The sequence below is a fragment of the Diceros bicornis genome, chromosome 9, assembly GCF_020826845.1.
Source record: "Diceros bicornis minor isolate mBicDic1 chromosome 9, mDicBic1.mat.cur, whole genome shotgun sequence".
Classification (NCBI taxonomy): domain Eukaryota; kingdom Metazoa; phylum Chordata; class Mammalia; order Perissodactyla; family Rhinocerotidae; genus Diceros; species Diceros bicornis.
In genome coordinates, this window is record NC_080748.1 from 77942345 (window position 1) to 78069628 (window position 127284).

The following is a 127284-nucleotide window of genomic DNA, read 5'->3' on the forward strand; positions in this document are numbered from 1 at the left end:
ATTACATATAAATAAATTTTTAAAAGATTCTTTTTCCTTATCCTAGGAAAAACGGTGACTGTTTAGGTGTGTGGAATGAGCTGTGATGACTATCCATTAATTGTCTACCATGAGCTATATTTCTTCCGAACAGCATGTAATAATGTGATACTCACAAGAGCCATCTGATATAAATGCTACTCATCCACACAATTTCTTGTTTACCAGATGAAGAAACTAAGGTTCAGGTAGATTAAGCAATTTGACCAAGGACAAAACAATCCCTAAGTGGATTGAATCTATTTCTGAACAACTCCAAAACTGTTGTTGTTTCCTCTCTGAGATGCTGCCTTCCTTCTCATAGTGGTAACCTTATATTTTATCTTGGGGGACAATTCTCTTAAAGTTTCAGTTTGAAAAGAGATGAGGTACAAATGTAATAAGCTTAAGTGTTTTCCAAAATAAGCTTCCTAACATCTCTACTCACATGTGCATAAGTTTCATTGAGCTTACATTTAGGAACTCTAATAACCAGTACTCTCAACTCACAAACAGTATTTTAAGCCTTTGAAGTACTCTGCTTTAGTTTTACTTGAGCTACATTGGGGTAGAGTGGAGGAGGTGTTGGTCTAGGCCCAACATAGGCTTATTATGGCCCAGGGCCCTTAAGAGGGGAAGAATGCCTGGAAAATGAAAGTGACCAGCTTTATGACAAAGGACTGGGAACTATGGGACTGCATAGGTGGTGCCAATTCCGCTGTCATCCAGCACACAGAACGTTTGGACCTCCTTTCCTTGTTATATAAGTACCTGGACATGAGTCTTTAAATTTACTGGAGCATGGGAGTGGTTGAAGAGAACCACAATAGGTGATCTCTGAGTCCTTTGGCTACTTAGGAGCTGTCTAGAATGTCTCAGTTCCTTTACGTATAAAATGAGAATTTGGGCTGTGATACCTCTAAGTTTCACTAGTTGAGGTATACAGTTCTCAACAATACACTAGGAAGTCAAATTTTGAACAACTAAATGTCTAAGCCTTTCAATATTTTGAAATAGAGAAATTTCACTTCCTTACGACAGTTTTTAAATGTCAGAATTGGTCAGTCTATTGTTTATTCTACTAAGAAACTACTTTGAGAAAAAATGCTTTTCAAAAAAATCATTTATATAGTTTATGTATTGACAAAATTTATTTTGAGGGCAAATAATGGCAGACTTATGTTCTCAGCAATGTTTATGACAGAACCAGGTAAGCTGCATACACACTCTGACAAATTTTTCAGAGACCTATCATTAATTCAGTTAAATAACCAGGAATCTACCAGGAAATTGTGGAGTCAAAGATATGAAATGTATGGACGCAAACCCAGTCTATTTTAGATTAACTATTGAGCCATAAAACTCCACGTTCTGATCTATAAAATGGTCAGCACACATCGTGACTACACAGAGGTGCCATAACTACCAGAAGAAAAAGGAAGAAAATGTACAACAAGATTGTTCATTGTATAAGTGTTCATTACAACAGACTTTGGGGAAAGACACTTGTTTTATTAACAGGAAAAACATATTTTTCTTTGTTAAGATAATTCCTGTTAGCATTATCTGGTAGGTCTCAAGGCATTTAAATACTATTTGTCAATACATAAACTATGTAAGTTATGTATTTAATATAGTAATTCATTGTCTTTTTTGAATCACAGACCAAATGAGGGAGACGATGAAAGCTCTAGATCCAATTTTCAGAAAAATACACGTTCACACAAAATTGTGCAGGTGATTCATGAATTTCAGGTTAACAATCCTGTATCTAGGAGTATGTAGGAGCTACTCAAATCTTTAAATATATGTATATTTATTATAAATTATATAGCATATAATATAATCTATGTATATTCTATAGCAGCTTGGGTTTGAGGAGAGTTTATAGAAGAAATCACATTCTTGTGTTATCATTTATTATAAAATTAAACTTACAGGAAATAAAAACTATTTAAACTTTATTATCTAACTAATAGGGTTTCACTGATCTCCGATGGATAATGTGATAATATAATAAAAAACTAAACAAAGAGGATAACATTTTAGTAATGAGTGAATTTAGAATATATTAGGATTTGAGGAAATATTTTCATTGAGCATAATTAACTATGAAGCAAGAGAATATAAAAACAAATAAAGATTCCGTTCGCTTATTTTAGCAACACTGATTTCAGGGTGCTAACTAGTTTTCAATCCTTCACTTGACTGTGACATTTGAACCTGTCTAATCATAGGGGCAAGGAACGATTTTTCATTCCATTCTTTCACTCTGTCAAAAAATCCCCTTCTCTTCCACGACAGCATGAAGTGTCCCGGCTCAAAAGCTCTCATCAAAACTCTACCTTGACCTGAGTGCCATTTGCTGCTGCAGAAAAGCAAGAATTCCTTCCAAGAAAGAAAAACTTTGAGAAAGGCAGATCATCAAACTGGCATATTTGTGGGTAGAAATACAGGTTCTTAAAGGATTCATCTGATTCATCTTTCCATCTTTCCCCCATGACAACTCCATGGTGAGTCATTCAGCAAGGAGGCTGATTGGAGAAACACACACACACAGTCACACACACACACACACACACACACACACACAAATTATAAGGTTCCAGAACTTCAGCCCTGCACATAATGCACACTGCGTATAATGGTCTACAGAAGCCAATGCTCTTACTGCAAAGAGCAGCTGCTTCATGTTTTTGCAAGGAAATGAAATTCTTTTCTTGTTGCTTTTTTTCCTTGTAAGTTAGAAGCAAACACTTGCCACCTGGACTCTCTGGTTTTCAGCTTCTATTTGAATGCTAAAACAAGCCTGGGAGGCCAGTGGATGAAAAGTATGCTTCTAAGGCCCAGATTGGAACTAAAAGTGAGGTTTGTTCATGTTTTCTCGTATTACTGAAGCAAAACATTAACCAGGTTACAGCTTTATGATTTAAGTACCACACTGTGGAGTCAGACAAAATCAGTGAGGACTGCCAATCAAATTACCTAATCCTGTATGTATATTTCCTTCCTTTAAATTCCTCCAATAGTTATACATATGGCACTATTAAGGTACCCTATAACATTTGTGTGTTTGTATTTGTGTGACTTAATTAACCAGATTATATAACACCTTCATGGTTATAAATTATACACATCCTTCTTTCATACCTTATACACCCTAGGTCCTTGAGAATGTGTCAATACTTTTGTTGAAATGGAAGTCAAATATGTGATTTGCTTTTAAATGCATTTACAAATAGCATGCAGATCATAGACTGTTTCACTTCTCAAGTAGGTTGTGCAGAATTAAAAATATGCAATTCTTTTATGCAGAATAAATGAAAGTGCATGTAAAACTCACAGCATAGTGCATGCAGGTGCACAGCAAGGCCTCAGTCGTTATTTTTGTTGTTATATTCTCCTCATCAAGCTCAGCTCTTCATAAGTTATAGGCGTTCAAGACATATTTGACTGTGCAGATGAGGGAGTGGTCGAAAACAGAGTTACAGCCTTGCAAATGGATTTTTTTTAAATAATTGCCAAAATGGCAGTAAAGTTTACTTGAGAGTTTTCTATACATATTAATATTACAACAGAGAAAGATCTTATGGACTATACACTCCAGTCTAGCAAGGATGAAAGGTTCAGACTATTTCTGATAGCTACATAGCTTCTATTAGTACAGTAGAAGGTCAACTCTCTATAATCACTGATTAATATTGATAGAAGGCTCAGTAGGAAATGTGACCAATGGAAACTTCACCTAGTTCATGGGTTCTCAAGGGGTCCCAGAAGCTCATTCACTAGAGCTGGAGCGGGCCCTAGATCCTAGCTGGCCATCCCCTTCAACTGACAGGAACCTAATTTTTAACAAAAAAATACATAATATGCCTATGTCTACATTCATTTAAATGCAAGAATAAGAAAATATAGAACATATTAAGTATATATTAAGTACATAATAAGGAAATTTAAGTATAAGAATAAGGAAATATAGGCACCCTGGGTTGATGTAAGCTGTGACAAGAGATCAGGCAGTTGATTGGAGGACATTCAAACATTAATTGCTATTACAAATAAATATTATTAGTTTTATACTTCATTTGAGAAGGGCAAACCTTTTACCTCGCTAAGGTATTAAAACAATATTGAGTGGGCCTTGCAGTCTAGAGTAAATATGTTTGCATTCACTGCCGTGTGAAATTATAGGTTATTTTCCTTTATTATCTGACATATTTATTTAAGCAATATTTACTGAGTGCCTACTGGCTGATGGGAGGGTAGCGTCTAACCAGCCCCTTACGTGTGGTTTTTGGTGTGTGCTATGGTTATTGAATTGGCAAGACCTTGTTATATTGTAATGTGGGCAGAAAGATGACCTGTACATAAAAAGCAGAATTTCGCAGGAAATAGGAAGTGAGTCATTTTGTCACTAACATGAGAAAGGGATCTTTCTGAGCCCAGAAATCAGAACTGAACAAGAGGTTTTAGTTAGGCAGAATTTAGTACAAAATACTGTGCCCAGAGGACTGGAAGGACCCCACGGCCTGAATATGCTACATATCAATACAAATGGAGAATCTACTTTCCTTGGGTAAGTTTGGTGGTCCTGGTTCTACATAACAAGGATTCAAAACAAATGTCAGCGTCCTGTATTGTTTATATATCTGTCTCCTTCAAGAGCTCAGCTCATCATTAGCAATCATTATCAGTTAGTAGGCTATGAGAGGAGACGGTGTCTCTCATACAATTTGCCAAGTTATATCTGGAATGCTACAGGAACTCAGAGGAAAGGGTAAGTATCAAGTTGGGTTAGGTCAAGAAGTCTTTACTAAGATGGGATTTGAAGACTAAGTAGGAAAAAGGAAGGACATTCTAGGAAGCAGGGACAGCATAAGCAAAGGTACAGAGGTATGAAAATATTTGTTTTATTTGGAGAAGTAAGCAGTCTGATGCGCCTAGAGAACAAGGAAAAGAAGTAACAGATTAGCAAAACAATTGTTAATGCCTTTGATGATGGAAACCTTACTTAAAACAAAAGTGTGTAATTAGACGTTAATAAATAAAACTGCCAATGCTTCTGCCCGGTGTTCGACCTATGAAATGACAGAGAAATGTTATGGAAGGTAGAAATGTTTGGATCTGGTTCCATCTCTGTCATTAATTAGATGTGGGACCTTGAATAGGCAGCCCAACCATTTTGTACCTCAGCGCCCTCAACTGTAACAAAAACAAAGGAAGGTAAATAATCTTCAAGACCCTTTTCAATGTTAAAAATTCAGTGTTTTTAAGAGATGTGAGCATGAAAAATCTACTGTACTACATAACAGATATTTATTCAACAAATTTATGTTATGTCATAATCTACACATCACAGTGGGGACGCAAGGATGAAACCAACACAGAGAATTTTTAAGGCACTGAAAATGTTCTGTATGATACTGTAATGATGGATACGTGGCCTATACACTTGTCCAAACCCATAGGAGGTACAACACCAATAGTGAACCCTAATGTACACAATGGACTTTAGGGGATAATGATGTGTCCACATAGATTCATCAGCGTTCTTTGGGGGGAAGATGGTAGAAAGCTCCTATTCTGCCATTTTGCTGACATCACTCTGTCCAGAGCCCTGCAGTGCCCCTTCTCAGAGTCCCTCTACAGAAACTAATATCTGAGCACCCTCACTCCTGGAGTGGGGCCTAGGAAACTGCATTTTAAGCAAATAACCCCATTCACTCTGAGGCAAATAGTCCATGAGCCACACCGTGAAGAACATTTCCAATACAAAGACTTCAGGTCAGACTTGTCTCTTCATTTTCATGTTTTTGCTTTTTTGATAGTACAGTAATTCCTGAATTAAGGCCAAACACTGAATAACAAAACTATTCTTTATCTAAAATACATTAGGGTATCTTGTCTTTGTTTAAGCCAAGTGTGCATCCTCTGTCATTAACTATGATTGCTAAAGTAGAGTGGCCTCAATTAACTGAGAACAAACCAAAGCCATTATCAATACTAGATTGCTAAAATTGTTAACATCATTGAGAATAGGAAAGAGAAATAAATGGGTCTTTTCAGGCAAGGAATTAATAAGGAAGATGGTTTCCCTTGTCAGGAAAATAAAAGCTATTCCTTATGTCAAAAGAGGCTTGGCAAAGAACCATAGAAGCCAAAGCTCGCCAGTGACAACTAGAAATTAACAACACTAACCACCATCTTCTGTCCTCCAGCTAGTGATGGGGTATAGAGTAGGTCTTAAAAATGTGGTCCCCAGACCAATAGCATCAACATCACCCAGGACCCTGTTAGAAAAACGTCTAACTTCTTGGACCCCTCCAGACCTACTGAGTGAGAAGCTCTGGGGATTGAACTCAGCAGTCTACATTTTAATAGCCTTTAACAAGAATCTCCTGGTAAAGACGATGAATGGTGGCAAGAGTGTTGAGAAATCAGAACCCTTGTACACTGAGGGTGGGAAGGTAAGATGGTGCAGTTGCTGTGGAAAACAGTATGGCGGTCACTCAAAAAATTAAAAATACAACTACCATACGATCCAAAAATCCCACTTCTGGGTATTTATTCAAAAGCAATGACATCAGGATCTCGAAAAGATATTTGCATTCCCATGTTCATTGTAGTATTATTCATAATAGCCAAGAGGTGGAAACAACCTAAATGTCCATGGACAGAGGAATGGATAAAGAAAATCGGGTGTATATATATATATATATACAATGGAACACTATTTAGTCTTTAAAGAGAAGGAAATCTGGAAATATGCATCAACATGGATGAAACTTGACGACTTGAGAGTAGATCTCATGTTAGGTGTTCTTACTAAAATAAAATAAATTAAAATGAAATAAAATCTCCTGGTGACTGATGCAGGCTGAAGTGTGAGAACCTCTGGTGTAGATAGAAGCCAGGAGCAAGCTATTTCTGTATCAGGCAATGACTGAAAGTAAGAAAAGCTAAACTGGAGTAGTTACAGGAAGGGATGTAAGAAGCATTAAGGAAAAAATCTCCAACACAAATCAGATTTATATTAAGGAATCTGGTTATTTTCAGACAGCTGAATCAGATGCTCTAACCTTTTATAGCATCCTACTCCCACCTCTGGTCTGTCTCCCTCCCACTGGAAAAACTCTTCGGTTCAATTTAATTAGCATTACAGTTTACAAAGTGTGTCCACATATTATCTCATTTGATCCTCATAGTAATGCATGAAATAAGCAGGGAGTATTCCCATTTTATAAATGAGACAACTGAAACGGAGAAATTAAGAGATTTACATGAAATCATGCAACTATTAATTAACAGAACCAGAAACTGAATTCTAGACCTTTGCTCAGTCCCTAATCCGTGCTGGTTTTCTGTTGACTAAGTTTAGCTACTTTCAGGAAATTCCTCCTAAATGGTTTAGTGCAGATTTTCTCAACCTCCACACTATTGACATCTTGGGCAGGTAGTTCTTTATCGTGGGGGCTGCATTGTAAGATGTTGAGCAGCACCACGGCCTCTACCCGCTAGATGGCAGTAGCACCTTTCCACCAAGTTGTGACAACCAAAACTGTCTCCAGACATTGCCAAAGGTCTCCAGAAGGTGGGGCCAAAATCACTCCTGTTGAGAACAACTGATTTAGTTTAACTACACCTCCATCAGAATCACCTGGAGAGCTTCTTAAACTTCAGATGGCTGGGTCCCACTCCAGAGTTTCTGATTCAGTAGGTCTCCCACGGCACCTGAGTACTTGCATGTCTAACAGGTTCCCAGGTGATGCTGATGCTGCTGGCTCGGGGACCAAACTTTGAGAACCACTCATCTAAATCATTTGTGAAGTCAAAAAGTATAGCCCTAAAAAGTATGTTTACTTTTTAAGATATTTCATTGCCAAAAAAAGTGAATAATCAAAACAAGCAAAGATTGCCTTGATCCACAGCATGGCAGTTTTGTACACAACTTCTTCCCACATACCCAAGCTGATATTGAAGCTCAAACGAGGTTTCCATTATTAATAACATGGCCCTTGAATATTATTTAAACAAAAGCTACTCTCATGCTGCTAAGTGGAAAATCCCTCATAATTCTTAACTCCCACATGTCTTTATGAAATTTTAAAATTTATTAAATCTCTCTTGTAATAGAGGAAAGATGACATTTTAGTTCTTTCTTGCTTACCACAGTATTAGAGTTTACAGTCCAGATCAAAAGTTAAAATGAATAACACTCTCCCTCCCAGAATTATAGAAAGTGTCATATTTTATAATGAATTTCAAATGCTCTCTCTGAGAGAGAGAGACAGAAATCTTGAAGTCCTGGGTATAGAACTTTTTGATAGATGTTGATATTCAGAAGCCAAAACAAATCCATTTCTAAGGATAGGAGATTCTATTTTGTTACTTCCTAGATTTTAAGGAATTATTAATATGTTTCATTCAAGATATACAAGTTCTACCTTCTTAGTTTCTTTTTCTTTTTTTAAATGGTTCTCTTCTTTTTGTGTGTGAGAGGAAGATCAGTCCTGAGCTAACATCCATGCCAGTCTTCCTCTTTTTGCTGAGGAAGACCGGCCTTGAGCTAACATCTATTGCCAATCCTCTTCCTTTTTTTTCCCTTTTTCTCCCCAAGGCCCCAGTAGATAGTTGTATCATAGTTGCATATACTTCTAGTTGCTGTATATGGGACGCCGCCTCAGCATGGCCGGACAAGCGGTGTGTCTGTGTGCGCCTGGGATCCGAACCTGGGCCGCCAGTAGCGGAGCACGCGCACTTAACTGCTAAGCCACGGGGCCGGCCCCTTAGTTTCTTTTTAAAATAGATTTTTAAATTATTTTAAAGAGTTTTTGTTTTATAACTCAGATACGTTTTTAGAATTTTGGATTTTAAGATTTTTCTAAAGGAAGATTATTTTTCTTTAGAAGAATGAGTTGGCTTTTATTCAAAGATTTTAAAGTTTAAATGCTAAGCAAATTGTCCATAATAAATACTTTTAAAGTGGCAGGAAGTTCAGGCCAGGGGAAGTATCCCCTCTAATGTGCATTTCTTGGCCAGTCTACATAGGCAGGCCTCACCACTGTCCCCCAAAGTGGTTTTCAGGGAGTGCTGACAAACTGAAGGTTTGAAAATAAAACTTTTCTCTATCCGTGATGCTTAAAGTGTGGTCCTGGGACCAGCAGCATCAGCATCACTTGGGACCTTGTTAGAATTTCAGAGTCTCAGGCTCCACCCCAGACCTACAGACCCACCTGTGTCAGAATCTACATTTTTAACAAGATCCCCCAGAGGATTCACATGCCCTCAGGGGATTAAAGTTTGAGAAGCACTGCCTAGATAGAGCTGGCAATTCTTCAAAATAGAGTTATTAACTAGGAAAAAACCTAGAGAACAGAAAAGGCCAGAATAAATGCCTTTTATAAATTAAAGAAATCCAAACCTATTGCAGAAGCTCACAAATGTTCAGCTTTAAGTTATATGAGAACCATTTCATTGAAGATACACCATATACACAAAACTTTTCTGAATTTTTAGAAACCAAATAGTTGATAGAGAGGGGGATTCTGTAAATAAAATAATGTTACTTTTTCTTTTCATATGTACTCTTTTTTAATAAAAGATACAAAGGCCATAGCTAAGATTCAAAGTAGAGAATATAATAGTTAAGATAATTCTAAAGATCTGATCTTATTTCAAACAAAATTTGCTTTAGAATTCAAATCTAGATGATTTTCTGGTTCAATTTTGTCTGAACTAAACAGCGAATTGACTAGATTCATTAAAGCAGACAAACTGGTAGTCTAATTTTCATTTCCTTGCTAAAATATTTTTTCACAGGTTTTTTTTTCTTCCTCTACACTTTATTTTTAAAATGATGTTCACTAGGTCAGTCACATAGATTTTGAAACACTTTGAAGTTACATGAAGATAATTGATGAAGAAATAATTGCATTATTTCTTCTACCTTAATAGAGAAAAAAAGTGATGTTTGTGTAACGTGAAATTATTTTACTTTGATGGTGCCAGTGGAAATACAACAAATACATTTCTGTTGCATATCGTGTTTTTTGGATCTAATTTAACATTTTAAAAACTAAGCATTCATATTTTAACAACCAATAATTATGTAATTATAGTCTGTATTTTTAAATGATTGAAAGGGTAATGGCCCAGGACAAATGTCTTATAATTAATTGAATGTTTTATATTAAAAAAATAGCAAAATGGGGCCGGCCCGGTGGCGCAAGCGGTTAAGTGCGCGCGCTCCGCTGCGGCGGCCCGGGGTTCGCTGGTTCGGATCCCGGGCGCGCACCGACGCACTGCTTGGTAAGCCATGCTGTGGCGGCGTCCCATATAAAGTGGAGGAAGATAGGCACAGATGTTAGCCCAGGGCCGTCTTCCTCAGCAAAAAAAGAGGAGAATTGGCGGATGTTAGCTCAGGGCTGATCTCCTCACAAAAAAAAAAAAAAAAAAAAAAAAAAAAAAAAAAAAAAAAATAGCAAAATGACTCAAGGCTAACATAAGGAAAATTTGCAAAATTTTTCTTTTAAATAAACTCACTGTATATTCCATTTAACTAGGATATAAATGTGAAATGGGTAATTCAATCAAATGTTTTACAGTTTATTCATTTGATAGAGCTATCTTTTCCATTTTGGGTAATAAACAAATTGATATCAAGAATAAAAAAAATTTTCAGGCAAAATTTATTTTCAATACTTATTTCACAGTTTCTCTTCTCCTTCCAGAGTGCCCATCCCCAGATGCTTAGGGACGCCAAGTGGCCACATTGACCCTACCATCAGCTAGATGACCCACCAGAGAGAGCTGATACACTGAGATGCACCAGAGTGCTAGCTTTCCAAAATAAGAAGTACATTTTCACAGCAGTCTTCAATGGTCTGCACTAAAGGAAGAGCTTCAAGCCCAGGTCCCCTGGCTCTTCCTTGGGTAGTCCTGGGGCCATTGTCAATGCAGACCTGAGCCTCAGACCACTTTGGAGAGCCAAAGAGATTCCTGAACCCCTGCTATTACGAGGCTCCCAATGATGGCATGAAGACCAGTCTCACAACCATTATTTCCATGTAAATAGTTCGACTACTTCTTTTTCTCTTGAAATGTCTGTTGTAGAGGTCTCCCCTTACTCCCTCACCAATTGACCACTTGGTTTCATTGACTCTCATTTTGTCATAGAAAGTGAATATAATCCCTTGAAACTTATCATTCAGGAAAGGGAAACTGAAGACAATTAGCTGAGTGACTCAAACAAACAAATGCTTCAGTTGTATCTGCTAATAGGAAAGAAACTAGTCTTGGTGATTATTTGATAAAAAATAAATAAGTGAAAAATCTGGGCATTGCAATACCCAAAGTGGATTTTATCATAAACTAGCCATTTGTGCTGTCTATTCAACCTAAATTAAACAGATAATGCTTAATCTACATCTCCCCACAACAGCTTGAATATACTCAGACTCCATCGTCTGAATATTTGAGGGAAAATCATTTCTGTCTTAAGCCGTCTACACAGTTCCCTTGCCTGTCTATTTCCCTTTGGGATTGTAGACCACCTGGGAGAGGCACTGCATCCCATCTGTCTCCTTTCCAACACAGGAATTCAACAAGAAGGAGCCAGCCACATGGTTAGCACTTACTATAGTGACATGGAAATCCTGGTACTGTTCAACGTATAAATATTTCAGAGACAACCATGGAAATTTTTGAAAGGAAAACTGAGTTGAGAAAAGTATGCCATGCCTTACTTATTTTGTTTCATCAATACAAGTATTGAACACCATATGTCACAAACTGTGCTCATGATGATGGACTTAAAAGTGAGTAAAGGATAGCCCCTGCCTTCAAATGTTTCAGGCTCTAGTAGGAAAGCACCAATCATTGTCGATGTTGACTACAACTATACATAAAATGTCCAGATAGCTTTAAGAGTAGAGTCAGAGGTTCCTAAAGTGCTCTGGGCAGCAGGTGGTTGAGGGGAGTTAGGTTTTAGTAGACAAGTGGGGGAAAATCTGGAAGATCGATGGCATGATAAAGAAACTGTATAATTAGCCTTGAGGCTTCCACAGTAGTGATTCTAAAGGGGTGTCATTTATGTATTGACATGGCTAATTCATACTTTAAGAAGGGAAAGTACATGGAAAATGATTTAAAGACAGCCTTGAACCTGAGGGGTGTTTAAACATGTTAATTTTACCCTTTTAATATTTAAAGCCCAAGTCAGCCTTGTTATGTGTTAAGCTTCAGTGTTTATGAACCTCCCAAGGCTGTTGATATTAAATGCCTTACTTTTGAAACAGCTGGTATTCTCCTATATGTAAGTCTCTCAGCCACTAAAGACCTCCCTCCCTTTACACATTGTTTCTCTACATTTCTCTGCTCCCTGAGGTTAATAATAATGAATCAATGTGAAACCTTCACAAAACACTTTGCCCTAGAAATGAAAATCTCAGTTATTGTGATTAAATAATCCCTCTACAGAAAAATGGAGAGTAATTTGGGGCTGCTAACAAATTTAAGCAAAACAATATCCCAAAATATGGTTTTCTTTTACATCTCTTCAATTCCCATTAATATTTCCTGGCATTTTAACATTATTTTTTTGAGTAAAATATAGCCACCTCCTTTGTCTCTTTTTATAATAAGTAGAGCAACAAGGACCATAACAGCCTTAGGATATTGTCCAAAGGGAGCAAGCCTTGGGAGAGAGGCGAATAGAACCAGAAGCAATAGGAGGAACAATTCCGGAAAAATTCACAAAGTAGAAAACTAAAACTCGCCCTCCATAGGAGAGCTTTGTGAGAGAATAAATACTATTTCATCAACGTGAGAACATACAGTCCTACTGACATTCTAATGGAACTATAGTGATATATACTCTCTATATATACATAGATAACTATATATACACATAATATACACTATATACATATACTATATATAATATGTACATTTTTATGTTTATAAAACTATAAATTATCTATATATGTTTATATAGAAAGTATATATGTATTATATATCTTATATAATATGTAGTATAATGTAGTATATAAAATATACACACGTACATATACATTATATACATATGCTATTTATAATATATACACACTGTATATAATGTGTGTATATGTATGTGTGTATATATATATATAATATATGAGTATATTACTATCAAGTCACTTACCAGTTGCAGAGAGAAAATTTTCCAGATTTTTTTAATTAACAGTGAGGTTCTTGTATGCAATGGCTATCAAAGTTTTGTGACTACAGTAATAGGATATTGCCTAAATAAGTTCTTAGGTATTTTTAAATCACTTCCTCACATGAAACTTTTTACAATATATCTCAACCCAAAGAATTTATTTAAAATTTTGGAAAATATGGTTGTCTTTTTTCATTAAAAAAAACTTGAAGATTAAAAATTTGACTTCAGAAGTCATGTGCTTAGCCATTTGTAAATGTCTAAATAGAATTTTTCCTTTTTGACATGTCGATGATGTCCTGAGAAAAGCTTGAAGCAGTTTTCAGAGGCATTCAACTTGAAAAAAAAATCAACTTCGTAGCGATCATTGTTGCCTAGCCAGCAGTCATTCCCGCATTCTTCCTTCCTAATAGATACCCAAAGACATTCCTATGCATGCTCTTCCCCAGGCAACCAGGGGCCACGGGGGCAACTGAGTCCACCCCTATCCCAAGATAATCTCATTCTCTTTGCTAGCCATTGGCTCAGGACTCTGACCTTTGGGGACTGGGGAGAAGTCTGCAGCAGCCATCATGCCACCACTCCGGCCATAAAGCCAACGCCAAGGATTGCAGAGCCACTAAACCAAATCCTGAAAGCCACCTTGCCTCTGGGTGTTCTGTTATGGTCAGATCATAAATTTCCGTACTGTTTGAGCTGGGATTTCCGTGACTTGAAGCTGAAAGAGTCCTAAAAGGTATAGAAATTATTAGGGTTTCATTTAAATTATGTTTAAACTATTCTGTTTCATTAAATGCTTTTGCTTTCTAAATAAGGGGTTTTGTAAGTTAAACTACTATCTTAAGCTGTTCAGAAAGAGATATTAGGGAGGTGCTATATACCAAACGTTTGTATGCCCCGAAAATTCATATGTTGAGACCCAATCCCCAACGCGATGGTTTTAGGAGGTGGGGTCTGGGAGGTAATTAAGTCACGAGGGTGGAGCCCTCATGAATGGGATTATTGCTCTTACGCGAGAGACCCCAGGGAGCTCCCTTGCCACTTCCGCCATGTGAGAACACAGCAAAAAGGCATCCATCTATAACCAGGAAGTGGGCCCTCACCAGACATGAAATCTGCTGGCACCTCAATCCCGGACTTCCTAGCCTCCAGAACTATGAGAAAATAAATGTTTGTGTTTACAAACCACCCAGTCAGTGGTATTTTGTTATAGCAATTCGAACGAATTGAGACAGAAGGATATAGCTTCCCCAAAATAATTTGTAACTTTCCTATCCATCCAGAAGTTTAAAATGTTCTATTTTCATAATTAATGGAAGGAGAAAAGAAGAAAGTACAAAGTGACAGTTTGAAAATATTCTGCAGTTGGAGGTTATTTGAGTTCCTGAAAAGACAGATCCAAATGGAATTTTAATAAATTAAACCCTACTTTGAATGCATGGCAGGCAGGATGAAGGCCACTTAAAGAACTTAGTGGTTACTCCTCCAGTGCTTGTATTTGAACATTTATTGAAAGCCTACTCTACACCAGACAGGGTTACCTGCTTTTACACGTGTCGCAATCTTCGCACAATATCTGTAGAGTAAGAATAAATATGCCCATCTTGTGAATGAGGAAAATGAAGATTGGTGGGATTTAATAACCTGGATAAGTACACAAAGAGTAAATAACAGAGCCAGCAGCCTCACCCTCATGCCCTGCCCTTGACCACAAGACTATACCTCCTGGGGTGGATAATAATAAAAGGTGTTTTTAATAGTTACCATTTTCCTGTTGCTTCTATAATGAATTACCACAAATGCAGGCTTAAAACAACACACATTTATTATCTTACATTCTGGAGGCCAGAAGTCTGAAGTCAGGTTCACTGGACTAAAATCAAGGTGTCACAAGGCTGATTCCTTCTGGAGACTTCCAGGGGAAATTGTCTTTTCCAGTTTCTAGAGGCTGCCTGCATTCCTTGGCTTATTGAAAGTGTATCAAAGTGTATCACTCCCACCTCTGCTTCAGTGGTCACCTCACCTTCTGTCTGACTCTGACTCTTCCTTCAACTATCTTATAAGAACCCTATAATTTCTACATAGAAAGATACACACAATCTCATACATTGTTGATGGGAATCTAAATGGCATGACCCCTATGGGGGGAAATTTTGCAACGTTTCCATAATTGCAAAGGTACTTTCACTTTAACCTAGCAATCCATGGCTAGTAATTTATATCCTGAACCCTCACCAAATAACATATGTACAAGATTATTCATTACTGCATGGTTTGTGATAATAAAAATATCAGAAGCAACTCAAGTGTTCCTCATTAGATAATTGCTTAAACCACGAGTTCTCAACCAGGGGGGATATATTTTTGGTTGTCACTACTGGGGAGTGGACGCTTCTGGCATCTAGCAAGTAAAAGCAAGGGACACTGCTAAGCATTCTGCATTGCAAAGGACAATCTCCACAACCAAAAATTATCCTGCCCAAAATTTCAATAGTGCCAAGAGTGAGAAATCATGGGTTAAACATTCATACACATAATGAATATTATGCAGCCATTAAAAAAATAGGATAAAAACATTCTTTATTTACAGATATAAAAAAATTTGTAGAGTACATTAAGTGGAAATAGCAAGGTCAGAATGCTTTATATGCTAACTTTTGCATAAGAAAATTAGAAAATATATATAGGTGTATTTGCTTTTGCATAAAGAAACACTAAAAGAACACATGGAATTAATGAAGATGATTACCAACTGGAGATTGATTAGACTCAGATGAAGGATGGGTGAAGACATAAGTAGGAGCAACATTTCTCAATGTAAATTTCAATATATTGTTTTAATTTGGAACCACATATCTCTATTACCTGTTCAAAACAATATATAAAGACTTAGGACAGAGAGATTAAAAAAAGACAAGTGAGGTCCTTGCTAATAAAGGAATTATATCTTATTTATCTTTATGTCCTTGTTATCTGGCATTATGCCTTCTCTAAAATGGACACTTAAATATCCATTAAAAGAATTCAATTCAATTCAAGCCAATGGCTTTCACATTATTAAGTACCCATGTAAATACGTTCATAAGTACCGGTGCAGTTAAAAACTAAATGAAAAGAATAACTTGCAGCCTTTAACCTCACAGAGGTTACAGTCAGATATGGAAACAAACACGTAAAACAGTTAAAGAACAATCCAATTCTTTGGGTGACTTAATGGAGGAAAAATATGAATCTTTCACCATAGATTTTCAGAAAAACGAAAGTGAGCTAAATTAAGCTGTGAGCCAATTTATCAACTGCTTCTTTCATTGAACATGCAAATTTGTCCTCTGTTAATTTACAAAAACGTCTCACTTTGATCCATAGGTTTACTATTTTCATTAATGGAATGAAGCATAGAATTAATACAGTGACATCATAGCAAACTCCAATAGAGAAGACAAAACAAATAAGCCAGCGCTGATTCACTTGAAATTTAACATCTCATCTGGAAAAAATGTCACTAAGTACTGAGGGATTGCTGCCCCCAAGAGGTTAATCACAAAACTCCAAAATAGAGAAAGGATGACTCATTTAATTTCAAGAGCCAAGCAATTGAGAAGAGAAGACATAGAATGGAGCCTGGTTTTATAAGGGAGTGAGACCCACGCCCACTAATTCTGGAAGGAAAAAGGAAGAGAAGGTTCTGGAGCTCCTAAGAGCGGAGAAGCCTTTGTAGCAAAGAGAAGAGAGTGACTTCTTGCTCATTGTGTCCAGTGAAGATCAGGGCAACTTTCAGGGAGGAGATATATTAACTTGTAAGTTTTTACATGTTTATTGCTTGCATGCCATAATTATCCATAGATGCTAGTTGTTAAAAACCACTAAACATACCCAAAGAGATCTGTGCTTATTTCAATTACTTAGGAAAAGCTGTGAGGTCTTGTTCTACTCAGCAGTAGGCCAGAGGAGGGAACCCCATCAGAATCAACTGTTGAATGCAATGGAAACAGAAGCCTGCTGACAGTCTCTGCACCACAGAACTCTCTTTACAGTAACAGGCAGAAGGAAGAGTGTCTGGGGCCCAGAGGTGTCCAGCCGGTGTCTAATCTAACAAAAGACCATGAAGTTGCTCCTCAAACCCTTTGGATCTCTTTCATGACCTTAAGTCCCCACCTCAGCAGAAATTCTACCCCGCCAAGGGGAACTCAGTTGGTTTCCGGTAATCTGAAGTTTAAGTTCCCAAATTCTGCAGCCCCAACTGGGAAGGATATATACAAAGTAAATCAGATTGGAATTCATAGGTGAACATTTATCTGTGACTGTATATATTGTTGTACAGGTACACTGTAGGCGAAATAAGCATAGGGGAGGTATTGTTTCTCTGAAAAACATTTAAAATTTAAAATTACTGACTTACAGAAGTTTTTGAAGAAGAAGAATAGCCCAGTAGAAAGTCTTTAGACTTTGAAGTCAAAGAGACAGAAAATTTCATTTATGATTCTGCCCCATATTAGCTGTCAGTTCACTTCTCTGAACCTCAGCTTCCTTATCTATAAAATATGGATAATACTTACCTTGCAGCATTGCTGAAGGGTTGAGCAATGACATATATTATGCACAGATAAATACTATATGCTCAATAAATGGTAGCTATTATTACACAGTCATAATTAACCTGTACTATAGTTTATGAGGTAGGATCAAATTTAATTGATATGTCAAAGTATGTAGTATAGACACCGAAGGACTAAAGGCCATTAGGAAAGCAAGATCAATGTTGGCAAGAAACCTGAGTAGACTTTATGAATAAGTGAGGTGAAACCTGATAAAACTATATAGTTCATTTGAAAAAATGTCATTACCACCTTGAAATATTTGCAGAGATCAAAGATATAAAATGTATAATGTGCACTCAGGCTTGGTTAAATATTAGACCATCATGAGAGATTTCTCAATCATATCAAGAAGATCACTTTAGTCATGAGATTATACCTTCTAAATATGGCCATGATGATGATAAGTCTACATAATTCTGATGATAGTACTCTATTTTAAAAAAGATATATGATTATAAATAAGACTCCATCTCTACTCAATTAAAGACCATATAGTAGTTTCCTAGGGCTGCTGTAACAAATTACCACAAACTTGGCAGTGAAGGGGAAGAAAACTTATCCTCTACCCACTGTGGGTCCTCTATGGCTGGGCTACAAATTAAATTGACATGAGACCAAATAACAGGAGAAAATCAAACAAAGCTTTATAACATGTATACATGGAAGAAACCCAGGCAAAGGTGGGTAACTCAACAAATGGCAAGGTTTTCACCTTAAATAGTATGTTCAGGTAAACAAAGGAGGATGTTGGGGGTGGAGGGAGTCAGCTACTGGGAGATTACCAGAAAGCACAGTAAACAAGAGTATGCAGATTTAAGTCCTCACCTGCCGCACTGATAAGAGTTTCTAGAGATAAGATCATCTCCCCTTCTTCCTGGTACATAGAGGGAGATACCTTTACAAACGGGAATTTCCTTTATAAATGTAAATGTCTCTTACAAAGGGTAACTTCTACTTCTACTTGGTTTTCATAGCTTTCAATAAGAATGGGCTTAGCAAGGACCCTCCCAGTCTATCCATACACAGAGATAAATTCTTTTAGGCAGTTAGTGGTGGGGGTAGGGGGCTGTGGAAGGTCAAAGTTTCTTTCAGAGAAAAAAGTCAAGGTAAAAAGACATATTTTGAGGTGGCCAATTCTTATCTCCCACAGTGGCTTAAGATAACAGAAATGTATTCTCTCAGAGTTTTGAGGCCAGAAGTCTGAAATCAAGAGGTCAAGCAGGCCACACATCCTCCAAAGACTCTGGAGGGAAATCGCTCCTTGCGTCTTCTGGTTTCTAGTGGTTGCCGGCATTCCTTGGCGTTCCTTGGCTTTAGCTGCATAACTCCCATCTCCTTCTCTGTCTTCACGTGGCGTACTCCTGCATCTCTGTGTCAGAGCTACCTCTCTTTTCTCTTGTAAAGACAACAGCTATTGGATTTAGGGCCCACCCTAAATTCAGGATGACCTCATCCTGAGATCCTTAACTAAGTTACACCTGCAAAGGTCCTTTTCTACATAAGGTCAAATTCACAGGTCCCAGAGGTTATTACTTGGACATATCTTTTAGGGGGATGCTGTTCAATCCTCTACAGGCCATTTCTAGTGAACTCTGGCATATTGCTTTTATTTACATACACCATCTTAAAACATTGAGTAGTTTATTTTGCAGAAGTCTCTAAATAATAGCAAACTGTTATCTGTGGAGGATTCAGAAACTCCTCATACTAACTAAACCTTATAATGTTCAGTGACAAAAGCATGTATAAACACAGGTGGGGATGAGGAGGGCACAACAGAGGCAGTGGGCGCCGCAGACAACCTTCATCAACACAACCAATTGTAGATGAGATTTGTGCTTAGATATCACATCCCTGTCAACTTGGGAGCTTTGTAACACATGATTGACCCTGATGGTTTACTTATGGCTCTTACTGCCTGCCCTGACACCTCCCCACCCACACCCCCATAATCCCACACCGTGGGCTCTGGTCATGTTGAATCCTTTGCCTTTCCCAAAATATAGCAATTCTTTCTTAGCTCATGATCCTCCAGCCAAACTATGTGCCATCCAAGCTCAGAACAGTATCCTAATTTGCACCAAGGCAACACCTCCCTGCTAAGTCCAGTGCCAAGGAAACCGCATCTACCCCTTCCAGGTGCCTTGTTTTACTCAGAAGCTAGAGGGAGGGGCTGGTCAAACTGGTTGTGACATGAGAGCTGAAATACCAGGGTTGCAAAAGCAGAGGAGAGCCAAGGACGGGAGCAGGGATGGAATTAACGACAAACAGATGGGTGCCTGTGATGAAGAGACGAGGACGGGATCCAAGGAATCCAGAAGCTGTGGTGAATTGATTCTAAGACAGATGAATAGGTGGTAAAGATGGAGCCAAGACAGTCAGAAGCAACAGCTGAGGACTTTCTAGGGAAAATGCCCAAAATGAGCCTCAGAAAAAATGTAGCATTTTTAAAGAGGTAGCTGAGACCTCACTGGTTCTAACGTGGTTGTTTGGTCCTAACTTCATCTTCGTCTGATGGACGGTACCGACAAAGAATACAGAGGTGATTTGTTCTTGCTTTTACTTCAATTAGTAAATCACTTTTGCCTCATTGTATGAAGGATTTGGGGAGGATGGCATAGTGGTTATGATGTAGACATCCATGCCAGAAAGACATGATGTCTTAAGCTCAGTCTTTCTGAGCCTCATAATGAGATTCATAACATCTTACATAGTTATTGTGAAAAAAAGTAAAAAATACAATTTATGGAAATGTCTAACACATTATTAGACTTAAAGCTGACCTTCAACAAAGGTTAATTTTTTTTCTTCTTGGTTTACAGTAGAAGTCCAGATTATTAAATATGAATAAAAAATTAAAATCAGAACCAAAGAAATTTTAATTTGGAAAAGACTTGGAAGACCAGGGGGAAAGTTGAATAGAGATGCAGAAGCCATAAAAGTTGTGGTGAACATGGTGATGCACCACCAACATCTCATTTCAGTGCAGAACCTGTAGCCCAGCTGCTGGCAGTGCTGTCGCAGGCAGCCTCCAGACGTCAGCACCCTCTGGGAGCAGTTATCACCATAGGCGACGGGGCAAGTTCAGGAGGGATGTACTAGAAACCAGAGAGAATAGCTATAATAGAAGAGTGGCAACCAACAAGAGCCATAGTCTTTGGTAGAGGGATAAAGCCAACTCGCAGAAAAGGTGAAGCTATAGAAATAGACACCCCGGCCTTCCTCTTCTCTCTTCATCCCATCTCTGCCATGGCCTCCCATTGCCCAACACTAAGATGGAAGGAGTGCATTGACAATAAAAATCAGTTTCCTGGAGCACAGGGAAGGGTGAAGAAGGATGGAAAGTGGACCTGGTGGAGTAAATGGAAAATATCCAGTGCACATTAGTTTCTCAGTTTAAAAGCAATCTTTCTCTTCTGTACCCTTATATTCCCCAGCCCCCGCAAAATGACTGTACGGATAAAGAGCTAGCTTGAACAAGCATCATGGGCTCCCCCTTTCTTCCAGCAGAGAGGGCTGTCTAAGCTCATCTTCCCATAGTTCTGGTGGCTTCATGCCCTCATGTCCTCCAAAGACACCATTTTCTGAGCCACTTGTTTCCTCACATAACTCCTATGACAGTTGGCACCCAAATCCAGACTGCCTGGCTTCCAAGCGTGTTCCTCATTGACACCATCACTTTCACTCTTGTCCCATAAGACAGAAAATCTCTAGCAGGGTGATCTTTCCACTGAACCTCCAACCCATGTTGTATGTCCAATGGACTCTGGTACATCTCTCTTGGGATAACAGGAGAGATAATAATGGGAGACTCATGCCTTCTCTTCTTGATGACTCTGCCTTGTTTTCCTTTCTCCTGTAAGGCCTATGCCATGTGAAAAAGCGTAATTCATTCTGAGCCCTGTTGTATGACATTGACACCCAATGTGGGACACCATGTGGCCTAACAGTAAATAACACAAAAATAGCCACTTCATACTTTGTATAGCCTCCTTACTGTAGATTTCAAAAAGAAAGTAGGTAGAACCTCTGCCTAATCTCTGAACTTCACTGGTGTACATAAAGCGAGTACAAAGGGTAGTGACGATGGCTCCTTACAAAATAAAATTTTGTGACAGTTGTGGAAAGGAAATTTAGAATATTCATTTCCATAATTCTCAACTATGTATTTGAAAATTGTAAAATATATTTGCATGTCATAATTGACATGAAAACAAATCCCATTCAATATAGCAAAGTTCTTTTTAGCATCTATTATGCACTATGACTTTTGGTAAGAATAAGAGAAACAAAAAATAGAGCTTAGAGTTCAGTGAAAATAAAATTGGGATCATTCAGAAAGCAATAACAAAAGGAATTGACTTCCTGCCTCATGGCTACATGGAATGATCCTACTCCTGTATTCAAAATCCATGATGCGTCTTTCAAGCATGACTTTCTCTTCCTGGGAGCTGGCCTGCTCCATCCACCCAGCTGGAGTGGCAGCTCATTGTCATTGATCCAACCCCTCTGACCACAGCCGATTCACACAAGGATGAGTTTGTGAGCTAAGCTGGTCCAATGGGATTTCCTCGGGATTTTTGATCATCTGACCCAGAAATCCAAATTAATCATCCCCCTCAGACATTAAAATCCCAAGACTGACTTGATACTGGAGAGAGCTAATGGGCAGTCTTCCTCTAGTGGCTAAAACCACGAGATGTAAAACTCAAGAAGTCAGTGGCCATGTGTCCCATCAAGTGCAGGAAGTGTATGAAATAAGAGAGAATGAAGCCAACATACTGAGTAAAGCAGAGTCAAGAACTGGACAAAAGGACCCTGGCGGCATTTGTGTCCCTGGTTCAGTTGGTCCTCAGGCTCTGTTGCATCTCTCCTCTTCCGGAGTTTTGTGTGGCTGACACTTCCTTAGACTCCCTTGGGGCCTGCAGCTCTCAACTGAAGAAAGCCATGGCATCTTCAATCTAATAGATTTCCTAAGTGACTCAGAGTCCTGTTGTGCACACCTCAGGAAACAGAGGCGTGTCCCTGGCGTCTCAAGATCCTTGTGACATCCATAGGGTGGCTGGGGAAATAGGAATGGCCGAAGGCACAAGATGTTGTAGAGGTCGTCTCTGCTCTAGTGTAGCCACACCAGACACATTATCCTCTCTCTGCTGGTTTCTTCCCGCAGACTCCAGCCACTGCTTCCCCTCCCCTCAACACACTGTCCCCCCACCATTGAGAACATTCTGCTTCTCGCCCTGGACCCTTCCTTTACTACTGCAAACGGTCCCCACATCCCCACTCTAATAAGTATGATGCTCATCCTGGTATGGAGGGAACATAGCTGCCCAATGAGGGAAAATCATAACTGGCCCAAATCTGGCAGAAACACCAAAAGTGCATGAAATCACCTACCATATTATGAAATATAAGTCACAGTTCTGTGTCAACGAGTATTTGCTCAGGATAGCAAACAAACAAAAATAAAGGACTGCCAGTGCTCTCTTGGAGAGAGGTCTTCCATCATCAAGATACCCATTTTTCCAACACTCTTCTTTTAGCTACCATTTACACCTATGATGTCACCAGGTACTAGCTCATGTACCCTCTTCTTGTCACCTAGAATAGCTCTCATCTAGCACTAAACTCCAGCATTACTATTACAGATACCAATTAGGAGTCAATTATCATCTATCACTAAAGCATTAAAAGTGACCTATTAATGTTCCCTTATCATAGCAGTGTTTCATAGTCTAACTAAATAAGTGAATTAGTTAATTTGTGAAGACCTAAAGAGCTTGAATCATTCTCCATTGCTTAGAAGTAAATTTTCAGCTTCTTACCAAAAACCAACTATGAAAATCCTCCTTCTGGGGTAAACTTTGTTAGACAGCATATTTTTGGCTTAGGGTGGGAGGTGATTTTTCTGCTAAACTAATGTATTCATGTGTCCTGATGATTTTTATCTCAGGAGTAAATTTTTTCAAACGTTTAGTTAAGAAACTCTCCTCTCTGATCACTTTACATTCTAATTAAAACAATTACCATTTTTAGCTAGCAAAAAACATGTCCTCACCTTTGCATTCAGGTTAAAGCAATGTGTAAAGTCTCTGGATCCTCCAGAAATAGATGATAAATGTGAAATATCTTACTAAAAAGAGAAGTAAGAAATGTCTAGTTTGAAGTGTACATGGTTCCAATAAACTGATTTAATGCCAAAGTGAAGACATTTTTAGCATGTTTTTCCAACCGAGACCAAACAGATGCCTTCCCATTTGAGGGGTGTCACAGGGAAGCGTCTGAGCAGTCGTCACATATGTACGCTCGACAGAATTCAGCATAAACAATTGGGAAATCGCAGTCTGGTGGGAAATTTATGATATTAGATTGTTTCCTTAGGTATATTTATACTTAGAAATACAGGGCTGGCTTGTTTTCTCAGAATTTCTGTTTCTCCAGCCAGAATGGTGGGCTGCAAAGATGGCATCGATAACACAAGTCCTAGAAACCATTAGTGGTAAATATTTCTGAAGTAACTATTGTGCTCAAGGCACTTTGCTCAGAAAACCTGAGTCTGTTAGGTCAAAGACTCGGGTTTTCAAAGCGTGGCAGCTCTTACTACAGTGCATGGCTTTGCCTAACAGCGAAGAAGAGCCTTTACTGTGCACGACATCTGCTGTGGAAGGCACACTCCCCAGTTTGGACACTTTCTTTGATTCTCAAGTAAGGAGGCTGTGCATCCTGAGGAATTGAGTGAATGGTCAAATCTGGGGGAAAGGGAGGGCAATCCCTCAGGAATGAAGGGCTGTAAAAAAACGGAAAAGATGTAGGAACTATGGATGACAGTCTACAAAGGAGCATGTGCAAAATTTACACATGCAAATCTCATTGCATGGCCAACCGTCTGTGGTTCAAGGACTATTCCGTTCCAGCTGTTCCTGGCACTGAGAGCCTCCCCTCTGCTCAGCGTGCCTACCTGATGATGGCTTCACATCCAGTGCAATCACCCCCAGGCAGTATTATACTTGTTAAATACTAAAATGGAAATACAGTTGCTCTATCTCCTGCTTTCATTACTTCTGGCCCATCTCTCAGCCCCTCTCACCTATGAGATCTGCTTTACAAGAGTCTGAATGTCTTATTTTTAAAAGGAAAAAAAACGTCCTTGCAAATAACACTTTTCCGGCCTATTTAGTGTATCGGAAGAAAGTACCTCCTCCAATCTTCACCCGCATTGAGTCTTGGAGCTAATTTCTTCAGAAATATTATCCATTCCTTTGTCCTTAACAGTGGTGCAAAAGAATCACTATACACGCAGAGAACTTTTTTTCAATCTAAAGATATTGAACAGCCTTCATAGCAGGGAGCTGTCACTGTAGACTGCAGGGACGCTCCTATTCCATGAGATCCTACCACTGGGTCTCTTGAGATGGTGTATTGAAAGCCCTTTCTAAATTGAAACCCTTATTTGAATTACATTTGCAGGAGACACTTAAATACCAAATTTGTGGAGTATTTGTTTATTGGCAGAATGAATACAAATGTAAGTAGTGACTTTTGAGAACATTTTAAGCAAGTTAATATAGAAATTAAGTTAAGGCAAACCCTATGGCTGGCTGCAAAGTGGAATTAGAGTGCAGGCATAGATATCAAATCTGGTATTCCTCTGCTGCTGTCTTTGGCTGATAACAGAGAAAGGATCCTGACAGGGACCTGCTGGAGACAGGATTGGGGAGAGAAGGGGAGGAAGACAAGATGACATTACTACAGCCAGAGCCAGAGGCAAGGACGCAACAGCCAGAGGCGGAGATGGAAACCAACTAACAGAAGCCACGATGCTCTGGGGGTCCCGGGAGGACTCAGCAAAGAACCACAGGTGGGATGGTTCACTTCACTGGTGAAGAAATTGTGGATCATATAAATTTGCACCATTTATTGGTGGGAAATAGTGAAAGAACTATTGGCAAAGGTAATATTTGAGGACAACAATGCTAGGTGGGGAAACCAGTTGTGCAATAAGAGAAAAGGAATCCAATTTAGTGGCATGGCGCATTTGCAACAACAAACCAGAGTGACATGAAACCCCAGGGACTAGCTCAATAATTCATCTTCAGGATAAAATTTATAGAGAGATTTTATTTTAAGCAGAAGCACAATTATATTAAATATAACTCTTTGTTTTACAGCAAATTATAGCTTAGCACAAAATCTCTTCTCCTGTACAAATGATTTATTTAGCTGAATGAATTAAATTGTAGTTGTCCTCAGTTTAAAAATACAGAGCTCACGGATTTTTCAAAAGGTTCAGGGAAGTCATATTGAGTTCAAAAGCCTAAAATTGTTAACACTTTCCCCTCACTCTTATTTTATCACGCTATGCTGTGCTGTAGATATTTCTAGAGACTTTCAAAGAAAATCTCTTTAAGTATCTCTATTATTCACTTTTAATAGTCACGTGAATTCAGGTCACTGAAATGGATAAAGGAAGGCAAATGAGGAACTCCTTTTTCTTTTTCTGCTTGTCGTACAACATTGTGTAAGTTTAAGGTATACACCGTGTTGATGATATACACTTATAAAGTGCAAAATGATTACCACCCATTAACCAGCTCCTGCATCACGTCACATAATTACCATTTCTTTTTTTGTGATAGGAACATTTAAGACCTACTCTCTTAGCAACTTTCGAGTATATAATACAGTATTATTAACTATAATCAAGGAACTCGCTTTTCTTAAATAAAAAAGTCTTCACCAACGTAAGCATCTGGGAAGCTATAAATTGAGAGTAATGAAGATTGATCAACCTTAACTGGAGAAATCCCCCACAGACCTTGAAATACTTTTGTGTAGGAGATAGATAATGCAGCTGACTAATGATCTCCCAAGTCCAAATATAGCAGATGAAGCACAGACAGCTATAGGTTCTTCCTTGTTTGGAGCAGCTCGGGTCCCAGTCGTTTGAGGAAAATCTATGTTTGTGAGCCTCCAGATCTAGTCTGTCAGATCTACTTTTCGTTTTGGTGACTGATGGACATCCAGATAACATGAACAACTTTTACAAGTGAATATATGGACATGTGTGTGTGATTAAGAGCTTTGCTTGCCATCAGATTTAGAGAAAGAATAAAAAGAAGCAACCATACCAATTTCTTAATATTCACATATCAATTTAATACTAAATTTTGGTTTGTGGGCCTCAAATGAGATCAATAGGCACTTCGTCTGCTTTATTTTCTGTTGAGAAGTTTGACAACTTTAGAAAGCAAAAAAAAATTGCCACTTAACTCTCTTAGGTGCTCATTTTTATCTTGGAAAAGACCCCTGCATTATTTACCACGATTAAAAATTAGTATATGGTTTTTTGGTTAAAAGTGTCACAATATGACAAAGGATTTCATGCATTCAGATGTTAATTTGGTAAGCTGTTAGTAGTCTTGGCTGTAAGAAGGTTTTGCTTTATGTACATCTTGAAAGGTTGGATAAATGAGAATAAACAGTGCACCTATGGTCATGAATCTGGGACATTTAGATGGAAGATTCTCAACCTGAGATCTCAGTTCAAGTTGTCTTGATCATTTGTGAGGTTTGTCTCAATCAAATCTCTGCTACTAATAAAGTGCCACTTTTGCGTTAACTGGGAGCAGTTTGACAGGTGGAGATTTTCTTATCCTTATCCTGAGACTGACTCCAAGAGACAGTGTAGTGGAAAAGTCCGTGAGCTTTACCTATGAGAAGGAATTCAAGAGTTTCCTATAACAGAGAGACTCACTCATGAGGACAAGCTTCTCGGACTGAGAAAGTGAAGGATGGAGGTGGGGAACTGGACGTCTCCGGCACCCTGATTAAGCGCTGAGTAATCTTTACTACGGAATCTGAAGAGTTGTGCTGAATACAGATTGCTGTAATGCATTATTTTTACCAAAATAAAAGACGGAAGAGCTTTTGTAAAAATCTGGGTATGCCTATGGCAGTTGTCTCAAATTTTAACTTCATACTTAAAAGGGAAAAGGTGAGGGGGCGGGGCTTAAGAACTATCTCTTTAGATGAACTCAAATGGCTACATTCAAATGCTTCTACGAAAGCTAAGCAAGTGCCCTAGTGGCCCAAGAGACCCATGTTGGGCGGTTCCTGACACTCCAGGTTTTGAAAGAGAGAGAGAAAGAGAAACCAGTTCCGTTGACTCTTTCTAAAGGGGCAGCAGTCTATCAGAAGCAAAGAAGCATTCCAAGTTTAGACACGCACGCTATCGGTTTGTTTATATGCTTGGCATAACTTTTTAGTTCTCTTTTCTTGATGTTTCCTATATTCTGTATGCTTTTCTGTCTTCTGACACCTATCATGGCAGCATCTTTAGGTGGTAGTCTGCTGAAATTGATTTCCCACGGCTCGCTCAAGCATCCCCTAGAGCAAAATCACAATTTGCCAAATGGGCAAATTGAACAAGAAGCCGGCTTGTAAAGGCAAACTCCAACCAGAAGGTGGCACTATTGCAAAACCAATGCTGAGTGAAAAACTTAAAGGCATTGCTTTTGAAATACGTACATTTTCTAGGATTTACACACACACAAATAGATATTGAATCAAAGTTTATACGGTTAAAAGAATTGGGAAATTTTTACTCCTGTTAAGGATAATTATAACGAAATTAATTGTAAAACTGAACACAGATTTTGAGTTTGCATCCACAACAGCATGGTTTGCTAGGTGTAGATTTGCAGTTGACTTTCCATTGCAGCCAATCTTCAGTTGTAAATATCACCACCATTTAAGCAAAGCAACAAACATTTCTCTGTCCCTCACCATGTGCCAGGAATAGTTCTAAGCATCTTACACAAAATCATTTAATTTTTAGAATGGACCACTGCTGAGAACACTTCTTCAGAGGCCTTGAGTGAGGACCCTCTCTGGCTGTTTTTACCAAGTGCTCCGCCCTGGTAACAGAGCTCAGCTCTGCTGAGCTATGTTCTAGTATCTGAAAATGCCCTTGGTCCATTAGGCTTGAAATTCTCTCAAAAAGCTGGCCACCAAACTTCATTTGGGAAAGTCGCCTAATTAGAATCCATTTGCCTACATATTCATTTCTTGTCAGTTCATGAACATTTATTTCCCACAAGTTCAGGTTTTCAGAATTTAAATCTGAAAATTTTTCATGCATTTTGATTAAGAAAATTAAATATGTTCATGCACTTCGAGAAATTCCAAAATCCTGAGAATTTTTCTAAGGAAATAATCAAAGATGCAATCAAGATTTTGGTTTTGTAAGAATGTTTGTTACAGCATTACTTATAAAAGCAAACCTTAGAAACAATTTAAATGTTCAAAAATTGGGAATGATTCAAAAAATTTTGGTATATCCATTGAACTATGTAGAAATCATGTTTATAAATAAGTTTTTAAACTCTGAAAATGTGAATACTATAGTGTTAAATGAAAATGTTAAATGAAAAGTTTGTGTATGAAATTCTAATACACAGAAGACTAATTTTGGTCATTGGTCTCCATTTCAGAGCGGTGGAATTAGGATGCTTTTAATTATAATCAAAATAACAATGAGGTAGGGGCCAGGTGGCACAGCTGTTGTTAACAGTGCTCGCGTTCTGCTTTGGCGGCCCGGGGTTCGCTGGTTCGGATCCTGGGCGCGCACCGTTGCACTGCTTGTCAAGCCGTGCTGTGGCAGTGTCCCGTATAAAGTACAGGAAGATGGGCACGGATGTTAGCCCAGGGCCAATCTTCCTCAGAAAAAAGGAGAGGGATTGGCATCTGATGTTAGCTTAGGGCTGATCTTCCTCACAAAAAAACAAATCACAAAGAGGTATCGCCTTACACCTTGTTTGGATGGCTATTATCAAAAAAAAAAAACAAGATAAGTGTTGGCAAGGATGTGGAGAAATTGGAACCCTTGTATATTCTTGACGGGAATGTTAAATGGTTCAGCTGCTATGGAAAATAATGTGGAGGTCACTCAAAAAATTTAAAATAGAACTACCATATGCTCCAGCAATCCCGTTTATGGGTATATATTCAAAAGAATTAAAATCAGGATCTCAAAGAGATATCTGCACTCCCATGTCCATCACAGCATTATTCATAATAGCCAAGATATGGAGATAACCCAACTGTCCATCAACAGATGAGTGGATAAAGAAAATGTAGTATATACATACAATGAAATATACATACAATGAAATATTATTTAGCCTTTAAAAAGAAGGAAATTCTATCATTTTCATCAACATAGATGAACCTGGAAGATATTATGCTAAGGGAAATAAGTCAGTCACAGAAGGACAAATATCGCATGAGTCCTCTTATATGAGACATCTAAAATAGTCAAAGAGTTCGAAGTAGGCAATAGAATGGTGGTTACCAGAGGACAGGGGGAGGAGGAGTTGTTGTTCAATGGGTATCAAGTTACAGTTATACAAGATGAGTAAGTTCCAGAGATCTATTGTACAACATAGTGCCGATAATTATAATAAGGTATTGTGTACTTACCAATTTAAGAGGGCAGATCTCGTGTTAAGTGGTCTTACCACAGACACACACACACACACAAAAGGACACAAGGAAACTTTGGGAGGCGATGGATAGGTTTATTACCTGGATTGTGGTGATGGTAACCTAAGTGTATACATATGTCCAAACCCTCCAAATTGTATGCATTAATTATGTGCAGTTTTCTGTATACCAATTATACCTCAACAAGGCTGGGGGAAAAAAATTAAGGTATTAGATGCTCAATACAACTCATACAAGTGGTGTGATACCAGCTAGAGAGGAAATAAAAAGATCTACGCTTTTTTTTTATTGAGGTATAATCGACATATAACGTTATATTAGTTTCGGATGTACGTGAGGATTCAATATTTGTATATATTGTAAGATGATCACCACAATAGGGGCCGGCCCCATGGCTTAGCGGTTAAGTGTGTGCGCTCTGCTGCTGGCGTGCCAGGTTCCGATCCCAGGCGCGCACCAACGCACTGCTTCTCTGGCCATGCTGAGGCCACGTCCCACATACAGCAACTAGAAGGATGTGCAGCTATGACATACAGCTATCTACTGGGGCTTTGGGGGAAAAATAAATAAATAAAATTATAAAAAAAAATCCAAGGGGATACTGGGGGACTATAGTAAAGTTGAAGCCTGCTTTAATTTAAAAAAAAAAAAAATCATCACCACAAGTCTAGTTAACATACATCACCATACATAGAAAATTTTTTCTTGTGAGAAAGAATTCTTGTAAGAGAATTTTTAAGATCTACTCTCTTAGCAACTTTGAAATATGCAATACAGTATTATTAACGACAGTTACCATGCTGTACATTACTCTCCCATGATTTAGCTATTTTATAACTGGCAGTTTGTACCACAAAGATTTGCTCTTAATTATTTGCTTAAAGAATGCCATTATTCCATGAGTTTTTTATTGTGAGAAGATCATTTCTATGCCTAGTAAATTTTATTGAAATTTAATAAAATATATTCTATTAAGGAATAGAACAAGGATAAAATATATTTTATGACTTTCTTCTTGGAATAGGAAAAATTCTCTTCAAGGGCCATTTGACCTGCAAATCAAAATTTTGCTATTTGAAGTAAACTGAAATTCTTCTGATGGGCTTTATGCCTGTTTACTTATCTCTTGCTGTGTTTGTTAACTAACAGTGTTATTCACTATACCTATGTTATAAGCAAACTCTTTCTCAAGCATGGCTTTCCATTCCAGGAATCCTTTTCAGTCTGATTCAGAGAAATGTGAATGTGAATGGGTGAAATTGACATTTATTGAGCACCTACTGTATACCAGATTCTGTCATATACCACTCTCTTACCTAAAATATGACCACTATCTTATGAGGTAGGCATAGTAATCACATTTTTACAAATGAAGAAATGAGACTCAGGAAACAAGATCACTTAACCAAAGTGCCACAGCCAGTAAGCAGCTGACAGAATTTACACTAGGGCTATCTGAAGTTAAGCTTTTTCAGTACAACGTGTTGCTTTTCTATATGATTCACCGTATTTTTTTTCTTTTTATTGGTTCGTGGGTAAACGCTTATTACTTTCTAGATGACCAGAATAAATTAAAATAAAATTACAGACAGAAAAAGTGGAACAGATAGAATTTAATTCAGACTAAGAGTCCTATGGAATAGACAAATTCAGGAGTTTCTCAGCCAGAAATTCGGAGGAGCAAACAGCCAGCCCAGGATCTCTGGAGGTTGTCCAGAGCAGCTTCAGTTTGTTCCTAGATTTGCCTCACAAAAACCTTCTAGTCGCTGAGATGAAAGAAAGGAAGATAGATAGTCTGCCTGGGTGAACAGTATCTTTAGTTCACAGCCCTGGCATCCTCATATTGCATGACATTAAACATGAAAGTGAAGTTTCTTGAGGACAAGGATCATCTTGCTCTGCCTGATGGAACACTTGGCACACAGTAGACGCTTGGTCAATATTTGTTGAAAGGTCTGACGCTGTGAACAGCTCTACATGAGACATTCAGGCTGCCCCGCAATGGGTGATAGAGAAAACTAAGGGTCTACGTTTCGATTCTAACTTTGTTGCTAACGATAACGACCATTTGCTGAGCACTTACCACGTACTGAGTACTGTGCTCTTGCCTTGCGTGCAGCCTCTTACTCAGGGTAAAACATTTTCTGTGGAAGGCTAGAATGCCCAGTTAGAGGAGAATAACATTGGCAGTGATGACACATTCTCTTCTCTATGAGTTCTAAGCATCGAATAAGTATGATACCAACCCTGTAGCTTTGAAACCATTGCCATTACAAAAGCCATCCCTTTGCCACCCAGCCTATGGTATTTTGTTAATAGCATCCTGAGCAGACTAAGACGAAAGTCATTTTGACAACAACATAACCTAGCCTATCATGCTAGAGGAGGCTACTGCATAATCCACACAAGACATCCTGTTGGCTTGGACACAAGAGTTAGCAGTGGAGGTCACGAGAAGTAATCCGATTCTGGGTGTATTTTGAAGAGAGCGTCAAGGTGTTTTGCTAATGATTTGGATGCACGATAAAAGAGTGAGGAGACAAGGAAGATTCCAAGATATTTGGCCTGAGCAACTAGGAGCATGAAGTTTCCTGATTGAGAAGGAGATCACTGGAAGAAGAACAGGTTTGGGAAGACCAGCACTATAGTTCAGAGCATGTGAAGTTTGAGATTCCTAGTAGATAACCAAGTCGATATCAGATATTGGATATCAAACATGCAGATGGAATTTAGGAGAGAGAGACAAGCCGGCAAGTCAAATTTTGGAATCTTCAGCTTGTAGATGTCACTGAAAGCCATGTGACAAGTTCTCAACATCAAGGGAGTTCAGTGTAAATAGGGTGTGCACCAGGTCATAGGTCAGGAGAAAAGGAGGAACCAGCAAAGGAGACTGAAGCCCTGAGACAGGAAGACAAGAAGGAGAAAACCAAACAAAGGTTTTGCTTTGAAAATGAAACAAAGAAAGTCCAGCAAGGAGGAAGCAGCGTTCAGCTGTATCAAATACAGCCGATAAGTGTTCAGTAAAAAGATGAGAATCAACCTGCTGATTTACGAGCGTGGAGGTCCTTGAACAACCAGTTTCAAAGGCAGGGAAAAAAGCCTACTCCTAGTGGATTCTTTAAAAAAAAAATGGGAGGAGTTAAATTGGAGACAACAAATACAGACAACTGGCAAACCTTAAAATTGTGTCAGTGGCAAAGGAGTCATATTTATGGGGCCCAGCTCCCATATCACCGAGCAGGGCAGAGAAGGATGGATTTGAACCTGAGAGGCAGTACATTGATAACCGGCACACTACTCAGTGAAATAGAAAATCGTAAAGAAACTTTTCAGTCTTAATTCTCTTCACTGCAGAGCTGTCTTAGAACCGAGTACAGCAAATCAGTACAGTTGAGCTCAGTTCCCTAAACTTCTTCATGGGAAGAATCACTCAGATCTTTTTTAAAAATGCAGATTCTCATGGACCTCCCCTAAAGATTCTGATGCAGTAGGTCTGAGGTAGAACCCCACGTAATCTGTATTTTTAACAAGAGTGCTGGGTGATTCAGATCAAGACTTAAGAGAATTCTCAGTTTGTCACCCCAAATGCTACCACCCTATTGAATGTGGGTACACACACAAACACACACACACACAAAGTGATTTTTATAACGTGTCCTCCATTTGCCATTTTTTCATTAAAGGAAAAAAGAATAGTCTTGTAAGATTAGAGATGTATTTTATTTAAAAAAATTAAATTCTAGAAACGGTAAAAACTTATCTGTCTATATTATGTTTCATAAACTATGGAGTAAATTGTTTGATCTATTCTCCTTAAGGAAACCAGCTTATAAGGTCTCTTCACTATATGCCTAAACTGATTTTTAAAACCATTTCTTCCAAACTAAATAATCATTTAAGAAAAAAATGTTTGCCCACTTTAAGTCTTGACTTTAGGTGTTGGGATGCCAAATGATATGACTAGCCTCAGTGCAATGAGTCTCTACCACATACCAGCTGTGTTGTAATAATAGCAATTATTTATTGCCACTGTGGAAGGTACTTGTTCTCATTTGACTCAGTTAAAATGCTCAGATTTGTAATGGAGGACACTGAGGTCTTATTAAATGTCATGAAGCTAGTGGCAGAACTAATCCTAGAAGACAAGATCCCTTAACTTCTATGTGCTTTTGCTAGCATATTCTCTGCCTCCTGTGTTCAATTCAGGATATTCAGGATCATCATTAGGATTCACCTGGAATCTTAAGGCTAACATGTTTTTCTGGCAATCCAATTTTGGGCAGACTAATGGGACGTATGAAATCCTGCTCAGGTGCTGCAGATAAGAGACACAGGCAGATCCAGGCCTGCACCCCTCAAGAGACCAACGACTCTGGGGTGCTTCTTGCAGTGAACCAAGAGAGGGTGGGACCCAGCCTTGAAAATTCCTGCATTGCACCACTTAATTCATGTCTGTCAACATAAGCGTGATTTACTGTCATAGAATTCAGTGGGAGTATGTTTTTGCCAACTACTATATATCAGGAATTGGGGTGAAACAAAATAAGCACCATATGCTCTGTTCTAGTTAAAGCTCTTTTGATTAAGAGAAAATTCCAAAGAATATCAAGTAAGAATGGTTAATATAAGCTACGGAGGGATCACAAATCAACCCAAAAGCAGCAGCTCAGAGGCCTCAGCTTTTCTGAGAACGGAGTGGTAGAGTAGTTCTGGGTTAAAGGAGTCTCGCAGGCTCCCAGCAGCGGGCCCTGGGAATCCAGCTTTCAAGAGCCTCGCGCTGACGCTCTACTGCACGCTACCTACCTACCTGCTTCCTTCACCTGCCTCAGGTCAGGGGTCCACTCCTGGGCCAATCATCTCCGGCCAGAGAGTCGGTGGGTTACAGCCTTCCCGCCCACCCAGCAGGGACTGTGGGCTGAATTCCTCCAAGGACAGGAATGAGATTAATAGAAGCTATATATATAGAAATTTGAGTTGTCAGAACTAAAGTAAATGAAGATTTTTATGGCCTGAGAGGTTTATGTTTTGGACACAACTGTATTTGTAAGGAAGTACGCATTTCCAACTTTATAAACAAGAGATTTTAAAACAAACTCACATGGTTAAATAAATGATGACACAACCAACCAAATAAATAGTATGCAGATATTAAAAATTCTATGCACTAATATTCACTAACTTTACACTATCAGGAAATAGCATAAAGTTAAAAAAACAAGGTGCAGGATAGGGCAGTATGTTACCTTTGTGTAAAAAAGAGGAATTATATATATACACATACACATATATATGTGTGTATACATATATATACATATAGAGAGAGCCATAGAGTACATATATGTATATACACACACATAAGTATACATATACACATATATATATATATATACACATACACATGTTCCTTTTATGCATACAACATTTCTGGAAGGATACACAATTCAAAGAAGTATAGAGAATTTTATACTTCTTCAAGTTGAGATGTTTCTTGAGAATTCCTATTTACCTGTGGTACTACTAGTATAATGTTATTCTATTTTTCTATTACTTTTCCTTTGTCACTTATAAGAACACTAAAGAAATAAAGCTGGAGAGACTATGCAATCAGTAATAACCAAATAGTGTGCAAACTTGAAGATTAAAATAAATTAGGCTAGCACAAAAATTTGAGAACTTATTCTGTGTTAGAAGCAGTTTGAGAAATAATCAGCTATTTTAGAACACAGTTCTTTACTCAGGAGGACAGGGTGTAGCTAAATTATTTATTGAGCACTTATGTGCTGGGTGGTATGGAGTTGGAAAGATAGAACTGTCAGAGCTTAGCAGTCACAATCCACCCCTTCTATTTCTAAAGCACAAGGTGGACATCTTTCTAGCTCCTCTCAGATGACCCGGAGTATTTGATGTCCTCTTTCTCCCACTAGGTGGTCAACCAGGATCAGATGCCCCTCACTGTCTGTCTGGTGGTTCATACAAGGAAACTGACCACAGTGGATGGGAACACTTCTGTTCTGGATATCATATTACCAATTTTTCACCAGAGTGAAAACACACTGAACATCAATGTGGTTGTGGTAGTAATTAAGACTATTCAAATATCCCGGTTATTGTTCCCTAGGGCACGTGACAGAACTGTGTTTCTCTGCCCCGTTTGAAGGTGGGCATCCCCCCGGGACTTGCTGCAGCCAATGAAGTGTGAGCAGAAATGGTGGAAGCTTTATGAGCCAGTGCATGCTTCCCCATGTTCTCATTTCCCCACAATGGTGACCAGCAACATTCCAGATAGTGCCCGCTCCTTCAACCTGGATTCAAGAATGAGAAGAACGTGGAGCAGAGCCTCCAGCTGACCCGAATGGAGACATAGCATGAGTGAAAAATGTCTCTTACATCACTGAAATTTGGGCTCATATGTTGCCACAGCATAGCCTGGACTATTCTGATTGACAATAAGGTTCTAAGCAGTTCTCTACTGAAGATTCCAGTGGATGTAGCTGGAGAAGGCTACAGAGAGGGGCATAGAACTGGGCCTTGTGCCCGTGACTGAGCCCTCTCAGCTGTTTGTGTTCTGCATAGAGGGAAGCCTCGCCACCTACGCCCTCCCCACCCTTTTCCCAGGACATGCCATCCTGCCCTACACAAACAATCAAGCCCAATCCACCACATACTTTTCATGTGTCTCTAAGACTACAGGCTTTAATGTCCTCTGGAAGTCAATGGATTTACTGTTCTGCACAGTTTCTACTGGTTCTGCAAAGGGAAAGGGTGGGCCTCAGTGGCAGCTGGTCAGAGCTGTCAGGGAGGAAGAAAGGGCAGAAATGGTGAGATGAGAGGAAAATGGGGAGAGACTTTGACTACTGCTTGTGGCTTGTTTACCTCCATCAAATACCTGAAATTAAACACATCTCACCATTTCAGGTATTAATTTCCTTCCAAAGGCACCTATCCTTCCTATGTGGAAAATTCATATTTCTCCTATTTGTATAACCTTGACTCTATTTCTTGTGAACTGACAATCCCAGCCTTATTACACTAAGAGCACATGGCCCCTCTCTGCCCTGGGGGACATTTTTAAAACTTTCTTTTATTAACTGACAATAAAATGCACCATTCTCAAATTGATTCAAATTTTTCCCCCTCTGACTACAAAGAAAGGGGGCCCTGCTGACTCTCTCCCATGCAAATGAGGAAACTGAGGTCCAGAGAAGTTCACTGCCTTGTCTAAAATGGCAAGCCAAGACAGAGCTAGAACTAAATCTCAGATCTCCAGATTGCTAAAGCCAGCTCTCATCCACCTCCCAATGCCAACTTCTGCACCGGCCTACACATAAGGCCATCTGACATGGCCTCACCCACTGGCTCCACAGCCAAATCCTGCCTGGCTGCCCTGAGGACTGAGAGGATAAATATGCTTGGGAAACTTTATACTATGGTGTCTAGAGATTTCTTAAATATAATTTCTTAGGTGTGTGTCTGTATATATATACAGACATATATATACAGACATATATACAGACACACACACAGATATATACACACATATCCATATACATACATATACACAATTATCTAGATTACTTAGGTATCATATATATAGTATTATATTATATATATATACACCTAAGTAATGATATATATGTGTGTATGTATATATATATACATACACACATATACATATACACATATACATACACACGCTTGTCTAGATTACTTAGATACATATGTATATATATACTTGTATTAGATATATATATATACACACACACACATATTAGGTATATACATTCATATACATATATGTGTATATATATACCTAAGTAATATATATGATACATATCATATGTTAGTAATATGTATGATACCTAAGTTTATATATATATATATATATATATATATATATATATATATATGTATGTATAACCACTTCACTTCTTTATCTGAAAAGTCTCAGAGGTTAGGTTTCACAATGGTACCACCAGTTTCACCCAGAGATAATCCAGAATGGGATACCTATTTTCCCATGGACTACTTATTTGGGAATGGAGATATAAATCAAAGGAGAATACAAATGACAAAATTCATTTTTAAGTATGAACTAATGCTGTTTGATTCAATTCAATAAATAGTTTTGGAAGTGTACCATGTGCTGATAAAGCAAAGAAAGAGAGAGGTATAGCTATTGCCTTCATGGGGTTTTTGGTAGCATCAAGGGTGATCATTTCTGTGCTGGGGAAGTTGCCTTTAAGAGCACCGAGCAGCAGCAATCAACTCATACAAGAGGTGGGAGCAGGGAGGGAACTTAGAGAAACGTCCTGAAAAGATTTACTGGGACCTGAAAAATGAGTATTGTTTAACTCTTCTATAGTTTTACTGAGTTTTTTTTGATCTGCTTGTTTTATCAGTTTTTAGGAAAGTATGATAAATTTCCATTACAATTGCAGATCTTTTTCTTCATTTAGTACGGTCTACTTTTGTTTTATATATTTTGAGGCTATTTGATGCATACTAAGTTAGAACCATTTTATTAATTATTATAAACATGATTATTAAATGCCAATTTTTAGCTCTATTAATGCTTTTGCCCTGACTCTTACTTTAAGATTGGTAGGCCTCACCAGCATTCTTTTGGTTAGAGTTTGTTTGGTGTATCTTCTTCTACTACCTTCTCAGTCGTCACAAATATTCATCCCTGACTTATCAGAGTCTAATTGAGCTGGTACTTTTATCCCCTTCCCAGACAATGACATCTATTTAATTTTAATTCCATTTATTATCTTTCTCTCCAATTATTTGCCATTACTGTTAGATATTTTAATTCTGTGTATTTTAAAGCTCACAATACATTAATATTACTAGTGTTTCCTAAGTCAATATTACTGTAGATCTACCTACATATTTACATTTTCTTTGCTCTTCATTCTTTCTTGCATTTCCAACATTGCTTCTGGATCATTTTTCTTTTGCCTTAGTATTTCTTTTTTCCCTTTACTGGTGACACATTCTCTCAGTTTTTGTGTCTCTGTAAATGTGTTTAAAACATCCTCATTCTTGAAGGATGCTTTCGTTAGCTACAGAATTCTAGGTTGACAATTATTTTCTTTCAGCACTGATGAACTATCATCTCACTGTCTGGGTATCTTTGTTTCTGTTGAGAATTCAATTGTCAATCAATTGCTGCTTCTTTGAAAGTAATTGTCTTTTTTCTCTATCTACTTTTTGTCTTCTCTTTTCTGTTGTTTTACTATTATGTGTCTAGATGTGAAATTCTTTTCATTTATCCTGCATCTAGGGATAGGACTTCTTGAATATATGGCTTCTTGAATATATAGGCCTTCCATCAGTTTTGGAAAATTCTCATAAATTATTTCTTCAAATATTTCTTCTGCCTCATTCTCTCTCATTTCCTAAAAGCACGTTGAAACTTCTCACTATTAGCTCTTCTCACTATTATCTCTCTTCTGCAGTTTTATTCTTTTCTCTCTCTAGATATTTTCAAGTGTTTTCTTCCAACCTATTTGCCAGTGCTGTAATTCTCCCTTCAGCTATATCAAATTAGCTATTAAACTCATCCACGGAGGTCTTAATTTTGTTTTGTTTTCATATTTCTAAGTTCTGGAATTTCTATTTGGTTATTTTCCAAATCCGCTGTAGTCTTTTTTTTACACTTAGTTGTTCTCTGCCAAAATTCTTTATCTTATCTTCTTAAATATAGTAAGCATAAGTATTTTAAAGTATTTTGCTTCTGCCAGGCACCACTAGCAGAGTAAGTCTCAACTTTGGCTTCCCATTAGAGTAATGTGAAGAGATATAATACATTCTAATGCCCAGGCTAAACCCCAGACCAATGAAATAAGAATCTCTGAGCATCTCTGGGCCAGATATCAATATTTTTAAGGTTCCCTAGGGGATTCCAATGAACAGCCAAAATTGAGAATCTTTGCCTAGATCCAGGTTCAGAAATTAATATTACTTTCAATGAGCTGTCCCTGCACGGGCTAGTCTAGGTCTACTTTGAATTCACTCCTACTTCTAGAGTGCAGTACTTTGCGATCTCAACCCAAAACATGAGACGTTTACCATGGCTGCCCTTTCTTTTGACAGGCTCTGGACTCAACTTTTGTACCCACAGCCCTTGAGGTCTGAAAAAAAAAATCAGCCTCTTTGCCACATCTTTAAGAACTGGCAAATCCCTGAAAGGCAAGGCTGTCCTGAATGTTAGGCTAGAGTATCTGAGTTTAAATCTGCTCCAGAAATTCTTTACCACACTGTTAGCCATCTAACGCCTACAAGAAGATATTTTTCAAACAGGTATTTTTCATATGTTGTCCAGTTTTTCTCATTATTCTTAGCAGGAGTCGTGGTCCAAATTGCCTACTTTATCATTTTAATACTGAAGGTTCAAGTACCTGGAAGTTGGTGTTATATAGCTTAATTTGGTTTGAAGTTAGAAGAATAGAAAGTGGGCGGATAGCAAGGATAACTTTAAGTATTCAGAGTCACAGAAGTCTCAAGGCTTAAGGAATATAAAGGGATACATATATATATATATAATGTATTGGCAGAGTGGATTTTTATGATGATTTGTTGGCATCTTTTGAAAAGCCTTCCTATGATTACAGAATTTCCCACATTATCAGCCCTGCCTGTCCATGTAAGAAGTCAGAACTTAATTTTTCCCCTTTACAGCTAGGCCCAGGCATGTGACTTAAGCTTTGCCAAATCCCGTCGCCCATCTGCCTTTGCACTGGAAAAACGGCATAGGAAGCACGCGTATTTGGTAGGAATGGAAAGGACAGCTTTTGCCTTCCGAGGGCAGCAATGGTGCATCTTTAAGCATCTGAACCGCAGTTTCTTCGGTGTGAGCTACTTTAGTCCGGATGCTCCGAGAAGCAGACGCCAAGACCGGCTTAAAGGAGCAAGAATTCTATTGGGGGAAATGCTTGTGCAAGGTAAAATAGTCAAGGGTCCACATAAGGCTGGGCGAGTCATCAGGCCGCGATGCAAGTCTGACCCTGAGCAAAGAAGAGAGAAGCAAAGGTTGGATGGAAGCGTCCTAGACTACCACGCCGTCTAGGAAAGGCTTGGCAAAGCCGCTGGAGAATCCTCGAGCCTAGATCGGCTGTCAAAGAAGCTCCTTGTCTCCCAGGAACAGCTCGGCCCAGTGTTCCTGCTGCACTCAGTCATTGCCGGGGAGCCGCCCACGGGAGGAGGGGCCTCGCTGCAAAAGCTGCGCAGGATTTCAAACCCAGCCCATGGGACATGTTGGATGCTTTTACAATCTCTATACAGTTTTGGAAACTTGATTAAAAAATATTCTCTAAATGATATGATGCTGCAATAGTTCCAAAAAAGGTGACGCATGGGAAGCTATTCAAGTTATTGCCTTTCACCGCACCTGTGCATTGGCCTAAAACTGGGCGGGTGACGGGAGAGGGAGGTGGGCATCAAGAACACCTGGCTCTGCACTTCCCGCTTTGAACAATGCTGTGTGGGAGGTTTCCTGCACCCAGCCTATTATTGTACTCCAGATAGGGTGACTGACACCTTGGTCTAGTGACCCTGTTGTGTCCTCTCCTCCCTTTCCTCCTCCTCCCATTCATAAGCCCTTGTTTTATTTATCTATATCTTCATTGTTTCCTCCAAGTATCCTCTACTTGTTTTCTTCCAATACCCAAAGAACTGTCAAGCTGTTTGCCAAGTTGCACAAACTGACTTAGCATTGAAAGATTTCCCTTGGCTGAGAATGTCATTAAAGCAAAGGAAGAAGAGATATAAACACATAAGGTGGAGAATACTACGACTTGAAGACAAAGAGTAAATGACTTCATTTGAGTTAAAAATGGTTTCAGGGGTTATACAAAATAGTGGTCTTCAAACCGTGGTACGAAGCCACAGATAATTTCAACACAATCAATTTCCAGACGCTTAAATGTCATATCTACTCTTACTAAACTTATCTGCTTGACAATGTGCCTGTGGTGGAAGGACATACCTACTCCCCTTCACTCCCATTTTCACAGCCAGGTCTCCCACTTCTTAGGAAAAAAGACATCTTATTATTGTGCACTGCCAGCAGGTGAAATAGCTTCTTGGACATCAAATAAAGGGACGATTTGAGATGCTGTCAGTAAAACCTTCTTTAATCAAAGTCCAATAACATGTATCTCATGCATCTTTTTAAGTGTTGCATTTTCAATAAATTTTTTTGTCCTGTAATTTTTAATCAAAGCTTAAGATTTATTCATGATGTTTTGATCAACTTTCCAATAATTCAAAGATAACTTAATCCAAAAGAAAAAATTTACCACTTTGATTCTGGGAAAATTATAAGAATTAACATACGTATTTTTGTTGCAGATGATCAATGACCAATAAAACTTTCCACTATAAATTACAAATATAAAATGTAAATTACATTAGGATAAAATTCTGTGTCGAATGGAAATAAAGTTTCAAGAAGAAATAGTGAGGTAAAATGTCTGATTTTAAATGGAATATGTTCAGGTATTTTATAAATAGATGATGGTAGGTGTCAGGGTGACATTCCACTGTATATAATTAAATGAGTCATGTAAAAGTTTCATTAAAGAATTCCAATATTTCTAATATGCCAGATATTAATCCTTTATAATTTCTTAAGCTTATGATGATAAATTTCAAATGTTATCTTAAAACTGTACAAGAGGGTACATAATTTTTCTAAAACATTTTTATGGAATCTGTAAGCAAAAAAAAATATTTGAAGAACACTATTATAGGAGTCCAGTAAAATTAAAGCCTGCCCTTTGGTTTCATAATGAACAGTTCATTCCCCACTCATTCATTGGATACTCCTGCAAGAGACCACAATTGGTGCAGTAGAAGATATTGGGCACAGACTGTGAGAATAGAAATCCAGCTTTTTCACTAAGTGGTTTTGTGAGCCATGGCAGTTACCCTGTCTACCCTTGTTTCTTCATGTGTAAGATGAAGAGATTGGACTATGGTTCATTTGAAACTGGGAGCTGTACAGCTGCACAATTAAAACCACTGCACAGCCATTATAGTAATATGTGAGACTTCACAGAGGATCTCCTGATTCTGGTGTATTGCAAACTGGCATACATAGGGTTTCCGTTTACACCAGGCATTCTTAACCCGGGGTCCATGATAGAATCCCAGGAGTTCAAAAACTTGTGTAGGAAAACAAATACACCTTTATTTTCACTAACTTCTTTGTTAAATATTTAATTATGGATGTAGGCAATAACCAGAGTAGTATTAGCAGTTATTGTTACTTTGTCACCGATAAAAATCAGTTTCTTATTATAGTACAGTTGTTGCAAATTATCTCAAAATATCGTTTATACTCTTCACTATTTTGAAATTATGGAAGCTTATTAGATTTGATGCTAGCTCGTATTATTTAATGCAAAAAGAAGCTCAGATATAACTATATACACACACATATACAACTATTGCTATATAACAAAGTTGGTTTTAATATTTTTAATAACCATATTTCAACATAATTTCCTTCGTAATCACATATTTCATTTTATGCGTTTACAAACAATGCTCTGAGAAGAGGTCCGTAAGCTTCACTAAGTTGCCAAAGGGATCTTTGGCACACACACACCAAAAAGACTAAGATTATCCTGGCATGAATAAAGACATCAAATCATTAAAGGGCCACCAGTGCAGCACGCAGCAATTGACAGCCGCCACTGTGAATGTGAAAAACTGCAGACTATGGCTCCCTAATTAAGTGGAGACCCTTAGGGAGCAACCAGGAACTTCAATTTAAAGGAAAAAAAAAAAAATGTTTTTCAGAAATCTCGGAAGCCAAGGGTAAGCAATGAGGATAGGAAGAGCCCACTTCAGCCTGGTACTTTGTTACTGGCTGCAAGGCCGACTGAATCGCCAACAACCCACTTCCTGTTGACGGGAGCGCCGGCCCGTCTCCACCCTATTCCTCCCCAGCCCGGATGAAAGGGGCGCGCTCGAGACCGGCAGGGGAACGCAAACCCTCCATCACTGAATCAAAGAACTCTCTTTCCAAAATTTATGTCCGCTATTTCGCCAGGATCCGACGACTCCTAGGGGTGCAGCGTGCGTGGGTCGGTCCCGGTCCTCGGGTCAGCTGGGGCTCCTGCAGCAGGGGACCGAAGAGTTTCGCCCACAACCTCAAGTTAGGAAACCATCGCTTGCCAGCGGGGATTCCCGTTACTCCAGGCTGGCGGCCCACAGCCCTCCCCGTCCCTCGGGGAGTGTTTTGGCCCGGGACACACGGACCCGTGGCTTGGAGGCCCGCCCTCTCCCAAAAGGCCCAAGCGCGGGTCTCTCTAAGACCCCAGGTTCGAGATCCGAACCCTTCAGCAAAGTCTCAGACTCCGCCTCTTTCTCTGCGGCCCGGGCAACACTCCGGCCCGGCTCCCGAGAGCGGCGCCCATGGCTTACGTGGCAGCGCGCGATTGGCCGCCTCGCCATGGCGGGCCGGGATTGGCCGGCGTCCGCCCCGCCCCTCGCCCCCGCCCAGGCCCGCGGCCGCTGGGGTGTCCTCGCGCCGCTCGTCCACGCGCAGCCTGGCAGTTTGCCTCTTCCCCGTCCTCCAGCCTGCGTCCATGGCCACCGCCGCGACCGAGGAGCCCTTCCCCTTCCACGGCCTGCTCCCGAAGAAAGAGACCGGGGCCGCCTCCTTCCTCTGTCGCTACCCGGAGTATGACGGGCGCGGCGTGCTCATCGCCGTCCTGGACACGGGGGTCGACCCCGGGGCTCCGGGCATGCAGGTGCGGCAGCCGCCGAGGGCCCGGGCGCGGGGCGCGGGCGGCCGGCCGGCGGGCCGGGGACACGGAGGGGCCGCAGCTTCCCAGCCCGCAGGCCGAAGCCCGCTCTGCGGCCGAGCGGGGGCCCGGCACCGGGAGGCGGCGGAGGGCAGGGCGGGCGAGGGGCTCGGCCGGGCCGGGATCCCGGCCCGGACAAAGCGGCGTGCCTGGCGCGGCTGCCGGGGCGCTGGGTCCGCCTTTCGCCCGGGAAGCCCCTTCCTGCCGAGACTCTGCCGGGCCTGGACCCTCGGGCGCCTTCCCTCCGCACCGCCTTCCCCCGCGGGTCCCTCGTGTCTCGGGCAGCGACCGGTGCCTACTATTTCCAAATGAGGATTTTTACAGTCTTGATGATTTGTGGGGAGTGGGGGTGAGGAGCAAAGAGCGAAGGGGCCAGTGACCTATTAGAGCTTCATTTTTATTGCTGTCGTTCGGGAGATTTGGTTTGGGGAAGAATTCTTTTAATCTTTAAACACGAAAGCCGGGTTTCGTGAAGATAACTCGGTCAACTTCCGGAATTGTTTCCTCTGGTAGTTTTATGCCTTCTATTTTTAAACCATCTTCTGCAGTGTACTTGTTTAGGGTCATTGAAACTCATGGCCTAGTCTTTGACATAAGAAGAACGCAATTTAGTTTGTTTTTGGCGAACTCTGCAGACTTTATTAAATTATGCTTTCTTTATTAGCCTCAAAATATAAGACAACATACTTTACGATTTTAAAAATTTATTTAGTTTTGCTTTAGGCACCTTTAAAATCATCAGGTCAAAAGGTAGTACTGAAAGGTAATTTAAAAAAAATCTCTCAGTTAAAAGTATTCTGCTTAAAGTCTTCCCAGTCTGACTTTTGTAAATTTAGCCTTAGCCTTTTACTGAAATCCAGTTTTAATAAACAAAGTTTCACCGTTGTTCAAGATCCATCTTCCAAATGTCTAACCTGGCTAATCCTACTGTATGCTGATCTCTTCCTTATATCCATCCTTCCTCTGTATATCTTACCCTCCTTTCTGTACTAAACGCTGAAGTTTCATAATTCTCTTCCTCCCCCAAGCCCCTCCCTCCTCTGGATTCCTTATTGTGTTCTCTGATGATTGAGGTAGCATTGTGGAGGTTGGGATGTAATGCAGGGGGAAAAGGGAACCAGCCTGACTGTATAGAGTCCTTCGAAATCTTGCTTCCTCCTCTTAATTCTGCAGCAGCACCCTGGAGTACAGCACACCTCATGTCGGCCCTGCCGGGTGGCTTTGGTGAATCAGAAGAGGAGCAGGTGATGAGGTCCCTCCTGGTAGCTCTAGTGGTACAGGTGTTGTGTTAATAACTCTGAAGACTTACAACAGTGACAGCTATCACCTCATTGAGGCTTTATTACAGAGTAGTAATGGTTTCTCTTCTGTTGTGCTGTATGTTTACTTTTTATAGGGACAAGTGGGAGGAGAACAGCTGGGGTAGGTGGTTCACTTTTTCTTTTGTCAGGATAATAAGAGGATCAGAAGAGTTTGGAGGAGTACTGTCTCAGTAAAAATGCTTTTGTGGAATTTCCCGTATCTGCTTATCATATTATTCCGTTACTCTCTGTAAAGTAACAGTAATTCTCATCCCAGCGTGTTGCTATGAAACTTGATTGAGATTAATTACATGTAACTTTTTAAAATGCTCTAGAAAAGTGTTAAACACTAATTTTTTGTTAAAGCAAGGATGTTTAGTAGAAGGAGTTTATGTTGGGTCTTAAATCACCAACTAGCTGAAAGATAAATATGATAAAGGTGCATTAGATATTTGCGTGTAATAACAAATGTCCGAGCAATAAAATATTGAAGTAAAATGAAAACAACTCCTATCTTCTAACTGTAATTCTGAGAGAGTGACCTAAACATGGCCAGTCAAAAGAAATTCAGTAATGGCTTGCAAACATGAGTGAATTTTTAAGGTTTTTTTCCCCCCCTTTAACAAATTTATTTTGTAGATCTATGTATATATCATTATGATAAGAAGGTGGATAGAAATAAAAGGAAGGAAAGAATGAAGAGGAGGAAGAGGAGGCCGAACTGGACATTTGGAGAGCCAGATGGGGTCTGAGTAGAGGACTAGAGGCCCAAGTAGAAACTTTCAAGAACATAGTGGGCTGTCTCATTCTTTGTTAACTGCCTTGGGCCCAGTTCTCTTTTGTGACAGCCGTGTGGGCTTGTTAAAAGTGGAGGGTGGACAGCGTGAGAGGAGTAATAATTTCGTAAATGATTAACTCTTTCCTCAGCAAATAGGCACCTGCCAGGTGCCTAATGTGTTAAAAGATGGTGTAGCCCTGCAGACTGTCACTGTTAGAGAGAGTGATCGGGACCAGCCAGAGCTGGACCAATCAGGCCCCACAGGGGCTTGGTCTGGACCTGAAAGTAAATATGTAGTAGGCACTGGGTCTCCCTGCCACCAATCTTGCTTCACTTTGATCCATCCTTCACGTTGCCAAAGTTATTTTCCTTAAAAAAAAAACAAACCTTCCATTACAGCCTTGTGTAATAGAAAACAAAACTATTTTAGCATTCCAGTTGCCTTTGCATGAAAATCCAAAAATCTGAACTTTGTATGGCGCTTCCCATCCTCATTCCACCTCCTCGTGTAGCCCTAGTTCTCATCTCACCATTTCCTCTGTCCATATCCACTCCACCCCCACCATTTACCCCGTGCTTCCACCTTGAACGTTTTACTCTTTTCCACTCACCCAAATGATTCAGGTCTTTCCCCAACATGTGCCTTTGCATGTGGGGTTTAATCTGCCAGCAAGCTGCCTGCAATCACCTGTGAACTCCTGCTTAATCCTTTAAGACCCAGCTGGATCTTGACCCCATTACCTTTTGGGATATCTACCGATTTAATTCGTCCCCCACCATATATTTATGTGTGTGTGTCAGCCGTTGTGTTAGGACCCGGGGTTTCAAAGACGAAGAAGGCCCAGTCCCTGCTAACAGAGGTATTTTTTTTCCCTCTTTGCTCTCATAGCAGTTTGTTCATATCCCCCTATAGCACTTAAAATGCTTCATTTTAGCATTTCTGTTCACATACCTTTTTCCTAATTAAGTTAAAATTCCTTGAAAGCATATATCCAAATTTATTTTGTATGAAGTGGGCTCACAACATTAAATATTTTTTGCTGCATGGAAAAAATGTATATATGTACATAATGTACATAATTTCCTCATGGAGAAAAAATGGTGTGGGGAAGGAGGTTACAAGTAGTCCCATAAAAATCTTTCTATTTTTACATTCACTAAAATATAATAGAGGTCACTAAGTAAATTATCATAGATATATAATTGGTCGTTAATAGTGGGTGCTATCAATTAATTTTAATTTTTATTCCCTTTCTCTCAGTTACCTTCCTTGATTCTCCCAAGCTGGGTTTGTGTTCTTCCATACTTTCGTAGACACTGTCCTTACTTTTAGTATTTATACACTCAAGTCATCTCTTTACTCATCTCTCTTCCCAACTGGATTGTAAGCTTTCTGAACGCAAAACCTGTCTTATTCATTCATCATTATGTTCTCAGAATGATAGTCATTTAATAGTATTTGTTTATGAAATATCTTCCTTTGCTTAAAAGAATACTTTTAGTATCTTGCCTGAAATTTCAAGTGAATACTTGTATATTCCCTTTGTTTTGTTTAGGATAATTTGCGAACTTCCCTCCTTTTGTTCTGGTCGTCTACAAGCGATGAGTGAGTGACTCCCAACCCTCACCAACTCCTCCACCATAACTGTTTCAGTAGAGACACCAAGTAGCTTAGATTCTTGACATTTGGGGAGAACTTTGGGCAGTTTCTAATTTGTCCAGCCAGCATCGCCCAGTAAACATTTCTCAGTCTCCCACCCCAGTACACAGGGCTTATTACCTTAGCTTTGCTCATAATAACTGTCACTGCCTTCAGTCCCTCCTTCCATGTGACACCTCCCCTCCTGAAAGATGAGGGGTATAGTTCTAATGATAGCAGTTCAGTGTCCTTCTTTCCTTCTCCAGGAGCTCCATTGCCACATTTTCAGCTGGTTTGCCTTTTTTAAAACCTCCCCTTCCTAACCCTAAATTCCTTCTTTTGTCTTATTTTCTCCAGTGGAGTGGTTGCCTTTACCTAATGGTGAAGTAAGATGTACATGCATAGAAAATTGCATATGTAAGAATTTTTAACGAGGGGAAGAGAGAGATCCTAGTAAGTAAAGCTCGTGGCAATAGTAGGTGGTAAATAAGCAGCTAAATCTCATTAGGCTTTCTTCCTTTGCTCACATACTGATAATGAGGCTTCTAATGAGAGTGATCTGTCTGACTTGTTAGTGATCTCTTGTGATTCTTGATCTCAAGTCACTGAAGTTGCTCATTGAATGAGATGAAGATAACTGATCTGTGTTCTTAGTGCTTTGGTGTTGCTTTCAAATTACATACTTTTTGGGAATACATTTAAAAATAGATTATTTTCTTATATTCTTAGTACATGATCTAGCTAGTTTTAACTTTATAGGAGAGTGTTAACTTCCTTTTAGTTTTCATTTTTATTTTGGTAGATTTTCTTACATTTTCCTTCATTACTTTATTTTCATTTTATTTTATTCTTGAAGTTACTTAGCCAGTCCCTTCAAAATCAGTATCTGATTTAAGTTTTACCATAATCTTATCAGGGTTTGGTATGATTTCCACAGTGATTCTTTTAAATTATGATTCTGAGCTTTCTGATTTATTACTAGTATAGACAGCCCCCAAGAAATAAACATCTACTTAAGAATTACCGTACCGGGGCTGGCCCGGTGGTGCAAGTGGTTAAGAGCGCGCGCTCCGCTGCAGTAGCCTGAGGTTCCCTGGTTCGGATCCCGGGCGCACACCGATGCACCGCTTGGCAAGCCATGCTGTGGTGGCATCCCATATGAAGTGGAGGAAGATGGGCATGGATGTTAGCCCAGGGCCAGTCTTCCTTAGCAAAAAAAAAACAGGAGGATTGGCAGATGGTAGCACAGGGCTGATCTCCTCACACACATAAGAAAAGAATTACCATACCTACAAATAACAGCTGTGCAGCTCTTGACAAAGCTGTCAGCCCCTGCTTGTTTGACGGCAACATGATGTGAGATTTGGGGTCCACCAGCCGCCCCCTTGCTTTGCCCTCTAAAGAAAATAAATGTGTGCCTGTCTTTCCTCTACACAGTGAACTTTCCTCCCCTCCTTTCGAGTTTACCTTAACTACAAAGCTTTGAGGACACTGCAGTTGGCGTTGGGGACCGGGAAGACTCGTAGAAACGGACACTAAGCTTTGTCTTAGTGTGAATTCTCCAGGTGGAAAAGGAGTCTGAAGACTTTGTGCTTTTGTCACACTGTTGGCATTTTTTGCATTCCTGTTTCTTTCTTGAGGGCAGGGGGTCATCTTTGTGTCTCCGTGCCTGATTCCTGCTGGTAACTCAGTACATATATGCTGAATGCTACAAGTTCCATCTGCAAAGCTAGGCCAGAAGGAGCTCAGAAATGATTTTTCCCACAAAAGCAATATGAAAATACAGTATTAACTGTTACCTGTAGCAGTCAGTATGCCCAAATGAAAGTTCGTGGGCTGGCCAAGAAACCATACCTCAGGAAAATCAGTCTTACTGCTGAGTAATGAGTTTCAGATCATTCAGTAATTAAATATGTGTTGAGTGCTCAACAGGCACTGCTAGGTTTTGGGTAAGTTGGTGAATGAAATAGACATAGTCCTTGCCCTTGCAGAGCTTATCTTTTAATAGTAGAAATAGATAAGGAGTCGCCTAACTGTATAATTACAAATTGAGTTCTGTGAAGGAAACAAGGTACAGTGAGAAAGAATCATCAGGTTTAGGGTGGTGACCTCTTAAAAGAGGTCATCAGGGAGGCCCTTCCGAAGGGGTGAAGTTTTAGTAGAAAACTGAAGGACAAAATTGGAATCCCTGTGGAACAACTGAGGAGACAGAGAATTCCAAGGAAAAGGACCCTGTGCAAAAAGTTGTGAGGCAGGAAAAAGTGTGGTACGTTCCAGGAATTGAAAGGAGGCCAATGTGGTTAGAGTCGGGAGTGACTGGGAGTGGCCAGATCAGATCCCGCAAAGGCTTTTTATGGCAAGTGCTGGGTGAATCCACTGCAGGGTGTTAAGCAGAGGAGTGGCATAGTACAGCTTGTTTTTCTCTTGATTTTGCTGGGGCAGAGAATGGACGCTGGGAGACCTGTACGGAAGCCTCCGCATTATGAAGGTGGGAGATGATGGTGGTGGAGAGGATCAGGATACTGGGAGTGAAAATCAAGAGAAGATGGATTTGATCTCTATTTTAGAGGTAGAATTAGGAGGACTTCCTGGCAGATTTGATAGGAGGAGTAAACTCAAGAGTCAGAGAAGGACTTGTAGGTCTCTGGCTTGAGCAACTGGGTATGTGTTGATTTCCTGAGATGGCAAAGACTGGGAAGAAACAAGTTTGAGTGTTAAGTTTGAACTTGGGACTTAACTAAGTTTGAGTACTAGTGTGGCATCCAATAATGAAATGTTACTAAACACTTTTCCCCTCAAGTTTTGTATTCGTCCAGCCCAAAGCTCACCTTCTTCAGGTCTTTTCTCAAATGTTGCCTTCTCAGTGACACCTTTCTTGACCAGCCTAGTTAAAATTGAAAGCCCTGTACCACCTGTCTTCTTTCCCTGCTTAATTTTTCCCCGTAGTAATGATCACCATCTGACATGTTATGTATTTGACCTATTTGTTTATTGACTCCGTATAATGTAAGGTGTGCAAGATCAGGGATTTTTGTGTATTGATCATTGCTAAAGCCCCAGTACCTAAAACAGAGTGTGGCCTATAGTAAATGCTCAGTAAATATTTTTTCACTGAATATATGAAACCACTTGAAGGATTCTGTGGTGTTTTCCCTGACTAAATTTTCTTGTTAGTATCTGTCAGGCTTTTGGCTTTAAACAATTCAATTCTCTTTTTAAAATGAATGCAGATTTTACAGGATATTTTATATATGTGTACATATGCTGACATACATACATGGGAGTTGACATTGCTTTCTTTAAGGATAAAAAACGAAAATATATAATTCGTATTTTAATTGTCTCTTAATTTTCAGGTTACAACTGATGGAAAACCAAAAATCATTGATATCATCGACACAACAGGAAGTGGTGATGTGAACACTGCTACAGTAGTAGAGCCAAAAGATGGTGAAATTATTGGTCTTTCAGGAAGAGTGCTCAAGGTTGGAGCTTTTATCTTTTTATTGAATTTTTTCTTTTTTTTTGTACTGTCACCTCACAGCATCTAATGTTTTTAGCTTACATTTGGTGGTATGGTGAGTGTTAGTTACCTATTGCTATATAACACATTACCCCAAAACTTCATGGTTTTAAACAACAGACCTTTATTATCTCACAGTTTCTGTGAGTCGGGAATCTGGTTGTGGCTTAGCTGGGTGCCTCTTATTCAAGATGTCTCCTCAGCTTGCTCACTGTTGGCCAAGGCTGTGGTTTCATCTGCAGGCTCAACTTGGTGGGGAAGGGGAGCCTGTGGTTGTGGGCAGGCTTGGTTTATCCGCACGTGGGCCTCTCCATGAGGCTGCTTCACAGCATGCAGCTGTCTTCTCTGGGGTGTATAGTCCAAGAGAGAGTGCCCAGATGGAGGCCGTGTTCTTTTCATAAATTAACCTTGGAAGTGACATCCCATCGCTTCTGCCGTATTCTTAGTCTTGGAAGTGACATCCCATCACTTCTGCCGTATTCTTAGTCTTGGAAGTGACATCCCATCACTTCTGCCGTATTCTTAGTCTTGGAAGTGACATCCCATCACTTCTGCCGTATTCTTAGTCTTGGAAGTGACATCCCATCACTTCTGCCATATTCTTAGTCTTGGAAGTGACATCCCATCACTTCTGCCATGTATTTTTCATTAGAAGTGAGTCGGTAAATCCAGTGCACACTTACAGGGAGGAGATTTAACAAGGGCATGAATACCAGGAGGTGTGGATCATTAGGGACCATGTTAATAGAAGTCATTGTTTTTGTTGTTTGATAGTGGGCTTAGAATTGGGATATTTTTTTCAGTATGGTTGCCAAATTCGAAAAATTTTAAGTGTTGAATGGAAAGATGGGAGAAGTCATCAGATGTTAGTTTTGCCTTCATCTTTTCCTGTCCCTTCTGGTAAGTTGAGCATGAAATATGTAAGCTTTAATATTTATGGACTTCAGTGGCTGGCTTTGTCTTATTCCACGTAATTGATAGAAAGCCTGGGGTAAGCTAACATGAAAAATGATTAGAGGGGCCCGGGCCAGTGGCGTAGTGGTTAAGTTCACGTGCTCTGCTTCAGTGGCCCAGGGTTCAAAGGTTCATATCCTGAGCACAGACGTACGCACCGATTATTAAGCCATGCTGTGAAAGGTGTCCCACATATAAAGTAGAGGAAGGTGGGCACAGATGTTAGCTCAGGGCCAATCTTCCTCCAATGCTTAGAAAATAAACATAAAGCAGTTCATGAGATATTAACCAGAGAGTTTGTTAGATGGCAAGAATTTGATTGTGATTCAGTACTCTTAGCTTTAAACCAATAAGCATTATTAGTTTGGAAGGTAAATTTGTGATTATTCAGATTTCTAAAGAGCTGTGTTTAACTCTTCTTATCTGTTACCATCTATGTGAATTATGTTTAAGCATTGTCTTTTGGCTAAGATTGTTATGGCATTATATTAGTTTTCTGTGCTGCATAACAAATTAACACAAACTTAGCAGCTTAAAACCACATACATTCTTCCGTTGATTATCTCGCTGTTTCTGTGGGTCAGGAGTCCAGGCACGACTTTTTGTGGTTATCTGCTCGGGGTCCCCTAAGACTGCAGTCAGGTATTGATTGGGACCGTGGTCTCCTCTGAGGCTCAGGATCGTCTTCCAAGTTCACGTGGTTGTTGGGAGAATTCATTCCCTGCAGCTGTAGAATTCATAACAGCTGCTTTTTCAAGGCTGGCAGGAGAATCTCTCTGACCTTGGGCATGACCCCAGTCTCGCTCGCTGTCTCTCTCTCTCTCTTTTTTTTTTTTTGTGAGGAAGATTGGCCCTGAGCTAACATCTGTGCCCATCTTCCTCTACTTTATGTGTGGGACACCTGCCACAGCATGGCTTGATAAGCAGCGCCTAGGTCTGTGCCCAGGATCCAAACCTGCCAACCCTGGGCCACCGAAGCGGAGCGTGCGAACTTAACCACTACGCCACTGGGCCAGCCCCCCAAGTCTCTGTTTAAACAGCTCACCTGATTAGGTCAGGCTCACCAGGATAATCTCCCTTTTGATTAACTCAGTCACCTGATTAGAGACCTTAAGTGCATCTGCAAAATCCCTTCACCTTTGCCATATTACTTACTATAACATCAACATAGGAATGATATTTCATTATATTCGTAGGTCCTGCCTTTACTAAGGGGAGAGGACTTTACAAGGGCGTGGATCCTGTTAGAATCTGCCTATCACAGGGCAGATAGCAGGCATTAATATCCAAGTCTTGCTTCCTTTTCCGTGTGTTATGGACTGAATGTTTGTGTGACCCCAAAATTCATAGTTTGAAGCCCTAACACCCAATGTGATGGTATTTGGAGATGGGACCTTTGAGGGAAGATTAGCATTAGATGAGGTCATGAGGGTGGGGCCCTCATGATGGGATTAGCATCCTTATAAGTGCCCTTATGCTTTCTCTCTCTCTGCCCTGTGAGGACACAGTGAGAAAGCAGTGCCTGCAAGCCCGCAAGGGAATTGCACAGAATTGGACCCTGATCTTGTACTCCCAGCCTTCAGAACTGTGAGAAAATACATTTCTGGTGTTTAAATTACCCAGTCTATAGTATTTTCTTATGGCAGTCCAAGCTGACTAAGATACCATGTGCTTTAAAAAAAAAAAAAAAGGATTATAAACCTCAGGGAAATGAGTTTCTGCACATCTGAATTACTTTAGAGTTTTTCCTGTCTTCCCCTTGAGTCAACCTTGTTATTTGAAGTATGTTTCAAAGAGAAACGTGGGGTTACTGTGAGTTACAGTGCTCTGGGAAACTAGAGAGCACTCCTCATAAGTCAGGCCGATTGAGAATAGTATGAAGTATTATCCTCAGTCATTTATTTTTAAATGGCCGTGCTAGCCCCATGATTTAGGTAAACCATGTGCACTGATATTATTATAGACATATTATCATATACAGATATAATGATCATTATCATGGATCATATACATGGCTATGGAATAAGGTCAGAAAATTGATAGGTTGCTATTTATATCTTTTCTCAACCTGGTGACATATTTCTTCAGCTCCACTATTAAGTGTTCTCAGCCCATCAATATAACGAGGGCTTTTAATTTAACTTTTAATTGTATTCAGTATGTCTGCATAGTTTAAAACACTTCTTCAAGGCTTCTAACAAGAAAATTTCATTCCCCATCCTGCCTCTCCTTTTTCACCTCCAATTCCTACGCAACCAGGGTTAAGTCTTTGATATATTAAATTATCATCCAAGTTTTAAAAAACATGCTAATACTTTATGTCTTGAATTTTTTTGTTTCTAGTTTTAGACTTTATCTGTAGAATTAACACTGGAAGAAGAGGGTTTAACTCTCAGATCCTTCATATCTGAGACATGTTCTTGCATTGTCTCTTGGGTCCTTCCTCCCACTGTTTTTGCTGTCTTGTATCTGGAACTCCTGTTAATTGGAGTGGGACCTCTTGAGTTGATCCTCCAATTTTCTTATGTTTTTTCACCTTTTCTTCATTGCTTTTGTTTGTTTTTTTCCTTCCTGAGAGATATCTAAGACTGTCTCAACATTTTCTTCTAACTCTTGTATTGAATTTTGTTAAGTTTTGCCTGTTATTTTTAATTGCAAAAGTCTGTTCGTATTCACTCAGAGTATATTTTTCTATTGTGTATACAACATTTTATCTATGAGAATGTTGTTCTCTTAAGTTTTTTTCCTGGTTATTTGTTTCTTCTCGTCCTCCTATTTTTACTCACCCTCCTTCCATTCTCCTTCCTCCCCTGTCCTTTCTCTTTTTCTTTACTTGCTGCTCCATCCTCCCTCTTCCCTTCTCCTCCCCATCTGCCTCGCCTCCTCCCTCTGCCTCGTCTTCTCCCTGCTTGTGCTCTCCTTCTTACTTGAGAGCTTTTCCTCAGGTGTCTTGTCACCCCTGGCTGTCTCTTATTTAGCAAGGCACATATAAGGTGATTGAAGCTCGTTCTGCTTGTGGAGAGTGTTGCCATGTGGGTCTCACCGCAAGGTAGTGATACTGTCATGGGCGACCCCCAGATATCAGTATACAGTATATTTTTTTCCATTGAGATACTCAGTTGTCTCAGAGAGGACCTTAGCCTGCTTGGCCTGGGGTTTGTGGGGAAGAGTGAGAGAGAAGCCTGGCTGTCAGCATTCGGGGACTCACTCCTTGAAAGGTGCCTGGGGAGATTTCTTGCACACTCTCCAGTATGTCTCATCTTCCCCTTCTGCTGTGTAAACCTCTCCAGAAAGTTGACATCCCAGCTTCTCCCTGGTCAAGTAGGGGCAGTTGCCTGGTTGATCAGCTTTGTGCAGGATATGAGATGAGCGCGGGAGTCTAATTGTTCCTCATACAAACTTTCCACCAGTCTTCTTGGTTACAGCTCCCTTCTTTATCCGTACACAGAACATACCTACACACGTGTTCAAATATGTGCAGGTGTTCAGATATTCTACAGTAGTCATTAAAAAGAATAATGTTATTAGTCACTGGGATTCTGGCTAGTTGAATCTCTCAGAGATCTTTAGTACACAATTTTCAGAAAGCAACATAGTAAAGTTTTCAGTTTTCTTTGACTTAACCATGTTTTAAAATGAATTAAATATCTATATTCTGTTTCTGCTTCTTCCACATAGCCCATAACCTGCTGACTATTAATGTCTAATTCTTCTCTCAGTTTAAGATCAAGTACTAGTTAGGTGCTTTGAACATTCCAGGAATCTCATTCTCCAAGGGTGCCATTACTAGGCCTTCTTGTGACGCTGATGGTCAGTTACTTATGTATCGTTTTGTGTTGTCTTTTCCTGGGTGTTTGTGAGATTCATGGGATTCAGCCATGATGCTGCATGTGGTGATGGTTTGTCCAGTCCCACAGCTGTGCAGTAGCCACGGCATGTCTATGCCACATTCTGTCCATTCTGCTGATGAACACTTGAGTTGTTTCCAGTTTGGGACTCGCACTAACAGTCCTTTAGAGAGCGTGCTTGTACCCATATCCCGTGCACCTGTGTCTAGATCTCTGCAGGATGTGGACCTAGGGGCAGAATTGCTGCGTCATGGAGCTGCACTTTTATTAGGTGATGCCAAACAGTTTGTCCAGATGTTTGTACTAAAATGCATTTCCACTAGCAGTGTGTCAGAGTTTTAATAGTTGCACTGCTAACACTTGGTGTTTTTAGGCTTTTTAATTTTTGCCAATATGCTGGGAATCTAGGTGTATCACATTAAGGTTTTCGTTTGTAGTTCTCTAATTACTAATCAGTAATTACTAATTACTTTTCATGTATTGTTTAGACATTTGGATTTCCTCTTTGTGAGGTGCCTGTTCAAGTTCATTTGCCCTTTTTTTTTTTACGCCGAGTCGTCTGTTGTTTTCTTACTGATTCGTAGAATTTGTTACATATTCTCTGTACCTGTCCCTTGAGTACATGTGGGGCAGGTGTCTTCTGTTCTGTGCATATATTTTCAGTTTCCAAGTGATGTCATTTGATGAATAGAAGTTCTTAAATTTGATGTAGTGTAATATCAATCTTCGTCTCTTTGGTTAGGACTTTTCATGTCTTAAAGAAATATTTTATGACCCCAAGATCATGAAGGTATTCTCCTATATTATTTTTTAAAAACTTGCACCATTTTTCTTTTGATTTTTGTTCTGGAATTCACCTGGAATTGATTTTAGGCTTAGTTTGAAATACGTGTCCTGTATCCTTTTTTCCCTCTGAAGATCCAGTTGTCCCAACACCATGTATTAAAATTCCATAATTTCCCCACTCATTTTCATTGTCTTCTTTTACTTTGCAACCTTCAAAAATGTGGTGACTTTTCTTTTTCCTTATTGTGATTTTAGTAGCATTTTGGAAGGGAGGACAGTGCTTTTTAAAATTTTTCCACCTTCAACTTGAAGTCATTCTTTACATCATCAGTATTTAGCCTTACATATTAAAAAATGGTAAGTCCAGGCACAATGAATGACTTGACCAGACTTAGCACCCTGGTTAGAGGCAGTGACAGCTAAAGGAGAGTGTACACGTAGACTGGCAGTGCGGGAGACTGGCAAGTCTGAAATACAGTCTTGAGGCAGAAAAACTCTTCACAGGATTTTACTGTATGGAACAGTAACACTCATGATGACACTTGACTCATTAAGAAAATCTTTAATTTGTTAGGCATCTTCTCTTTAAAAGGGTCAGGGAAATGAGGTGTTATTAGTAATTAAAGAGATTCTGTTTCTCATATGAAAATCAGTCTTATTACATTGTAGTTCCATGTAATTAAAATTATTTTAAAGAGATCAACTTAAGATGGTCTGAATATAAAATTTTGATTCTTTAAGAGACTAAAAATAACCTCATTTGTATAGAATACTCAAATATGTAAAATGACATATTCCCTAATTGCCTCATAAAGTTAGCTTTACTTTAACTTGGTTAAAGTTAGATAGCAAAACCATGATTATAAACAACTTTTCTTTTCTGATTTTTTTAGCTTAATTTTTGTAACTAACTAGTCTGCCTTTGCTGTGAGGAAAATACATAGTAGTGACTTGAGATGGACCCCTCAGATTTTGGTCTTATTTGTAATTAAATATAAATTATGTCTGTTGGATTATTTTTATTGTATTATGTATATATCTTAAGTAATTGTGATTAAGTATGTCTTAACACCTGTTTATTTTGCAGTTGTTTTAATTAGTTATTCCGTTTAATCCTTTGGCATTTTATAGCTTTTTGTAATCTCTTTGTACTAAGGAGTTGCCACTAGCCTAGAGTTACAAAGCCACCTGTGTAGTGGGACACCTGTGGTTAAATAGTCTTCGAATTTGCCAGCTAGTGACTACTTATGTTTTTGTTGTTGCAACACTTCGTTATTGTTATTATGTCACGGGCTGTTGCAAAAACATTACAGTTAAGAATCCCTATTATCCAAAGAAGGTTGATAAGTTTTGAATGCAAAGCACTAGTTTATATGCCAACATATTTGAAATTTCACATACCCCAGACATCTAATTGATTGAGAAGTGACTACTGATATACAGGCTTTTTATTTTTTATTTTTATTTTTATTTTCTGTGAGGAAGATCAGCCCTGAGCTAACATCTGCCAATCCTCCTCTTTTTGCTGAGGAAGACTGGCCCTGGGCTAACTTCCATGCCAATCTTACTCCGCTTTATATGGGACACCACCACAGCATGGCCTGACAGGCGGTGCGTTGGTGCGCACCCGGGATCCGAACCAGCGAACCCCCCGGCTGCCGCAGCGGAGCGCATGCACTTAACCGGAGCGCGTGCACTTAACCGCTTGCGCCACTGGGCCGGCCTATACAGGCTTTTTAAAAACGAGTAGATCTTTAAGTTCTGTGAATGATGATTTCCCTCTATTTACTTGTGAGAAAATTTCACCCAGAAGTTTCCTGCCTGGAGAATAATTTGATGAGGGCCGTGGGGATGTGTCAGTTCAAGATATTGCGGAGGGGCTGGCCCGGTGGCATAGTGGTTAAGTTCACACGCTCTGCTTCGGCAGCCCAGGGTTCGCAGATTCGAATCACCAGCACGGACCTGCACACCGCTTATCAAGCCATGTATGGTGCTGTCCCACACACAAAATAGAGGAAGATGGGCACAGATGTTAGCTCAGGGCTAATCTTCCTCAGCAAAAAGAGGAGGATTGGCAACAGATGTTAGCTCAGAGCCAATCTTCCTCACCAAAAAATAAAAATAAAGATATTGCACAAGTGAGAATTGAGTCAACCAACTCTGAGTGGTTCATAATTCAACCTCATGACTTATACATATTTAAAAGCTGGTTTTAATGATCATGGGTCCTGTGATGACCAAGAATATGAATACTCCCCATTTTCTTGATTGGCATTTCAAGTTGGTTGATGTTCAATGCATTTTATTATTCATGAGAATCATAAGGTAGGAATTATTCTCTTCCTCTTGCACATGAGGAAGTAGAAGCCTGTGGGTCCCACCTAGTTAGTGGTAGAGTTTGGATTCACAGCGAGGTTTATTTGACTTTAAATCCCATATCCTTTACACTGGGTTTTTGTTTCCATGATAGAGTAGATTCCAGTTTTCTTTTCAACTTTCCTGTTGTTTGGCAGGCAATTTAATTTCTTTTTGCTTCTTTGCTTCCTCTGCTTGTAAACTGGACATATTTCTGTTAATTAAAAGCTTTAAGTGTTATTTTTCAATACTTTGAGGTAGTTGAAAAGACTATAGAAGATGTTATATGTAATTAACATGATTTTATAGAACTTTTTTCTTAAGAACTCTAAGAGCTCTTTCTTAATATCTAAGCATTGTCTCTGTTGTATCGTAGAAAAGAGTGAAGTTCTTTTTTTTAAGAGGAAATCTTAAAGGTAGAGAGGTTCTGTAAATTGTTTCACTTTGCCCCTAGTTGATGGGCAGTAGAGTGGTGAACGGGGAGGTGAGGTGTCATTGATGGCTTGGGAACTAAAGATCTTAGTAGTTTAGCGAGGTAGCATATCTTGAAGCACTTTATAAACTATGAAGCAATGTTTAAATGAAAGGCGTTCTTACCATCTTATTTATGGATGAGAAAAGAGGATCCAGAGAGATATTAAGTGGCAACTAAGAATATTAAAAATATTACTCTAATACATGAGCCTGCTTATCTAAGTTGAGCCATTAGGATAAAAGTAAGGTATCTTTTTCCCCAGTAGTATATCATTGGAATTGGAAAGCATTTAATGAGAAAAGAATTCACTTTTTTTCTATAGATTCCTGTGAGTTGGATAAATCCCTCAGGCAGATATCATATTGGCATAAAAAATGGCTATGACTTCTATCCAAAGGCTCTCAAGGAAAGGATACAGGTAAAGTACAATCTAGTCAGTCACTTCTCTTCTTACTCAAATTTTATTCCTACTGAAGAAAAAAAATTTTATAAAATCTCACTAAATTATTTGGGGAGCTAAAGCTTTCAAATGATGACTGTTTAAAGAAAGATTTTATTCAATGGAGTGTTCTTAATATTCAATACACAGATAAGCTTAGGGAATCTGTGAATACCCTGAAATTATATTCAAATTTTTATGTATTTTGTTTTTCTGGAAGATGGGATATGCTTTCACTGGATTTTTGAAGGACTTTTTTACCTCAAAAGATTAAGGACAGTTGATTGAAAGTCTGCACTGCCTTATTTATTCCTGTTCCTATCATTTCTGTCATAATTTGTCCCATTTTTCTTACTGTTTAGCCTTCTTGATCCCAGTTAGTCATCATTCAATATTAAGGAAAGGTTTACTCAGACCTGAAGCAGCTGAAGTGTAGGAAACACAAGTCTGTCATTAGAGAATGAGAATTGTAAATTGAGTGAAAAAAGGAGCCTGCTTTAAAACAGCGCTATTCAGTAGACCTTTCAGTGATAACGGAAATGTTCAAAATGTTCAATATCTGTTCGTTATAATACCACTAGTGACAAGTAGCCGTTGAGAACTTGAAATGTGACTAGTATGACTCAGTTAGTGACATTTTAATTTTATGTAATTTTTAAAATTTAAGTTTAACAACATAGGGCTAGCTGCTACCGTATTTGACAGTGCTGCTGTAAAAGATTACCAGAGCACTGGTAGCTGATACAGATTCAGGGTTTCAACTGTAAAACAAGATGTAATCCTTGAAAGCGAGCCTGGTGGGTAAGACTGTAGGCCCTTTCATCTAATCATAATATTGTTATTTGCTTCTCTTTGGCTCTATGAACCCTAAGAAGTTACTGAGTATATTATATATAGAATCTTTACTTATTTGTCAGATTGCAATCATTCTGCCCCCAAAATAAATAAATAAATAATAAAATAATGCATGTAACTTAACTTTAATTGGCTACTATTTTATTTTTAAAATTTCAAGCTGAAATACACATAGCACAGTATTTTTGTGCACTATATTAAATTTAATCAACTGTGTTGATAAGGTACAAATTAACATGCCAATGTAGAGGGGTTAGGTTAAAGCGGACCTCCTCCCTAGCTCAGTCGATTATTTTACTAGAAAGGGTTTCTTTAACTAGCAGACTTCCACTGGGAGGCACTATGGTTAACCCATAGTCACTGGAGATGAAGTTAAGTAACAGTTTCAGTAACAAAGAACCCTATTTAGTCAAAGAGGATGGAAAAAAATAAGCTAGAGAGGGAGGAAATTGAGGAAGCCTGCATGTCCATCAAAATGCAGCTGCAGTCTTCAGATGCTCCTGTCCTCTGCTTGCGCTTGGCTGAGGGCATTGCCCAGTTTTGTAAGAGCCCAAGTATAGAACTTGCTTCTACTTAAATGACTGGGAATTCAGTCAGTTGTCTGACGTGGTATTCTTTATTCTTGGAGAAGGGAAGGATTTAAATTGGAGCACATGATGTATAAAAATACATTTGAATGTGCCTTGGTAAACTTGTTCTTTTAAAACCTAGCAATAATTGATCCATTACTTTATCAACTTCATTATACATGATTTTTTTTAAACCTCTATGTAAGAATTATGGAGCATCACGGCTGATAAGAACTAAGTCGACAGATAAATGACTGTCTGGGTTTACCCATGTTTGTTTACCCAATATTTGTCTACCCCATTGTAAGGTAATATTTCTGTCTTTGCAGAAAGAACGGAAGGAGAAAATTTGGGACCCTGTTCACAGAGTGGCCCTTGCAGAAGCCTGTAGAAAACAGGAAGAATTCGATGTTGCCAACAATTGCCCTTCTCAAGTTGGTGCTAGTCGCTTTTATTTAAACATTACCATATAGTTGTATTACCATAGAGTTCTTAGAGAATTAACCATTTTTTCTCAAGTTTTAAGTTGTTTAATTTTACTAATTTTTCCTTTATTATTTGTCATGAAATCAAATTACATATTTATCAACTTTTAAAAACTTCTGAATGAACATACAGTACACATGTAAAAGTGCATAAACTGTAAGTGTGTAGTCATGAATTATCACAAAGCAAACATTCCCGTATAAGCCGCACTCCAGACTCTGTCTCCTGCCTCTTAAGCTTTGCTCCGTTCCTCCCCAACGGCCACCACGATCCTGACTTCTAACACTATGGAATGATTTTGCCTGTTCTGAACTCTGTAAAATGGAAGCAGTGTGTGTTCTTTCATGCGTGACTGCTTTCACTCAGGTTGTGTTTGTGAGGTTCATCCACGTGTGGGGTGCTGAAGTGGTTTGTTCACTTTTGTTGCCATATGATGGATGCTCCACAATTGATGTCTCCATTCTGCAGATTGATATTTGCTTTGTTTTCAGTTATTGGCTATTATGAGAAATGCTATTGCGAACATTCTTGTGCGTGTCTTTTGGTGGGTCATAAAGTGGTAGTCCCAGTTCATATTCCCACAAGAAGTATGTGAGAGCTCCTGCTGTTCTATGTCCTTAAATAGCCATTAAATTTTTTAAATCAATTTATAAAATGAAAATTATGTCTTGGTTTATTATGAAAGAAATATATGTTAGTTGCAGAAACTTTTGGCCAGCACAGGTATGTAAAGTAGCAAATGAAAACCTCCAAAATGCCACTCCTCCCGAGCATGGTAATAACAACTTGATGTTTATCTTTCTGAGTTTTTCTTTTAGTGTATGCATTTACCTTTTTTTTTCTTTAAATTTACTAAAAAACATATTTAATGAAAAATTAGCTACTTAATACTACATGATAGGCCTAGATCTTACTTATATTTTCTTCATCTTCATCTTTCTGCATCCATGGCATGCATTTACCTTTTTTTAATCAAAAATGGAATCATTTTAGTGGTTCTCAACCCTGGCAGCATATTAGAATCACATGAAGAGCTTTAAAAACTGCCAGTGCTCATACTCTAGAGAGGAATTAAATTAAAACCTTGCGCAGAGACAGGCATTTTTAAAAGCTCCCCAGGACCACTGGCCGGTATATATCTAAATACACATTTAACTTTTATTTACTTAATCTGTGTACATCATCTTTTTTTAACTGCTGTATAGTTTTCTCTTAGATCAATATTTGTGCTTCAACCTCTTAGTAAACACATTAGATGTAGTATTTCAGGTGCCTACATATATACAGCTAACTTTATAAAAGAGGGATCTGGATTTAATTATCCATTTTATTTTATTTTGTATACCAAGCATGTTGATATAGTTTTCTTTAAGGAGGAGTAAATGTTAAATATGTTGAATAAATAAAAACAAAGCATAATTTAAGATTTTTGAAACGTGAAAATTAAATTTATTTATTTATTTTTTGGTGAGGAAGATCAGCCCTGAGCTAACATCTGATGCCAATCCACCTCTTTTCTCTGAGGAAGACTGGCCCTGGGCTAACATCCATGCCCATCTTCCTCCACTTTTATATGGGACACTGCCACAGCATGGCTCGACAAGCAGTGCCTTGGTGCGCACCCGGGATCCGAACCAGCGAACCCTGGGCCGCCGCAGTGGAGCTCGTGCACTTAACCACTTGCGCCACCAGACCAGCGCTGAAAATTAAATTTTTATTCACTAGGACTATTCAGGTTAATGTAGAGCAGTCTAATGTAGTATGTAGTTAAACAAATACTTAGGTTGAAGCATATGCAATTCTCATTTTTGTAGATCAAAATGGTTAAATGGCAGCTTATAGGTACATGGTCGTGAATATAGTATGTATTTAACTTGGCAAATTGTAGAAGAGATAATTCACGGTTTCTGTTATTTATTTGGGTTCTTAAGAAACAGATTTGAAATGGAAACGGTCCTGATATAAAAGTCTGAGAGTCAGCAGCTAACCTATTTTATAGCAATTTTAGAGCTGCTTTTGGAAATGAGTTACAGTTGTGCACCACATAATGACATTTTGGTCAACAATGGACCACGTATATGACGGTGATCCCATAAGATTAGCACCATATAGCCTAGGTGTGTAGCAGGCTATACCATATAGGTTTGTGTAAGTACACTCTGTGATGTTCGCACACTGATAAAATCGCCTAATGACGCATTTCTCTGAACATATCTCCATTGTTAAGCGATGCATGACTGTATACAGATTACAGAGATGTAACCAACACATCTTGGCCAAATGATATCACTAACATGTAGCACAGTGTCTTTCCCAAAGCAGGTGGAGTGAGTGACTGAATGAGAGATTGAGTAAAAGAAGTATGAATTTTTAAATGTTTAGTAGATTAATATCTCCATCATTAAATTGAACTACAAGTTGCATAAATATGAAAAGAAAATTTTCTTACATTTTTCCAGGGTAAAATGACTTTACTATTGAGTCACACTGTGTCTTTGGTTGTATGCTAATATAACTTTTCAAGAGTACAAAATGTACTAATAGTAATGTATTTTCTGATTGATTAGGCAAATAAACTAATCAAGGAGGAACTTCAAAGTCAAGTGGAATTGCTAAATTCTTTTGAGAAGAAGTACAGTGATCCCGGCCCCGTGTGTGACTGCTTGGTATGGCATGATGGTGAAGCCTGGAGGTAAACTTGATGTGTCTCATAGGTCTTCACTTAAACCTGTTTTTGTCTGCTCTGCAGAACGTTAAACCCTCAGAACTCTCCAGAGACTTGGGTCATGTGGCATTAATATCACTAAGCAAAACTATTTGAGAACCAAATTGGGTTTTGGGTAGTTTTGGATAAGCCTTTTGAACCCCAGTATTTTGGACACTAAACCTTAGTCCTGTCCGTCTTAAAGAATCTTATTTCATTAACCAGATAGTGATCATTAACCAGATATTAGCAAGTTGATCATTTACATACCTAGAAATGTTCCTAATTGAAACCGGGCAATTTGGAAAGTAACTGCAAGAGAATGTTGCCAACATCTACTATAAACATTTTAAGGGCAAAGGAGGAAAGTTGGTGAAGATTTCTCAATAGAGATAAGGTGGCTAAGAAGAAACCAGGCAGTGTGATGTGCTGGGGAAGAGCTCAGTCTTTGAGATGGAATCCTAGCTGTGTGACCTTGAACACCCTGTCTACAACTCTCTAAGCCTATTTGCTCATCTGTTAATTGGGATAATAATCTTCCTACTTTGAGGGTTTGTGAAAATTAAATTTGATATTTCTAGACATAGTTAGCACTCAATAAATGTAAGCTATTACTGCTGCTTCTACTACTAGTAGTGGTGGTTTATACTGAGCTACCTATCATGTACATTTTTCAGTTTTTTTCTTAGTGAATCATACCCTGTGTTTCTTGGAGTTGGCTAGTATATGGAAATAGGCTTATGTTTCTACTATAGTTACTTAGTCATATGTGTTTTAGGGTACCTGCAATAAAGCAAGGAGACCCCTCCTCGACACTTGAAATCAAGAATCATTTTGTGGTTTGTGTCCCTGCTCATAAGCAGAGAAGGGTTTCCTGAGATCTGGCAAATACAGAACGTGATGACTTGATTATGTTCTTTGATTGTTTACATAACAGTGCACCTTCCTAAAGGAGGGCTTTCCTTCCATGCATGTGGGCACTAACTCATCTCTGATAGTGGGTATATAAAATTTTTAATCGAATGAGAAATCCCTGCTTCATTTGGGACTAAAAATGTTAATAAAATATTTGCATATAACAATATTTCAATCCAGATAATGTTAAATATTAATGCCGTTTTTGTGTGATTCTGGTATGTTGTTTGGGTGTTTGTATGTATGCAGGTGAGCACACATTATGCACATTTTTTTTGAAAGCTTTGATCACAGTGTTTGTAATATTAAAAAGTTGTTTAGATGTATGGTTTAGTAAATGTTGGTACATCCACCACCTGGTGTTACATGATACAGTCACTCACCGTGGTAAGCCTTAGGTGAGTTTTAGTGTGGGAGAGGAGGCAAGGTTAACGTGAGGAAAATACTAGATAAAAAACTGAGTATATGCAGAAAATATGCTACAAAAGGACTTAAGGAAATGCTAAAATACTGGCAGGGGTTGGGCGGTGGGGCAACAGGTGGTTTCAATTCAAGTGTTTCCTACGGGTGCTGAAAACACTGCAGATTACTTGTCCCGTGGGAAAGGAATTTGGGGTCAAGATGTCCAGGGTGTCAGTGTGTCTTTCCAAATGGTTTCCTTGATCTTCAAGGCAGTTGACAAAGCAAGGAATATATTGTAATAGTTTGTGGGCAGCTATTCTAAGATATCTTTTAGAACTTTTGTGTTGGAAATCAAATTTAATCAAACATTAAATGAACTAAAATCTGAAGTGACTAGAGTAACATTTTAGAAAACCTTGTTATAATAAATGAAAAACACAGCAGAATTATGCTTTCTGGTGCTACTGGAAGTAATTTCACTTTTTTTGCACAGCACTGTACATCTTGTAGGGCTCTGATTCCCCCACCCCATCTCAGAGTTAGATCTGGAATTTTTGAGGAGAATCTTTAAGATCCTAAATTATCTACAGGGAATCTAGGCACTGTCTGCAAGTATTCTCCTTTCAGAAATGGCAGCCGTTTCTGAGGGTGTGTAAAATGACCTTAAGTGCCTTGTTTTGTTTTTGTTTTTGCAAAGAATGTCAAGTCTGCCCTCCCCCTGCCACAGTTCCACTAAATGTTGAAACCGTTTCTCTGTGCTTAGCAGGTAACCTAAGATAACCATACTCCTTAGTATTTGTCAGGATGTATAGTGTCAGAGTGACTCTCACTCAGTAGGGGGCAAAAACTGGTTGAAACAGTATTTATAGAAGTTACATAAAGGAAAGACCATTAATTAGTTTCTTTTCAGTGGTTTTTGACCTTGTTATCTCAGGTTTGGTTTGAGATTCTGTTGAAATCTGTGGATAAAAAAACTGTAGAAAATTGAACAAAGAAATCTATGAAAATGTCTGGGAATTTATAACTCAAACCCCACCCCCCAACACACATACATGTACTCTGATCCTGTCCATGAACCTCATTTCCATATTCCCTTTCTCTGTTTTAACAGCTTTTCCTTGAATTAAGCCAACCAGACCTTCAGAAAGTAATAACCTTGTACCACATTCACATTTGCCCTCTGTGGAGTTATTTAGTGAAGTCAGTAATACTTTATTTCTTAATATGGTGTTTGAGTTGTTGAGTCACTCCATGTTGGTGGTTATAAGAAACTGACCTGTGAAATGTGTCACTATATTTGCTGTGAGAATGTTATTAAAGATGTTGATTAATTCATTCTTTCATCATTTGGCAAATATTTGAGTACCTTCTCTGTACCAGGCAGACTCTAGAGAAGCTACTCCCTGGACTCTAGACTCTGTGGAAGCAAGTACTGGGAACATCTGAACCATCTGGGAAGCAGTAAGAAAGATTCATTGAAGGATCAGCACAAGTTAGCTAAACAGAGAGGGTAGGAAAGGGGGATTGAAGAAAGGGGAACGATCCAGAGGATGATGGAGGAACTGTTAGAAATTTAGAATGTTTGCTGGGCTGGGTGAAAGAAGGGGAGGACCTCAGAGATGATTTCCAGGGTGAACGCTGTTTTGGAGCCAAAAGTTCTACTCTCTGGCAAATATGGAGGATTTGGTGGCGTACCTTTTACCCGTTAACCTCAGTCCTGGTTCCATTTGATATGCCACTTGTTTTCTCTTTGCCTCACTTTCCCCGTAAGTGTTCAGTCTCCTATATCTTGCTGTGTTGTATGTCTTTGTTTGAAATACCATAAATCATTTTAGGCACACGTTGATTGGAGTCTACATCAAAACAAACCAGCAGTTTCAGAGATCCTTCTTTCTAAATTGTTGTAGTTTATTAATGAAATATATGCCTTAGTATTTATAATAAATGCCTTCTCTGTACTACACTGGTGGACTTCCATTGATTCATTGTAGCAACTGTGATTGACTTACTTAGCTTGTTAAAACACAGTTCTTATTTAGAAAATGTGCACAAAGGTCTAATAGCTAAACATGCAGTATTGACCCTTAAATGATGGGCATTCTTTTAGGACTTTTTTATTTTAGCCTTGTTTAGTTTTAATCAGACTGTCTTCTGAAGTGTTCGGAAAATATATTTTAAAAATTGAAAAGTTAATAAAATGGGAAAAGAGCAGACAGGAGGACAACCACAAAACTGTGGAAAGTGCTTTTGGTAAAAAAATAATTGTTTGCCTAAGGCTATTGTAATTATGGGACCGAGGCTCCATATAGTTCATCTAGTTTCAGGGAGCCTACATAAACTGTTGGATTCGTGAAGGCAATTCTAGAAGATGAAGCAGGAAGTAAGGCCTAGGCTATGTGTCAAAATCATCTTAAACTATTCTAAAGCTCTAGACTAAGCTTTCTTAAGTGGTAGAAGATTTTCTGCCTGGAGTTTTGTGATGGACAGCTCCTAAAGCCTTTGTATATGGCTTCATGTAAGGGCTGGGTCCTGTAAGCTGTCTTACCTAATCTTTGCTGATGACTCTTGAAACAGAAGAATCTAAACCAAGCAATTACTGTGTTTGCTGTGGTAGAAATACATGGGTAGCAAGAAGATACCTGAGAAACGATATTACATGGTTTTTAGGAAGGTAAGGAAATAGATAGATTTCATTAGCTACTTTTTATTGTCAATTTACAGAGCCTGCATTGATTCAAATGAAGACGGAGACTTGAGTAAATCTACTGTTTTGAGAAACTACAAAGAGGCCCAAGAATATGGCTCTTTTGGCACAGCTGAGATGTTGAATTACTCCGTTAATATATATGATGATGGAAACCTGCTCTCCATTGTGACCAGTGGAGGTATTCTGTTTCAGATTTGCTAACTAGAGATAAATTTATGAAGTGGTAAGATGATTGATTCCTACAGCCAGCAGCAGGCTTATAGAGAATTTAGAGATCCCAACTGAAGAACTAGATCTGGAAAAATAGATGTGATTTGATTCCCCAGCAAGGTGTTGTTTTTTAAAGTCATAACCAGGTAGGATCCATTCCAAGAGTACAAGCATGGTCCACCCTCAGAAAATCCATCAACGTAATTTGTCTTGTGAACAGTAATTTCACCTCCAGATAGTAACACTTGAGAAATTCACCTGTGAGTGCAGAGAGTCAGGTAAAAGGATCCTCACTGTGCCAATCTGTATAATTTCAGAACAGCTGGAAACTATCTAAATACCCATCAACAAAAGAATAGGTTTTTTAAAAATTGTGTGTGATTCAACCTGTGGAATATATTATATAGCAGTCAAAATGAATAAATCTCCATATACCTTATGCATAAATCTCAAACACTTAAATTTTAATGAAAAAATATACTGATGATAGAACATTTGTGTAAAATTTTTAAACATGCCAGTTAATACTGTATAATATTTATGGATATGTGTGTCTGTATGGTAAAAATATAGAGATGGGAAGAATATGCACACCAGCTTCAGGATCGTGGCTACTTCAGGGGAGGGAGCAAGGAGAATGAGGTAGGGTGGCTGCCTCTACCACCCCTTCCCCAGCTTTACTGAGGTGTAGCTGAAGTACATAAACCGCACATGTACGCACACACAATTGGATATGTTTGATGTAGGTATATACCCAGGAAACGCACCACAGTCGAGTGATGAACATGTTCATCGCCCCCACAAGTTTGCTTGTCTTCCTTTATAATCCAGCCCTTCTCCACCCACCTCCCCAGGTAGCCACTGAACTGCTTTCTGTCACTCTAGATTACTTGGAGTTTTCTAGAATTTTATGTAAGTAGAATAAAAATATTTTTTTTTCCTTGCCTTATTTCAGCGTAGTGGTTTTAAATTCATCCATATCATGATTATAAAAAACTTGTTCCTTATTCCTGAGGAGTCTTCCATCATGCAGATGCACTGTGGTGTGATGATCCATTCACTTGCTGATGTATTTGGGTTGTTCCAACATTTGTGTACAAGTCTCTGTGTGGAAATACTTTTTTGTTTAATTTGGACTGATATCTAGGAGAACTGGTTGGGTAGGGTGGGTATATATTTAAGTTTTTAGGAAACTGCCAAGTTGTTCTTCACAGTGGCTGCGCCCTTTTACCTTACCCACCTGCCAGCAGTGTGAGCCTCCAGGAGCTCCATGGCCTCACCAATAGATGGGGTGGTCAGTGTGCTAAATTTTAGCTGGTCTAACTGGTAGGTAGTGGTGACAAGGTGTTTTTTGGTGGGGGGGGGGAATTACATTAAAATCCATTTCATATTTTTATTGGAAAAAATAGGAATGGAAGAATTGGTAGTATTGGGCCCATGTTCTTGCATGGTAACAGTTGTCTAGAGCTGAGGAGTAAGCCCTGCAGAGACCCAGACCCAGGAAGGGTTGTGTGCTCTCACTTTTGGAGCTCTAGCTACTTCGTTGTCACCCAGACATGAAGGCCCAATGCCAGTTGTCATTTATCATTGCATTTGTGTTATTGCTTATCTGACAGTAGTGGGACATTTTTCTCTGTACCCATGTCTTTTAAGAAACTTTTTCACTTAAAAAAAGGGGTTAATGTTTTTGTTTTTGTTTTACTTGATTGATATTGATATATAACATACATACAGAAAGGTATACAAATCATAAATTGTACACATTAAATTATCACGAAGTGGACACTTCTGTGTAACCACCACCCAGGTCAAGAAATAAACATTATATGAGGCCCCCCCATCATGCCTCTTTCTAACTACTTAACCTCTCCCCCTCCTCCCTAAGTTAACTACTGTCCTGATTTCTATCACTACATTAGTGTGAACCATCTGGTATTGCTGTTTTTATAGGTCGGAGATGATTGAATAGTGGTCATTTCACATGGTTCTACCTAATACAGTGTTTTTCCATTTATATAAATGGGATTATTAAATATATATCCTTTTGTCTGTGACTTGTGTAGATCAACCTTGTTTTTGTGTGTTTCATTTCCTAGTGTATGGGAATAGTCCATAATTATTGCTGTGTAATATTCAATTCTATGAGTATGCTATGTATCCATTTACTATTGATGGATCTTGGGTTGTTGCAAGTTTTTGAATTTTACGAATAATGCTGCCACGATCATTTTTGCACATCTTTTAGGGTGCATGTGGTCGCATTTCTGTTGGGTGTATAGCTACAGGTGGAATTGCTGGATTGTAGCGTATGCCTGTGTTCAGCTTTCCAAAATGCCAGTCTACACCCCCACCGGCAGTTTGAGTGCATATCCCCATCCACAGTGGCTGTTGTCAGCCTCAAAATTTTACCAAGAGGTATCTCGTTGTGGCTTCGGTTTGCGTTTCCCAGATGACTGATGAAGTTGAACATCTTTTCGTATATTTATTTGCCATTTTGTTATTATCCTCTTCTATGAAGTGCTTTTTTAAGTGTTTTGCACATTTTCCTTTTGGGTTCCCTCTTTTCTTTTGGATTTGAAAGATTATATTCTGGATATAAGCTCTTTGTTATTTACATATATTGCAAGTATTTTCTCACCTTTGTGACTTGCACTTTCACTGTCAATGAACAGGGTCGAATCCAGGGTAGCAGAATAGTGTATGTAATTCAAAGAGTTTAACTTTTTGTGAGTTACTGATAAGAGACTTAACATAATAATGTATCATCAGATACTAAGATGAGAGTATATTTTTATTTGGTTATTTTTATTGTGATTAATAATATGCAAATTGAATAGTTGAAACTTTGAGTCTATGAGAATATTTTTCTTTCCTTTTTGTATCTAGGAGCTCATGGAACACATGTAGCTAGTATAGCTGCTGGGCATTTTCCAGAAGAACCTGAACGGAATGGTGTAGCTCCTGGTGCTCAAATTCTTTCAATCAAAATTGGTGATACAAGACTAAGCACTATGGAGACAGGCACTGGCCTTATAAGAGCTGTGAGTGTTTGTGTGCTGTTGACTTAGAAGATTAATGATTGATGATCTGGGATATTTTTAGTTTATAAAGTGCCCTTGGTTTACCAAGAATACATTGAACTGTATTTGGTGTACAGGACTTTGTTTTAAAAAGCAAAAGTGCTTAATTCGTTTTTAAATTATTTTTTATTATAAATTATTAGGGTAAAGTTTTTTGGTATAACCCTTATGAAAATATTATTTATATTATACTTTTCATTTCTGGTAAATTCCCTAGCAAGCTATTTTGAGATACTTTGAAAAACAAAAAAAGACCTCTTAGCCAGCTCATTCCATCAATGTAAGAAGAATTTAACTAACTATATTTCACTTTAATATATGAATTATATTTTATTTACTTTAGCTTTATTGATCTTAGAATTTAGTAAGCATCACTCCATTCCTTCTTCCTCCCTCACGGCCCCCACTCCATTCTGTAAATGTGAGTTTCATGTTTTATTGGTAAGAGACACTTACTCTCCTCTGTCTCCCCTTATCTTTTTTTAAGTTTATCAACCATATACCTGGAAGTAACTTATAAATTTGGATTTGAACTAGAATAAACTGTGGGATTCCATGCCTTTCTTTTACTGCCTAAGCTGTTTCTATAAATTGCTGCCTAAACTAGACTCTTCATCTTTTTAATAGATGATAGAAGTTATAAATCATAAGTGTGATCTTGTCAACTACAGCTATGGAGAAGCAACTCACTGGCCGAATTCTGGGTGAGTGTTGTTTGACACTGTTAGCCGTAGAACCTTAGCTGATGAAGAGTAAGAGATGTTTTTTATGACTGGATTCCACATCACGACTGAAAAAGAGCGGTCGTGGTGGGTAGATGACCACTGTGTGTCTCCTAGACCTCGGGCCCCCTTCCCACGGTCATGTCCTTGATGTCGTTATCCTCTCCTAGCCAGGTAGACTGACAGCCCATCCATCACTCCAGTTCCTCCTTCCACAGCCTGGACTCCACCAGGTGTACTTACCTGACAGAACTCTAGACTTGCAGAAACCCTGTCCTTCCCTTCAGTGACCACACTTGATCCACCACTCTGCTGGAGACCCACACTGACGTCGCACTTAAGTTTATGACCGCAGGTCTCAGAAGTTCACTCCACATTGTCCTTGATCACACTACATTTACCCTTTTCATGCTGTGTGACCATTTTACACCTTCCTTTCTCCTCGGAGACCTTCAGCAACCTTCACTTTCTTCCCTCAGCTGGTGGCTGCACTTTTCTTTTCCATAGAACACAGAAGCACTCGGGGGAACTCTGTGCCCTTTCTGTGACCTACTCTGCCCCACCGTCTCGCCTTCTCTTCTTGTGTAGTCAAGAAGCGCCCAGGATGCACTTGTGACCCGGTCCCATTTCTTCTCTCCTTGGAGACTGCTCCAGCGTCATCCCTCTCCTCTGCTGGATTACTGTCATGACACAGACATGCTCTAGAATCTGCCAGCTTTAAAACAAACAAACCAAAAAACCTCTTCATTTCGCACTGCCTTCACTCCCTTTTCCAGCAAGACTTCCTGTTAGTTGTGTGTATTCACTGTTTGTGTGTCTCAGTTCACCCTGATGTGTCTCACACCCCACCCTGCCACCCGGTGTCTTCCTGCCGCCAGATCAGTGGCTGGGCCTTGACCTGGTGTCACCTCTTTTTTCTTCAGAGTGGTAGCTACTTGAAATTACCTTATCTTGAGTGTTTACTTATGGATCGCCTCTCCCCCACTCCCACCACCTAGCCATCCGTGTATACCTGTCATCCAGTTTCTGAAGCTCTGTTATAAAATCCTGTCAAAATGCAGATTTTACCAAGCCAGACCGTTTGGTTTCCTGTTCTCAGTTACCTAATTTCCTCAGGTATATGGTACTAGGTTTCTTTGAACACACGCCCTTCCTGCCCTTGTAACAAGCTGCCTGTCATCCTCAGTTGTGTCGTTGTGAACGTGATCTTGCCCCTCGTTCTCTTGCTTCAGGATCTTACTTACCTAAGTGGATTTCTTTCTCTTCTCTGGAATTCATCCTTTTAAAGTCATCTTTCCCTAATATTCTTTCCTTCACGCTTGTGATTTGGGAGTGTCCTCGGCCCTGTACCTTTTTTATATTGACTCCATTTTCTTCTTCCTGGTCTAACTCCATCCCTTTCAGTTAATACCAGTACATTTTTCTTGCTTGCTCTCAAGCCAGATTTCTTATACTTGAAATCTTAAGTTCTTCCTGGTGGCTTATTTCTCCTTCACCACTAATCGCACGTATGTGTAGGAATCCACTGAGGAGTCTTTTCTGAACACATTAAGTGGGAGATGCAAGCAAAACCACGTATTGCCCCACTACCCAATGACTGCCAGTATTTCAGTATTTTCTTTCAGTCCTTTTGTAGTTTATTTTCCTACATATATTCAATTTTGTATCTAGCGTTTTCCCCCCATTTAACCTGTTCCCGTAACTCCTTTCCTACACTAAAACCCAACTGGAGGTATCACTTAGAATGGCTGTATCATGTTCCCAATGGTGGATGTGCCAAAATTTACTTAACCATACACTTCAACAATATTTTGGTATTTTGAATACTCTGGGCATAGAAGCTAAGCGTTTTAGTTTGAGAATGTCTTCTGAGTGATTCTGATGTGCTCCTCCTCATTTATAGCCACTATTTTTAGTTCCACTCCGTAGAACCCATGTTTTAGTTTAGTTTTTTTATATAAATCATATTTGAAAATATCTTCACAATTATGATAATATACTGCTTGAAAAGTAGGACAATTTTATATGTTCAAAGGAATTTGCTCTGTCTTTCAGGAGAATTTGTGAAGTCATTAGTGAAGCAGTGTGGAAACATAATATAATTTATGTTTCAAGTGCTGGAAATAATGGTCCGTGTCTTTCTACAGTCGGTTGTCCAGGTGGAACCACGTCAAGTGTAATAGGTGAGTGTCTTGTTTTAGAAATAGACTTGTTTAGAAACAAGCAAACAGAAAAGCTCAGTTAATCCAGTGTTAATTATATCTACTATGTGCAAGACACTGTGAACCCGTAAGTACACCCTCAGGAAACTGAAATCGAGCAGGGACCTGCTAATCTTGAATTTACTCTAATTTAAAGTAGGTGAGAGTAAGTGGTTTAGTGGAAGTACAACTACAGTGCTGTGGGATCACAAAAGTGCACTGACTTCCGATTTGAGAGTTTAGGGAAGGCTGTCTGGAAGAAGTGTGAGAATGAGGATTTCAGTAGGTGGAAATTAGCAAGGGAAGTGCTCTCCAGACTGAGTGCAACATAAATAAAGATGCTTGCTTCACTTTTTATTTATGGCGCAGACTATTTATAGTGCAGTTTCCTCCTTTAATTTCTCTGGGACTAGCAGAAAGAATCAGGTGTAGAGGAAGCTCCCTTCCTCTTAGTTATGAGAAAAGCAGTTGAAACACATTTGTTCCATGAATGTGGCTTTTCTTCCACTATTTGGTCTTTAGGCTATGATGCAGTGTTGTCTGTTTCACTGTAACCTAACGGAAAAAATGCCTATCAACGAGTTATGGGAAATCAAAATTAGCTGCAGTCATAATATGAAAATAATAAAATTAGCCTAATTATAGTAGCCGCCACCTTGTGCAAAGAAGCCCATAAAACATGAAATCCACACCATTTGTTTAATATGAGGCCTGAGGAGGATGAATTGAGAGAAGAAATATGTATTAAATGATGCCTAACGTAGTTTTGTTTATTTTTATTTATTTTTTTCTCTTTTTTTTTTTTTGAGGAAGATTAGCCCTGAGCTAACATCTGTTGCCAGTCCTCCTCTTTTGACTGAGGAAGATTGGCCCTGAGCTAACATCCATGCCAATCCTCCTCTTTTTGCTGAGGAAGACTGGCCCTGGGCTAACATCCATGCCCATCTTCCTCTACTTTATATGGGATGCCGCCACAGTGTGGCTTTGACAAGCGGTGCGTAAGTCCACGCCTGGGATCCGAACCCTCGAACCCCAGGCTGCTGAAGTGGACCTCGCAAACTTAACCGCTACACCACCAGTCTGGCCCCTAACATAGTTTTGTTTATTTTTAAATGTGAGATCAGTATAAGGTTATACCTCTTCATGTTTGTGACTGGATGCGTGACTATAAAAACTTTGGTCTCAAGCAGTTTTTCTGATGTGTGTGTCAGTAACTGTATAGATATAGGGATAGCATAGATATTATTATAGGTTTATAGATACTGTAGCTGTTATAACATTTGGGTGTGAAAGTTTAGAAACTGGTCCTTTTAAAATTTTTTGTTTCAGGCCAGCACTGGTGGCCTAGTGGTTAAGTTTGGTGTGCTCCTCTTCAGCGGCCCGGGTTTGGTTCCCCGGGTGCAGACCTACACCACTCATCTGTCAGTGGCCATGCTGTGGTGGCAGCTCACATACAAAATAGAGCAAGATTGGCAACAGATGCCAACAGATTAGCTCAGGGCTAATCTTCGTCAGCAAAAAAAAACAAAAACAAAAAACAAATTTTGTTTCAGAGTAACAGTGATCTTAGATTTATAGGACATGCTTTTATTCATAGCTTCTAAATTTTAGTCAAAGTATACTTTACTTTATGTAATCTAAAACTTCTTGCTTAAGTAATTCTATTAAATCATCTGTTGACAGCAGTGCCTACCTGTAATATATCTATTGTGTATTCCAGTTCTCTGGATATTTTAAGTACACAAATTAAAATGAAATAGAAAATAGATCTGAAAGGTACCTAAAAATCAAAATACACTATTCTACTATAATACTTATATTTGGTCATTTTCTTTTCCCCAGATTCACTGAAATTTTAAACTAAATTTTGCAAAATGATTGCAATTTTATGTAGCAGCTAAATCCTATTAATTCACACGTTTTACCCAGTCTTCTATTTGAATATGTGTATGTCATAAAGAAGAATTAGGAGCTGGTGGACCTGGATCCTATGTCTTGTCTCTGTCAGTCACATGTGTGTTTAGTACACCTTTCCAGCCTCTCTAGGCCATGTTTCCAAGTTTCTAAAATGAAGGAACTGAGTCTGATCTCTATATTCTATGTTTCAGAGTCTCTCTAATTAGTCTGTATTTGCATATTTATCTAGAAGCCTGTGGCATGTTATGTCTTTGTTCATTATTTGCTTATTATTACGGCAATTTTTGAGGAGAGGGATACTGCCAACTTTATAGAATTTTGGGTACAACAGTCATTTAAAAGTGAAGACCAGGGCCTGGCCCTGTGGCCGAGTGGTTCAAGTTGCACACACTCTGCTTTGGCGGCTCGTTTGCAGGTTTGGATCCCGGGTGCAGCCCTTGTTTGCTCACCAGCCATGCTGTGGCGATGTCCCACATACAAAAAAATGGAGGAAGACTGGCACAGATGTTAGCTCAGGGCTAATCTTCCTCAAACAAAAAAAAGAGGGTGACTGGCAACGGATGTTAGCTCAGGGTGAATCTTCCTCACAAAACAAAAAAAAAAAATGAAGAGCAGTCAACTAATTCCTTCATCTTTCTAAAGTTAAAGTTATGTTTTGTAGTTTAAAACACATTCCTCCTCCTCTTTTTCTTTTACATATACCCACACTTTTAGGTCCATTATTATATTTAATCCATATAATAATCCTGATAGATATTTTTATATCCAAAAGCAAGGTATATAATATATGTACAGTGTAGTATAATGTACATTATAAGGTACATTATTTTATGTATTTTATACATAAAATATATATACAGATTTTTTACATTTCTTACAGTAATGTAAGTACGTTATAAGGTACTTACATTATTAAGTCTGGTAATCTTTCCTTGGTTATTAAGTTTTCTTTATCTTTCCATTTTATGAAAGAGAACTGTGGTGTAGGAAGATCAAACAGTTTACCAAAGGACACACAGCCCTGAGTAGTGGATTAGAATTAGGATCCGTATTTTGTGTCCTTTTGTTAATGATGCAATCCATCCCACAGGTGTTGGTGCTTATGTTTCTCCTGATATGATGGTTGCTGAGTATTCTCTGAGAGAGAAATTACCTGCAAATCAATACACGTGGTCTTCCAGAGGCCCCAGGTAGGTTGAGAGTAGTACATGGTACTATTACAAACCTTCGGTTAAACTTTACATGGTGGCAAAGGGCAGAGTTTTGGTAATTTTACAATTCTTTCTATTAGTTTTTGCTTGTTCAGCATTTTCGTTTTAATCTCATCTCAGGGAAACGGATAATTAAAGAAATAAAATACAGTTTTGACATAACTATTCTGACAGTAAATTCCTATGCCTGTGCCCATAATCCTTCATTTATAAGGATGTAAATAAAAAGTAAGGACTTGATTAGAAAGTAGTGAAAGCCTTGTTTGACATAATTTTGGTATTTGAACTTTGGTGAAACAAAAGCCCTAAGCTTTTGTAAAGCATGGCAGTTATAGGCCTACATACCTGTGTTCATGTTTTTGAAGTTATAACCTACTTTGAACAGTTTTGGGTATAATCCATAGTAGGCAATGTCTGTTTGATAAATGAAGTTCGTCTGTTTTGGTTCCCTGAAGCCCTCTGTGAACTATATTTATCTGATTCCAGAACTGATTATCTTTCTCAAGAGGTATGTGAAGTCCTAATTTATATAATCCCTCATTTTGACATCAGTGGGTACAGGCACCTTCTGGAAAATAAAGCCTATTTTAATTCATTCCTTTACCTCTTTGAAGTTATTTTTTAGAGAGGAGGCTCTGAATTCAGTTCAGCAAATACCTTATTGCCTGCACTAGGCAAGCATAAATGAGCAGGTCGTGATCTGAGTTGACAAGGCTATTTTAGGAAAATGGGATTATTGAGGTGGGAGTAGTCATTTCCCTTTAAATGGAACCCCTCAAGGAGGAGATGGTGGTGGAGTTGGCCTTGAAGGATTGATAGGAGTTGGAGAGACAGAGAAGAAGGGAGTTCTGTATGGCAAGAATAGCATGAACCCAAAGATGAACAGATTTTGGTGTAAGGTTTTTGGGGAAATAACTAATAGTTGGGTTTGTCTGAAGTATAAAGTATATAAAAGGGCATATTGGAAGATAAGATTAGAGAAACTGATTGGGATTAGATTAAATGTGGTAATGCTAAATTTAATGCTCTGAGTTACAGGTATCTTTCTAGCCTTCTTTAGGCAATTTCTTCTTTAAAAATTAAGCTTATTTTAGCAGTTTATTATAACTGTTTGCCATTGAAAACAATCAGGTTATGGATCTCCATGTGGATCAGCAAGCCTTGCCTATATCATCACCATAGACCGCCCTCCTCGGCCCAACTAACTGGGCTGAAACTCCACATCACTGAATAAGAGTGGCTAGGGGGGCTGTCCTGGTGGTGTAACAGTTAAGTGTGCCCACTCTGCTGCGTTGGCCTGGGGTTCGGATCCCGGGTGTGCACCGACGCATTGCTTGTGAAGCCATGCTATGGCGGCCTCTCATATAAAGTGGAGGAAGATGACCACAGGTGTTAGCTCAGGGCTAATCTTGCTCACAAAAAAAAAAAAAAAGTGCTAGGGACACGAGAGTCAAAGTTGACAAAGGCTTATGTGTTTTATATTCAGTTAATGAAAGTATTAATTATAAAACTTGTTAATTCTCTTCTAAGATTGATTTTGAAATGTCGTTTTGTCTTATAGTCAGGATAAAAACAAAGTATTAGGGAATGTTTAAACCATCCTTTCTCAGTCTTATTTGCCCATAGAACATTTAAAGAATTGTTTAAGAAAACAAGGAATTCATGAATTGTGGGGGAAGCTTCGATTAAAGCGGATACTGGTTCACAGACCAGTTGCTCTAAAAGTTGAGAGAATTTGTTTTATGCTTACTGTAAACAGACTATTATTGCAAATATGTGGTTTAATTATTAGATTTAATTATTAGAAAGGGTATGAAATATAAAACATTGATCACTGATCAGAGTGTATTCTGTAGTACTATTTGAAAAATCCTCTTCATCAGGAAAGACTGTCAGACATAGAGAATTTACTTGACTTCCTGATGTTTGCAAGTATGTCATATTTCTCAAAGACAGATTACCAAATAATGTCTACATAACATGTTTCAAATTTTTATTACATATTGTATTTTAGAAGAAAAATATCACTGGATTTTTTTAATTTTAAGGTAACTTTTTTTTTGGTCATCTGATTTAACCCTGAAAATTATGAGGGAGTTTCTGTTACTATCCTTTTTTTTTAATTGAAATAACATTGGTTTATAACATTATATAAATTTCAGGTGTACATCATTATATTTAAGCTTCTGTATAGACTACATCGTGTTCACCACCAAAAGTCTAGTTGCCCTCGGTCACTGTTCACATGTGTCCCTCTACCCGTTTCACCCACCCCTTCACCCCTTCCCCTCTGGTAACCACCAGTCTATTCTCTGTGTCTATGTGTTTGTTTGTTGTTAAGGAAACTTGCATGTAATGTTTATATAAGGTTTTTATGAGGAATATTATGTAAGGTTTATATAAGAAAAATTTTATTTTTTTATTTTAATAAAATTTTTATTTATATTTCATGGAACCCATTTTCAGATCACAGATTAAATGCTTTCTGATAAGCGACTTTAACAGACTGTCTGGAAAATTAATAGACAGCAATAGGAAGTAGTCAGAATTCATGACTCTTACTAGTTATTTTTTTCCAATTACAAGGTACCAAATTCTCATTGTGAACATTGGTAGACAATATAATTGGTGCAAACAAGAAAGTAAAAATCACCCTAAATCTCATCTGTGATATGTTCACATGACATTTTGATGAACATTCTCATGTACATAAATGGGAGAACACACTGTTCAGGCATTTTTGTAACCTTTTGTCACTTGGTAATACGGTATGAACATCTTTATAAGTTAACAGGTATTTACCTAATAATATTTGTTTTAAGATATTCACTAAAAGGGATGCCCCCAACCCATTTCAGGAGGAAGTTATAGTTCATTCCTTTGGGGAAAGAATGGTAGAAGGGAGAGGCCAGCAGCCTCTCTGGGGAATTTATGGCCACTCTTCCAGGGAGGAGGAAGTATTGTGCCGTTATGTTGTTCATTTACTTGGGGCAGAGGGCAGAGCTTGTGTTTGGTGATGATGTGATGATGAACTCTACGGGTTTTGACTCATTAGACCCTGCTTAGCCAAAGCCTCAATAAGGCAGTTCTGTTGACTTGGGCCATCCAGTACGGCAGCCACTAGTCACATAAGCTTAGTCTGAACTGAGATGTACTGTAAGTGTGAAACGTACATCGGATTTTCAAGACTTAGTACAAAAAAGAATATAAATTAACTCATTTTTTCTTATTGATTACATGTTGAAATTATATTTTGGATATGTTGGGTTAAATAAAATAATGTTAAAATTAATTTCACAAGTTTCTTGTTAGCTGTTTTTTAATGCAGCTTTTAGAGAGTTTAAAATGACATGTGTCCCACATACTTCGATTGGACAGTGCTATATTAGACTTGAGACAAAGGCAAAGCTTCTGCTTATTACAAACAAGAGAAAAGTATATTCATCAAGGAGTCTGAGCAGTGACATTCATTTATTTTCCCTCTATAAATATACCGGATACTTTTCACTCGTAAACCTGCATACATACAGATGCACACACACACAGATTTTGTCCACTTAACAGAAAAAAAATTGCTGCATAATGGAGAAATAGCTGTGCTGGGTATTTTTTCCCCGTTGATTCCAGTGACTGCAAACTGTCCATGGTATTGTACTGTAATTTATTTGACCAATGGCCTTTTCATGAACGCCCATATTTATCCAATTTTCACCATCATAAGCAAACTTTCCTGGCTTTTCGTTCAGTGCTGATGGAGCCCTCGGAGTGAGTATCAGTGCACCAGGAGGAGCCATTGCCTCTGTTCCCAACTGGACATTGAGAGGAACTCAGCTAATGAACGGGACGTCTATGTCTTCTCCCAATGCGTGTGGGGGCATCGCCCTGATACTTTCAGGTAAGGACACGGCTTAGTGCTCTCCGTGGTTTAACTTACTACTACTTCTAAATTTGCAGTGAAGTGATGATAAATTTTTGGCTATTCCACATATATTTCAATTACAGTTGAATTACTTTTCTTGATGAGATAGGAGTGGTGTTATAAAATGGATTTTAAATGTATCATTTTATAGTTTACCTTAGTCCTGGTTCTAAAACGTATGATGCATTTATGAGGTCAGATAAGTAGGAGTTATCCAGACAATTTTATGTGTATAGCATAAAATAAAGTCAGATAGTAGCTGTAAAAAATAATTGAATAAATTTTTCTTACCTTATTGCAGACGGATATTTTTGTTTTCTGAAGCTCTCATGGTGATAAAATGTGGTAGAATTGGTAGTGTCCTGGCTCAAAGTAAAGTTTAAGGTGGAGAATATTTATGTGATAATAATGATTTGAATGTGTATTCATTCATCAGCAAATGTATTTATTGGCTATTAATGACTGTCAAGCATTGTTTTAGCTCTGGGACTAAATTAGTGAACAAAACATCAAAAATACCTGCCCATGTGGAGTTTATATTACACTTGGGGGAGACAGACTATGAACAGCACAAAAAACAGATTCTATTACATATTAGAAAGCAGTGAATATTGCTGTGGAGCACAGTGAAGTGGAGAGGGAGGTAGGACTTGTAGGGTGGTGTGTGGGAGGCTTACAGTGGTAAATAGGGTGGCATCGCTGCTGGCTAGGACTCAGAGTTAGGGTAGCCAGGCTGTCGTGACGATTCCACCTCGGAACTGTCCTTGTAATCAGTCCTGGAGCTCTCCACCCTCATTTCTAGTCCTATTCAAGCTCACCAGATACTTCCAGGTTGCTCATGCCTCCCATCTTTGGGTATACTGCTCTCTCTGCTTAGAATTCCTTTCTGCCGTATTCTGGCCTTGCAAACCCCTGTGCATTCTATAAGAGCCGACTTGTGTATCCATCCCTCCGATGGAGCTTCACCCTCTGTTGGATTCTCACTGACAAAATTGGTCGCTTTCTTGGTTTGCTCTTATAGCATCATATTTCCCTGTTTGTTTTGCTCATTTCTTACAATATCATAAGTGATTATATGTTTGATGAGCTCTGGAGAGGACAGGAATGCTATATTACTCATCTTTTATCTCTAACAATAGTCATTAATACAAGGTTTAGATTGGTGCCTCCACATCCTTCCCATAGAACAGTCATTCCCAGCCTGTCTGCTCCATAGCATCAAATGGAAAGCTTTTAATCAATATCAGTGTCTGGGATCCATTCTCAAAGATGCTGATTTAATTGGTCTGTGGTGAGGCCTCAGCATCATTTTTGCTTGTTTAAGTTCCCCTGGTATTTATAACATGCAGCTGGGTTGAAAACCACCACCAGCAACCATATTGTTTGACCAGCAGTGTTTGAAGAAAAATGTCATTCGAATGCCTTTAGGTGTGTGCCTCCTCCGTTTTATATTACCTTTACATAGCCTGCATCAGTGCCTTTAGGTGTGTGCCTCCTCTGTTTGATATTACCTGTGCATAGCCTGCATCAGTACCTTTGCGTAGTGGGCATGCAGACATGTTTGTTGAATCAAGTCTTTGCGTGATGCAAGCAGTTTGAGTCAGACTGTTTAGTTCAGTTTTTTTTTTTTTTTTTAAAGATTTAAAAATGAGTGTTGCAACACAAGACATTAAAACCAGAGAATGTATATGTTATCTCTGCTGGTGAGGGGAAAAGGTTTCAAGTAGCAAATTTCTCTAACACTACTTTCTTGTTTTTGTTTTTTGACTTTAGGTCTGAAAGCTAATAATGTTAACTACACTGTTCATTCAGTCAGAAGAGCTCTAGAAAACACTGCAGTGAAGGCTGATAATATAGAAGTATTTGCCCAAGGACATGGTATTATTCAGGTATTGTTTGTATGAAAAATGGGTTGTAAACCATTAAGATAATATCTTAGTTATTAGTGGATAATATTTCTAGTTATAATGATAATTGACTGTATCTAATTCTAGGTTATATGGCCATAGTGGTCTCTGAACTATAAGCAGAGGATATGAAAACAAATTTTGTAGTTTAGACAAATTTGTTGCAGTCAGATAGAGAAATATAATAGATATTGGATACACAGAGAGTGGAAATTCAAAGCAAAGAAGTAGAAGGCAAAAACTGGTAAATCATAATGGCCTATGGAAGAGTTCCTGACTTTGATCACTTGGGCATAAGAGTGTAAATAGAGTGTGGAGTGGAAGGTGAGTCCAGTGGTCAGACTAATATTTTGTCTAAAAAGGCAGAATTGCCCTCTTGATTGGGGTTACTATGTAGTTTAGAGATGTGAATGTGGAAACTAACTTTTTGCTTGTCCTTTGCCACAATTGAAATCAAATTGGTAATTTGCAACATAATATTTTCTTGACCCAACCATTTGTATCTTACTGTTGTATTCTTTTAATTAGGTTGATAAAGCCTATGACTACCTCGTTCAGAATACATCATTTGCTAATAAGTTAGGTTTCACTGTTACTGTTGGAAATAACCGTGGCATCTACCTCCGAGATCCTGTTCAGGTGGCTGCACCTTCGGATCATGGTGTTGGCATTGAACCTGTATTTCCAGAAAATACCGGTAAGTGATAAATGGACAGTAAGCTGAAGTGCTCACCTGTATGATTCGAATGAATAGTATCATAATAGAGAAATGCTGTTTGGGCTAATGTATTAAAGAGAAAACATGAATTAACAATATTTTAAATCTTAGAGATTTTAGGGAAAATGTGATGGTAATTAGGGAAGCCAATACAGTGGCAATTCAGTTAGCATGGTGTCTACTGTGAAAAACAGTAGAATAAGCCGTCACTGACCTACAGTTTTATTAAAGTGTGGATAATAGAACATCAAATTCCTTTTCTTTTCCACTTTTACTACTTGGGTATAAGACAAAGCTTTGGGTTGGCGAGTGGGAAGTAGAAGCAGCCAGAGAGAACCACAGCTCAATGAGGTGTAAACAAAATGGTCATCAGTGTATATGTAGCAGTCTTCATTTCAGTCAAATGCTGTTATGAAAAATATTCACTAAAACTCCTTATTTTAAGGTTGTGGCAGTGTTGGGTGTGAATGGCTCACAAGTGAACTAAAACAAGGACAATTCTGTGACTGTTTTATGTAAGCTGTTTTGGGATGCCCATGCTTTGTGCCTTTTACGAGCAGCCAAACTCATTTGCTAAATCTTCTTGAGAGAAATTAGAACTTCTTAAAATGGAAGAAAATGAAAAAATACTAATCTTTAATTTGGGCTCTTTATAATTCCAGAAAACTCTGAAAAAATATCCCTTCAGCTTCATTTAGCTTTAACTTCAAATTCATCTTGGGTTCAGTGTCCCAGCCATTTGGAGCTCATGAATCAATGTAGACACATTAACATACGTGTGGATCCCAGGGGCTTAAGAGAAGGATTGCATTACACAGAGGTATTGGTGTATCTTCATTTCTACTTTCTTTACTCTTTAAAATGTGTAGAAGTACTTTGTGTGGCAGTCCATTTCCCCATTAGTCTGAATTAGTCAAGGGTTGTCATCCATGTATTTCTTGAGGCTACTTGCCGTTAATTATGTGACCCGACATCAGAAAATTGACGTCAACTTGTGCTTAGGACCTTTAAATTTTAATATTGGTTTGTTCTATGAATAGATTACACCTTTTTTTTTCTTTTTCTTGTTTTTCTTGTCTGTGTTTTAAAAGTTTATTTACAGATACTGAAACTTAACATTCTTTTTCCAAGGTCTGTGGCTATGATATAGCGTCCCCTAATGCAGGTCCTCTGTTCAGAGTTCCCATCACCGCAGTTATAGCAGCAAAGTAAGTAGCAAGATACCAACAGCTTACTGTCAAATACCATTTTTTAATGGCTATTTATGAAAATAGTGCAAACTTTTAAAGGATTAATAGGCCAGAACCAGATAACCGGGATTTAGTTCTGCTCCTTGCTTTGAAGTTCAAGGTGACACATAGTCAGTCATGCTATTCCTTGTTCACTGTGAGAAGAAGTGATGGCATCTGTCATCTGCCCCGCCCCTGCACTGACACTGCTTTCCACCCGCGTGACGATCCCCTCTTGATTGATTCAGAGGGCATTTTAGCCTTCATGTTGCCCCATCTCTCTGCAATATTTGACGATATGACTTGGTCCCCTTCCACGCCCACCCCATTTTCCCCCCTTGTCTCTGGGATTACTGTTTTCTCCTGGTTCTTCCACTTTTCCAGTCACCTACTATTTCCAGACTCTTCTCTTTCCATCTTGTCTTCCACGCTGGAACCAAGGAACTCAAATCTGATCATATTGCTTCCTGTATAAAATATATTGGTGGCACACCCAGGGATCATGCTCCTTAAAATGGCAAACAGTGACCTTTCACAAGCCAATGTTTCCTGTCATTCTGTCCACCCAGTTACACATTTTCACGAACTCACTGCTGGTGACTCGCAGACTTCCCCAGGATGTGGTGCATTTGCACAGCTGGTTCCTTTGCTTCAGTTCCCTGTCTCTTAATGTAGTGACCAGGTGTGTTCCTAGTCATCCCTGGGTGAAGGGACTCCCTTCTTGCTGACTCATGGGACTTTTTACATGCCTCTGGTACAGACTTGAGCCAGTATGTTATTTTTTATTTAATTTACCCCATTTGACTGTGAGCCCACTGAAGACACAGGGACTGTATCTCACACATTCCTTTGTGGAGCCCATTATACGGAATATGCAAAACAAAATAGTTAGTAGATGAAGGACAAAATTGGAATTATGAGAGTGCTGGAAATAATGGAAAGTTGTAAGTTAACAACTTCTATTGAGTTAGTTACACTGGTAAATATTAAATAGGCAATAGGTCTCAGCCTGTGAGAAACATAGGGTGAAATTGAGGAGATAAAAAGTGACGTACACATGGAGACATTGCAGAACAGTTAAATTCTCAGCCATATATTCCCTGGAAGTCCAGTAGGAGTATAGACGAGGGGATATGTAAGATTCAGGAATCAACTGAGACATCTTTTCCTTTGGGAAGCTTTCCTTTGTCCATGAACCAGGTCCTCTTCATCTCTTTCCCCTGACACTCCCTGTCTACAGAGCGTATTACATTAAACGTCTCCGATGGCTTTTTGGTCCCCACTAGATTATCTAGGGCAAAGGAAAATATTTTATTCGTTGTTGTATTTGTAGCTCCTAACAATAGTGCCTCGTATATAGTAGGCACTCATTAAATGTTTGGCATCCTGACTAGAATTTGTCCTGAGCATATACTTTAGGTCTCTTTGGTGGGTAATTTACATTTGACCTTTGGGCCTCGTTGATTTCTTATAAAAATGCTATGAAAGTAGTTTCTTCTTTACTGTGTCGTTATGGTAGGGGAGCGTTTGGAAATTTCACAAGGGCTTTAATTTAATACCCGTCACAGAGCTACAAGACAGTATCAATGACACAGAACATTACCTTTGATTTGAGTATACAGGACTCACTATAGTCCAGATTCTGGTAATTGGAAAATCCTGTGAATGTCGTATAATTCCTTTCACAAAACAAGGAGAACTTTTTTAGTGTGTGTGTGTCTTAGAGACAAATTATAAAATAGACAAGTAAAAAGTATAAAAAGCATCTATACTGGGCTATCCAGACTTTCTCTCTGCTAACACGTTGCAAAAATGAGATAGTATAGTACGTACTGTTTTGTAACCAGCTTTTAAGTCCCTGTGTTTATTTCTAATGAATTGTTAAAATCTAGAGTACCAGTAGACTTATAATATAAAGCTTTTTTACCAGAGTATCACATGTAATCATTTATTTTTATTAATTTTCAGAGTAAATGAATCATCACATTATGATCTAGCCTTTACAGATGTACATTTTAAACCTGGTCAAATTCGAAGACATTTTATTGAGGTTCCTGAGGGTGCAACATGGGCTGGTAAGTAAAATTCAGGTCTGTCTTGCCCACTTATCTTTATGTACATTCCATCTCTGTTATGGTTATGACTACGTAAAGTTCATATATCACTAATACATACTTTTCTCATAACAATACTGTGTGTATCTGGCACTCTGTATTTCCTATTAGGTTCAAAACTTGTTGAAGATCTGGTACTACTATTTTGCATTGGCTCATACAGCAAATCATCTAGGCTATCTTAAGATGTTTTAATATTCAAGAGTTTAGTTTACAACGTTGCCTTACCTGTCAGTCATTAGAGTCAGAGTTGCACTGCTGAACGACTCTGGGCTGCCCTCCACATAGGGCCCCTTGCTGTTGTCTAACCCTAGGCTCTGACAAAATGTGCACGAACAATATTAAAGAATAAAAATCTATGGTTAATTAATATGGAATCTAATTATTTTTTTAATGGTAAATGTCATTAATTATAATTCCCTAATTATGATTTGTTTAGGTTGGCAGTGAACATAATTAGTTTTTTTAATAAGAATTTATTGGATGATGCAGAATGCTCAGAGCATTTAGCAGTCTTAGATCAGAAATGTAGTACAGGGGTGTGGAGGAAAGGGGGAGATGTTGGTCAGCGGGTACACACTTTCAGTTGTAAGATGGATCCGTTTGAGGGATCTGATGTCCGGCATGGTGACTGTAGTTAACAATACTGTATAGTATGATTGAAATTTGCTAAAATAATAGATCTTAAGTGTTCTCACCATAAAAAAAAAGCAACTGGTAACTATGTGAATTGATGGATATATTAACTAATCTTACTGTGATAATCATTTCACAGTATATACGTATATCAGATCATCACATTGTACACCTTAAAATTACACAGTGTTGTCAATTATATCTCGATAAAGCTGGGGGGAAAAATGAGTCAAAAAAAAAAATGTACTACAGGCGATTCCTATTTCAAATAATTAGAAATATTATCATAACACTACATTTTGTATTCTTAGCAGTTGATTAGGGTCACAGAGCCTGTGTCCACTCGACTTTGCTTTAGTTCCCTGTATCAGAGTAGGTGTTCTTTAGACAAGCTGTGATCTTGCCTTACAGTGATTTGGGCTTCCCTCCAGCTCTGCCTCAGAATAAAGCTAAGTGTATGTAGTTCTGATGGTCAGACTTTCTAGAAGCAAACAAGGCACAAATAAACCAAGAGGGAGCGACAAGGACAAGTTATCAGTGAGATTGAATAAACAGGTGCTAATGTCGTGGTGACAAATAGAGGTTTCTAAAACTAAAATCCTCTTTACTTTATCAGGAATTGATTGGTTTCCAGCTAAAACAAGAGGAAAGGTTGAACTTAGCGACAGAGGAGAGAGGGATTTTAAAAGGTACCTGATTAGGATAATTTTGTGTCCATCTACGGACAGCTTGCTGTTTCATGGTGTTTACAGCATAGTGGTTGTTCATTTAATACTGATTTCTTTATTTTCCATAGCTAAATTTTCTACCTCTTCAGCTTTATTAATATTCTGTTGATTCTTTGTTTTTAAGGAAATATGCAGATTTTATTAGAATATATTATTTTCTTCTTGATATATTATTCCCTAACAAGTAGGCATTATTAAAACCATTTTATATCCATTTTATGTCTTATCAGTTTAAAACATTGTTTCTTCCTTTCTTATTTTAGAAGTTACAGTGTGTTCATGTTCTTCTGATGTGTCGGCTAAGTTTGTTCTTCATGCAGTACAGCTTGTGAAGCAAAGAGCATATCGAAGTCATGAATTCTATAAGTTTTGTTCCCTTCCAGAAAAAGGAACACTGACAGAGGCTTTTCCTGTCTTGGTAAGTTTTAATTAACAGTTTGAAATCCTAAAACGATTTCTTTTCATCTTTGGTATGGGCTAAGATTAAGTATTTGAATTTAATTTTATAGTTTGTATTCAGAGCATATTGGGGCTGTATATTTTGTTAAAGCTGAATAAATAAAGTAGGAAGATACGTAGTCTAATTAGGATACTTGAGACCCAGTCAGAGATAAATAACTCTTGAATAATTTAGTCAAAGAAAAGTGCTGATCTGCTACATTCTGACACCTTGCAGTGTGGACCTTGTTTGAGAGTATTTCCTCATCATACAGCAGATTATTTCCTTGCTTAAGACTTTTCTACATATCACTTAAGTTTATTAATGCCCTATTGTTAAGAATCCGTGAGGTTAATTTGCTTTATGGGTGAAACTGCTATTGCTTCCTGCTTAAATCACTTCCAGTATGGCAGATCTCCATTCTTACCTGTAGTGTTAGAAATGACTAGTCCTTCCTCCATAGAAGGTGGATGTACTGATGTTCTTTCTTAAATTGCTGCACTGTGTTTTCAGTTGGTTGTATGATCTTTCCTGTATCTCTTATGTCTGATTACTTTCACTTGTGTTCATGTATGTGGCAGTGTCATATGACTCATCTTTACTTTCTAATGTACTGAGTACTAGAAAACAATTTAAAACTCAATGCTAGGGACAGGTTTTGTTTTTAATTTTTTAATAGAAAGATGTAAGTGACCATAATTTCATTTTGCTTTGGTTGCCAGGCAGCTCTGAGCCTGAAACTCAGCTGTGGCTGTTGAATGTGCTTTACAAAGTTGTAAATACCCTTTTTCTTGTTATTATTCTTAATAATTTTTCCTTTGGTCTTAGGTTTTTATTCCAGTTTGTTTTCACCATTTTTTTTTGTACGTGCTTTCAAAGCTGCCTCAGATCTTTTATGACAAGCTGTGTAGGATTATGAGTAAATAACTGTGGACTTAACTGCCTGCATTCTGTCCATCTATGCATCTGTGATTTGCATAACTCCAAGCATAGCTGATAAAAGTTCTTTGGGTTTTCTTGCTGTACAAATAGAAAAGTTTGAAAGCATAGGATTGCTTTGAAACACCTACTATTTATATTCTGTAATTTGAAGGAAATTGAGAAAAGGGATTTTCACGTTTATAATTTATTTTTATTTTTCTTTGCAGGGTGGGAAAGCAATTGAATTTTGCATTGCTCGTTGGTGGGCAAGTCTTAGTGATGTCAATATTGATTATACCGTTTCTTTCCATGGCATAGTGTGTACTGCTCCTCAGTTAAATATTGTGAGTTCCACATTTTCATCATTTTTAATGTCTGTTATTTGTGTTATTGAAAAATAATCTCACTGGTTGGATTTAAACTTTAATGGGGAAGTTACCTGTGGTTCTGAAAATAAGTCTTTGTTCATGGGTGCTTATAAACTTTGCATTAGACATTTATTTTAGGTCTAAATATTATTTAAAGATACAGTTATTTTCAGTAAAGTTTGAGAAACTAATTTGAAATACCCTTTGTAGCATGCATCGGAAGGAATCAACCGATTTGATGTTCAGTCCTCCTTGAAATATGAAGATCTAGCTCCCTGCATAACTTTGAAGAGCTGGGTTCAAACGCTACGGTACCCTTAAACGTTTTAGGGCTACAAATGTTGAGTACTGATGTGGGGCCGGGGGATCTCCTACACTCTTTGAAAAGGGTCGTTTTTTTAAATCCATCTGAATGCTGGAGATGAAGATTAAGTTTATGGCTTTCCAGCCTAGGAATCCTGGCAGGTCTCTGAGAGGCAGCCCCCACAGCAGCTTCTAGCCTTAAATAACATGTGTGTAAAGCTCTCAGTGTGGCACCTGGCAGGACCCATCCTGTGATGCATGAGCACTGTCTGCAGTCAAAACTTGTCGTTCAATACTGTTAGCAATTATTGCACTAGTATTGGGATCTGATTATGTTAATAGTTGACATTTGAAAATGTTTTTATCATGAAAAGATTACATTTGTAATATGGCAAAATTTAAACTGTATGTGTTGCTGTGGTTCAGTCAGTAAAGAGTTATGTAAGCTAATGATTTAAATATTATAAAATATACTGAAAAGGACAGTGTTTAGGAATGCTCATTTGTCGCTTATTGTGATACATTATAGATTTTGTTGATTATAATCTTGTCTCATTAAATGAACTCTTGAATCAAATAAATTTATGCAACTATCTGATTACAGCCCACTGAGTGCAAAAACAAAACCTTTAGGATCAAGAGATGTTTTGCCAAATAATCGTCAACTTTACGAGATGATTCTGACATATAACTTTCATCAGGTAAGTGTTTGTGTAATAAAGTATACCCTTACAATGAACTTGTGTGTTTTGTTTCTGAATCATAATATCAAAAATAGGAAGATGATGTATTCAGTGTGTGTGTGTGTATGTAACTACCATTCAGGTCTGAAGTCACAAATTCTAATTTAGTGGTGACCTGGCCTTTGAGCCTTGATGTTTGTAATCAGTGATACCTATTCAGTGGTACCTGTCCAGTATTTCCTGTCCAGTGGTTAGATGTCTCATCAGTGCCAGATGCCTTCTGATCACAGTGGTGGGCCTGATCGCTCTCTGTGAAGCAGGTGTCAGAGCAGGGAGACGTCACAATAACTGCTGGGTTGAATGAGTGGTAAAGGAAATTGAGACTAGTGTAAATGTTGGATCAAAGAGTTTACGTCAGATCCGTAAGATTTCAGTAAAACTCTTATTGAAGCATAATATCAATTTGGTTTTAATGTTCAGATGATTGATTTCAGTGAATTGTCAGATTTCAGTTTTGTAAAGTAATTAGAGGTCCTGAAGAATATTTATTGCTTTATTAATGAATACAAATAGCTAGGTTGTTATTTTTAAAAGTTTGTAAAAGAGAAATACCTTTTATTTGTGCCAAAATACTGAATGTTCTGCATTTTTAAAATTGGTTACCATGAGAAAATATCTTTAATACTTTTAATGTCAAAGTCTCCTCAGTATTACAGATCTGCATTGCAAATCGTATAAACCATGTCAAGTATTCATTCTTATTTTTCTTTATAGCCCAAGAGTGGAGAAGTAACTCCAAGCTGCCCACTACTGTGTGAATTATTATATGAATCAGAGTTTGACAGCCAACTGTGGATCATATTTGACCAGAATAAAAGGCAGATGGGTTCAGGTGATGCCTATCCACATCAGGTATAAAATTGGCAGTGATTGGTAGAATTAATAGAAGCTGTTTTCTAACTAATGAATCCCCGATTTCTTGTTATGGTATTATTTGGGTTTTTTTTAATGGCTGAGTTTTGCATTTGATACTTTGACGTACCACTAGAAGCTCAGTTGTCTGTTTTAGAGCAGGCTGGGACAACTTTTCAGCTGTCATTCAGCTGAATCAAGTTTTGGGGTAGAGGAGGGCAAGGATGATGCTTGCAGATGCTGGCCAGCATAGCTTTTTATTTTCAGAATTTCTCCTCCCTACCCAGTGCTTCCACCCATCTGAAGGTTGAAAGCAAATCATCTGAGCTAGCTGAGCACCTTGAAATGATCCCAGGTCTGAACTGGATAAAAAAGCACTACAGCAGTGCCAAGTGTCTTCAGTTTATTCAAACTTTCAAATTTGTTTCTTCCTTGGACAGCTGTGTATTGAGCACTTACTGTATGCCAGGCACTGTGCTTAGCATTATCGTATTGAAGGAAAAAAAAATCTTTTAATCGTAATTTGTACAAATTTTATCCCTAATTGAAATATTGTTACAAAGAAATGAAGTATTTCCTGTAACATTTACAGTTTTATGCTAAATAATAAAAATAATTTATACAGAGTATTTTCAGTTAGTCATTCAAGGAATGATTTCCTTTTTTTCTCAAAGCAAGCCCCAGTCACATCTCCTCATTACAGACTGGATTATTGCAGTGGTTGCTAAAATCTCCTAAATTTTTTTTTTTTTTTAATGAGGAAGATCAGCCTTGAGTTAACATCCATGCTAATCCTCCTCCTCTGGTGAGGAAGACCAGCCCTGAGCTAACATCTATTGCCAATCCTCCTCCTTTTTTTTCCCTTTTTCTCCCCAAAGCCCCAGTAGATAGTTGTATGTCATAGTTGCACATCCTTCTAGTTGCTGTATGTGGGATGCCGCCTCAGCATGGCCAGACATGTGGTGCGTTGGTGCGAGTCCGGGATCCGAACCCGGGCCGCCAGTAGCGGATGGCGAGCACTTAACCGCTAATCCATGGGGCCGGCCTCATCCTAAAATTTAACATTTAAAATGTGCTGAAATTTAAACTCGCCCCAGAAGAAACTGCTGCTGCAGAATACAGCATCCCGTCCTCTCTAGCAGGTTAACCAGATGGACCGTAGTGGGTTTGTATTACTCCATATCTCTTGGCTCCCTGTTTTTCCTGTCTGCAATAAAGAAGTGTGGCATTTTGGTTATAATATAAAGATTACCTGTCATGTATATGTACGTGTGTGTATATCTGTCTTAACTATTATACAGCACCTAAATTTTGCTAATTTTTGGTGTTGAATTATACATGTCTCTGAGGACCCATGAACTAGAACATTATTGCTTTTATCAGTCTTGAGCAAACACTTATTTTTTACTACCTGTTGTAGAAAGAATGAGGGCTTGGGAGTCAGACCTGCCTTCAGCTCCCTTATCCTTTACTCTGTGTGTGACCTTGGACAGTTCGTCTGATGTCCCTGGTCCTGCTTGCTCACCTGCACAGTCGGGACTGTGTGTGTGTGTAAATGTGTGTCGTAACTTGCCTCACACACTGGAAGTGCTCTTAAGTGGTCACTGTTCTGTTTATCCTCTTATTATAATTTCTGTTTACTTGGCTAAACTTTACTTTTCCCAAATGTTCTTTGTCTTTTTTAGTATTCTCTGAAACTGGAGAAAGGAGATTATACAATTCGACTACAGATTCGTCATGAGCAAATCAGTGACTTGGAACGCCTCAAAGATCTTCCGTTTATTGTTTCTCATAGGTTGTCTAATACCTTGAGCTTAGATATTCATGAAAGTCATAGCCTTGCACTTCTAGGAAAAAAGAAATCAAGTAATTTGACGTTACCACCTAAATATAACCAGCCATTCTTTGTTACTTCCTTACCTGACGACAAGTAAGTGATAACGTTGCTTACACTTAATGCTCATCTTACGCACTGTGGTCTTTTAATGCTAGTTCATTACGTTAGGCTAAATTTATAGTATGTTGTCGTTTACCATTTGAGACTGAGGTTATTTTTCCCTTTGTTTTTTGAAATCTTAGTTATGGGAATTACGTCAGAATGCAGTTGTTTTGATGTTTTTATCCCTACCTTACCTTTATGACACTTGCTCTCTTCTTCCTTTTTTTCTTTTTTGAATCTTATTAGGATACCTAAAGGAGCAGGACCGGGATGCTACCTTGCAGGATCCTTAACATTGTCCAAGACTGAACTTGGAAAGAAAGCTGTAAGTATTCGTGTTTTTTACACTGAAATTACCTATTCCAAAATTTCCATTTCTTTAAAGATGGGAATTAATTTCGCATTTCAGAATGGGTAAAAGAGAAGATCTTCCTGGAAAAAAATTTAATAGGTTTTTCCCATGTTACTACTAAAGATCAATTATTATTCGGTTGTATTTTAAAATATTTGGTATTCTTTTTCCCAAGCCTAAGTACTTTGGCCCTGAACCTGTCCTACCTTGTGTGGCTAATATACCTGAACTTCCTGTGAAACGTGTAGCTCCAAAGCAGTCTTAGCTTAAGTGAATGGAATGTTTAAAATTAGAGCATTTTATAGAATTTTAACCAACATAATATTATGGATATAGGAATAAAATCAGATCTTCTTGGGTTACTTCTAAAAACCAGTCAGAACAATTATTACTAATGAAGGGTATCTTTCACACTTGTACAGACCTTTTTCTTATGGAATTTTGTGTAATTACATAATTACGAGGTATTTCTTTTGGCATTGCCTTTTGTAGTCTCAGAATTATGCTTTTCATTAAAAACATGTTTATGGTTGTTGCATTTTAGAAATAAATGTTACAATTTTATATAAGTACCTGTTTTAGTTTTTCCATCTGTTTTCATTACAAATTTTTTATGAGAATAGTGTTTGTGTAGATCTATCACCTTTTGCCATAATATCATTTTAGCTCAATTCCATTAAATTTGTCTTTCTTACAGTTTTTTATTTCTCTTTTGCATTAGTTGTTATGCAGTTAAGTAGGTCTACCACCTAATGCTAGGATTTAAAAATGCTGTTATCAAAATGAATATATCGCATACATCTAGACAAGTATACTTATTTCTTGCCACTATTGAACCAAAGGTCATTTATTCACTGTCATAGAAGCATAACTTCGGAATTTTGTGTTTAGAAAAAGTTGTTTTCTGGGACATTTCTTGAGTCTCATTTCAGTCTATACTATTTATTTATATATACTTTAATATAGTTTGAAGTCAATCAATAGTTAATGATGTTGGAATTCATAGCCGCACTGATTTAACAAATCCTAGCAGTCTTTATTTGTAGGTTTCATTTCCTGGGCAGCGCAGCTGCCTCTGCTGTGGGGCTTCAATCATGAGGCTCAGCCGTGAGGGTCTCACCCAGATCACTCTTGAAGAATTCACTTCCTTGTGATGAGTATGACAGAAGAGCATTGTTACTAAAAGTATGCTTTTAGAAATTTAGAGATGGTTACTACTTCCTGGCTGCATTCTTTCAGAGGCAGTTGTGAAATTAAATTATAAATGTATGGGATTAACTGTAGTTATTACTTATCAGAGATTTTCTTGAGAGAGCAAAAACCTAAAGCTATCAAGTTAATGATAATTTCCAGCACGTTATTTATGTAGTCCTACCTCAGTGGTTTTGCATTTCCAATGGTTTTGGTAGTTGAGGAGGTTCCTGTTTATTTTTCTTCTGTCTGACTTTCACAGGCACTTTGAGTGGTGCTTTTTCTAGGAATGCATGGGTGTGTATGATTGTTGTGATGTCCCTGAAAATCAGACTCTGTGGACCATCAGCTAAACTTAATGTTTTCAAAACTGTTTGATAATTAATGGATTTTGCTCTGCTAAATTGTTGAAATAAAGTGTTGAAAAACATTTGCCCTTAGGAATAATATATTTGAGTGCATTTTTATTTAAAAAATGAAAGTGGCACTGTTGCTTTCTTTAAAAGCCTGCCATTGTGATCATAGACGTGACCCCTCTAAGGACTGTGACACATAGAGGTGGACCGTAAAGCGGAAGAAGCTTAGACAGAGGAGGTGTCTCCATCCGTGTAGATTATGCGTGTTTTCTTACAGAATGTCCTTCTAACTCCCAGGGGCAGTCTGCAGCAAAACGACAAGGAAAATTTAAAAAGGTACTGATTGTCAGTTCTTAAAAAAGATGTCTTTAAAGCCTTATTTGCATATTAGTTACACTTTTTTTCTGTCACTATTATAAATCTTTTTTTAAAAATCTCTCCCTTAGTCTCCTTTCTTTAAGTTCTGCAGTGTAGTGCTTTTAGCTTATCAGTGTTCACATTCTGCTTTCCTAATAAGGTTTTTTTTTCGTACCATAAATTGCTGAAAGACCCCTGGCTTATATGTGTATAGAAAAAATTTTAATGTTCTTCATTTCTTACTACCGATAAGATACCAAGTAAAAATATTTGAAGTTTTGCATATCTAAAATCCTATAGAGAGCTGAATGTGATTTTTTTTTTAAGTCTAAAAACATTCTTTAATTGGAGGATTTAATTAATAAAATATTATTCAAGTATTTGAAGTGAGGGTTATTCCCTGCTCTTGTGTCTTCTTAATTCTGGAAGGGCAGAGACAAACAGAGCAGTGGACTAGGAGGAACAGAAATAGGCACTGCTGACCAAACACTGAAACTCATGCTAGGAGCGCAAGCAGATTCCAAGACCACAGCTAGTAAGGGATCTGCTCGGCTTCCTGCGGTTTATTAGAAGATCACCAGTTGACTGCTAGCACCAAATTTAACTCAGAACAGAGCAATTCTGCTTCATGTGCTTTAGAGAAAGAGATCTGTATTCGATGAGCTCTCTGGTGAAGACCTGCTGACATCATTCAGCGTTTTAGTGATTTCTTGCATTCAAGCAGAAAACATTGCAGTGGGAGAATTAGTATTTTAGGGTATAATCAAAAGATAACTCTGTCTTTCTTAATTCATAGTGATATGAAACTGGGCATCACCATTTTATAATAGGTAAAAATTCCTTTATTAAACAGACTTCTGAAATGTCCATATTACTATGTAATGGTACACACTTTGTTCAAACCAAATACACCTCTAGGAATCACGTTTCCAGATAAAGGAAGATCTGCTCCTCTGTAGAGCAGTGTTTGTCACCTGAGCATTTTGACCCATTTGGGGGCCAGGGAATTTCACTTAATGAAACATAACCAGTACTAAAACGAAAACAATAAAATAGGAAATGTCAATTCACCAGACTTTAAAACTGTGATTTCGTTTTGTGTATAGATTGTTTATCTTTGGGTCGTTGAAAGCTGCTGCTTTAGAGAATGAGAAAAAGGTGGTCTAGGGCCCGTTAAAGGTAGAAGGCACGTGTCACAAAGGCGTAGCCGATTTTTTTTTCTCCGTAGTGTATATTTTGGTTGATCTTTTGGGAGTTTTGGTGGATTTTGTTTGGACTAGGTTGTATGAGATAGAAAACTATCAAATTAATGGGAGGGTTATTATTACTTGGTGGTTAGTCAAGCTTTGTATAAAGAACTTGGCAGCTAGAGTTACCTCTTCCCACTTCTCCCCGCCTCCAGTGCAAGTACATGTGACACTCTTATTTTAAAGATAATCAATATTATAGTTTTATAGTCACATTACGAAAGAAAAAATATATATATATAAAATTTATTGCCTGAACAAAATACCAACTAGCTTGTTGTGCATAATCCTCGATGGATTTGTTCTCTTGGATTCGGTAACTTTTTATTTGAAAATGTGTGTACGTTACCCTTTTTTTAAGTTCATTGTATATGAAAAAATATAATTACTTTTAACAGTTCAGAAATAGCTTCAAATGTGATATAAATCTTTAAAATAGCTATTTTATTTTGTGTAAAGATATTAAAATTTTGATTTACAGTTATTAATAATCTAAGAACTAAGGAAATTATAACTTTGAACCAGAATTTCAAAAGTGGCATGTTATCTTGCCCGAAGAATAGTTACTGGTTTGGCGGATAGGTTTGACTTTCTAAATAACGTTGTTCACTTCACACACTGTTGAAATACTTTGTGAATAGCTGGAATAATATGTAAAAAAAGGACAAAACAAAACTTACTGTTAGGTATCTACTGTAGAGGACTTTAGCATTTCTGCCTGGATGATGATTCTTCTTGACTATTTTTTTAAATTTATAATCAAGATTTAATGGCACAAAATCATTTCTATTAAATGGACCCTATGCTAAGCCCTTGAGAAGTGAGTTGTAAAAATACTTACTGACAAAAAGAATAGATGACCATGATAAAGCAAATTTAAAATAACTCCATTTTTCTTTTGATCAGGAATTAAAACTACTCATAATTTTTAGTAATAAAAATTCTTGTCCTGAAATATTTTATAGGATTATATTAACATTTATAATTGGTAATTTGATATATATTATGTATATATGTATATAATGCTGATTACAAAACCTTTTTCTTCCTAAGGTCATTCATCATAAACTTTCCCTGTCTCTTTTGTGCTTTTAGTAATAGTTTTTGGTTGCTATGATATAGGGTTTCTTTCTATTTATAAATCTTTGTTAGAGTTAATTGTTAATCATAAATTAAGTTTAATAGATTGCTCATTTTAAATTCAATTCTGTTTTCTCTTCTGTACTAAAACATAATAGTAAATGCCTTACCTCTGAGCTTCAGAGGAGGAATTGCTCCCACACAGAGGTTTGCCATCCTGAAGTGTCAGTTTTGTCCCTCTCCCTAATTGGGCGAGGAGGAGGGGAGCTCAGGGAGGCTCACATTAGGTGAGAGTGCGTGTGGACTGCCAAGGTTCCTCCTCCGGGCAAGTGTCCTTCACATTTGAGTGTACTGGACAGTAATGAAGTGTGATTCCAAAGAGAATGAAACTGTATTAACGGAGAGTCAATGTTGGGGGCCATTTATACCTTTGGTTCTTAGGTACGTTGTCTGTGCTGTACAGATGACACTGAAGCAGTCTGTTTCCCTAAGAACTTGGTAAATTATCAACTCAGATTTTGCCGAGTTTAACTTGGCTTTGCCCAGGGCAGTGTCCACCTAGGAGGGTGAACCTCAAGAAGGCTAGAAGAAGGGTGGGTAGCAGGGTCTGGAAGGAGCGAACCCAAGCAAGATACCTGTTTCTTTTACCCAGTCTCAGACTTCACTTAAGACCTTTGCTTGCAGGCTCCGGCTCTCTGACCTCACAGAGTGGCACCGAAATGGCTAAAAATAGGTTTGTGTGGTTATTTCACATTAGTGATTTTCTGTGCTTTAAATGAGTCATATTGAAATAGTTATTATTTTATGTTGGAATAGTATTAAAACCACTACAACAGTAGTTCCTTATATTTACTATTATAATTACGCGCCAAATAAAGTTCAGTTGTGAAAATGGGTATATTTGTGTAGTATTTACACCTAAAAATCCTATTTTGGAGAAGCTGGGGGCTTGCAATACTATTTTTGACTCAACCTGTATAAAGATTTTTTCTGAAATTACTGTGACTAAGGCAGTAAAAGTCTTTTTGGTAACATAATTTGTTCCAATTTTAGAAACTGTTAGTTAAAACAAATGTAAGATTTTAACTGAGCAGCATTTTTAATGTAAACCTGAAGATAGAATTAGAGAAATTGACTTAATAAATAATTATTTAATTAGGGGAACCTAGTTCTTGTGCCAAAAATGGATCTAACAAGGATAACGTATGATTTCATTTCCCAGATAACGCACTACTCTTCATGAGTAAAGACTTATGTGCTTTAATAAAGTAGCTGGAAATAGATGCAATTACATATAATGACACATTGCTCTACTCTCTTCAAAGCAAAACTTCTCAAAAGACCTGTCTATACTCGTTTACTTCCCATTCTCTCTTCATCCCTTTCTTAGCCTTTTCCCCCCAACTGTCCGCCTGAACTGCTCTTGTCACGCGGATCAGCAGCCACTACTGCCAAGTTTTACAGTTATTTCATTCTCCCTCTGCTGCCACCTCCGAGCTACAATCTTTGGCAGATCGCTCCCTCTTTCTTTCACACTGGCCTTTCCTCAGGGCCGCCATGACCTCCGATTCTTCCCGGTTTCTGTCTCTCTGTCTCACAGGGTGTCTAGATAGTAGGATGCTTTGGACCAAGTCCTGGGCGTACTCTTTCCCATTCCCCATCCATGCCAAGTCTTATTCATCCCCTCCTTAAACAGCATCAGCGAGCACTGTTGGTTCTGCGTTCAGAGAATATCTCAAATCCGTTCATTTCTTTCCTTTTCTGCAGGCTGCTCTTTAGTCTCAGGCAGTGCTGGGACACCTGGGTTTGCTTCCTACCTGTCTTCCTCCTTTTCCACTTTTGTCCTCTATTATCCATTCTCCAAATAGTATCTGGAGTTATTAAAAACAAACTAAAATGTTTAGCCATACAGGATCCAGAGTCATTAAACAAAAAGCAAACAGTCACTGCCTTGCATGAAACTCTTCTGGGAGGCTTCCTGTGGTGCGTAGAATAACCTACATTATTTCACCATAGTCTCGGCCCTGCTTACCGTGGCTGCTGCCCACTTGCTCAGCACACACAACTGAGCTTGCCTTATACACAAGCGCAGGCTTTTCCACATGCTCATCTTCTACTTTTTCCTCTCCTCATTTTGGCTATTGAGGTTCATTCATTTAGGTCATTTGGGTTCCTCTAGATGGGATAGTACCTCTTTAGTGACATTCCATAACTGCTTTGTCTTCCCCCACCTTACCCAGCAGTCACTCTGTACTCCTATATTCTGTTTTATTTTCCTCACATCATGTGTCGTTGTCTGAAATTATTGATTTACTTATATGTTGTCTGTCTTCCCCTCTAGATTGTGTGTTCCCAGAGGGCAGGAAAGTCTGCTTTGCTCTTCACCTTTTAGAGCGCTACCTGGCACATGGCAGGGGCTCAATAAGTCCCGTTGATTGAATGAAGAAAGAGATTTCTCTTTAAATTACTTAGTAATAGGATCTTTTTTAAAATTTTTATTTCCTCCCCTTCTCAGATATAAAATGTGAAAGATTAATGTACTTTGTAACTGTCTGTCAAGTAAAAGAGAATACCAGATACACTCAAATCGAGAAAAGTTTATTCTTTATTTTAAAAGAGGTATTAGAGGGGCCAGACCGGTGGCGCAAGTGGTTAAGTGCGCGCGCTCTGCTGCAGCGGCCCGGGGTTCGCCGGTTCGGATCTCAGGCGGGCACCGATGCATCGCTTGGCAAGCCATGCTGTGGCAGCATCCCATATAAAGTGGAGGAAGATGGGCATGGATGTTAGCTCAGGGCCAGTCTTCCTCAGCAAAAAAAGAGGAGGATTGGCAGATGTTAGCACAGGGCTGATCTTCCTCACAAAAAAAAAAAAGGAAACAAAAAGAGATATTAGAAACATCAGTACTTTAAAGTTTGGGAGACAATTACTTTGATCGCAGATTAGGATTTTTGACATATCGTGGCCCTTAGAATCTGGAATACAGTGTAGGACAACTCAAGTGCAGCCCATGTTGTGTGATACTCAGCTATTGAAGATGATTTTAAAATATGTAAAATTAAGCATGTTAATCTGAGACTCTCTCTCCACATTCACAGGATGTGATCCCTGTTCATTACTACCTAATATCTCCACCAACAAAGACTAAGAATGGCAACAAAGATAAAGAAAAAGATTCAGAAAAAGAGAAGGATTTAAAAGAAGAGTTTACTGAAGCATTACGAGATCTTAAAATTCAATGGATGACAAAGTAAGTTTTTAATGGATTTTAATCCTCTAAGTGTTTACTTTTATTTTCCAATTACAGCAATGTTATGTGTATATGCCTAGGCTATATTCAAAAATGTTAACAGTAGATGGTAGGGTTATAGATGCTTTTAAATCTTCTTGTAATTCTTTTTAATTCCCTTTTGTGATAAGAATTTTTTTTAATTTTAATCACTTTTTCTGATTTTGTCTTGGAAGAGAATTTTATTGGAAGGCATAAAGAAGAAAATAAAAATCACTTTTTGCCCACTCTCTGAATATAATCATTTATCCTATTATTATGTCTCTATTTATACATGTAGCGGTGTGAATGATATTATGTCCTAGTTTTCCAGTTACTATTTGGTTATGAGCATTTCCTGTGTCATTTAATAGTCCTTTAAAATACCATTTTTAATTACTGTGTAGTATATGATCCTATGGCAGAAATAGAACCTATTTAAATACAGTCATGAGCCTCATAGCAATATTTCAGTCAGTGATGGGCTGCATATATGTCGGTGATCCCGTAAGATGAGTACCATAGAGCCTAGGTGTGCAGTAGACTGTACCATCTGGGTTTGTGTAAGTGCACTCTATGATGTTCACTCAACAATGAAGTTGCCTATTGACACATTTCTCAGAACATATTCCCATCGTTAAGCAACGTGTGACCGTACTCTATTTGACATACAAGTTTATAGCTTTTCTCTGTCATGCTGTGATGGACGTTTTTATACATATAAATTTTTTTTTTAATTTCCGTCAGATAGCATCTTAAAAGTATGATTACTGAATCAGAAATATTAATTTTTAAAAATCATCTTGATATGTTTGCCAGATTGCTTTCTAGATGAATATAATGATTTATACTCCAGCCAGTGGTGTACGAGGGAGCCTGTTTCGCTCCCTATCTTTGCCAGCAGTGAGCCAAACAATTAAAAATAAAGCCTTAAGAAAAGGCATTGTTGCTGTCTTAAATTGCGTTTACTTGTTATTAAATTTGAGCTTTTTTAATGTTATTTCTTTCTTACATAGCTTCTGTCAGTTGAACGTGTTCTTTACCCATTTTTCTATTGGGGCATCAGCTTTTTCTTTTAACTTTTTTACATAAAAGATATTAATGCTTTGCTATGCTTGTCTCGGATATTTTCCCCCAGCTTATCCTTTGACTTTCAGCTCATTCTATGTAGTCAGATATATTGCTTTTTCCATTTGTGTCTTGCAGTATTTCTTTGACCACTGATTTTCTGTACGAGTCCTCATTAGCTGAATATTTATGCGCCCTTGCAGTCATGAGGTATTGTAGAGAACAGATGTCATCTTATTGTGAAAATAACTCCCAAGAATTAACTTTTATCATGTCAGTCCACATTCAAACCTACCTGTCTACTTAAAACTAGATTGTATCTGCACCAGAAGTCAAAGTCTTTGAGTCAGTCTCTGGCTGAATGTAGGATGTTATAAACAGCTGGAAATACAAGGTAGATCCTTCCAAGTGCAGTTGCGGAGACTGACTTCCGATGTGACAGTCTGAAGGGCCCCATGAACCTGCTCCCCAGGAAACTAGTGAGAATTCTTTTTTAAAAAACAACCTTTTAAAACCTCTGGAAATGATCCCAAGGGCATACAGCAAATGAAGAAACATCTATTCAAGAATATCTACAAAAATTCAGTAAGAAAAGTGAGAATCTGTGGTATTTGAGCCCAGACCATTTGCAGCCAGGAACGCGGAGCTCCCCTTCCCCGCAGCTCCCAGTCAGAGGAGCAGGATGGCAGCACGTCTCCTCCAACCCCGTTGCTGAGGCTGAGTTCTGGGCGATTCCATCGAGGGCTGGGGGCTCCCTCCTCCTGCTCAGCCCTACTTGTGAAGCTGAGGGAATGGGTTGGGTGCGGCACTGCCAAGAACACTGAGGCCGGATCGTCCCCGCCCGGCTCACCAAGCAGTGGTTTCATGCCAGGTGAGGCAAGCCAGGAAGACCTTAGGCTGCTGCCGCGACCCCACCATATAATCAGGAAGAGTTAATATAGTTTCATTCAACTTCTCCATCTGGGAACATGGAATAACTCCTCATTCATTCAAAACTTCAAATTTTTCAGAAAAGTTTAAATTTTTCTTCTTATAGATCTTAGACATTCCAAATCCTTTAATCTTTCTTGCTATTTTTGAACGTTTTCTTCCTTTTTATAAATCTAGACATAGCTGGTATGTAGGAAAGCTATTGATGCTTTTATCTGACCATCTTATAGAACTCTTAATTGAAATAATTTTCAGTTTGATTTTTTTTTTGTTTTCTAGGTAGGCATATTTATGCTACTTGCAAATAATGATAATCTTTGTCAATAATTATACTTATATTTCATATTGACTGGAACTTCAAAACAATGTTAAATAATAGGAAAGACAGAAATTGTTTTCTTTCTAAAAGAAATGAAATAATGAATGTTTCTCTCTTTCTTATATGTGTAGGCTGGATTCTAGTGACATTTATAATGAATTGAAAGAAACATGTCCTAACTATCTTCCTCTGTACGTTGCACGGCTTCATCAGTTGGATGCTGAAAAGGTTGGGCGTGTTCATTTTTAATATGAATATCTTATTTTGTTTGTAATACTAGATAAGGTTTATATTTTGAATAAGGGTGCAACCTTATATTTGTCTTCTGTTCTTGCTGACTGAAAACATGTTTCCTGAAGTTGAACGTTCTGTTAAGCTCTTTTCATTAAGCTAGTTACAGGAACTGGCCATTACTAGGAGTTCAGTTTAGTATTCTTGCTCACATTTTTTGTCAGTGGGAGGAGGAGTAGATAAGATACCCTAAGGATTGCTTTTCAGACCTTAACCTAAAGAGCAAGGAGCTGAAGGCAGTGGTTCTGGCCTGTTGCAAATATAAACACCTTCAGTAAATGAAGAACCCCTCCTTTGCATTAACTTTGTTAATGATTCTCGTTTTTAAGAATAAGCCATAGTTCCAAACTGTTTTTACCATGGACTGGTTCTCTTGAGTAATCATGGCAGTAGGAAAATAATCAGTTAAAACTTACCAAGGATTTAGAGTGAACTGGAAGATGTTGAACTAGAACTAGAAATTGTCTGAACTTTAACAAGAGAGAAGCAAATTGCTGAGAAAACCACAAACACCATGGTAATCATAGTTGGTTATATTCTTATCTACTCTCATCTTTTTGTTTTTAATAATAAATTAGAAAGAATTTGTTTCATCAGCTAGTGCTTTTTTTACTTCTGTTTTCATGTGATGTGGAACTGGAGTAACATAGCTGATCACGTTTCTAAAATTTTTTCTTAAAATACTCAGAAAAGGAGGTGCCTTTGTAGAAAGCACTTTACATTTTTATGAACTTTATGTCTTGCTTACTCTCCTCATTTAACACCACAGTGGGGAATGTAAATTAGGTGTTTTCCTGTCTGAGCACGGGATTTCTAGAGATGCTGACAGTTAAAAGATCACACTGGGAGACAGCACAGGGCCCCTGGGCTGCAAGTAGACCGCATGGTCCCTCACACTGGACTCACAACTCTCATGGTTGAGACGACAGAAAGGAAAATGCTTTGGTGTACTCATGAATACATCATTTTTTTCTTATATCTTCCTTTTTTTCTCCCCAGGAACGAATGAAAAGACTTAATGAAATTGTTGAAGCTGCGAATGCTGTTATTTCTCATATAGATCAGACGGCCCTGGCCATTTATGTTGCGATGAAGACTGACCCCAGGCCTGACGCAGCTGCTATAAAAAAGTACCTACCCAGTAAATAATCTTTCTTGCATCTCATTTCTTAGTTACTTTTTTAAATTACTGAGAATAGTCTTCTTTTCTGATATTTGTTATATCCTTATAATTGGAGTTATCAATATTTGGATACTCTATCCTTCGATATTTTGTAATAATTTTCTTCAGTCGTTTAAGATTAAACAAAAGAAGAGTAGTTTGCCTTCTCTACCGCCAGGTGCTGTCGTGGTGGAGGGATTTGAGTGGCTGTGATCAAGCAGTCCAGCCACTTGGGGATTTGTGTGAATTGGACGTATGGAGAAGGCAAACACATTGCACCCTAGAAAATTAATTTTTAAACCATTTATTGACCAATAGCATGAAAAAACCCAAATTTAGTTTCTAATGCCTGAGAAATAAAATTAAATTAAAACCATTATCTAGCAACTTCAGTTTTATGGAAGTGGCTTTACAATATTACTTGGGGAGAAGGGAAGCGGCGAGCTTATAGTTTAGCCTTAACCAATACCCTGATGCGGTATGTAGAACAGAGGGGCCTCTGGGTTTATGAATGAGTGATGAGATTCCTTCCACGTGAGAGTGTGGTTTGTACATGTTGGTGTGATGGTCCAGCGACTCCGTGAACTCTTACCATCTCATGAGAACTCGCCCAGTATTAGCTTTTCCTCTGTCAGTTTGGTTTATTTTCAACCGAGGGAGTCATTAACTTACAAGGGTAGAAATATCCTCCTCTTATAGTTGTTATAACTAATAAACCAAAACTGTTCAGGCTGCCTGAAGGTACTATAATTTCCCTTAAAGATTCCATCTGCTTTTTGTCAGAATATTTTTTTCTATATAAAATCCTTGATTCCAAACTGCTAGAACTCTTGGCATTACCTTGTTTATACTGATATTATACGTCTTATGAATCTTACAAGCAGGAGTTTTCAACCTGTTTATTCAAAATAGGTATTGGCCGTTATCAGCACCCTTTCACACTTTCCAAAAGAACAGAATCAAAACATTGCTCTTTTGTTGTTAATGATAGTAATAGTGGAAAGCATAGCCACCATTTATGAAGTGCCACTTACGTACAAGGGATTATTTGGGACATTTTCAATACATTATTTCATTTAAATTTAGTCTTCTAAATAACATGCAAAGTAGAGGCATTTTTATCTTATGTTTATAGAAGAGGAAACTGAAGCTCAGAGAGGTTAAATGACTTGCCTAAGGTGACACGCTGGGCAGTGGGGTAGCCAGGATTCAAACCAGGATCTGTCCCAGCCTGTCCCTTTCGTTTCTTGATAAGCAGCTCCTTCCATTTTACCCCATCTTGAGAAGATTAGCATGCTTCATTTTTTTCTCACAGAAGAACATAGAGCATCAGCCCCACTCTGCCCATTCCCCTGTCATTGCTTTCCTTTCTGTGTCGGGGTGAGGAGACGCCCTTCTCCAAGGCTGCCCCTTCTGCCTAAACGCTGCGTCCTCCCCACTCCGTTTCCTTCACAGCTGCACTCCGCTGACCAGCCCTCTTTCCTTCGGGCATCTTCGCCTCAGCCTGTAGTTATGTGCAAACACCTCTGTCTCCTGTGAGGCCCCCGGTTTATTGCAGGAGTATCTACACTGCACTTCTCCTTCCTTAATACCAGGCAATGCTAATCCTGTTGCAGGAGGAATCTGGCCTTGATCACTAGTGATAACCTAACTGCCAAAAACAGTGGCCCGTCCGAGCTTCCTCGACCTGGCTGCAGCATCTGCCATTAGCTGTGCCCTGTGCTTTCTAGCAGCTGTTATTTCTTACAGTTTGTGAAGATAATATAATTCCTCAAATTCGGGTGTATATGAAATAACGTATGGCTCATTTTAGAGCTTCAGTAAATATTAAGGTACATTTATCCCCGCTTCTGTTTTGGCCTTCTTTTCTAAAGTTTACCATCCATCTAGGAAACTTGATTCTAGGCTCAGGCGAGCCAGAAGTGCAAGATCAGTTGTGTTTTCAGTCTTATTAGTCTTTTCTTTCTCACTGTTTTCATCTCAAACACTGACTCCTGTGGCTATCAAAAATAATAATAAAATAGGGTCCTGGCTTTAAGATAACAGCTGTAGAGACTTTCAGATAATCCTGAGATAAAGGAGCTGTAAAACATTGTAAAAATGCTAAGAGTGAAGTAGTTTAGGTTTTTGGCAACGTGGGATCAGTTTGTCCACCCTTGTAATTAAGGTATTTGCCCCAGGCCTTCTGCCAGACCAAGTGGGCCCAGACAGGCTGTGCCAGGCAGCGGATCCTGGCCAGGCCTGAGATACCGGGCTCCCCACGGGAGGAGCTCTCAGGAAATAGTTCATTGTTCTTGTAGGTTTATCTGTGGGGAAAAAAGCGGCAGTTCGGCATTGACTTCTTGTTTCCATGCGAAACTGCTTTCATTTAAATCACTCCTGTCAAAAATTATAAGATAGCCATTTTGTTATCTTAAAAATGATATTAACCTTTTTGTAGGTGACCCAATAATCAAGTTTCACTTAAATTTAAGCTGCAGTTTCCTCATTTAGGCCATTAAAGTATATGATTCAAGTTGCTTCCTGAAATGTAGCTATTACCACCTTGATTGGTACCTACCTAAACCTAATTCAAAAATGTTTACTGTGAACTGGCCCCGTGGCTTAGCGGTTAAGTGCGCGCGCTCGGCTACTGGCGGCCCGGGTTCGGATCCCGGGCGCGCACCGACGCACTGCTTCTCCAGCCATGCTGAGGCCGCATCCCACATACAGCAACTAGAAGGATGTGCAACTATGACATACAACTATCTACTGGGGCTTTGGGGAGAAAAAGGGAAAAAAAAAAAGGAGGAGGATTGGCAATAGATGTTAGCTCAGAGCCGGTCTTCCTCAGCAAAAAGAGGAGGATTAGCATGGATGTTAGCTCAGGGCTGATCTTCCTCACAAAAAAAAAAAAAATGTTTATTGAGCAAACACGTAAACATGTAAAAAAATGAACAAGACACTCTCTACTCTTAGAAAACATATGATCTAGTACAGAAGATGAAATTGCCAGATAGGATGTGAAGAAGAGATATAATAAATTTTAAATTGTGAAAGCCTGTAGGAAGGACAGCTGACTTTCTTTCGAGTGGGGAAAGCCTCATGGATTAATGAGGTATAAATCTGAGCAGGTCAGTTGTAAGTTAGAAGAGGATAGGAAAGAAATGGTCCAGGTATGTGGAATTTAGGTTATTGGATCCGAGAATGCTAAAATAGAGAGAGAGCTTCTAGGTAGTATAACTAGGACCGGCAAGTACAGCAACGCATGTCGCCCCAGCTTGCCTTCTGAATTGTCCTTGCAGCCCTTCTCGGGGCAGCTAGGACCAGTCGGGCAGTGCTGCCAGGGATGCTAAAACCTGCCAAATCTGCCTGGCCGATCCAATTCTGTCCAGGGCCCCTGTTCTCCTTCACAAAATGGGGACAGTAATTGTGCCTGACTTCTAGGGTTGCTGTGAGGCATAAATGAAGTACTGCGAAGACATCTCAGATGGCACCCGGCCTCTAAAAGGGGGAGTGCTCAGTAGATGAGAAGCTGTGCAGATGCCCCTCAACCTGTAAATCCATTTGTTCTGAAGTCCAAAGTAACCATCGGTCCCCAGACACATTTCCATGAAAAGAGAGTAAGAGTTGATTCTTTTAAGCTTTGAAATTCTTTGCTGATACACTCTTAGGCATCTTTTAGCCATAATTTCCTCTACGTCACAAATATATTAAGGTTGGTAACTTTGTTGGGTTGTTTTGGGGTTCCCCCCCCCCATTTTGTTAATTGTCTTTCATACTAGTTATTGATGATTTTATAGTCCTAGCAGATTTCATATGTTGCTCGTTTCACTCTTGGTCGTTCAGAATCCTTCTTAACTGTTAGACAGTTTGTCGTTCCGTATCTGAGTGCCTCAGGGTCATTTTCTCAGCACGTGTAATCCTCATTGTCTCCACACTTATGTGACGGGAGTTGGGCAGAATGCCTCAGATAAGCAAGCATCCTGGAGGCGAACACTGTGTCCTGGAGTGCAGGTCCTTGTATTTCATTCAGCAGTGAGTTACTGAGTGTGCGTTCTGTGCCAGGCATTGTTCTAGGCACTTGGAACACATCAGAAGAAAACAAAGATGCCTGCCCTGGAGCAAGGCAGTTTGCCCTAGTGATTAAGAGCACGGAGTCCACAGCCAGACTGCCAAGCTCTGAACCCTGGATCTGCCGCTTCCTGACTGTGGCCCTTGAACAGATCGCTGAATCTCTTTGTGCCTCAGTTTCCTCCTTTGCCAAATAGTATCTTACCCATAGAGTTGTTTTGAGTATAGTTGAGTTAACATGTTAAAATGCTAAAACAGTTGCTAGCATGTTCAGAGTAAGCATTATATTTGTTTGCTCTCTTTTTACACGAAAGTTCATGACTGGAAGAACCTCTGTACGTCTGTACATACACGTAGACAACTATGTAGAAATTGCTATTTGTAAGAAATCTAAACACTTAAAATATATTGTTCTGATTGAGAGTTATGTAGCTGACAGAATTTAGAACCAAATAATCTTTCGGCTCTATTGCTTATGGCATTCTGTTTCAACCAGGTACCGCTGTCCTAACTCATTTAACGTATATGTATAATATCGTGGCTCATTTGCTGTTTATTAACCGTGAATCTTATTTGATGTACAGTACACGTGTATACACATGGCTATACAATATTTATGCATTGTAAGTCTTAGAAGAATGCATGAGTTTAATTTCAGATAAGGCTGTATTTTTAAAGAAATTTTGCTGATTTGTGAAATGCTTTTTGATTTGGACAGTGACATGGACAAACAAAAATCCACCCTCGTAGATGCCCTTTGTAGAAAAGGCTGTGCCCTGGCCGACCATCTTCTTCACGCACAAGAGCAGGATGGGGCTGTTTCAAGTGATGCAGAAGGGAGAGAGGAGGAAGGAGAAAGTACTCTGGACTCTCTGGCGGAGACCTTTTGGGAAACTACAAAATGGACTGATCTTTTTGACAATAAGGTAACTTTGTCTCTGGTTTTCACACAGTTCTTGGTGGTGACTTAACAGATGCCTCTTGTGCCCCATTGACCGGCCAGAAGAGGAAGAGAGGAAATGGAAGGAGGCTCAGCTGGGCTCTGAGGAAGACAGACCTCATATTTAGCGAGACCTCGTATTTGTCTTACCTGTTTTAAAACCATTTTACCATTATTTTATCTGTCTGCAAAGCGGCTGTTTAGCCACACTAATTTGAAAAACAATTTGAGAATGTATGTAGTGGTCTTTTGGTTAAACCAGTTATGTGTGAACCTTAAATTGAGAACATCTTATAGAAACTGTCTTCATGCCTTCCCACATCTATTGGTGTGCTGATTTGGTGGGAATGGAGAAGGAGGTATTGTGGTTAGTTTAGATATTAGTTATTTTCCTCAAAACTCTTTAACTTCTGAATAACTATCATCTTGATTTGTAGCTGATCAGTTTTAAAAGCCAGTTTAGAAAAAGTAACATTGATGAACTTTTTGGATTTTGATTATAAAAAATTCCTTTTAGCTCTCTACTGTAATTCTTACAGTAGAGATTATATAACTACAAGTTTTTGTCAATCTTCCTTTCTTCTGAAGATAAAGAAAAATAAAGTGAATGAAATCAGTGGAATTCTCACTCAGCGCAAGCGGTTGTTTTATTTTAGTGGACAGATGCTTGTTTTCAGGATTAACTATGCTAATTTGTAGTAAAGAACTATGGGACTAGGAGAAAAATTCTTTCTATCCTATAGCTTCAGGTTGTCCCACCACAGTACAGTAGTGCAAATATAGAAGGAGCTCAGTTATATTCAGGAAACTGGAGGAGTCAGTGTTGCACCAGAGGGTAAGACTTTGGACCTGAAATCAGACTCCTTCGTCTACCCCTTTTATCTGTGTGATGTTAGGCAAGTGACTGAATTCAGTGCCTCAGTTTCTTATCTGCTGAATGAGAATGGTGACACTACCTACCCCGGCTTTATGAGTGAGTGTTTAGTACATGGGGGGACCTCAACGGTGTTTGCTGTTGTTACTAACCGGCAGTTATCACGTGTCTGCTGTGTGCCAGACACTGTGCTTGCTGCTGGCAGAAGATGAGCAAGAACCCGGTCCAACAGCAAGTCGATAAACATTGATGAACTTCATAATCACACTGTTATAAATCATTCTCTTGCTGCCGCAGTACTGCTGTGTCGGGCCACGCATGGCGTCACCTGTCTGTTTACTAGGTTTATAGCAACCACTGCTGAACACTTTGCTTGGCTCTTGACTACGCGTTAAATGTGACAGGATTCCCTTCTTTGAGGACATTCTCCGCATTCTGAAAGTGGAGACCCAAAATATAAATAAATGGTTCCAAATATATTTGACAGATGCAGTAATTAAAGGTACAAAACTTGTACAAAAGGAAGTAGTTGAAAGTTACATGTTTATATAATCTGATACATTTTTACTTTTGTCCTCTTTTGCAATTTTGATAATTTATAGTGACTCTTCATAGTTTTGTACTTCTGTCCTAGTTTGCATTTTTTTAATTGTTTATGTTATTAGCTCTGCTTTCTCTTGCATAAAGAGATGTTTTGGTATGGATTCTAACAGCTAGTGATTTATCATCATAATTTTCTTCCCCCAGATAAATGATCTGTTCTATGAAATACCCAGCTCTTTTGAAGATGTTAATTGTTTTAAAAGTTTTTAAAATTTACTTGATGTAACATGTTCATCTTAAAGGCTACACTTGTGTTAAAGCCTTAATTCTTTCATTATTAAAGCTATATGCCTTAAAATGTAAATATTTCATAGATAAGCTTTATCCTGTTTTATATTATAGGTTTTGACATTTGCATACAAGCATGCATTAGTAAATAAAATGTATGGGAGAGGCCTTAAATTTGCAACTAAACTTGTGGAAGAAAAACCAACAAAAGAAAACTGGAAAAATTGTATTCAAGTAAGTGATATTTAAATTGTCACTGTTGAGTATCACTTCAGTATTGCATAGTGACAAGATAGCTGAAACACGTTATGGTAGTGGTATACCAATACTGACTTTATCATGACTAATCAGTACTCTAATTAACATAATGTAAACTGTAAAATAAGTGCATGAGATAGTCAGTAAGCTATGTAAATTTTTAAAACATTTTTTATTCCTGTCCAGAAAAACCTATATTTAGCCTCAGGTGTTTTCAACATAGGCAAAAATGCATCATGAATTTTGTAGAGTGAAAAAATAAAGTTTTCCTTTCTGAAGGAAACTAATTCCTTTTAAATACATGTTGGCTCATTTCTAAAATGGTTGAACTTTAGAGTTTATGTTTGATTTTATTCTTCGTTTAAGGTGATAGATCATTTTGTTATTTTACCATATATTATATGCAGAGAAATTATATGGTTCAGCTTTCCATACAAGTTAATTGTCAAGTGTAAAAACTTATCGAATTCAACAGAAATTATTTGAGCCTCGTCTTGTTTTTGTACACGCATGATTGGTTTAGGCCTAAAGGATAGATGGAGGTTGGGGAATGTTGGTCTTACCAAATGCAGCCAAGGGTCAGGTCTCTATACTGAAGGTGTTCCTTGGATGTAAAACTGACCAGTAGGTTCCTGTGGAAATTTTTTGTAATTAGAGTAAACTGTAGGTTATCTTTACTCTTAGACTTTTTCTCTGTGCCTTCATCAGTCAGTCCAGATTGTAAGACATTTTAAATTAGCACCTTCAGATCTGTTAATGGGTTCAGAGAACTCTTTCTGGAATTAATTGTTACTGTGTCTAGTGTGATTCTCATCACAGCGGTTGTAATCTGGCAGGTCTTGTATTTGTGAGCCAATGATCACCCAGACATTCACATCAGGAGATGTTTTATAACTTGTCTCCTCTCTGCTCTGCTTCCCTACTGTCTGTTCTCCACCCAGCAGCCGGAAAAGATGGCTTTAGACACCTACCGGTGAATCTCCATCACATTTGGAGTAACATCCAAATTCCTCAGTGTGGCCCGTACAGCCCCATGTGGTCTGGCTCCTGCCTTCCTCTCCAGCCATGTCTCATATCACACCTCCCCTTTTGCTCTGCTTCTGCCGCACCAGCCCCCTCTCGGCTTGGCTAAAAGAGCCACGCCCTTTCCCACCTGAGGACCTAACTATTCCAGCTGTATGGAAAGCTCTGCTCCAGATTTGCAGAGTAGATTTTCTTCTGGTCATTTAGATTTCAACTTAAATGTCACCTCCTCAGAGATCCCTTTCTTGACCATCTCACTTCCCAGTCACTCTGTACTACGTCAAGTTCTACTTACTGTATAACTGATATATATCTTAATTTTTTACTTATTTATTCATCTATTTATTGATTTGCTTATTATTTGGTTTTCCTGAATAGAACATAAATTTCCTGAAAGTGGAAAGTGAGTTTGTTCAGTGCTGTTTTCTCGATGCCTAGAACAGTGTTGGACCTACATAGGCCCTCAGAAAAAGTGAATGAAAGGAAACTAGGCTGGTAGGAAGGAAGGGAGCAAGTGAGTTAAATTGGGAGGAAGGAAGACAGACAGAAAGGTTAGGAGGAAGGAGGGCAAGAAGGAAGGTTGGCAGGGACGGTGATGACCGACAGGGCGGGTCGGGTGGTGGGGAGGTTGGTTGATGTGTGGATAGTAAGGAAGAGTGGTTGGTGGGAAGGAAGGTGGGTGGGTAGGTGATGGTGGGTTGGGTGGAAGGAGAGATTTACATGCTACTACTTTATTATTACTAAATATTTAATTCAGAATTTGCCCTAAAGATTGAGCTTGAAAAATCTGTTCTTTCCTTCAATAATGTATCATTGTGTCTTGTTATAGCTGATGAAGCTGCTTGGATGGACCCACTGCGCATCTTTTACTGAAAACTGGCTCCCCATCATGTATCCTCCTGATTATTGTGTATTCTAAAATAGGAACCAAGACTTTAAATTTTAAAAAAGAAAGTTTTATAGTGAATGGATATACAAACAAATTTGTGGCATTTTTAGTCTAATGCATGTTTTCATCTGCTATCAAATACCAATTATTAAAATGATGTGTATTTATCAGAGAATTCGCTGGCGTGTGGCTTAATACATGTAAACCTAGACCTCTGACATCACAGTGTTTTCTTAATGCCTCACGTTGCTGGCCCCGGGCTGTGCCCCGCCTGCCAGCACCAAGGACTTGCAGTTGGGTTGCAACTATTACATGCATGATAGGTTTTAAACCGTAACTTTTAACGGCAAACCTGTAAAATTCTATTTTTTATTTTATAAATGAACAGGGTTTTAACATGCTTGACTTTAATTTTTTCAATTGTATGAAGGCCTTAAAAAAGCTACATTAAGCGTAGCTAAAATTATTTATTGGACTAAAAAGTAACAACTTCATTTCCAGATTTTTTTTTTTTGGCAAATGTGTACATTCAATTCAAGGGAAAAAATAAAACCGGCACAAATAAATGCGTGGCCATTGCTGGAGCATAACTGCTTCCATAAATCTTCGTCTTGGAGTTATTTCAGGCCAATCATTTTTAACATCCTCTTGACGTGCAGAGCATCAGAATGAACTTATTGATAATACATGTATAAGTGCCAGACAGCTAAATCTTTATCAGGTATTGTAAAGATACACATACAGTATGTTTATTAAAGTTGAAATAATGTAAACACGTGAATAAATGTGCAAAACCAAGATCACAGTACACCATATGCACTCTGATACCTTAATTTTTTTATAAATAATAAAAGTGAATATTGAAGCTTCTTAAAGGTGGTCTTAATTTTTCATAAATAAAATTTGGGGTTACAACAGAAATAACATATTAAATCCATAGATGAAAAATTCAACATGAGGTAATTTATTTTATAATGTTTCTTATAGGCTTACAATTGTTTAAATATATTTCCAATTCTTATTACATGATTAACTTCTGTGTGTAACTTTTTATTATTTTTATCTTTCTGGCTACTAGCTTCTCTCAGCATTCCTCCATAAAATAAACAGACACACGTAGACAATATTAAAAAGCCTCTACTCGTAGCAAACATGTTTGTGTGTATGGTTTTTAAATCGTGTTCCCTTAGAATTCACTAGTGCAAAAGACCTACTGGTAATTTTGTCTAGTCATTTATAACTGGTTTTTGGGTAATTGACCCCTTGGTCTCATGAAAACATTAGAGCCTGTATGAGAAAATACACATGCATGTAAGCATTTTGCACACAGTTTCTGAGCCCTCTAGAGTCTAAAGTCCATTCGTGAACAGCCATGTGCATGTTCCCTCACAAACACACGTCTTTTCACCTACACATGTACAGATCACCATATATTCAGGTTCAGTCCAATAAGGAAATTGAGAGGCTCAGAAAGGGCAGGGTGACTTCCCAAGGTCATACTGCTGATTGACTGACTGACTGATTAATTACAGAACTGTTTTACAACCCAGGTTTTGCCCTTCCTAGTAAGTATTGCTTGCTTGCAGAGCCTCAAGGTCAGCCAGGGGTGAGAGTTTGGGTCCTTCTTGGGTGTTTCCCGAGGATGTGTGCAGCCCTACGACGTGCGTGGCCTTCTAGATACCCAGGAATATGTCAGAGCTCTCAAAGCCCCTATGAACATCTCATTTTCCAGCATTTTCTTTTAAGCTTTTTGATTAGTCCCAATTGTTATGGGCCATCTCAGGCAGCCACAAAATTACGTAATTGCCTGTAATTATCAGGACAAACACCCCCTGGGAAAAGGCCTCTTGGTGTGCGAGATCTGAGTCCTGTTAAATAAAGATGGCGTTGCACATGGGGTCTTCCAGGGAACAACCAGACAAATGAGATGAGGACAGTTCTCTGGGAATGGAGCCCCGCCCTATCAACCCCCTCCAGGAGATGCCAGACTGCTGGTGTTCAAGGCTTCCGTGGACATGGGTTGGGGACGGCCATTGAAAACATCACGAAGTGCTCTGCTGTGACTGCGATTCAGCCATTTCACGTGAGTGAACACGCCTCAGATTGCTACCTGCCTCTGGTTCATTTCCAGAGATCTGAAAAAGTTGCTTCTGACCGCTTTTCCAGCTCTCCCATTGCTTCAGTGGAGGAGAGTTCTCCTCCTCTCTCACTCCAGTTCTCGATGGTGCTTGTTCACTGAGGAAAGGGCCCACCGTTTTCACTGATGTCACACTTTTTCTTTCTTTAGCACATGAATTTAGTATCCAATTTTAATGTAATTTTAAGGTTAGAAACTTCCTAGTAATAATTTACTTTGAAGTGCTCCCTTCTGAGTTATGTCAAGATACAATAAATTCTAGGATCCTTCAAATATGACAGATTTTGACAAAATCATCGTCATTCCTAAGGTCCTGAATTTCTCACCTTATCCCTCAGGTTTTGGTCTTTTTGTTGTATTCTTTAATTTGAAGGAGAAATTAAGCCCATGGTGGGTTTTTGGATATACTCTTTTTCGAGAAAGTTGTTGAGTTCCGGGTACAATAAGCAGTGGGGCCCTCCCCACAGGCCCGGTTACCCACAGCCTGACAGTCTGTGATGCTGTGAGTGCTGAGTTCACAGTCCAGCCTCACTGGTGGTGAAAAGCAGACAAGTGAGGTCTGTGTCTGCAGGCGGAGGTAGTGAATAGTGGAGGTTCAGTACAACACGCACGTTGACAGGCAAGTTTTTTGTTAAAAAGGCTCCATAAGCCACTTCTGGTTCTCTCTGGTAACAAGAATTTCTGTCTGTAATCACTACTTCCCTCTTCCCATGGGGCTCAAGTCTTTCTCAGAAATAAAATTTTAGAATGATGATGAAGTTTGCTATGGAAGTTAGAGATGCATCCACAGACTGGCAAAATCTGCTCTAAACTGATTCCTAGAAAGACCGGTGCCATCAGTGGACCCGAGGTGAGTGAGGCCCTGAGCTGCGGGCAGTTGCAAGGCGGCCTCGTCAGCCTCTGCTTTTTGTCTTGATCACTCTGTGCCCCCGCGGTGACAACTGGACACGAATGAGGTCCAGCAGAAGGTGTCCTCAGTAAAATCGTTACTGTTTCTGTGTGATTGGGTTAATACAGGAGGGAAAATGGTGCTTGAAAAAGTCAGGGAGAGTTTTCCAGTTTCTGGTAATGGCGGCCAATGTTTGCACCACACCCCCTGAAAACAACAGAATCAGCCAGGTAAAAATCACTTCATAAAGATCATTAGAGATGGCTCAGGGTGTGTGCTTGGGCCCTAGTCCCATGGCCCCTTTCCAATGACGGGAGGCAGCTCCCAATTGTACTGGAAGGAGTTCTGCCATCGTGGAAGTTCTCACTCCTCCCTTAGTAGCTGCTCCCCAGGATAGCTTCCCTTTGCCCTGAAGAGCGCCGCCTGGTCCTCCTCTGAGGCACAACAAATCTAAAACCTCTCCCTCCTGCTCGGACCCTCTTGTCCCCTCCTCACCTGCCCCCAGCTCTGATGATGAAATGCCCTGAGACCTGACGGCTGGATGGCCCAGCCCGGTCTCTGCTCTCTAATTCTGGCTCAGGCGCTGATGCCAGATCACTTGACCCTGTGATTTTCATCAAGAAAATTAAGGTGGTGTGTTCAGTGTGTCTGTTCCAAGTCAAAAGTCATTTAATTTAACCGTCGTTTCCTCTGCAGTGTTTCATTCTCTGTACTTTCAATGGCCCAGCATTAAAATTATGTCTTTGCCTTTCCCCGTAGGATGTAAGTCAGACATGTGCGTAGCGTAGAGAGATGGAGAGGAGGGATCCTTTTCATTCCCCCGCTCTTCAAAAAAACTCTTGAATAAAGAGAACTAAGGAATAGAAAGTAAGAAATAAGCTCTGAACTTTATTAGTGTGAACATAGTTAACAAGAGGAGAAAACTGCATTAGTAATAATTGAAAAAGGAAAGTAGGAAAGACGAGGAAGGTGAAGTATGGCCCTAACACAAAGGCTTGGGGGTGTGCCACCAGCAGGCCCCGCCTTCAGAGCCCCGGGGCAGCGGGTCAGGGTGTGAAGGGGCACTGTCTGCCTCTGCCTCCACCGTGCCAGCCAGCCAGCCGGCTGCACCCTACTCCATGAAGCTATTGTTTTCTTTTCAGTAGAACCCCTGCTTTTGTGAGAGGATTTCAAAGAATTAACAAGCAAGGGTGTAGTTTATTCAAGCCATGTCCTCTCAACAGTCAAACATGAATAACTAACAGTTCCAGTACCAAGGCCAGATGTCACGGTTTTCACTACGCAGGTGGGACTGCCTGCATTTCCAGTCATATAACCAAATTCCTTCTAGAATCTGACCGTGCCAGATCATATCCAAAATGTGGCTAGAATACAAAGCAACTGGAAATGTCTTTCATTTTATGTATGATGTTAAAAGTTATTATCATATGCCTCAGTGATTCTGTGTACCAAGCTACCTCAAAACTCAGTGGTTTCCAACAAGGATCATTTCTTTTCCCTCCCAGTGTAACTTGGCTGGAGTTTGATGTAAGCTGGGCTTGGCCTGGATGGTCCCCAGCTGGAGTCACTGAAATGTACAATCTACAGCAAGAACAGAGGATAGAGGGACAGATGAAAGGATACCCTGGTGATGCAGGCAACATAGTGCATCAGGCGGAGATGCTACAGGACAGACAGCTCTGCTTCTTCAACAAGTAAATGGCAAAAGGAAAAAGCAAGATGGAGGAAGAGCGTGTAGAATAACAGAGACTTAGAGACATGCCAGTCAATCATTTAATCAAACTTGTGGACCTTATGTGAGTCCTGATGCAAACAAGCTCTAAAAATAAATGTCATGACATTTATGAGACAATCGGAAATTGAAACACTGATTTTTTTTAAATGTGTTATTTAATATAAAAATTTTATACTATATAAAATAATTATATTTTTAGATGTGATAATAGTATTATGGTTATGTGTCTTATATAGACATGAACAGAGTATACAGAAGGAAGGATACGTCTGTTCTTTGCTTCCAATTAATTCAGGAGCCGAGAGATCGGTGGAGGTATCGATGAAACAAGATTTGCCATGCGGTGAAAATTCATATGGGGATGAGGGTTCATCATACTTTCATCTACTTATTTAAACAGCATTATTGAGCTATCGTTGCCATACAATGAGCTGCACATATTTAAATTTTCTTTTTTTGTGTGTGAGGAAGATCGGCCCTGAGCTAACATCTGCCAATCCTCCTCTTTTTGCTGAGGAAGACTGGCCCTGGGCTAACATCCATGCCCATCTTCCTCCACTTTATATGGGACGCTGCCACAGCATGGCTTGACAAGCGGTGCGTTGGTGCACACCCGGGATCCGAACCGGCGAACCCCGGGCCGCCGCAGCAGAGCACACGCACTTAACCGCTTGTGCCACTGGGCCGGCCCCTAAATTTTCTACTTTTTATATATTTATATATATTTAAATTTTTCTATAATAAAAGTTTAAAAACAAAGATTCTTTATAACAACAATCAATCAGGCTTTTCTAAAAGGGCAGACCTCTATCCATTTAGAAAATAAGCATCTGAGCATCGTTATCTCTCTGTCCTGTGAATGTGAAAGCAATCCATTTGTAAGTCTAGGAAGAGATTTAGGGGCAGGTCCCATTGCTATAATTTTCTTAACAGATTTCTCTACGCTGTGTACTTGAAAGAGATTTGAAAGAGAATTTGCGAAACATTTGGGACAAACCATGAGATTTTTTTAAAACAGCTTTATTTCATTTTATTGAGGTATAATTTACATACCATAAAATTCGCCAATTTTAAGTGTCCAGTTCAACGTCTGCAGTGCAGCCATCAACACAATCTCGTTTTAGAACATTTCCATGGGCTGAAGAAGTTCTCTCATCCCCATTTGTAGTCATCTCCACTCCCACCCTTAACCCCAGACAACCAATGATCTGCTTTCTATCCATACAAGTCTGACTTTTCTAGAAATTTCATATAAATGGAATCAGACAACATGTAACCTTATGTCTTTTCACTTAGTGTAATGTTCTTGAATCTCTCCCATGTTGTTGTGTGTGTCAGTTATTCATTCCTTTTTATTTCTGAGTAATATTCCCTTGTGTGATGTACCACGTTTTTTTTACCATTCACCAGTTGATGGACATTTGGGTTGTTTATATTTGAGGCTATTATGAATAATGCTGTGATGAATATTCATTTATAAGTCTTTTTGTGTGGGCATATGTTTTCATTTATCTTGGGTAGATACATAGGAATGAAATTGCTGAGTTTTTTTTTTTTTAACATTTTAAGAAACCAGTAGTCTGTTTTCCAAAGTGGCTGTACCATTTTACATTCCCACTAGCAACGTGTGAGAGGTGCAGATTTTGTACCTCCTCATCAACACTTGGTACTGTCCCCTTTTTAACTTTGGCCATTCTAGTGGTTGTATAAAAGTATCTCATTGTGGTTTTAATTTATATTTCCCTAATGAATAACGAGCTTATTAGACATTTGTATATCATCTTTAGTAAAGTTTCTTTTCAAATGTTTTTACCCATTTTTTCAATTGGGTTGTCTATCTTCTTATTGAGTTGTAAAAGTTCTTATATATTTTGGATAAAAGTCCTTTATCAGATACATATTTTGCAAATGTTTTCCTCCAGTATGTTTCTTAATGTTGTCTTTTGAAGGGCAAAAGTTTTTAATTTTGATAAGGTCCAATTCAACATTCTTTTATTTATGAGTTATGTTTTGGTGTCTCTATCTAAAATATCTTTGTCTAACCCAAAGTAACAAAGATTTTATCCTATGTTTTTTCTAGAAGTTTTACAGTTATTATAGCTTTAACTTTTATTTAGGTCTATGATCCATTTCAATTTAACTTTCATGTATAGTAGGAGGGAAGGTTCAAAGGTTCGTGGTTTTGCATATGGATAATCAGTTGTTCTAGCACACTGGTTTAAAAGGCTGTACTTTCCTCCATTGAATCACCTTGGCTCTTTTGTCTAAAATCAATAAACCACACGTGTGGGCTGACTTCTGGACTCTATTCCATTGCCGTCTATGTCTATCCTTATGCTGATATCAACTGATGTGATTACTGAGCTGTGTACTAACCAGTGTTTTCTAGATTGACTTGTCTTTTCCACCCTTGCTCACATGAGACAGAGAAGCAGCAGCAAGTAGAATTGGGTGGAATAATCTGGAATCACCAGGTGAACATCTGTGCTTGCTACACATGATCTGGATATAAAAGATATCCTGCCCTTCCCACAACTTTTCTTCTGCTTTTAGGGGCCTGAGCATGTAAGTTCCATATCCTAAGGGAGGGCATTTCTATAAGCATGTTTGTTTTCTTTCTCTTTGCTTAAGAAAAGGAAATTAAGGCTTTTGTCTTGGCCAAGAATTTTTTTCTTTTTTTTGGTGGTGGTAGGGGACATAATTTCCTCTGCTTATTTTTTTAAGTATTAGTTTCAAAATCTTGGACGTAGAATTTTACTGTATAGATCTTGCTGTTAGTTGATGAACACACTGCTATTCACTATAAAAGAGAGGAAATTTTCATCTCCATCCAGAGAGATTGAAGAGCATTTCAAAACACTGATCACCAAATACCTTAGAGACTCAAATTCTAATAGGCAATATCAATAAAGGAGAAAAATAGAGGCAACTGAATCTTTGGAATTATGTCTAGAATGCTCATTTGGCCTTTAAATTTATAGCTACTTATGTTAATTGGTTTACAGTTGGCTTTAAAGTTTACTTTAAGAAATACCAATGTGTGTGTGTGTATTAAGAAATACCAATGTGTATTAGTATTAGCAACTAATACTAATTGCTGTCTCAATTATTACATCTTTTATATACCTCTTGATTTCTTGTAAAGCAAAACTTCCCACCAGGTTCTTCTTCAAGAGTGCTTTGAATCTTCTTAGACTTTTCATTTTTATATAATTTTAGAATCAGCTTGACAAGATTCACAAGAGAGATTACATGTGACCGCACATAATCTGTTGATCAAGTTGGAGAAAACCGACATCTTTAAAATGTCTTCCAATGCACAAACTTGGGATGTCTCTCCATTTACTTAAGTTCTCTTCATTTTGTCTCAATACTGCTACAAATTTGTGTATATCTTGCATCTTTTGTTAGATTTATCCTGAGTATTTAATACTGCTATTGTAAGTGATATCTTTATTTAAATTTCATTTTCTAACTATTTGTGGTTAGAATTTATAAAACCATTGATCTCTATATATTGACATTTGGCAACCTTGCTAAACTCCTATAAATTCCAATAATTCCATTGTAGATTATCCACAGCTCCAGTGTCAGCAAACTATGGCCTCCAGGCCAGATCAACCCACAGCCTGTTTTTACAGGGTCTGCAAGCTAAAACTGGTTCTTGCACTTTCATAAATCATTGTAAAAAAAAAATTCTGCAGAAACAATATGTGGCCTGTAAAGCCTAAAATGTCTCTTATCTGGCCATTTGCAGAAAAAACTTGCTGACCTTGTCGTACCAAAACAATTATATCATCCATGAATTGTGTCACTTTTATTTCTTCCATTCTGAATTTGCATGTTTTATTTCTTTCCTTTCCTTTACTACATTGGCTAAAATCTCTAGTATATATTGAGAAATGGTGGTAGTTGGAATTTTTCATTTTTTCCCTATCTCAAAGGAGAAGCTTTTAACATTTTATAATTGTGATTTTGGGGGGTTTTTTTTGTAGACTTCCTCTATCAGAACAAACAAAAACTCCGTTCTTTCCTGCTTTTCCAAGAATTTTAATTGTAGTTGAAAGTTGTAAAAAAAGCAGACAATCCAGAAATCTAACTTGAAATGATCCTAGGCAATTGACACGAGAGTATTTGTAGAGTAAATTCTCTTGAAAAGTTCCTAAGACGACATGCATTTCCTCATTTCCAGTATTGTGTCTGTATTTTTCACATTTCATGAGTGTTCAGCCTGTAACTGTTTTCTGTCCCCTCCCTTTGCCATGGTTAAAATCAGTGTAAGTAACTTCTCCAAATTGAGACAGAAACACTCTGTCAGGCTCAGTCGCAAAAAGCATGTCACAAAAGTATGTGGACAAGTTTAAAACTGCTCTACAGCAGAAATAACAGGGAATCCACTTGTTTATTAACATATTCTTGTAAAATTTATGAAACTTTTGGAAGCCAACAAAGTTACTTTTATGTTTTCATGTTATTCTTTGTGGCTATTTAAAGCTCAAGTAGGTTAGTTTAGAAAGCTGCTGCAATACGAAGTTATGTCTATTCTAGGTATACAAGTTATTTTTATGCACTGCGTTCTCAATCTTATAAGCCTTTTATTGACAATGCAATTTCTAACACTGCTTAAAAGACACAGTAATGTTTTGAAAGGCATTTTGTTTCATTTAGTCCCATCTTAGTACTGCTTTGAAAAGTTTCACGGATGACTCTGGAAATTCAGCCAAGAGTGTTGTATCAAAAACTTGCTTGAATTTATCTAAAAACTCGTAATCAGTGCTGAATCTGAACTTGTTTGCCCAAAGCAACACCGTCCCTGGCTGACAGAGGTACACCATGGTGGCGAGCAGCTTGTCCAAGAAGTAATGGTGGTAGACCACATCCGAGGCCAGAACGTAATCGTAATAGAAAGTTGACTTGGGGAAGTTTTGTTCCAGGTCTTCTCCCCACACCAGTTCTTTCACTTCAGGCAGATGTGCTGTACATTTTAGTGTGTTCTTTAAAAGATTGTATTGAAGGTTTCCTAGGACATCAGGCAAATCCGTTGCTGTGACTTGACCCCCTAAGAGAGAAAGGGAAAACATTGTAACGATTATGTGGAAACACTTGGGCAGCCACAGTAGACATATACTCTCGGGGAGAAACACAAGCAATAGAACTGGGCTTCTCAGCCTTGGCTCGACTGACAAATGGGCTTGACATTTGGCATAATTCTGGCTGGATAATTCTTTCTTATGGGGAGCCCTCCCCTGTGCACTGTAAGATGTTTGGCAGCATCCCTGGGTCTCCATCCACTAGATGCCAGTAGCAGCTCCCCACCCCACCCCTAAGTCGTGACAATCAAAATCATCTCTTGACATTGCCAAGTGCCCTTTGTGGGGCAAAATCACGTTTTGTTGAGAACCACTGAGCTAGAATAATGTTCTCATTTTTTAAGACACTATAAGTTAAATAGTGGTGCAATGTTGGGAGATTTCGGGATAATTAGCTAAACGTACTAAAGTTCTTAGCATCTGCTTAATATAATAATTCATAACGTTTTTCGTTCTAAAATTGTATTTATCTGAAGATTTTGTTTTTCTCTTAAAAGAAATATTCAGCATGCAGTTTTTTTCCCACAAAGGATGATCTATTTTGCATGACTCTCCCCTGTACCTAAATTCGTTAAATTAATTCTTAGGCATTTTAAAGCTAGTGATGAGGGTTCACAAAATAGATCAGCATATTTGCAGATTGGTTTTAATAGCAGAACTATAAGAGTGTAGGTAGAAGGATGCCAGGTTTGTACCACCTCTTCCCCAGTGCCCAGGAACTCACAACCCGCATTTGGGGTATAAATCTGTCTTCACCCTGGATTAACTCACTTATTTTCTTCAAAATGTTAGTTATAATATTTGCAGCAAAAAGCAGGAGACAGTATCACATAGTGGTCTACAGCAGGGATTCAGGAGTCACACCTCCAGAATTGCAGCTTCATCACGTGGTAATCAGTGGGTTGCGCAAGTTACTT

The 127284-nt window shown here is 38.6% G+C and overlaps 2 protein-coding genes across 6 annotated transcripts in view; one reads left to right on the top strand and one right to left on the bottom strand.

Annotated features, from left to right (window-relative positions):
• Positions 1 to 44865: 44865 nt before the first annotated feature.
• On the top strand, positions 44866 to 117385 carry TPP2 (tripeptidyl peptidase 2). 5 transcript variants are annotated; one of them, XM_058548444.1, is made up of 31 exons: positions 44867 to 45083; positions 52212 to 52340; positions 61119 to 61214; positions 62989 to 63093; positions 65713 to 65837; positions 69888 to 70051; positions 72970 to 73124; positions 73791 to 73867; positions 75941 to 76068; positions 79094 to 79193; positions 82961 to 83109; positions 84907 to 85022; positions 85569 to 85737; positions 86421 to 86578; positions 86890 to 86966; positions 88956 to 89062; positions 90729 to 90883; positions 92053 to 92169; positions 92404 to 92504; positions 93101 to 93197; positions 93954 to 94091; positions 95777 to 96021; positions 96277 to 96355; positions 98227 to 98265; positions 103709 to 103860; positions 105085 to 105156; positions 106327 to 106423; positions 107486 to 107616; positions 112420 to 112627; positions 114461 to 114580; positions 116457 to 117385. In XM_058548444.1, the coding sequence occupies exons 1-31, from the start codon at positions 44919 to 44921 to the stop codon at positions 116544 to 116546; spliced, it is 3861 nt and encodes a 1286-aa protein (XP_058404427.1). In that variant the 5' UTR covers positions 44867 to 44918; the 3' UTR covers positions 116547 to 117385. The 5 variants fall into 5 exon arrangements, with proteins under 5 accessions (XP_058404431.1, XP_058404427.1, XP_058404428.1 ...); XM_058548445.1 differs by lacking the exon at positions 98227 to 98265; XM_058548446.1 differs by lacking the exon at positions 105085 to 105156 and having other exon boundaries at positions 44868 to 45083.
• Positions 117386 to 125932: 8547 nt separating this feature from the next.
• The window catches only part of METTL21C (methyltransferase 21C, AARS1 lysine), a 7726-nt gene continuing 6374 nt past the window's right edge, over positions 125933 to 127284 (bottom strand). Inside the window, exon 4 of the mRNA XM_058548449.1 lies at positions 125933 to 126336. Within this exon, the coding sequence (XP_058404432.1) occupies positions 125942 to 126336 (395 nt within the window). The 3' untranslated portion in view covers positions 125933 to 125941. The remainder of the gene's footprint in view (positions 126337 to 127284) is intronic.

Excerpts from the sequence above, each read along its gene's own strand:
- TPP2 (XM_058548444.1), top strand. The coding sequence starts at position 44,919 with ATGGCCACCGCCGCGACCGAGGAGCCCTTCCCCTTCCACGGCCTGCTC. Across the intron at positions 96,022-96,276 it reads ACTTCCTTACCTGACGACAA|GATACCTAAAGGAGCAGGAC; the intron begins GTAAGTGATAAC and ends GAATCTTATTAG. Across the intron at positions 96,356-98,226 it reads CTGAACTTGGAAAGAAAGCT|GGGCAGTCTGCAGCAAAACG; the intron begins GTAAGTATTCGT and ends TCTAACTCCCAG.